Source organism: Chelon labrosus (genome assembly GCF_963514085.1).
Source record: "Chelon labrosus genome assembly, chromosome: 14".
NCBI classification, from domain to species: Eukaryota; Metazoa; Chordata; class Actinopteri; order Mugiliformes; family Mugilidae; genus Chelon; species Chelon labrosus.
In genome coordinates, this window is record NC_140347.1 from 27733610 (window position 1) to 27855505 (window position 121896).

The 121896-nt window shown below is 41.1% G+C and overlaps 6 protein-coding genes across 6 annotated transcripts; 2 read left to right on the top strand and 4 right to left on the bottom strand.

The window, feature by feature from the left end:
• Positions 1 to 16145: 16145 nt before the first annotated feature.
• Positions 16146 to 17798, top strand: tcf21 (transcription factor 21; the record flags this gene model as incomplete). Its single annotated transcript, XM_084559761.1, has 2 exons — positions 16146 to 16580; positions 17335 to 17798. 2 exons carry the CDS (start codon positions 16146 to 16148, stop codon positions 17422 to 17424), a joined length of 525 nt encoding a protein of 174 aa, XP_084415887.1. The 3' UTR covers positions 17425 to 17798.
• Positions 17799 to 38148: 20350 nt separating this feature from the next.
• On the bottom strand, positions 38149 to 42294 carry LOC311499796 (zinc-binding protein A33-like). The gene is made up of 6 exons (XM_084560918.1): positions 41595 to 42294; positions 40244 to 40339; positions 39944 to 40174; positions 39698 to 39720; positions 39432 to 39553; positions 38149 to 39349 (listed from the first exon to the last, which is right to left on the bottom strand). Exons 1-6 carry the CDS (start codon positions 41997 to 41999, stop codon positions 38826 to 38828), a joined length of 1401 nt encoding a protein of 466 aa, XP_084417044.1. The 5' UTR covers positions 42000 to 42294; the 3' UTR covers positions 38149 to 38825.
• A 14691-nt stretch (positions 42295 to 56985) lies between these two features.
• Positions 56986 to 100349, top strand: eya4 (EYA transcriptional coactivator and phosphatase 4). Its single transcript, XM_084560733.1, has 19 exons — positions 56986 to 56996; positions 60707 to 60767; positions 78071 to 78120; positions 80561 to 80682; positions 84553 to 84630; positions 85322 to 85388; positions 85509 to 85651; positions 86276 to 86413; positions 86602 to 86684; positions 87801 to 87975; positions 89129 to 89265; positions 89487 to 89570; positions 92597 to 92686; positions 92915 to 92973; positions 93259 to 93419; positions 94681 to 94795; positions 94985 to 95106; positions 97538 to 97638; positions 99276 to 100349. The coding sequence occupies exons 2-19, from the start codon at positions 60735 to 60737 to the stop codon at positions 99354 to 99356; spliced, it is 1839 nt and encodes a 612-aa protein (XP_084416859.1). The 5' UTR covers positions 56986 to 56996; positions 60707 to 60734; the 3' UTR covers positions 99357 to 100349.
• Positions 100350 to 100470: 121 nt separating this feature from the next.
• Positions 100471 to 103758, bottom strand: rps12 (ribosomal protein S12). The gene is made up of 6 exons (XM_084560734.1): positions 103732 to 103758; positions 103561 to 103607; positions 102530 to 102646; positions 102248 to 102350; positions 101729 to 101830; positions 100471 to 100558 (listed from the first exon to the last, which is right to left on the bottom strand). The coding sequence occupies exons 2-6, from the start codon at positions 103572 to 103574 to the stop codon at positions 100496 to 100498; spliced, it is 399 nt and encodes a 132-aa protein (XP_084416860.1). The 5' UTR covers positions 103575 to 103607; positions 103732 to 103758; the 3' UTR covers positions 100471 to 100495.
• Positions 103759 to 104359: 601 nt separating this feature from the next.
• On the bottom strand, positions 104360 to 106869 carry LOC311499385 (SH3 domain-binding glutamic acid-rich-like protein 3). Its single transcript, XM_084560340.1, has 3 exons — positions 106662 to 106869; positions 106293 to 106460; positions 104360 to 104703 (listed from the first exon to the last, which is right to left on the bottom strand). Exons 1-3 carry the CDS (start codon positions 106704 to 106706, stop codon positions 104641 to 104643), a joined length of 276 nt encoding a protein of 91 aa, XP_084416466.1. The 5' UTR covers positions 106707 to 106869; the 3' UTR covers positions 104360 to 104640.
• A 585-nt stretch (positions 106870 to 107454) lies between these two features.
• Positions 107455 to 120422, bottom strand: LOC311499027 (scavenger receptor cysteine-rich type 1 protein M130-like). Its single transcript, XM_084559849.1, has 18 exons — positions 120289 to 120422; positions 119489 to 119514; positions 119269 to 119344; positions 118947 to 118973; positions 118462 to 118773; positions 115774 to 116067; positions 115360 to 115674; positions 114984 to 115274; positions 113256 to 113570; positions 112838 to 113137; positions 111941 to 112249; positions 111456 to 111770; positions 110386 to 110694; positions 110013 to 110306; positions 109546 to 109881; positions 109331 to 109438; positions 108810 to 108894; positions 107455 to 108245 (listed from the first exon to the last, which is right to left on the bottom strand). The coding sequence occupies exons 3-18, from the start codon at positions 119318 to 119320 to the stop codon at positions 108098 to 108100; spliced, it is 3810 nt and encodes a 1269-aa protein (XP_084415975.1). The 5' UTR covers positions 119321 to 119344; positions 119489 to 119514; positions 120289 to 120422; the 3' UTR covers positions 107455 to 108097.
• Positions 120423 to 121896: the final 1474 nt, after the last annotated feature.

Sequence of the window (121896 nt, forward strand, 5' to 3'; positions counted from 1 at the left end):
CCTTATACAGAAATATTTGTAAGCAGGTTTGTGGACACATATGCACAATCTTTTGCAATCCTGAATTCAGAAAGTGACGTTAGTATGGATTATGTTGGACAGCTTTTGCCTGATGAAAAAGGAAATTTTTAAATTCATACAAACATAGGTGAAGCAGTTTATTTTTCCATTTTTTTTAGACAGTTATCCGCCAAATTCATTAAACTAAGCAATAGCTAAAGTAAGTTCACATAGGGATCACTCAATTCTTAGCACAGATCCAGCTAATCTTTCTCTGTCTGTTCTCTCACCTAAATATAGAAGAGAATACAGCAGATTAACACAACCAAGGCCAAAAGAAAAAGCTATGACAGTCTGTCAAACAAAAATGAGTTTCTACAAAGAGACTAAATCCTCTCTACCTCCCATCACAGCTCCAGAGGTGACACTGAGAGACAGTCACTCCAGCACTCATCACGCCAGATTTACTGCTCTAACATTAACACACCTGCAAAACTGTTATGGACTTCCCTGCTAAAGCTGTGTTTAGACTGGTTTAGGAAATGGTGACATGGCCACGAGCATTATCTGATGCAACTCCAGTCTGCATAAAAAGCACCTGCTATGTTCAGAACAGAGGTGGAATAATGCTGCAGCTGGTTCAGGGTGAAATCCTCTTGCAGCATGTTTAAAAAAAAGTGGGGCACAGAAGTTTGACACTTGTTCTTGTCAATGGAAACATGCAAACTGCAAAGTGAGGATGTTTTTAGATTACTAATTAGAAGAGATGTTTTTAATGTATTCCTGCAACATAGCAAATATATATTTCTGTTCAGTGATAAAATATGAGAGAAGAGATCACATGTTTTCACTTGTGATCATTTGCAGGCTGCAGAGTAATTTATGGATTGCAGAGCATCTGCGATTCAAAGCAACAAAACACAGTTTGTTTTCAGAATTCTCAACACAGTTCCTTTGGATCTTTTGCCAGTTTGCATTATCAAAATAATAATATAAAGACCATTTTATGGTACACACATAAAGGCAGGATTGACTGGCCTTTGACTTTTCATACGGAGTGCACATTAGAATAAAATTATGCTTCACTGACTCACAACACAATACAGATAATAAAGTGAGAAACAAAACAAGTAATAATGGCAGCAGACTTGCAGACACTCAGACATAAACTTAACTAATATGAGAAACCCTTTTTGAAACTGAGGCTATCGTAATTTACTGACTTTTTATTGAAAATTTGAATTAGCTCAGCTTTGATAAAATGTCCCATTAAAAACTGATTGCACAAACTCTTTTTGTGGTTCTTCACTGACAAAGATCAACAACAAAAAAAAAAAACAATATGCTGACAAAATGTGGCCATTTTGTCAGCATCTCAGCCCGACAGACAGCCAGTGTTTGGATAGGGAAGGAGTTGCTGTAAGCCGTGTGGAGTGGTTCCTTCCTCTCGCTCTAGAAAACAGAGCACTCTGAAAACAAACTGTTGTAAGAACGCAGAGGGGACCATCAGAACGGCACCTAACAATCACACAATCGCAAAAAAACACACAGGAGTTGGGAGGCGGAGTTATTTGAGTTTACCTCAATTACACACCTAGTTGCCCTTCGAGATAACACGTGCTTGCAATCAGGAGTGAAATGCATCATTGTCACTGGTCGTCTTAATGTGTGTGTTTATGTATGTAAGGCGAGAGTGGAGATGCAAAATCTATGTCAAGAGTTTTACACTTTTTTGAATGTGTGTTAGCATGTGCATGCGTCTGTGTGCACATGCTAACACACATGAGTATGTGACTGTGCTGGTGAAGCTCTGGATCTGGGTGGAATGGGGGTGGGAGGTGTTGACATAGAAGGATGTTTTGGGGTGGCATTTGGGGAGCGAGTTGGGGTGAAGGTGTAGAATGATGTCAGGAGAAGGGGGGGGCATGTGATAAGGGGGTGTTGTGTTTTTAGCAGCTAAGATTTAGGGAGAATTATTTGGACAGTGTGTGGTATTGTTGCCTGTTTGTGTATGTGCAAACGGTTTCTTATTGATCTGCCTTTTAAACATACTTTTATCTGTGTGAGATAAAACAAAGCAACAAAAAGTCTCCCACTCGAATACGCCATTCACATGTACACACACACCCACACACACACACACACACACACACACACACACTGATATCTAAATTAATGGTCTCCTTGGGGAGTCATCCAAAGGCCACGGGCGTTTGGGAGAAAAGTTTCTTGGAAAAAGGCTTCATCATCAGAACATTTGCTCATTAGTAACCCCATCTTAGCCATCCAGAGAGAGACAGAGGTACACTAAGGAATACATGGACAAGGTCATATACTTATCATGTTGAAGAGGCATTTACTTTACAGTCTCTCCAGATGATGATAAAAGTGGCTGATAAAGAGCAGTGAGGAATCAGCTTTTGGTGTGAGCAGCAGACACAGGTATAGAGTGTATATACTGTAGTTCAAAGAGAGTCCAAACACAGACAGAAATATATTTGAAAACAAAAAAAACTTTATTTCCAGTTAGCTAGACTCCCTCCGTCTTTTTGAGTCTAACTCGGCACAGGAAGTCATTAAACAGTAAGCCAATAAAGCTGTGTCAGATATATTGTATTCCCCTTCCTCCACAGAGATATAAAATATCGGCCTCCCATCCTCATCAAACACGAGGATCAGCATTTTACAGGCCCACAATGTCCTCGTTTGGAGTTCAGAGGGTTTACTGAAGTAATCAACTGTATTGTTGTTAGGTTTCAACCTAACTGTTTCCGGTTTTATTGAACGTAACTCCAAAGGAAGGAGCATTGCGCGCAAAAGTTTGTTTCAGATGTGAGACGTTTCATCTTCACTAGTCAGCTACTCAAGCATTGGGAAAATCCAATAGTTGGATTTGGGAATCATTCAGATCTGGTATGTCTAAAAGAAAAGAAAAATGAAATATGATCATCAACTTAAAGCAGCATTCATATATTTTTATCCACTAGAGGGCAGAAGAAGTTTCAGTCAAGAGGGCAGATGCATACAGTATGCCAACATGAGCAACTCTGATGAAGACATCATCAGCTTTGCTCTTTCATTTCCCAGCAAGTTGTACTCCAAGCAGTGCAGTTATACCAAGTATGTTCATATGGGATGATACTCACCCCCCAATCCAAATATAATAAAAAATATTTTACAAGATTTAAACAAACCTTTTGAGGGTTTGCATAATATGTTAAATGCTGAAGATAAAACAAATTTCGGCAAATATCATTTGATATGAGTGATTTACAGTCTTTAAAAGTTGTTCTGCTAACTATTTTGAAGTGCAGTCAGATCGCATGTCATATTAATCATGTTAGGTAGGACTGACAGACTACTCAGTGACTGACATGCACAGAAAGGGCAAACAGGAAGCAAACAATTCAAAACATCTATCCAACAAGGGAAGTTGACGTAAACTTGACATTGCGATTTGATGTCAACACAATGCAGGATCCTGGTGTCAGTGTGATTTTAATTTGTAACATCAACTGACTGTCCAACACTGGAAGTTGATCTAAACCCAGAGCTGAGTTTCAATGTCAACTCCATGTAAACTTCCTACCAAAACTCAATATTTATTGAATGTTGGAAAGTTGATGTAAACCCACTGGTGGATTCTGATTTACATACTCATAATTCTTTCTCATAATTTCTCAGAAAAAAAGTTTAATAAACCTCTGCAGCCCATGCTCAGTCTTCATACAGTATGTGTGGGCGCATGTCTGTGAGTTCAAATCCCCCCACGAGGGAAGCGCTTGCGATGATACATGTTTTTCCTTTGTTCTCTGTTTGTCTTGCTTTTCCCCCCTCATGCTCAGTTTTTAACATATTTGGACAAGTATTTTATATCTTACGCAAACAAAGAGGCTAGTTTGGAGGGAAAACAAGCAGACCCAGTTGCTGTTTCTGTTGATAAGGCAGTCCACGCTCTTCCAAAATAAACACGGAACATGTCACTAATAGAGCAAGAGAAGAATGTGTTATCTCTGTTTTCTGCTTAATAATGTTAAAATTGATAGATAGATAGATAGATAGATAGATAGATAGATAGATATGAAAAAAGAGCTTAATAAGCAATAAAACATGATGGAGGGATAGGAAAAGGAGGGAGAAGGCCCTAATCCAAACAGACCTGTGCCAGGATATTTTTACGACTGTCCCATCAGCCATTATCTGCCGGCTCTGTTATGGTTAGGAATAAATACAGACATGGGCAATACCAAGGAGCAGTAGATTTGTGCGTGGGTGTGCGCTAGTAATTGTGTGAATGATTTTGAGTTTGTGTAGTACTGTGTAGTTCCTCGGGCTTATGCATTCAGACTCTCTCATTTACTCTGGCTTTTCTCCACTGCAGCGGCCGGGGAAAAGCAAAGATAACCACAACAGTTTATTCCATTTCATCAGACGCTCTTCTGGCCATTTTAGCCTTAATGGACACTGAGCAGAACTCGCCTTTTTATCTTCTTGCTCAATAAAAATCTCAGGGCCAGTCTGCTCGTGAGACTCTCCGTCTCTGAGCTAAGTAAATATCTGTGTATTGACTTGAGCTGGTGAGAGGGGACAAAAAGAAGCGTTTCAGAGTGTGTTTGTGATAAGCGAAGGGGGATTTTCTGTGGGAAATGATCAGGACAGTATGAGACAGAGAGAAAGAAAGAGAAGATGAGTATATGTAGTTACATGATATCATGATATCTGGCATCAGACTCATCTGTGTGCTCTCCAAACACCTGTGTTTAAGGCGTGGGGTGAAGATAAACGAGGGATTTAAACTTAGACATACAAAGAAATGAATCTCTGGGTGTGTATGTGTGCGCGTGTCCGCCTTTATGCATGTGTTTGCAGGCATTTGTTTGAAAGATGTAGCGTTATGTGTACTTAAAAGCCACTGACACTATTTTTTTAGCATCCACTGCTTATTTAAACATGCGTTTCGCCGTTGTCTATGTGAATTCTCGCTGCGCAGAGACAGAGTTTACACACACCTGCCGCCTCAGGGAAGGCCAGCGACCATGCGTCTAAGCGTGTACGAGCTCTCACCCCATCTGGCCATGTGTGTGCGAGTGTGAGAGGAGCAGAGGTGACGGTGAGTTTGGAGCAGCAGAGAAATGATCTGCAGGGTTTATTATCTTAAATTAGCATCCAGGGGGAAAGAAATAGATAAGGACCCCCATTTAGCTGATGGATCTGCTCTGTGTTTATTCCAAAGCCGAGAAAAAACTTTGTTGTAAAAAGCAGGAAAAATAGCTTTAGATATCATCAGTCCTGGAAAAGCCCAGATGCGTCCGGTTATACCTTTATTCCGCGTAGCATGGCTCATATGGCCTCTGACTGGACAGTTACTGCACTGTACCTCTAGCTCCAGCAGCTTAGGAAGATAATGACTACGCTGACTGTGCTGACTGATGATGGTGTGAAACCCCCAAATTCTGACCCACATTTACACTTCTCACCTCTTAAGATGCAGACTGTTGCTGTCAAATAAATAAGCTGAAAAGTAAATATGCATCAAACAGCTGGACCACAGCTGATACACCACAGCAACGGAAAGCTTTTGCATAACTGTGTGTGTGTCGGTATGTGTGTGGGTGTATGTTTCAGAAGCTACATGGAATATGAGCAATAATATTTTTAACAGAAAGTTTTTCGTTTCCAATTCTGTTTTATTTATTTATTTATTGCTAGATGAGAAAGCTTTAAAAAATGCCATACTGTGGTGAATTAACTGCCCGTAAAGTGAAGTTACAATCCTCAACTTAACTCCTTATCAACAGAAAAAAAAAACAGGAGAAAAGGGAGTAGGCCTATAACAAGAATGGCAGCTCTAGCCAACAAAGATTCTTGGCAAAGAGTCAAAAGAAGAGGTTCTGATACAAAAAGGAAAACGCAGCTTAAGATATTTAAATCAGGAATGGCAAAATGATTACTATTCTTCTTCAGCCTTCAACAGACAAGGTACATGAGACCTAAGACTGTAGCTCACTATATGCTAATACTTTAGATATCAACAGCAGAACTGGCCCGGACTGCAATTTTTCATCCTAAGCTCCCAGATGATCCGTGACTCGCCGCAGATCTACAAATCCTTTGCTGTACTACAATATTACAGCAACCTAATCCTCGGGTGCTGCTGCAGGGAGTAGCAGCCACTCACAGACAGGGAATCAGAACGTTGGTGTTGCAGATGTTAACAAAACATAAAGCCACAGCTTCTAAATTCCATTGAACCTGGCATAGAATTCAAAGTGAAACTAATTTAAGCTGTTTTTAGTTTTCTTATCAGCATAATCTTTAGCTTTGTCTGGCTTTAAGCAGCTCACATGACATAATTTTGAGTTCAGTGAAGGGATTGCCACTTACTTATTCTAAAAGAATCAGAACATCTGTTGATCACTTGGGCTGATTGAAATCAGGGAGTTACATGCCAGTTCATTGTGAGCCACCTAATATTTTCTATGGGCATTTATAGCATGAGAAAGGAGGAGGAACGGGACACAGCCTATATTAAAACATTCAATCCGTTACACTTTTACATGTGGGAAAATTAATACAATGAATAAAGTGGATATAAACTCTGCTGATTTTCTGACCAATACACATAAACAGATATGGAGGTAATATTGATGAACATTATTACTTTTTTGACCTCTTTACATACTATAACATTCCTATGAAATATATCTCCCCAAGTATAAACTCTAACGCTCCCTCTTGGCCAAAACTAGAAGCTCTTTAGACCTTTTAGGTAAACTACCTCAGCCCTTTCGGGCCTCTTTGTGAACATTATTTGAAAGTCCACCAAACTGGAGGAGAGACTGTTAATTCTATAAATGTTGGGGCTGGGGTAACTATATTCCCCTCTGTTTTGGTTTAATTTAGCTGCAGGAAATTACTGGACATTCAGCTTTTAATGTCAGCAAGGCGGGACATAAGCGTCAGTGGTGTCAGGCATTACAATACAACTGGGTGTCATCTGCATAGCAGAGGAACTCAATGTCATATCCATGCATGATTTACCCCAGGGGTGTCCTATAAATAGTGACCAGGAGAAGGCCCAAAATCAACCCTTGTGGGACCCCATATATGAGAGGAGCACAGGAGGAGTAAATATCAGTAAGACTTACTGAGAAGGACTTGTTCGACATGTAGGACATAAGTCAGTCCAGGGCCATATCACGGATGCCAGCAAAAGACTTTACGGTTGTTAAGGTGACACAGTGGATGATACGGAGGAGGAGGATAAATATCAAGTAGGTTATTAGGGCATTGCTTGTTAACAGCTTAACGTGTCGATTTATTTGGCAACAATACACCACAAAGATTTCTATAAAACTAATATCACAAAAGTGGTATCATCAGACAAATATGCAAGAACATGAGTATTTAGCTTGATAATCCAATAAATCCACCGGTCCACAGACATCTGTTTGCGATTAAAGGTGCGGTGCTGTTGTGTCTGTCCACTGCTGCTAAGTGGGGCTGTCTGTGAGCTGCACCGGAGCTTGGGTCAAACACACACACACAAACAAACACATGCACACACTAATGAGCTAGCGCACACACACACACACATATGCACTTGTCTGCTTCCTGCTTGGGGACTTGGGGTTCAGAGGATCTTAGGGGTCTCTCGAGATTTGATGTTAGACGTATATGTGTGTGTGTGTGTGTGTGTGTGTGTGTGTGTGTGTGTCAGGGGCACGTTTATCACAACTTGCATCTCACCTCTTAGTCATCTCCTGTTGGCCTCCGGTAGCCTTGTGTGTGTGTCTCACGGGACAACTGATAGGCAGAAATTAGGTGTTGGAAGGTGCTGCGGAGGTCAGCTTCCTAAATGCACAAACAAACACCATCAGGACAATTTCAAACGTTCTTCTTTCCAGTCCTATTTCCCTCTCATGAACTGAAGGCTTTTCATGTTCATTTTACAAGATTGTGGTAGGTTTGTTGATGTATATTAAGTGCCTGACTCTTTGTGGGTGTGCAGTATGTTGGTGTGAGAGAGTGTGCGCGCTAGCACTTGTATATATAAGTAAAATGTCAATGTTTGTGCAAGTTTCCTCCCTGTGTATCAGATTCACTCCTAGCTAGGGGTGTATCAGCAGAGAAGTCCAGGAGGAGCCCTGATCCTGGACCCTGTGGGGGTGACATTTCCCTGTGGGCCCTGGAGGGAGATTGTAGGCTGGAGGGAAGCAGCCAGGGAGGACATGCGTAATGTCTTCATCCAGGAAGGCAGAGGTTTTCCTGCATTTGGGGCAGTCAACACATCCCCGCTATCAGCAGCTCTGCATGGTTTATCCGGAGATATCGGCAGGTTATGTGGGTGTATCTGACTCAAGCCTGGAGTTTGTTCATGCAGACAAGAGAAAGCTGACGCCCCCATCCACAGAGAACCATGCAGAGAAATACATAAATGCAGAAACGCACACAGTGTTCACAGTGGAGCCTGGGTGTGCTTTGCCAGGCTGAGTTTGTGGTGTCTTCAGGGACTGCTCCTATCTCTCTTCCTGGGGTCTGATAGTACAATGTCTCCCCCTGCACCATGTGTCACCGTCAGTGTTGTGTTAGTGAGTGTGCAATTATGAGCTAAGCGGTCTGCCGAGAGAGAGGAGATACGATGTGGTGAGATCATTTCATTTGCAACAGAAAAAAAAAAAAATATCTTTCATTTTTCAAAATAAAATAAAGACACTGCAATTCAAGCAAGGAGTAACAATGTTTATAATAAAACAGATGGCTCGATAAACAGAATATTTTTTCCCTTGGTAACAACTCAGGAATTTGTGCACCTTATTCTACATGTTGCAAATATTTCCACATATTTCCAAAGAGACACACACAACACACACACACACACACACACACACACCTGTCTCTTCCCCTGAGTAATGAGGAGGAAGAAGATCAAAGCCCAGAACCTGATCCGGCCAATAAGAGCGCAGCACTGTTTATCATATCTCTCCATCATCGCCCTCCATGTTAACAACCGCCTGACTAATCAGGTGTGAATAATACCAGTGACGGTCCAGCATTACATTCCTAATTAGGTGTGTGAAATGGTAATTCTGACATTACATCTCCCTTCATTTACAGAGATCAGTCAGAGATTAGACCAGTCCAGAAGAATAAAATAATGTTTTGGATGAATCTAGATTTCGGATTTACTTTACTCAAACACATGAGTCAACCCAGAATTCTTCTCCTACATCTCAAATGTTGTAATGACTGAAGGTGGTGTTGAATCACCTTAAAAACTGCGTCACTAATTTCGAGAGGGAGGCAGCTGCATAGATGTTAAAACCAAAGTAATAAACTCCAGTTCTACGTTTTGGAAGAGAAGTTCCACTATTTCAAACCAAACTGTAGCATTTTGTTATGAAATATGAATGTGATATTCACTCATAGCAAGCTATAATACGTTCTGCTTAATACCAAATCCCTTGGTTTAAATTAGGTATAAACATTAGACATTTAACATAAAACATAATTGCTTGATCTTAGAGGACTATGCTACAATTGTCATAGAGAACCCTCTGTATATTATTACAGAAAAAAAAACTGTAAGTACTGTAACAGTAAGAAACAAATCATTTTTTGATTCTGTTTAAATTGTGCCCTGGATTACACATGATCATTATTGTGAAATATTTAAAAAATCTATATCTAGTAAACGATTATTCTTTTACAGTTGTAGCTCCCAAACTTTGGAACAACTTGCCTTTCCATTCTAGTCTGGCCCTGACACTGACTGTTTTTATGTTTGAAAGTCCAAAAACGTATCTTCACTCTTTGCCATCTAATTCCGTATGAGAGCTGCCTTTTTTTTAATCAGATTTTGTTCCTGTTATGTCTTTTTTAAGTGATTTAATTTTTTTTTTTTTTTTTTGCAGCTCTGATTATACTACAGCTTTATGTGAAACTGTTCATTGAGCAACATCTTTCTTGGCAACGCACGCCACTAACACCAACAGGGCCGCCGAGAGCACACAAGAGAATTAAAAGAGCTGAAAACCTCCATATATCTATTAATCTTCAGCTGCTCTCAGTAGTTTGTGGAGTATGATGACGTCAGTGAGGACTATCTTCACAGTCTTATGCTCAAACAGCTCTACAGCAAACTATTACTTTGCAACATTATTAATTAAACTGACAAACGCCATATTTTCAAATCGTAATTTTAAATTCAAATGGAGTAATATAATATTATATTTGTCTATTGCCTTTGACTAATATACATATTTGTTCCAGAATAAGATCCCATGGTGGTGATGATAAATAAAATGATTCCTGATCATATGTGTGGATCATAAGGGAACTTTCTCTTTGACTCTTATCAGTAAAGGTTGAATTAATTAATTTAGATCCAAACACTGGTGACCAAACAAGTAATTGAACACGCACCATAGACTTAAAGCTTTATACCTCTTTGAAATACCGATATTAGTGTTTACAGGATTAAGTGTGTGGCCGCATCTTAGCTAAACAGCTTGTTTTTTTGTTGTGACTATTTATTTTGGCTGGACCGATCTGACCAGACGCGAAACAACAACAGAGAGTGGAGTCAGCGGCGGGGACAGTGGAGGGGGGCAAATCTCAGAGAAGGAGAGGAAGAAAGAGGGAGAACTAATGGCCGCTGTGAAGGATTTAGGAGAGCGCCGGGGAGCTCTGGCCTGTTGGGATATCCAAACACACACACAAACACACACACACACACACACTCATCCAATCGGTACCACTGTGTGAGACAGAAAACGGAGCAGGATCCCTCTGCATGTTTATAAACTGTAACCCCAATCACAGTGACACAGACCAGACCTCTGACTCTGAAACCCACCGCCCCATACTGCCCGGTGAAACCGCATACACACACCCTGCTTTTATCTGCTCCTCCAATCACCAGGCCACAAGTTAGACCAGAGGTTGCAGCCGGGGTTACGAAGTGTCACATATACTGTAGTAGAAAACACACAAACACACTCGAACTGCAGCTGCAACACGTCTCACTTACTTCCGACAGGCCGCTCTGGGCACACGGCCAACTCAGCTTCAAGCTTTCACTAGCTGGATGTGTGTGTGCATTCTGAGACGAGCCGTCAATATGTAATACCTGTTGGACCTTTAATTGACAGACTCTACATCAGTCAATAACTAAATCTGTGGGCTCCTCTAAAGTCTGCAGCTTCTTGCTTGTTTGTGTTTCTGCTCCTATCCAAGGGTGTATTTGACACTGACCTCTGTCTGTCAGGTTATGATGTGACTTCTTTTCCCTTTAACCACCAGCTGCAAGCAACTGACCTTTAAAGAGAGGAACGGCAGAGAAACTATGTCCACTCTTAAGAGGGTGAATCCGGAAATGCACCAAAATCCACTGGTAAACAACCAGCAACTGAGACTTTACAGAAAAAAGGTCAGCCTTGTGTTTTAGCGCGTGGAGAAAACTAGGCTTTAACACACGTCAAAGAAGAATGATCGTCCAGCAGCGTGCACCATTGTCTCCAAGCAGTCATGTCTGGTAAATCTATGAGACCACACAAATCAGTTTTGGTTTTGAGATTTCTTAATGATTACTCATGGCAAGATCTGAGTCACACAATAAATGCTGCCTCCATGTGCTGTATATAATGATGGACAAACATACCATGACGTCACCCAAAGGTTTCAGGAAGAGCTGTATTTAAGCTCACTGTGTGCTTTCCAGTGCTGGCTGGACTCCTGGCTAATCTAAAAATGGGCAAAAATGAGGTGAAGTATGAGTGGACTGCTAACATCGTGTGACTGAATTCACCTGTCACTGAAAGCAACCACTTCCTTGATTATGGATACCTTTAATCATTAATACACCTTAAATATGTCCGTTTTTTTTTTATTTCCCTTAAGTTGTACAAATGAGGAAATTCACCAGAGACCAAAATCATCTTTGCAATGGGCTGTACACATGTTTATTTCTGCTGTAAAGTTAGGCATTTCAACAAGGAGGTCTACGGGGATTCTTACTTTTGGAGCCGGCATCAAGAGGCCATTCAAGGAGCTGGATCTTCAGGCGTTCCCACACTGGTTTCATATTTAAGCCTCGTTGGTTGCTGCTTGGCACGGTTTCATGTTACGCTCACATTTTCAGATTTAGCCGGCCGAAATGATACATAGCATGGACAGCGTGAGCACGGCGTCCATATTCAACACAACAAATCATTCTCACGTGCAGTGTAAGCATCTCTAATCTCTTCCATCAAAAGAGCCTCCTGTTGCATGATTAGTCTGCGAGCGGACCAACATACAGAACGCCCAACACATCCATATCCATCCGTCACTCACATTGTGAAACCCAGTACTTTTACCACAGATGCACACACTTGTACAGATTAAGTGTGCTTGCGTGCTCACATTCCAGAGACTAATACAGTCCAGCTCCCTCACACTATAAGGACAAGACTTCCAGGTCATTAACCTACACTGTGACAGAAAATCAGTCTTATTCTGGAGAATAACTGTTTGCCTTCCCCCGGATGTTCCTGTCACTGAATATCAAAGGATTGTAGTCTTTTTGAAATATAATATGATATTTCCACTCCCATAAACATGTTCATAATTCTCTCTTATTGCTCAGTTTGTCCGCTACATCCTTTCGCCCGGTCTTTCTCCACTCCCTGTTGCATCTTTGCACTCTCTGCAACCTCTCTTTTTGCTGTTTTGCTTTGATTTTTCTTCTTCTTTTTTTTTAGAGGTACTTGAACTGAGGTGAAAAGCAATTTGTGTATATGCATGTGTGAGTGTGTGAGCGTTGGGGGAGTATAGCTGTGATAAGGGACAGGGAACTGGAGTGCTTGGACATAGATGGATGATGTTTTTCTCGCCCTGAACCTCGCTCCAGAGTTTCTCCTCTGGTTTGTACAGCTACCAAGCAGCTAGCTCTTTGTTAAATTTTATTTTTTTTGTTTTTCATACCATTCTGTGAGTCACAAAAAATGCATGAGGAGTGTTTTTACAGTAAATAAAACTTTATTTTGCTTCATACCATGATCCCTGTCTCTCGCATTAGTCAGTTGTCAACTGTAACATATTGTCCCCAATAGAAAAGTCCTTCCAACATTGCCGGCACGGAATTTAGTCCATTTACCAAACACTGCGAACATGGATTCCAAGAGTTGCCTGTGGATGTACAGCCGTAACAGTTAAAGTCCTGAGCACAGTAAACGCCGCATAATACACTAAATACTGTAACATAAAATATATTATATAGAGAACAAATACCTCTGTATGCAACTGGATAGTCCTACAAGCAATTAAAGGAACAAATTATGTAACTTGTGCTTCTCAGCAAATGAACTTGTCACGTCCTACCGAGTACACAAGTCCAAAGTTCATGTACTTGATACTGATAACCACCCAAAATCAGCTCAATAGCATTAAATATAAAATATTTGACTGGTCAGGCAGATCTAAAAGCATAACGAAAGCAACTCCAGACCGAAATTCGCCTCCTAAAAGTTTGTAGATGGGGGAGCTTACTGATACATATCTGTAATTGTTTTTAGGAAAGTATATGGTAAAACCACTGTACTTTCAACATGGATGTATTCATGAAGAACTCTATACAATCTATACAAGGTTGCTGACTGGTTGGGAGCCTCGTAACCTCAGCATGTTGTATGGAATAGTAGCGATTGTTGTGTTTAATGTCTTGGATTGACGTCATATTACTACAGCATGATTTTTGTCTACACATTGCAGTATGATTTTCAAATGGCAAACTCTTTATTCTTGCAAACCTGCTTATTAACACACACATGAACACGTAGCAGAGGTGATTCTTTGCTTACTGTATGTGTGTGAGAGAGAAATGATAATGACCCGAGGCGTCAGGTGTCCCCCTCGGTGGCCCTGTGAACAACATCTGGAACCCGTCCCTTCATGGTGACGTCACACAACCAGCCTAACCTTTGGCCCCAAACCGGCTAATTAGCAGCATGTCCCTCCATAACTGCCGGGGTCCCCTCTTTTGTCTCTCTCCATCTTTCTCACTCCCCCCTCTCCACCTGTTGCCTCATGTCACTGTGAGTGTGACCGAGGCTCTGAGAGGGAAAAACCGCTGCTGATTTTGCAGCACCATGCTTTGTCATTCACATGGAGGGCTGTTACATGGGAAGTTTTGCTAAATTTTCTCGAGCTTTATTTACTCTGGACCACATGAGAATTAAAGTCATTCCATGTTCAAATGATTATGATTGTATTACATCAGGGTCCGTGTTTTATCGACGCACAGGGGAGAGGAAAATAGATTATTTTTCATGATGCTATTTTAGTTCACCTCCCTCTCCCTCACTCTCTCTGGTGGATCCATGTATCTCAGAGGTGATCATCAATCTAACAGACTCTATTATTACTTTTCCACTAAGTGCTTTGATTTTCAGCCCACCCAGAAGATTAAGCCCCCTCCTTCCCCTCTTTCCTCTCCCTCCATCCCCTCACCTATCTATTCCCTCCCCTCTTTCTCTCAGTTCTGCTCTGTGTAGCAATATTTTACTCACTTATGTTATCAACCCTATGTAATTCTTCCTAAAATGCATTGTTCTTTCAAGTTCCTCCAAGCTTTTTTTCCACTTGAAGAAAGTCAGCTCGATCACAGTTGTGGTATTGGGTGTTTCTACCAGATAAATTAGATAATGCCTGTTTAGATGCACTGTGACACCGGAAGCAACGGGGCTAAAGGTCAGCTATCTGGAGACACACCTCTTATCCTTGCACGCTTCAGCTGTGCAGGCAAAGCTGCTATGTTCACACACACATTCTCTCGCACACACACACACCACAGGCTAAATCCTGCATCCCAAACTAAAAAAGATCTCCAACTTCCTGCAAAAATCATCGCATTTCATTCAATTAACGATTGCCATCATTGTTCTCTGTGTGTACCCCAAAGGTTTTCCACTTAAAGCAGCTCCAGAGACTTCTGTTGTTTGGACTTGGCCCTGAGTGGACCGGGTGCATCGAGCATCGGTGTGGAATGATGTGGAAGGCCAAACAGGGGATTGTGGGTGCCGGGTATCCATTACATCAGAGGGGACCAAGGCGCCAGTTTGCCATTTGAGACGTGACACCCCTTGCACTTTATTCTGTTAACTGGCAAGATGTGCTGAAAGTTATGTGTGAGCGGGAAAGGCTAAACACTGATGCTTTCAAGCTCTCATTAAAGACTACAATTAATTCATGAATCAATTTGATTTATTCCTGAATTACTGGCTCGTAAAAATAACACTTTTAGTATTATTTTGTACCTTAAGATGCAACACCAGCTCTTACAGGTGATATATTACAGAAAACATATTGCAATTTTGCTCATTTCTAGTTTGTAAGAATAAGCATCTTTGTGACTCTTACAGCTGAGATAATGTTTAAACATTTGCCTTATTTTGAACCCCATTACTTTACTTACAGCCGACCTCATTTGATGAGAATTCAGGGTGCCTTCTGGATCTAATGTCTCTGGGTGATAAAAGCCATTTTCTTAAAATCAGAACATTTCATTAGAGCCTGCTGTCACACCATAGACACTTACTACATTAACATGATTTGTTTTTCTATCAGGATGGAGAAATGTTAAAGTTGAAACATATAGTATATACAGTTTTAATTAAACCACATTTTTTTCATTTTCCTCCTTTTTTTATTAATCTGGTTGTCAAAATAAAGTCCAGTCTTGACCTGTTAGAAAAGTTCAAAGAAGCCCTTGCGTAGTTAGCAAAAAAAAAGTAATTTTTAGTAGCCTAATTAATCTGTCTGGTCTAGTTGCCTGAAGGGAATGAATGCTTGGTGAGCTGGGATTAAATTGTGTTTAAAATAAACCCATTGCTGAATTTTTTTTCTTGGAATCCGTCCAGGGTCCCTTAGGATCCTGGAAACCTTAGGGAACCAGTAAGTTAGATCAGCACCAGTGTCTCCTCCCAGCATGAGGTAACGCCCTCTTTGGTCATGGAGATAAAAAGTCTGATTCTTTCTGCCCTGTCCACGCACAGTTTGCTGTTCATGAAGATCAAGGCGTGTGTTTGCGCACCCTGCCCATTCCCGTCCAGCCTAAGCTTCTTGCTCTCATGTTTTGAGCGCGCTCCGGTCGAAGACGGTCCACCATGTCCACCGGGTCTCTCAGCGATGTCGACGACGAGCTCCTGGATGGCATCCTGAAGTTTGGCTCCTCCGGTAAAGACTCCAACGAGAGCACAGAGGAGAGCTCCAACTGCGAGGGCACTTGCGCAAACGAGGAACTGAGAGATGCGCCTGGCAAAAAACGTAAGACGGCGTCCCGGAAAACGGCACCCAAGGGTGGGGCGCAACAGGAGGGCAAGCATGTGCAGAGGAACGCGGCCAACGCCCGGGAAAGAGCCAGGATGCGAGTCCTGTCCAAAGCATTCTCCCGGCTGAAGACATCCTTGCCTTGGGTACCGCATGACACCAAGCTCTCCAAACTGGACACGCTGCGCCTGGCTTCCAGCTACATAGCGCACCTCCGGCAGATTCTAGCCAACGACAAATACGAAAACGGATTTATTCATCCCGTTAACCTGGTGAGATGGGGTGCACGGGAAACCTAGATTAAAGTTCGTTTTTGGTGTTAATGTTTAGGTGTCTTTGAATGCGGGGAAATTTTAAGTTTCTTAAGACTAAACAAAGTAGGCTTTATGCTTTAAACTTATCAGTATTTTATTTTGGCCTGCAAACGCCACACTAGGCCTCATGTGCTCCAGCAACCAGGTGACGAATGATGGCCGTGTCAAACAGGTGCATGAAGGAAGAAAAACGGCCTGTTTCTCAAGTCATATTGACGAGCCAATAAGTACGAATGGCAGGACAGTTTAAAATCAGTGGTTGTTTTATTTATGTAAGGTCACAATTTCGAAAATATGTCCTTTTGGAGCGTAAATCAGTTTATGGAAACAAGTCCATTAATGTTGCAATAACTTAAATAGCATGGCACATATGCCTGACACTTAATTTTTTCTTTTAGGAAACTAATAAATACGTAAAAACATAAACATGGCCTATAAACGATTAGTATTTAATGCACCAGTAAGAAGTCGGTAAGATATATTTAAATCGTTTAGGCTAATAAGATCATAGGCAGAATATTTTAAGTCATTGCTATTTGGTTAGGCTATACATTTTTTATTTTTTATTTTTTTGATCTGCTTAAAATAATTCATTCCTTGCCTAATCATTGAAGCTGATAAATGTGCACTAAGCCTATTTGGTCTTAATTTCTGCCTGACCGAAATAATTGCGTGATGAATGTGCCCTAATTGACTGCATTTTCCTCCGCAGACGTGGCCTTTCATGGTCGCAGGTAAACCGGAGAACGATTTGAAGGAGATCCTGAACACAACACGGTTGTGTGGGACAACGGCGTCTTGATGCAACTGAATGGACACTATTTTAAAAGCAACGATTTACCAAGAGAAAAACCCAACAAGCAAACAAACAAACAAACAAACAAACATCTTGACTGAAATGCAAGTCTCATCTCTGCAGACTTTGAGTGGGAATAAGGGAGGGAGTGTGACCTCCCTGCTTCGTTCCCGTAAAGAAAAAAATATATATTTAAATACATTCTGTCAGCTGTTGTCTTTGCTGGTTCAAAGATACTTTAAACTGCTTTGTTATGTTTTTTATAGTCTGCTGATGCATTTTTCTTATCTGTGCAGGCCCCTTTGGCAGCATGGCGGATGGATATGCACATGAAATTTTCCACTGTCTCAAATAGTTGTACAGATTACATGTATATAAAATATATTTGTATCACTTTTGCGCTTTGTGTTCTGATATCTGGTTTTCTTTTTTTCTTTTTTTTTTTTATTTATTACAGTGCATTGACCCAGTAACCTCTCTTATCAATTCACTCCTTCAGAATAGCAGAACCTGAGCACCAACAAAGCGTCAGAGTCCAGATAAGTCTCTCTCTGTTGTTTCTGAAAGATAACAGTGGACATGGTTGCCTTTACATAAACAAACGTTTGGCTAAAGAGACACATTAGGAACCCGAAAATGGAGCTATTGTAGTTTAAACAAATTGGATTTATCTTCTTGCTAATGCCACTGATAAATGTACCAAAAAAAGTAGGCTAAATAAACTGCCCTTTAAGGTGAGATTCTAATGGTCTAATTAAAAATATATATTTTAAAAAACAGCTAATTGTAAGTGGTTACATATTTGGAACCTTTTACCATTTTTAAACAATAGCCAGCAAACGTAGCCTACATTTATTTCATGAAGCAACATCTGTAGCTAAAATTTGATTTATTTTATTTTTTCCCTAGTTAGCATGAGGCTAACTAACTGTCACGCGCGTCGAGCTGCTCTCTGATTGGAGAGACTATTAAGGATTCAGCCAATCAGAGGCGAGGAGAGCAGCGTCCCGAGCTGCTGCAGGTCGGAGGACGTTTTAGATATTTTGAAAGTTGTGGAAAACGTGCGGCCTGCATGAGCTTTAATCCGGCCCAGACCAGTTGTTTTAATTTGCTCGGGTTATGACCGCTGTGTTTACATCATGCCGACAGTTATTTATGCGGTCTGACACACGGCCTCCCTCTCTCTCTCTCTCTCTCCTTCTCTCCCTCGCTCTCTCTCTCTCTGGTTTAAAAGAGAGGAACCGCTGAAGAAGTGTCGACATAGATCAACATTTTTTTTTATACGTAATCCCTTGGCTTTTTTTTTTTCTACCTCTCACACTCTTCCCTCTTAGAAATGCTCAATGGTCCTTACTAGTTTCATTAAAACAATAAACACTTATACACATCTAGTCATACTCTAATCAAACAGAAACTCTTAAATTTGCATTAAAAAGCTGAACTGAACATTTGCTTCCCGGCCAATTAAGGTCTTTTCAAACAGTTACTAAATAGATTTGATCCACTTGTATTTTCCTTGATATTTTCATGACACTCTAGTCCACAAAGTTTAGTTATCTGATAACTAGTGGTACCTTTGTACCTGAAACTGACTAAATAGAATACAAATCCTACATGCGTTCATGATACATTGTTGTAGATTCAATTCACCAGTAACAGAGACCTAATAAAACCTGTAGAAATGAGAATTCTCCAGAGTACAATAATGGTTCAGGTCAACTACAATAAACTCTTCCTCAATAAAACAACATTAAAGTGCTGCTTTCACTTGAGTGCCTTAGTGCGGACAGTTGATCGAATACTTCACGGAACTGTTCTGCTTTTTAATGACACATGATCCAGTATTTTGCCAATATATACTTTTAACATTTAGAAAGCAGGGCACGTGCTTTAATTAGCAGAAGTTGTGACTTGCATTAAGAAAATCTGGATCTGGAGTACCCCAGGACTGTGTTTTTGTCATTATGAGAAAAAGTAATTAAAAAAAAATAAATGTTTAACTGAATTAATTTTTCCCTATTCGGCCAGCAATTGTTTAATATATCACAAGCAGAGTGGGGACAATTTAATCCCTGACTTTGTAAAATAGTGTACTATCAACATAATTCAAGGTCCACTTCGTATTGTTTTCAGCTTTCAGCTGGCTCTCAAACAGATAAAGTTTTCTCAATGAGATTCTAACTTTATTATTTAGGGTTGTGTGATAATTCCAATCAAGTTGCATTTTTGCTCTGCTACTTTCCCGAGACTAGCAGGAGGGATAGGTGACTGACTTTAATCACTCGCAAAACAGGACAGTACCGAGTATCTTTTCACAGGAACAATAAGATTGAGTGCTGCAGTAATAAAAGTGAGTCCCACCGACATCTCTTCAAGGACCCTCACCTAATACATCAGCGGCAGCGTGGCAGGGGCCTCGCCGCCACCCCAAAGGGACCACCGGGGAGAAAATAAACTTGGCCGCCTCTCTCCTGGGGCCAGCTGCAGAGAGTGAGAGAGGAAGAGAGATAGAGAAGGGAGGGAGGGGTCTGGGATTCCCATACTTGCTAATTGTTTTGTTGGACGGCTGCCCAAACTGTGATGTGAAAAAGCGGCACGCACTGAGGGGAGGAAAGAAATCACATTGTGTTCCAGCTGATCCCATCATGTTTCACATCTGTATGACCCTCATTGTTCTTTCAAAACTTTATGTCGACTGTCAAAGGCTGCATTGCCAGAGTAGTATAATAGTGTTTAGGCTATAATCAACTGTTTATACTTTACATTCCAACACCTCTCTCGGTCTGTCCGCTGAGAAATATTTGACTGATGTACTGGCTAACTGAAAAGCATATACAACTGGTTAATGGTCTTTTTCATGTATTTAAACTGATTTAATGTGAAGACGTGAGTCTGAGGCTGGAGAAAACAACAACACACAACTTCATCTCTGTTATTACTTTCCCAAGCCCCTCCCTAACTGTCCATGAGGTATCCTCAGACTGCCATCTTCTGGACAAAGTAAAATGTTTCTGGGTACATCTTGGGACCCTGACCATCAAGTATACGCCAATCAGGCACAGCATTAAAACCACTGACAGGAGAAGTAAATAACATTGACCATCTTGTGACAATTCAGTGTTGTGCTGAGAAACTTTTGGACCTGGCATTCGTGTGGATCTTTTCTTAGACATGCAGCACCCATCCAGACCAGACCAGGCACCCTCACCCCATAGCAATGAAACTCCTTGATGGCAGCAGCCATCCAAAGCAGGATGCAGCCTGGCACAGACACACACACACAAAAACGCTTTAGGAACAACTAAAAAAAAACATGAAGAACAGCACAAGGTGTTGACCTGGCCTCCAAATTCACTAGATCCCAAACTGATCAAGTATCTGTGGGATGATCCACAGAGGCCCCTCCCCTCAACCCATAGGATCCAAAGGCCCCCACTAAGAACATCCTGATGCCAGACACCACGGGACACCCTCAGAAGGCCCATGTCCATTCTCTGATGAGTCACAACTGTTTTGGAGACACAAGAGAGACCTACATAATATTAGGAAGGTGGTCATAATGATCGGTGTCGATTAGTTATACTAGCATGTGAATATATACTACAAAATTTTTTCTGCTCCTGCTTTTCAGTGATTGAAGACGTATACAGATCTTTTACTTACTGGAACTTTCAGTACAATAATGTAAAAGCCCTGCATGAAAAATCGTACTTAATTGAAAGTAAAAAAATAAAGTATTACCAACAAAATGTAGTTAAAGTATTACAGCAAACGTTCTAGTTTGTTTTTTCCTACTGATATATTATTGTATATGCCATCATTAAATAATTAATATCATTAATTATGAACACAATGAAGTATCATTGTGTTCATAATGAAGTATCATTGTGTGTGAAGAGTGTTTCTGTTTTTGCTGCTGCAGTTGGAGCTAGTCTGAACTACTCCCAATTCTACACTCAGTTTGATATAGAGGGACAGCATGGTAATCTGAGAAGATTAATGGGAGACAAGTTCTGATACACAACTCCGTTTTCAGTTGTTTGGACGTCTTGGTTTTTGGCAAGATATTGGAACATTTGAACATTTATTGAAAGTAAACCATGGGAGAAGTTTAGTAGGAAAAATGCTTGGTGGAGCTTATTAAACAACTCATAGACTGAAATGTGACCCCGACTACACGCTGGTGTTGGTAAGATGGCACAAGTCAAAAGGTTTGAAAACCACTGGTTTAATCTTCAACAGGAGGTTGTGTTTTAAACCATTTGTTGCGTCAAAAAATGTAGAGGAGTAGAAAGTATAATACATATTTCACTCTGAAAGCAAATGGGATGGAAGAATAAACCACGGCTAAAACTTTGTTCTGGTAAAAACACTCATATGATGAATATTAAAATACAAATGACAATTTAGATTGATTATTATTTATTTCAGTATTATTTGTTTTATATTATTGTGGATTGTTCCAAACCATATTGGATTGACATTATATATTGAAACCAACATTTTCCATTATGACATTGTTAGTTTTGCTTGTATGATACCACATAATGTAAACTTGAACCTTTGCTTGATGGATGCAGAACCAAAGCCAGTGGTTGAACTATTGGATTTTGAACTCAGATGAAGTATTTTAAGGCTCTACATCTTGTGAGTCTGTCAAAACATTATAAAAAAAAACTTTACACTCTCTCTTTGGTCAGAGCTTTGGCTGAGAGCTGAACCTGCATCTCATCCATCTTGTGTTTTAAGACTTGCAGCTCATTTTCAGTGACAGCACCTCTGGCTAATGCGCACCAGTGTTTAGCTGCCTGCTTTTAAGATCAACAGTCAGGACTTCCACTTACTTTTCACAGGCATCACACCTCACTTGCGGTCTGTCAGCTCTGTTGTTTTCTGGATTCTTCCTCAGCTCCTTCACGTCCAACCTCTGCTCATCTGCATTCATCTCTGTCTCCTAGCTTAGAGTGTTGTGGGAACAGTTGAAGTTGTTGTTAGCTGTCTCCTTTCAATCTTTCAGTTCAGCATTAAGTCTTCTCTGTCCATTAATGTTACATTTCTACCAGAAAGCATGCCTTCTTGAATAGCCACAATAACAAGTCTTTACTCAGAGGTCATGAAGGTATTCTTCACTTTTTTATGCATATCCATAACCATGTTAAAATATATATATATATATATATATCTCTATTCAGAATGAAAATCCTAAATACTTAAGTATTATCAGTGACATACATAATAAAAGTACCCATCAGCCCTTGTAAATGTTTGGCTAATGATTCCCAACCTTCCCTTCCGAGTGATCAGAGGTTTATGAGATGACTCACTGGGGAAAAGCTTGGTAAAAATAAAATGGAGTAAGGACTGAATCTACAGATTTTAAAATGTTGGTGGCCTCAAATCCTTAATGAAATCAAGACAGCTTTTTGCAACAAGGCAAAACTGATGTGAACACTGGTTTAATTTTTAATCTAGGGTGAAAAGTAGAATATCTTCCTCTGAAATGTAAAGGAGAGAAAAAAAACTAAATTTAAAGCAGCATTTTGATAATATGAAAAGCACAAATGCCTCAAAATGGCAAGTAGTATTTGAGTAAACACATTCTAGTGCTGAGTAGTTCTACTGATTTAAGTCAATTATATCTGAATATAATTATCTGGCAGTGCAGCCAGGGGAACTTTGTAGTGGTTATGAAAAGGAATAAAATGCCAGATTTAAATCTTCTTCTGTTTGCACTAGTTGAAAAAGGAAAACTATTCTTGTCTCTGTTTGTGAATCTTGGCCGCCAATTGAAGTTTCATGTACGTTTAAGAAGAATAGCTTTAAGATTTCAAACACTAAAACTTTTAAACATATAAGTTCAATTTTCAATTCAATTTTATTAAGTAACATTACAAATTGTCTCAAAACTCTTTAAAAAAAAAAAGGTCCTGAAACCCCCAGAGCAAGCCTGAAGGCGACGGTGACAAAGAAACCTTGAGCAGAACCCAGCTCACATGGAAGGACCCATCTGCTTGAAGCCGGCCAGGTAGAGACAGAAAAAGAGGGAGAAGAGAGGTCACAACAACTTTGTGACCTCTATATTGAAGCCCTACAGCAGAAGACAGTAACAAGAAGAAGGGGACTGAGTGATGGATGAGATTCGGTCATCACTATCAACTTCTATTTTTGGCAATTATTTACAATCTAAGTCATCCTGTAGGTTTACTGATATGTACCAAAGGGAGAAAATGTGGTTAAGACACTGTTCAACCAGTAGGTGGCAGCAGAGGAGCCTAAATAATAAAAAGTTGGGAACATTGAGAAAAGAAGTCATGGCAAAAAGAAAAAAAAAGAGGGAGAAAACTAGAACTAAAAAGACACTGAAGGATTCAAAGATATTATTAAGGATGTAGGACAGCAACTAAAAATGGTGCACAGCCCAGATGACGCTAGAGGTCTTATAAATGAAAATATATGTATGCTGATGCACGCCAGTGATGACCAACTAATCATTTCTTGTAACTCACAGCGGTGAATGCAATATCTGACTGCATTACTGACTCTTCAATGGTAGTGGCAGCAGAATCAGAACACATGACAATCTACTGCCTGTGCCTATATTAGCAGGCTATAGTAAGTGGTGGACATCTGCGTACCTCTTAACATTATGTAAAGCCCAATGCTTATTCTGTATTTAAAAAAACTGCCAGATATACTAACACGTCCAAGGCTGGACAACAGCTGGTAGAGGTGTCAATTTGTATCAGATGTCGTCACTGCCTGGGCAGACTGGCACAGCAGCCGCAGAGTGGAGGAGATGCCAAAGATAGCTGAGGCCTGCCCACATCACCAACTTATGTTAACTGGCACGCTCACACTGTGTGTATGTGTGTGTGTGTCTCTGCTGGCTTCAGTTTGTGATTATTAAAAGGATCACAGCAGGTGCCTGCCATCACATTTCTGGCCTTTGCGTCAATGCTGGTGTCATCTGCAGAGTCAACAGTTTGTCCTTTTCTCCCACATTCTTCTCAGGGGCGAGTTCACCCAAATCACGTGAAACACATGTCCTCTGGGTAGCTCTTATTTACCTGTGATGATGATACAAAACATATACATCTTTTACATTTTTGCTGTCACTCCATGAGAGGAGTTTACATATTACTTTACTTATATTGCTAAGAAATGGCATTTGAAAAAATAAATAAATAAACACCAATATATTTTGCTAAGACAACAGAAGAGGCCTGTTTCAAACTTAAAGTGAGTGCAGGAATCCTTTATTTGCTTTTAAAGTTGAGTTACCTCAGTAAGGAAAACATTTCCACTTGAAGAAATTTGTTTAATGAAACCTATTAATTGAATTTCCAGCTGGTTTCACCCTTAATCAGAGAGGAAACCATTAAAATGCATGCATGGTTGCCCACTGCTCCGAATGTGCTTGCTACTGTAATTGATGGGTTAAATACAGATGACTATAATGGATGGGATGAATGCAAAGGAAAAGCTTCCCCATTAGGGATTAATAAAGGATAACAACAACAAAATTTTTATTATTATTATTTTATTTCCACAATTTTTGACTTTTGCTACATTTACTTGGTTATCACGGTGGCAAATGGTGTGTATAGAAACAAAACAGTGCGGTTTTAGAGTGTACCGGTCGACGATGAAAACATTCACCAGATTTATAGTAACTCACTGACGCATAGCTGTTAGTACAGCCAGAGGAACTCGGCTTCCATCCTGCTCGGGTGCTTTCAACCGTCCTCATCCTCCCGAGCCATTACACAGAGCACAATTGTAAAATGATAAATTCCCCCAGTGAAACCCAAGCAAGCGCAAATAGATGCATGTGTCTCCAGCCTTGAAGTACTTGCTTGCCCACGCAGATTTATGTAGCCTTAAGTACTTTACATTCAGCAGACTGTGAAGGAATTTGACCCAAACATGCCGGTTGTCAGCTTGTCCTTTGGTGATTAGGTTACATTGATTAAAACAACTAATATGTGTAGACTAGCCTGCAAGAAGACTGTAGTTTACAAATTATTATGTATTGATAATATCCAAAAGACTGAGGTGAATCAAAAGCAACTGGATTTATTGGGTGTTCCTGAAGATGACTCATTCATCCGAGTGGTTTCTTCAGTTCTAAATGACTGGTAGGTAGTTTAGGTTTTTATTAGGAACATGTCTGAGTGGTGTCCACCTGAAACACACAGGGTTAGGGTCTGTAATGACCAGATACTCACCTGTAATTGGAGGATCTTATTTTAAATCCAGTTGTTTCCCCAATTAATATTTCTTTGATGATTAATGGCCTTAGAGCCTAGACTCAAGGTGAGAACAGGGATGAAACCTTTGGGGACAGATGTCGAAACTGTTGTAAGTAACAAATTATACATCAATCAGGCATAACATTATGACCTAATATTGTGTAGGTCTCCCTTGTGCCTCCAAAACTGTTGTGACTCATAAGGAGAATGGACATGGGCCTTCTGGGGGTGTCCTGTGGTGTCTGGCAACAGAATGTTGTTCATGGAGGGCCTTTGGGTCCTATGGGTTGAGGGGAGGTGCCTCTGTGGATCATCAGTGTGGATCTTCATGTGTATTGAGTTGTTCCTAAACCATTTTTGTGCGTGTGTCTGTGTCAGGCTGCATCCTGCTGGGGATGGCTGCTGCCATCAAGGAGTGTCATTGCTATGGGGTGGGGGTGCCTGGTCTGGTCTAAATAACATCCACATGAATGCCAGGTCCAAAAGTTTCCCAGCAGAACATTGTAATGTCAGTGTTATTTACTTCACCTGTCAGTGGTCATAATGTTGTGCCTGATTGCTGTATAGCAATCAGTCCAATTCCCCTGTTCAGACAGGGGTTTCCCAATTCTACACTGATCTTTCATCTTCCATCTTTACTCCTTTTGCAAACCATCTGTCTTCTCTGGCTAAAATGTGGACGTTATTGTCCATAAAAGAGAGGCCCTTTGTCCTTCAGGTGTAGGTGGACTGCTTAGTCCCGACCTCTCCTGTTTTGAGCCATATGCTTGACGCTCAGTCATTTAGAACTAATGAAGCTACGTGGATTGCTGGCAAAACATCTTCAAGAAAACCCAACAAGTCCAGTTACCTTTGATTTTTGGATACATCTTCATAGACATGTATTGGTAATATTTCCATCCTTGCTTCTCGGACTCCTTGGTAAGTTTAATTTGATATCTGGACGATAAAGCATGGACGATCAACTTAACTACAACGTCGCTGGTTGCTTGTCTGGCACAGGGAAGCATTGAGATTTTAAACAAAGCCTTGAACTGCTAAGCTTGTAAAATACTGTACTGTAATTGGATGGTTTCGGGCTTAGGGAGTGTTGATAGTCAGATGCATTTTGGGATCAAAGAGCAAGAAAAGGGTAAAGGAGGTCACTCCCACACACCCACACACACTCACACACACACACACACACACATCCATGCTGTAAGAGCCGTGTTAGCAGAAGGAAGGGGCGCCTGGCTAAATTATGTTTTCCCAGGTGGGCACAATTACCTGTGTGTGGAGTGTGTGTGTGTGTGTGATTCTGTGCGTTCATGCACACAAACCACAACGTGTGTGTGTGCATAAGAATTATCCACATGTTGTTTTTAAAAGGATTCAGGTCTATTACAATTAGGAAGACATGAATCAAAGCCTGACTCCCAAAGTTCCCCGCAGCCCACTCAAAGGTAGTGATCCGCCAACGGAACGGCAAAGAATCAAGCAGCGTCCCGATGCTTTTTCTTGTTATTACCACTTACAATAATACCGTGCAGACAACTATGATACCTAAGCAGTGTCCTGGGTTTATTTAACAAGTGGCTATTCATTCCCTGTACGAGTGGAGCTCTCACAAAGCCAGAGGGAGTAGGATGATGATGGGTCACTGCATAGGGGAGCAGAACACAAGCTTTCACTGTTGAGTCATGGAGTTTATGAGAAGCTGCGGCTAATCCTCACGGAGTGTGTGCGCGTGCGTGTATCTGGACATGAAGCCAATGCCAGAGTGTGTTGGTGATGAGGAATAGGACATGTGCAGGATTTCATTGACACAAACACCTGCTTTAGTGCTTATCAAATCGGGGCAGGGATTGCATATAGGTACGCGCGGCCTTGTCTGCACACATTTGAACAAGCAAACCCGTGTCTCATTATAAGCCGAAATCACTCACAGGTGACTTTGTTTATTTGATCTCATTTAAGCCTTCGCCTCTTTCCACATGGAAATCGGACCAAGACTTATAAAAAAAAAAGAAAAAGAAAGAAGAGGAAGAAAAAGAAAAATCCCCTTCCTCTATTAATTCTAAACAACATTCCAACGATTGTGGTGAAAACCCAGAAGAAGAAGGAGAAGAAACAGATTTATCAAAACTGTGACCGCCCTGATGGCTTTAACAACATGCCATTTTTATCCACACCAAAACGGGAACACCTCTCAATACCGAGCACACATGGGCTCAATTATTATCCCATGGAATTCTGCAAAAAGTAAAGTCGGCAATAAGGAAAATATTCATCTAATCTGGGGTCTTCCTCAAGCTGGGTGTGAAGGAAATTTAGGGGGTCCCCGTTTTAATTGGGTCCAGATTCGACCACCCTATTGAAACAAAGCCAGGGCAGTTTTTAGTGGGGTTATTTGGTTGAAAAAAAAAGTGGGGAGGGGGGCTCTTTTGGTTGTACGTGAATAAATGTCTGATTTTGCAGAGGGCGTTTCTGCAAACCAGATCAGACTGCCCCGGTGTTATAGGAAGCAGATGGACAGGACCAAGGAAAGAAAACAGTGAGTCCCTTAAGAGAGAAAGTAGAAAGAGCTATAACAGCAAGCAATGTGAAGATGAGAAAAACATTGCACCATACTGATCACAATGTGTGAATGCAAGTACGAAACAGCTAATGAAAAGACCTTGTACTTTCTCACTGAGTTTTGCACACCAGGCCACAAGTTAGACACCATGAAGGAGCATTAATCTCCACAGACACAAGCACACACAGGCACTAACACATCTGTATTTTGACAGATTTATCTTGTGAGTAGCGTGAAGTTCACAAAATCCCATTATCTGAACTGACAGCTCAGAGAGGCCGCGAAAGCAGGGAAAGTGAAAGACCGCAGTACATTTAATGCAGAAAGGAACACATTTTAAAGACAGGCAGATATGGAGAGGAGGGAAGACATCTTTATTTGTCCTGTTAAAATGGGAGCTGATTCAGACTACTGGATAGTACACCTGCAAAATGACAGATGAAGAACTTCATTTCAGTTGACTTCTGATTATTTTAAGTCACACCTTACATCAAAAAGATAATGGAATTTAAAGGTGTGAACTTAGTTTTTGAGCTCAAAATTAGATTTGCCAAACACATTTGTTTTAATGACATTGCCATGGTGAGTATTGTATGTCACACACACACCGAAGTGATGGGATGATCAGCCAAACACAGAGAAAGTCACAGCAGCTGTTTTGAACCATCAGCTTCACAAAAGAGAGGTTGTGTGCCGACAGTAGAAAGTCATAGGGCCAAAAATGTCTTTTGAACAAATTGTGTGTACTCAGTTAGCAACCGAGCTAACAAAATTGCTAGCTTGCTATTTAGCTAGATGGTGTCTCCCCCTATCAGCTACCCTTTATTGAATAAAATAATGTCAAGAACAAAACACCAGAGGGAGAAAATGAAATAAGTAGCCAAACAGAGAAAAGCCTGGAGTGACTGGTTAGCGCTGGCATGTTCGTAGCTAACTCTAACTCACCCTGAAAGTAGCCCCAATGTCAGCAAGCATCCAGAAGAGCCTATGAAGACGGGGGGATCAGGGATTTGGTCTTAGACAACACAGACGCATGCAATAATAAGAAATTCAGTGAGTCTGTTGGAAAATTTTGTACTGTGTTTACATATGTGTATGTGAAATTTAGAAGACCTTCTGTACTCAGTGGTGAGTCTAGGTTATTGGGGGACCCAGAAAAAGACACAAGACGTGTGCTGCCCCCCCCCCCCCCCCAGTCCAAAGTGTAGTGTGATTTGTCATAGGGTAGTATTGTTGATGCACTGTAGGGCCTCCATAGGCTTAAGTGGGTGTGTGACTGTCACTGCAAAAATTGCCAAAAAGAAGCCATCTGGAGGCCCATTTTTTCCTTTTATTTCCACAAGGCCCTACATTTTTTGACCTCCTTTTATCCAAGCTACAATACACACTGAAATGACTCCTTGGTTTGAAGATATCTTTATAAATGCCTCAGAGGGTCAAGCTGAAGAAAGAAGGAAGCACTTTCTCTAGACATCAAAAACTAAATGTTACATCAGCGCTTTAGGAGTGAACTGTCTGGGGGACAAACAAAACACCCACCGACTCACCCATTCACTTCACCCTCGCCCTCCCTCTCCATCCCGTTCTTTCTCTCTAGATGCCATTTGTCCAGCGTGGTACTCCGATGCCCTTCCGGAGAGGCAAGTATCAGTTTTCTTCCCCAGTGGCCCCCAGCTCCCTCCACCATGCATTTTTAATGGACACACTCGTGCAACGGACAAATGATTTTTATTTTTGACAGGGGAGGGCGGGCTCCAGTTACATAGGGATGGGGAGAGAGCGAGCAACCGCGCACCCGAGCGAGCACGGTGAAGAATTCACACACACACACACACGCACGGACACACACACACACACTTTGGACAAAACTGAGAAACAAAGTCAAGAATGACCAAACTAAAATGTTAAAAAAATAATCAAATAATCAAACTTAATATACAATAATGCATGTTTTAAACAACACACACATTCTCCACTTACCATTAAGTGGTTGATTAATTCACCACTTGGATTGCGATGGGCAGGAGTCCAGGATGATGACAGAGGCAAGCAGCCCACTAAACCGGCCTTCATTAAACCAGGATTAGAGTCAGTCTAAATCCATTAACTCTGGCTTAAAACCACTTTAATTCCAATCAAATCAGAATTAAAATTCACACTGTGAGACTATGTGCATCCTACACATTGTCACAGTGGCCTGCTGTGTGGTTAAGTGTGTTTGTGTGTGTGTGTGCACTTGCTTTGCCCATGGATGCTGTACATTATTCTCTGAGGGAGAATAGAACCAATTACACTTAAAAGAAACGATTATTAATAGAGTAACTTTCCCTTTTAGTTTTAGTGTTTTGGAAGGAGGGGAAGAGAAAAAGAGCCATGTTATGCTATCAGTCTTATTTTACATTTTGGTGTTTGAGAACTTGAACAAATAAGTTTGTTGGTGAGCACTCAAGCTACTGTTTTTGCTTGTTTTAAGTCAATATGTTTCCGAATGTAACTTCAAAGTTTCTTCGCAGAAATGAAAGTGGTGTAAAGTAAATAAAATTCTGCATGTTTCTAACCTATACATGGATTTATGTAAGACCTTATCCAAAAAGAATGGTAAATAAATAAGCTTACAAAAACTGCAGTCGAAAATATGTGTTCTGTATGAATTCTAATATGACTTCAGTGATTTATTTTTATATTTATTGATATTTTAATCACATCGCAACGTTTCACAAATTTGGGTTTATTATTTTCTCTCCAAGAAAACAGCATAAGTGCAAATGACAGATTCCTCTCCATGTGCTCCTTCCTATAACTAAGCCCCGCTCAAAAGTAGAAACAAGCGTAAGTAAAGTAAATGTAATTTGTAACTTTCCTCCTCTGGAGAGAGGAACTGATGGGGAGAGAGAAAATGTTAGGCAGGTTAGCAGAAAGAGCATTCCCAGGTGTGACCACAGCATTCCCTCCATACACTTTAACAGACCACTTTATGTGTGCACGTCTGAGGTTTGGAGCTTGTAGCCAAACTGGAACTCAACTTCAAGCTCTGTAGCCAATGACAACAACTTTTAACTCAAGCGCACGTTCACATACACATTAAACATATTTCTACTCTGTGGGTTGACAAGTGAGGATGAAAATGATTTTGTATTGAACATGCATTTTTTATTATTATTTTTTTTTTAAAGTCACTTAGTCCAGAGTGACAAAATGAGTGCGTCCCTGTGTAGCAGTGCATATGTGTGAGGCCTTAAAGCATGGTAAGGACATTAGCTCATTTTTTCCTTCTTTTAATTCTCCCCCTTTGTCCTTATAAGCTTCAAACTCGAGCCGACAATGGAAGAGATTGGGCTTGATGTCTGCTGAAATTGTGTGTGCACATACTGTGTCTGCATCGTGGCAATAATAATGATAATCCGCCGGCTAAAATATTGCATTGCCTTGCTGTCTACCTGCATGAGTCTGTGTGTTTAATTATGCGAACGAGTGTATTTGTGTGCGTGTGTAATGCGAGCCTCATTGTGACACAGCAGTTGGCAGATAGAGGGGACTGAGTTACCCAAGGTCCCCTGGGGCATCCACATTGTGTAGGGGCCGACTGGGGCACCGCAGTGGTATGTATAGGTGTGTTTGTGTGTAGGCCTACGTCCCGTGGCCGGGAAATGTGATGGGTTGGGGAACAGGAAAGGAGGATGGCAGCCTTGAGGCAAAAAAAAAGAAAAAGAAATGAAAAGAAAGACTGAGCACATGATTTGAAGTGAGCCAAAGATCTATACAGTCTAGAAATTCTGTGTCAATTAATGCAAGGATTGATTAGGAATAGTGCTGAAATGAAAACTGAAAATAGAGACAATGGGAGAGACAGAGAGACACAGTCAGCAAAAATATAAACATGAATTCTGGGTTGAAGAAAAATTCCCCTGCTCTTTGTCGACCACATTTTAAAAGACGGCCAACTCATAGCAGGAAAAGTCAATTAATAATCCATGAAATTAGATTAATTCTGTTTTATTTATTATCACTAAATGAATGATTGTTCATCTAGATTTTTAAATTTCTATTTTAAGCCACACTAAAATGTTTATTATCCTGTTTTGAGGGCTTGAGTCATTATAAAGGGAGACAATTAAAACTGTTTACAGAAACGGAGAATGAGATTTTTCTGACCTACACGTGTTCTGAGATCACTGATTATTTTTGTAAGCATAACCAGAAAATTGTTCCAAGAAAAAAAAAAAAATGAAACTAGTTTGTAAGAGCATTTGATCTCGGGAAAGTGCCTGTAAAACTGATGCGGAAATACAACTTTAAAGCAGCACTAATTATTATGTTTATATTAACATTAGATCAAATGGCTATGTGTAATTTGGAAGTTGTTTCTCATAGTGATGAACACGCTGAGAATTATTACCCGACTGCAGTTTCCCCTGTAGCTATGTGGAACATTTTAGCATCTTTAATTTGGTTTAATAGCCCGAAACATTACTGATTGGATATACTCTCATCCAGCTGCAATTTTAGCCAAAAGAGAAAAACAAAAGAGTAAAAATATCAGTTAAACCCACTATACATTACCTGCCTAGCACGCAACCCCACATCGACAAGGAAGTTAGCAAGTAGCTGCTGAAAAACAGTGGAGCATTTAGCGACTGTAGCTTTAGCAAAACAACAGTTATTTCCCCCAGGAGTTGATAGAGAACAAAACAGAGCTAAAAGTGAAACTTGGACATAAATTCATCAGGTAGCCACACATTTCTCTAAATTAGTCCTGGTGTTCCTATGTATCTTAGAGGTATAAAAGGCCTTCACAGTTACTGAGGAACATTTTAGCATCTTTAAGCTGATTTAGCCTAATAATCCTAAACATTAGTGATGGAAATGATCCTCATCTAGCTGTAATTTTAGTTAAAAAAAACAAAAAAAAAAAAAAAAACACTATTCATGACCTACCTAGCACCAAATACCAGACAAACAGAGTACTTAGCAACTAAAAGAACAGATGTTTCCCCCAGGTGTTGGTAGAGAACAAAACAGAGTAAAAAGTGAAACTTGAACCCAAATTCATCATGTAGCCATAAGTTTCTCTAAATCAAGGCTCGTGTTCATACAGATCTTAAAGGTATAAAAAAGGCACAGAACAGAACACCAAACCAGACAAAGAACTTAAAAGTCAGCCACATGACACTGAATGAATATTCGTATTAATCTTCTGGACATATTATGTCCTTGCAGTCAGGTTCATAATATAAATCCAGTCCATGTATAAAAAGGGAATGTTGTTTAAATAATTTTGTTCAAATCACTTCTTTGAATACACAGAATACTTGAGCCTGTTTGTGTTATATGTTTCTGAGTAAAGGTAAAGTGGATTTTTATGGAAATGTGGGTTAAAAAGGTACTGGGTTAACCGTGATAGGCTGAAAACAGTAGCAGCTGCTGGATGGGACCGAACAGATGGCACAGGTACCACAACAATACACACACAAGATCCACTCGCCTGATGTGCATTATGAGTGTAAGTTATGAATGAAAGAGGATGAGATTTAATGGCTGTTTTACATATCCATCATCTTATACTTTCTCTCCATTCTCTCGCTCTCTCAGTCTTGTTCTCCCTCCGTCTCCCCTCTCATCGCCAGCACCATTCAGTCTGAGCTTGTTATTTGAATGAGAGGAGTGGACCACCCCGGGGAGGAATAGGGGAGATCACATTACCCCCAAAAATGTAGAGGGCCTACAAAGGAGCCATGAGACATCAGGGTGAGGGAGAGAGGGCAGCAGAGAGAGAGGGGGAGAAATAGGAGAGCACATGAAAGAGTGCATTAGTGAGGGGGAGGGAGAGATTGATTGGGATGGAGAGATGAGGGGATGGATAAAGGGAGGTGGAGGGAGGTGAGAGAAAGGAAAGGTGGAAGAAATGCTTTTTTGTTTTTATTATAACAGCCTCACATTTTGTTTTTGTTTAAGTAATTTGTTTTCAAAGGGAAATTGTAGTTTTAAATGTGGTCTTGGTTTTATAGTTTTGATCATTTCATCAATTCTTTTTTGTTGAGATCTGGAAATGTGAAAACCATCCTAGAAGTTTTAATCTATCCTACGGTAGCCAAGCCTATTACTTATAGGAACCATAAAACGTCCATAGTAAACAAAAAAATATTTTCTTTAAATTAACGTAATGAGAAAAGGTGACATCACACTTAATTTGCTTCTCCAACAATGATCTCTTTATAGGAACCAAAGCCTTTTGATTGGGGAAAAAGCAAGGTCTTGATTTAATTTTGAAAAAGTCATGAAGTAGATGATGTTTCACAACATTTATTCAAATCAGAATATTTCCTAATCAAGGGCATCCAGCAGCCCCAACCACTGACAATACCCTTTGTGCTCCATGTGACCACCGTTAACCCAGACCTCCTCCTTACAGCTTCTGTGAAGACTGTATCACTCTGACTTGAAAAAACTGTAAAGATAATTTGTGATCCAAAATTTTCAGTTTCCCTGCATTTACTTTGCTGTTATCATTACCAACAGAAATTAATGGCCTACCTTTAGTCACATTTTGATATCCTGCTAACCACACTAATTGCTATCTTGAGCATCTATTCACGTTGACGTATACCTGCTGACTCAGGACATATATTATTGAGGCGTTAACTATCCCGTATGACTCAGCAACACAACTATAGATGTGAAACTGTAGCTGAATGCAGGCTAATAATGGAAGGGCTCTATGAGGTAAAGGCCTTCCTCTCATTAAAATTACACATCGCGCAGGTAAGGTAACACGGATCACAGATGAATTCATCTTCTTTGCTATCAGAATTCAGGGCATCCTTGGCGGAAGCTGCAGTTTCCAGCAAATGCCCTTAGGAGGCGCTTTGAGTCAGGGGTTTGGGAATTGCAGGGACTCCAGTTCTTCCTATCGCCTTCATTGACATTTAATGATAATTATAACTTGGGTCACATCAGGGGCAGATGCACACAGATATACACCCCGGCTCACTGACAGCACGCACACACTCACTGCCTGGTTAAAATCATGAAGACATTAGCGGTAACTCGATGCTGAGTGAGTATTGATCTACTCTCAGGGGGCTCAGAGAGTGAGAGAACACCAGACAGCACTTTATCACAGCACTTGACCATCTCCTCCAACCAGTGTGTGTGTGTATGCGTGCGTGTGTGTGAGTTTTAGAGAGAGGGATGTTTTGGACAAATAAAAAGAGCAGGGTTTTAATCTGTTTTGAAAAATAACTGCATTTTAAGTAACTTTTAAGTAACTTTTCTTTACTCATGGCATTTATAGCGCTTTTCTACCTATCGCTACTCAACGCACTTTACACAATGACACCGTTAGTCCACACAAGCCCACTCACATTGACACACCAGTGGGTGTGCACTGCACTGGGAGCAACCCAGGCTCTAGTGTCTTGCTCAAGGACACTTCTGCATGTGGGCCATGTATGAGGGATTGAAGCGCTAACCCTCTGGTTCGTGTGGACAACCCACGCTATCTGTTATTTTCCTGCTTCCTTCCTTCAGTATCTCACCAAATGTCCTCCTGTGAGGTCCTGACTACACGTTCAATTGGGATCTTTATACAAACCAGACTGAGAAACAGTCAGGCCTCAGTTTGTGTGTGTGTGTGTGCGTGAACCAGGCATTTCATGACTATGATTGCTGAGGACGTGTGCTGCTCAAATTCTTCAATGATTGCCTCCAAACGAAACGTAAATGCCAAACAAAACAATAAACCTTTTGCAAGATAGAGAGGGAGAGAGCGAGAGAGAGAGAGAGAGAGAGAGAGAGAGAGAGAGAGAGAGAGAGAGAGAAATGACAGCGTCATGTAGTTGGAGTTCTGTTTCTTGAAGGTATCCAGACCACAATAACAAGAGTAGAAAAGTGACCGAATGGGACCTGAAAACAAGGAGCAGATGGAAAAACAACCACATTAAAGTTGCACATGTGTGTTTCCGCGCACATGCTCATTTATCTGCATGTTACACTACGTGCACTGACTGAGCTGAACTTTGGTAACTGAGGTGTGTGCATATAGTATGTTGCCCTCATGGTTGCATTTTGTACTTGTTTTCACCTTTCCATTCCAGGTTCTACCGTGCAAAGGTTGCAGGTACTGAAAGTAAAGTGAGAATGCTTTCAGAAATAATGCCACGAATGGCTTTAATTGCTCAGTTAACTAAGAGTCGACATAAAATTGATGCTTGCAGGACCGCTTTTTACCATTAAACTGTACCACTTCTCCTACCTGCATACAATCTTTTCAAGGCGTCTGACAGGTATAGGTTCTTCCAAGCGTCTAGGAGGATTTGCCATAGTTCTTAGGATTTACTCTCCTGTCTTTCTGTGTAATCTAGGCTCCCTGATGTTAAGGTCAAGGTTCTGTAGGGGTCATACCATCAGCAATAGTACTCCTTGTTCTTCTCGTCACTGAAGGTATTCAGACTCAGGCTGGATGTTTGGGTTTGTCGTCATGCTACAGAATGAATCTCAGATGGATCAGATGTCATTCTGATGTTACTGCGAGACGGAGAAGAATCTAAAACGTTTGCGCATTGCTGTACATTTGCAAATTTTTCCCAAACACATACACATTCACACAAATGTCTCTGCTAAAGCTGAGCCAAGTCACACTACGTAGGTGTAGTCTAGACTGTCTTCTGTCTCAACCTTAAGGCAACTGGCCCTTCTTTCTGCTAGACTCTTTTGTTTTCTATATGTCTCTTAAACTGATATCTGCTTACTGTTTTGGCTCCAGTCCGGAGCCACGTTGTCACTGATCAGCGAGCGTCGATCCATGTTTGATCTCTCCATCCTGATTCATCTATTCTTCTCATCTTTGTCTCCCACCTGTGCAGTATGATTTATGAGTGGCTCAGTCACACCTACTGTTCACGCTTCACTCCCATGTACAGCATTTTCTCTTGGGCCTATAATGAATATATAAACATTAAATTCCCCTGTGCTAATTTGATTGATACTCTGTGTAATGTTCGGGGACAAAAGTTAACGTCACAAAAACAATGCCTAGCGCTTTGAAATTCCTCAGATTAATGTGTTTAGTTCATGTGATTGGTAGAGAAACTGCACTTTCGGTAAAATAACATCTGACGTTATGCTCTGGTCAGTGTCGAATGATTGATTGTTCAAAGGGGATATCAAGACAAAAAAATGAATACGCTGTTAAAGTAATTGATATTATTGAGGCGAATCAGGATATGGGATTTGTATAGAGAAAATGAAAAAATTAAAAATCAAAAATGTTCTTTTGCAGTGAAGTTTGCACATTTAAGAATCAATTTCAGTTTTAAAACTATGAGCTATATAAACAGTTGTTTGGATAAAGGTATAAAAATACACATATAACTCTAAACTGAATGTCAATCCAGTAATAACGCACTTTTAACCCCTTTAAACAGACACAACAGCAACTCCCTCAAGACCACATTTGAGTCGTCTTCCTGAAACCTTCATTTACCCAGAGACAAGCAGACTCAGAAACGCTCGTCACGTAAAACGCGATGCGAAACATGAACTAAACAAAAGGCACATGTATGGCCTTTTTCTCTCCCCATTTCCTTTTTCTCCCTCAGCCTGTTTTCCTCTTTCCGTCCTTGTTCTCTTTTAATTTGGCCTCTCTGTTTGTTTTCCTTCATTCTTTCATTAGTTGAACAAACATAGCAGGCATTCCAGCTGTAATACCAGTGAGATTCAGCATCGGTGTAGGGGTTTGGAGTAATGTATGTATGAGAGTGTGTTAGAGGTGGAAAAAAAAAGAGGGAGAAAGAGATGGAAGTACACTAGAGACGTTCAGCATTGCCTCATAATGATTCATCCCTGTGCTATGTGTGCACGGACATGTCCGCCACGTTGGGGCATTATGGGCATGCTATACACAACAAAGACACTCAAGATGGGTGATGGAAGGGTTGATTTTTATTTATGCATCAAGATTGTCATTACATAATAAAGATGAACTTTATTTTTAGGTAAAAAAATTTAATTAAATTTAAAAAACAAAATTCTTACATGCATTTCATGGTTAATGTTACATGTATCTTTCATATATCGGTCTTTCACCAGACATTCTCTGCATCCTAAGTCCACTTCTTTTAAACCGCATCATACCCCACAACTGACATGAGACGGACGTGAAGCAAAGTTACAAACTGATATTGCAACATTTACCCATACTCCACTGCATGTTCACATGTTACAGATCGACTGCCTCACTGTAGGTGGGATTCTCAAAAACAAATCAAGACAAATCAACTTCCTACACGCTTATAGATTCTCATGCTGATCATCATGGTGTCACTTTGTGAAAAATCAGTATTTTGTCAACCTCAGCGTGGTTCTCCTGGCTCTCATTAAAAACAAAACAAAAAAAACAATAATAAATCAATAATCAATAATAATAGTAATAAAAATCCTGGTCAAAAAAATGCTGATTCCTCTGATCAATCAGTGGCCATCAACCAGTTGCCTTCTATTCAAAATGGAAGACCAAAAAAGACAAAAAAACTTTACATCTTACCCTAACCCTAACCCTAACCCAAGTCCAGGACAGGATATGGAAAATTTGGTTGGTAGTTTCAGAGCCTCCTTATGTTATTTGATCTCACCTGCACCGATAATTCAGCTGGGAGAATTTTTATGTTCCCCTTAAAATATGGAAAGACTGCTTCTGCGAACTTGCATTTCATTGTGTATACGCACATTTTCCGACCAAGGTCAAAAAATGATAGTGTTCCGTGGTCGTAATCCAGCTGCACTCTGACCTTTTGTGGTAACAAGTCTTTACATATCATTTTCGTGTAGCTAACAGGAGTAAGCTCATACAGAAAATCAGCATATGTAGCACACATACACTTGTAGATGCCCCAGACCATATTGTCGCTTTTATAAGCTACTCCAACGGTCCAATAACCGCCCACCTCCACATCCCAGAAGTGTTTCCCAGAGCTAAAGCCTTCGTAACCCAAAATACTTGTGTAAATTCCCTTCCTTTCGGGGTTCTCAGGAACTGGCTGCATCTTGTCACTTTCTGTTGAACAAGTCAACTGTTCTGATACAGCTGACCAACAGCTGGCAGTGTTGGGATCCAGAGTTACAGGAGCTATTAAGAAAAAAAAGGTATTTATAAAACACCTCGGTTTTTATATCTTCTGTTCATTCTACTGCAGACAAAAAGTACTTACTGTACTGTATTATACCCTTCATCTTCTTCCAGACTGAATACAGTAGGTTCCCACGGTGTTTGGCCTCGTCTATCAGGTGATGGACTGATGGACTCACTGGTTCTGGAAACTGGCACTGGGATCTGAAATCATTAGGCAGTTACAGATTACCAGTTTGAAAAAAAATAAAAAATAAAATATCACTTGGGTATTGTTTACGTGGTGGTTATCAGATAATCCCCCACATCCTAAAAGCAACACCAATGACACCTGTCCTGATAACTTACCGCTGTACAGTGGCTTTGACATTCTGTCAGATAAAAAAGAAAACAAGACAAGCAAATCAGCAAAACAGATCAATAGAATACATACTTTTACAAGATGCAGCTTTTCACTTTTCTCTGTACTGCAGATTGCTTTGGTCTGAAAGCTGTCAAGTTGACGATGACAGTGATTTTATGTAGAGCATTACTTATGTATATATATATATATATATATGTATATATATATATATATATATATGTATATATAACCTGCATAAATGAGATGTCCTCAGCTTTCATCTCCTCCTCTATGGTTTTGATTTTGTCTTCAAGTGAGGAGATCTCTGCGCTCCAATTCACAATCCTCATATTCATAGTTTCACTCTTGAGTACTTCCTCTTTCCTTAATGCATCGATCCTTCGGGCTTCCTCCGCTCGCAGGAACTGGTAAAGCTTCTGAAACTCCTCTCTGATTGCCTTTTCTGTCTGCTGAGCCTGGAACTGAGGAAAACACCTTTAAGCAAAACAAGGTTGCTTCCTACCTTCATAACCATTATGTTTGTGATTTACCTTGATGTGGCTGGCCATTTTGTCACATTTGAGTTTTTCCCTTTGAAATGACCCCAGTTTGCTCTTTAAGGTCGTCAGGTTCACTGTGAGCTGAGTCTACAAATAAAGATGCATATGCTAATTACACTGCAAACAGGGGATTGCTTCCCTTTGAACATTTACTAAATGACCTGTTAAGCCTTACGGAGAGACGATGATGAAATATATCCATCAACAACTATTTTTTCTGTTACTAGGACGAGACATGGTACAGGTACAACTCATATATAATAACAAAAGGTTATGTGGTGATTTTAAATTGGCCGTAGGTGTGAGTGTGTCTGTCTGTCTATGTAAGCCCTGTGATAGACTGGAGACCTGTCCAGGGTGTACCCCACCTCTCCCCCAATGACAGTTGGGATAGGCTTTAATTTTAAGATTTGAAGGCGCATCACCCTGCTATTTATGCAGCCTTCATCCTGGTAAGTAAACTAACTATGAAGACTCATCTAAGTACTTTTCCTAATGATAGATTAGTATAACAGGCCAGTGGGATGTGTCAACACAGGTCAGTTCCTTAGCAAGTCATTGGTTTTTCTTGCAAAATATTTTCTAGCAAATGTCAGTTAGCTAATATAACATCAGTCAGATGGCTTTTCTATTTAACTGTGTAAATTAACTAACACAACTTAACATAAACTGCTTCACTATAGATTTTACATCAGTAAGGCTTAAACCTGTGGAGATTTAAATTAAAACTAAATCAGAAATGGCTGTCAAAATTAACAATGTACCAAAGTGCACTCATGTTACAGTTAGTTGCTTGTACCTTATGATGAACCCTCTGTATTTGTTCACATGAAATATTTTCTCGACTTGGATGGGGGGATGTTGTGAGGGGCTTTCAGTGAGCTCTTTTTGTTTTAACTTAAAATGTACCCTCCTGATATGGCCACTCTCAGTGTCCCTGCTATATCTCAGATATTTTTGTTCATTTTTGCAGGGTGGCCTGATTCACTTGGAGTTCACTTGCTCCTCTGAATATATGTTGACAGCTTCCAAATACAGATGCCACACATGAAATTGACTCCAGACCTTTTCCCCACTCTACTGATAGAAAAACATCCTGTCCATAAAGCAGATTTTGAGTCTCATTGTGTAATTACATTTGGTCCTTGGGAAAAAAAGTAGAGGTTACATCTTTAAGAGCTGTAATTATTGAGCCCTTTCACCTAATTTTATGTGAACACTACCACTCTAAGCCTATATTCCCGTATATAACTCTAACGTAAAGATGTAAAGCTAAACAGCTAAAATAACAAAACTTGCCTCAGTGTACAAAAACATAGATCTAAATATATATGTTGCTTACTCTATAGTCTTCTGCTGCTTCATTGATCGGGGCACAGTCATGGTTCTTGTGTTTTTTTGCATCCCTACAAATCACACAGATGAGTTCCTGGTCAACCCGACAGAAGAGTTTGAGCTTCTCACTGTGCAGACTGCAAAGCTCCTTGGATCCTGACGCAGCTGTCTGACTCTTCTCCTGTCTCAAGTTGTCAGACAGGTTTCTCAGCGCCAGGTTTCGTGGTGGCTGAGGCATTGGAAATAGTTCCTTACAGACCGGGCAGGTCTGGAGTCTGCTCTGTCTCCACCACTCTTGAAGACAGATCTTACAGAAACTGTGACCGCACAACAACACAACAGGATCCTTAAATATATCACAGCACACAGGGCAGGTGCAGTCCTCTTCAGACTGCGGTGCATTAGTCGCCATTGTGTTGATCAGTCCAGTGGTTCTCCCTTTCTGCTTTTCTCCCACAACCAACTTACTTTCACTTTCATAAACTTGTAATTGCTTACATTCAGTACTTCAACTAGATTCAGGTAGATTCAAAAATCCTCATAAATTCCCATCTGCATTAATAAATTCCTTATTTAGTGGATTATCTTTTTTTTTTGTTCAAAATGTGTACATGACTACAGCTGCCGTGGGTGCTGACAACTCACTGCTTCCTGTTTTCTATGAAGAGAGGGAGGAGCTCTGGTATTTTTCTGCCCTGTAAGATGAATATAATAACACAGTCATGGGGACCAGTCTGGGCCAGGGGAAAAACAATCCTGCTGTTTGGTTTCTGTGTTTGTTCGCTGATTTCAGAAAAGGACTCTTTGATTCAATTGATGAATTGTCATATTAATTTTCTGAGTTAGGTAAAGCATTGTAACTTTTGCTGACTAGTGGCAACACTGACCTCTGTTTCCACATGTATTAATAAAAGGATTCTAATGCACTGAATTATTCTGGGCTCAAAACCTTGAGTGATGAAAGGTACCAGAGAACAGACAGGCAACAAACACAAGATCTCCTCTCAAAACCAGCCGTCTCTTTTATCGTCCACATCACGCTGGCCCCAGCCAGCGTGAAGAGGACCCTCTCCAGGATCAACCCACGTAAGGCAGCCGGACCAGACAACATTCCAGGCCGTGTTCTAAGGGACTGTGCCGAGGAGCTCAAAGATGTCCTCACCGATATCTTTAACATCTCCCTGAGCCAAGCTGTTGTCCCCAAGTGTTTCAAAGCCGCCACCATAATCCCAGTCCCGAAGACCCCTAACCCATCCAGCTGTAACGACTATCGGCCCATAGCCCTGACTTCCACCATCATGAAGTGCTTCGAGCGGCTGGTCATGCAGAACATCAAATCCATCCTCCCTCCCTCCCATGACCCGTACCAGTTCGCGTACAGGCCAAACAGGTCCACGGAGGATGCTATCTCCACTGCTCTCCACCCAGCACTCACCCACCTGGACTCAAAGAACTCACATGTAAGAATGCTGTTCTTAGACTTTAGTTCAGCATTTAACACAATCATTCCCCAGCAACTCATACCAAAACTGAGCCACCTTGGATTAAAAACCTCCGTCTGCAACTGGGTGCTGGACTTTCTCTCAGGGAGGCCACAAACCGTGCGGGTTGGCAGCAACACCTCAAAGACCATCACGCTGAGCACAGGAGCTCCACAAGGGTGTGTGCTCAGCCCGCTGCTCTTCACCCTGCTAACCCACGACTGTGTTCCAACCTACAGCACCAACCACATCATCAAGTTTGCGGATGACACAACTGTTGTGGGCCTCATCACCAACAACGATGAAGCCAACTACAGAAGAGAGGTGAGCCTACTGGTGCAGTGGTGTAAGGACAACAATCTCATCCTCAATGTGGAGAAAACAAAAGAGATTGTTGTCGACTTCAGGAGAGGTCACCCCCAGCATCCCCCGCTGACCATCGAAGGTGCTGCTGTGGAGAGGGTGAGCAGCACCAAGTTCCTGGGGGTGCACATCTCAGAAGACCTTTCCTGGACTAATAACACAACATCACTGGCCAAGAGGGCTCAGAAGCACCTCTACTTTCTCCGGAAACTACAAAGAGCACAAGTTCCGCCCTCCATCATGTGTTCTTTCTACCGGGGCACCATTGAGAGTGTCCTCACTGGCTGCATCACTGTGTGGTACGGAGGCTGCACTGCCTCCTGCCGAAAGACTCTGCAACGCATAGTGAACACAGCCAGCAAGATCATTGGTGCCCCCCTGCCCTCCCTCACAGACATTTTCCACACCCGCCTCACTCGCAGAGCCACCAGCATCGCCAGTGACCCCTCCTACCCCCTACATCCCCTCTTCAGTCTCCTGCCTTCGGGGAAAAGGTACCGGAGCCTCCGGGCCCGCTCCACCAGACTGCTGAACAGCTTCGTCCATCAGGCTGAACCTTGCCCATCTCCCCCCCCCGCCTCATGCCCCCTGCCGGACCATAACCCACCCATCACACAGGGACTCTACCTCACCTGCCTTCTGACGGCAAACTGCACCTTACTTACCGCACCTTTGCACATTTAAAAAAATAAATAAATAAAAAAAATCCAAGCTGTAACTATACATTGCACTGTTGTACATAGAAATTTCTATTTTCCATTTATTCACTATATTTATATTATATACAGAATGTTTACATAGCAACTGTTTCACTGCCAACCTCACCCACTTTAGGTCTATTTAGGTTTTTATTTTATTTTATTTATTATTATGTGAGAAAGAGAGAGAAACGTTTTTTCGATTTTTCTGTATGTTGCAAACGTATTGAGAAATTGACAATAAAGAAATCTTGAATCTTGAATCTTGAATCAGCTGAATTCAACTTTTATAATGTCAGCCAAAAGTACTGTGGCACAGAGAGCTCAACGCAATGCAACTTCAGAAAACATGTGCAAATAGACTCAAAAGCAAACACAAAATCGCTCTGCAAGTACAGAAACGCACTGCAAATTCAAAAACAGGCTGCAAACAGAAACGGGCTGCAAACACAGAAACACTTTGCAAACTCAAAAAAGCACTGCAAATTCACACAACGGAAATGTTTCCAGAAGACCCTAATAAGCGATGGACCTCGTTGCTCAAACCCTGATACTCGCGAGGAGTTAATTCTCGGCAGTGTTTGAAGTTTTAGTCCATTTTGATTATTTTAAATACAAATACTACCTGGCTGCTTTGCTGCAACTCTCACCAGAACATCTCAGAACTGTGTCCTTCACTTTATTCGGTAAGTGAATTTCTAGGATTGTTTATATGTTAAGTGTCTGTGCCCAACATAGCTAGCCTGTTAGCAGAAGATTATTAGATAATTAGCCAGCTAATGAATTAGTCTTAGGGTATAGCTCCGGTGTTTTAGCGAGGCTAGTGGGAGCTTTTCATGGTTATCAAACCGGTACCGGAGTTAAAGCGTAATATTGAAGTTTTAGAATTTAAAGGGATGATACTTTTAAATAAAGTGCATCTGTGTGAAGTTGGAAAATATTATTCCACCACGTAAAGTAGGAAATGTTTATGTCTTGTTGACGTTTTTTCCATACGATCAATGTCACGACAATGTTAATGCCAAATGGTTCCATGGACCATGGTTCGGTTTGATATAAAGTGTTGAGCTGTGTTCTGTTACAGTAAAATATTAATATAGTAATATAATATGATGACTTTTTCCTTAAATAAACGATGCCCTGTTGCACAGTGGTAAGAGTTATATTAAGTATGTTATAACAAATTATTTACATGTCTGTTTGTGTAAAGTGATCCAGACAGGCTGCTATGTTCAACATGAGATGAAGAGCTGGACTAACAGGACTTCTCTTCAGTGCAGAGAACAATTTGAAAGTCTTCACTTCATCACTGATTCCTTATTACAGCCCGGATGTGTTAACTTTAGTATTGATGTTGTTCTAAATGTAAGATTACTTGAATAGACTAAACTATTGCTTGAATATAGCAGTAATCATTTTTGTTATTAATAAATACATTATTACGATTAATTATCAATTTTTATGATTTGCTTGTACTTTCAGTTGACAGTGATATTTTAGTGTAAAATGTAACATTTACCGTCAGCACAAAAGGAGGATATCAAATGGCTATCAAAGGAGTTTAAATACAAAGAGAATTTATTGAAATGTGACCTATAACTTCTGACTGTAACAGAACTTAAATACGAGACATTAAACACAAAATGGTGACTGTATTTCAGACTATAAAATGTAAAAGTAAACAGGTAGTCGAACAAGGTTTGTCTCAGTGGGCTTAAGACTATAAAGCGTTTTGAGTACCAATAGGTAGAAAAGCACTATATAACAGCAAGGCCATTTACCCCAGGGTGGGGTTATAGGAATGAGGACGAGCAGAGGTCTAAGTGGGTGCATGTCCTCCTTCATCATGATGACCAGCTTGATATGACTGACCTCTTGCATGTCACTGCCACCTCAGAGGATGATAAGGATGTTCAGCGCAGCCCTTCCTCACAGGGAGAAAAGAAGGAAAAGAAGAGGAGAAAGCTTTTCCATTGAAGTTCACACCAGCCAAACATCAGACACATACGTCCAGCCTGCAGGGTTTCTTCTGAAGGTCTCTATAGCTCTCTAGGCCCCACGCTGGACAAACATGTCACCAATGCTCCACATGGTAACTATGGAGGAAAATAAAAGTATAAATACTTACAGTAATGAAAAATATAAAGGCAATACTATTCTGTCACATCTGTGGGATAAAATAAAACAACAAACAACCTTAAAATATGGTGACATTTTTCAAATATAATTAGCTGAATTAAGATAATGTAATAGTAGTGTCTATTGTTGAAGCAGGTACTGGTACATACAGTGTGGCAGACATGGAGGAGGCATCACAGGTGGGTATCAGGCTTGTGCACAATTCAGAATTGAATTGAGAATGACTCCTAAATTCCAATTCAATTCTTGAATTTGAACTGAATTTGAACTGATGTCAAAAACAGGATCTGGAATTACAATTCGAATTTGAATTAAAGGAAGCAGAATTGCAATTCAATACAAATTCAAAGAAATTCATATACATAAGTGAAGTGTTTAACAATGAAGCTTTACAATATATGTCAGACATGATTTCATTACATATTCTATAAATGATATTAGTTTGAACTACTTGTACAGATTACATTAACAGGAAATGTTTCCCCCCAGCAATGAATGTTAAAAGCTCTAGTCACAGAACACATGATTAAGTTTGATTTATTGGAATTGTAATTTTGTGGAACACAATGGAATGTGACTCCATATCCCAGAATGCTTTGCTTTAACCAAGTATTTAAAATGGTTGCCAAACAATTTGAGGTGGACATTTGTTTGAAAGCTTCTTTTCTACACAATTTGATGGTCAACACCGGACTTTTTAAGTTTCAGAAGTCCCTTACAACTTCAGATTACAAATGTTTATAGATTTAACACCTGTAATAACAGCAACATGGAAAATAATAGAAGGCCTAAAAGGTCATTTGTAAATATCTTGCCATACCAGCTTCCTCTGCACCTGTTGAGAGAATCTTTAGTGTTGCAGGAAAGATATTCAGACCAGAACGGTGCAGACTCAATGATAAAACATTTGAGGAGCTATTGAGAATTAGATGCAACAGTGTTGCTCAATGAGTTTTGCATTGGAATAAATGACAACTGCATTTACAACGACTTTGTGTTATTTGATTACTCTGAAATGAAAATAACATTTTGAACAAAACTAATCAAACACTGAGGGAGTAATTTATTTCAAGAATTTGATCATTATCTATATGTTGGAACAAAATGTATGCAGGGTTGAGGAGTGACTAGTTATGTGTAATGACATTATGCTATTAAATTACAAAATTAATGTAATTGTATGTGAGATTCAACACATTCTTTCTGTTGTATGACTGTGTGGAATTTCTTTGAATTGCCATGAATTTAATTCCACTTCCTGTCATTCCAACTCCAATTCAAATTCAACTTCCTGTGGTGCGGAGTCAATTCAATTCAAATTCCAACTCATGAATTGAATGTCGGCCAATTCTGAAATTCTGAATTGTGCACAAGCCTGTCTTGTAATAAACATAAATGCACCGTTCACTCATATCCAAAATAAAGTGTCAACATAGCTGACAGCAGTTTAATTCCCCTGCAGATTAAGGGCCGTCCACACGGAAACGCAAAAATGCAGAAACGCAGAAGTTTTGCATCGTTTTGGCCGATCGTCCACACGTATCCTGTAAACGCATAGCCCTAAAACGCACTTTTCTGAAAACGGGTCCCAGGGTGGAGAAATTCGTGGACGGACACAAACGGGGAAAACGATGACGTCATCGCCACACCCCCGAGCAGCCTTCCACCTCCCGCAAGACGTCTCATAACAACATCAACAACAATGGCGGACTACATGCTAGTTTTCATGCTGGAGACGATGTTGAGCCTATTAGGGTTACTAGGGCAAAATATCATGCTCCTGTGCCACCACGCTGAGCAAAAAAGGCGATTTGTAAACAGCGCTGAAGATTTGTGCGCATGCTCCGTCTCTTCCTCTCCGTTTTTGGTGAATTTATGAAACTGAAACAGCGCCACCTATAGGCCTGGAATATGAAGTAGCGTTTTCGGTCGTGCTGAAACGGACCTGTGTGGACGCGTTTTTGCGTTTCCGTGTGGACGGCCCTAGAGTCAAAATCATAAATATATACCTATTTGCTTTAGTATCTTTAATAGGAGCAGTTGTATAAGTAAACCAGTATCAATAACTAGCTTATAGTAGGAACTATAAATAGCAAACCGTCGAATGTAACAAAGCTTAAGAACCACTTAATAAAAGTATAATCAAGTGATCCAAATAAACAACTCTGCTCAACTAAAGATCTGAATTTAGTTTCACTATTCTGATTAACTAGCGTATTTTTAGACATGTAATAAATATTTTGCTGCTGTAGAGAACTAGCCAACGCTATGCACTATTGAACACAAGTTATGACAATACCATTTTTAAAAAAAACATTAAACGAATTTGTGTAGTATGATTTCAGTCAAACAAATTATCATATAGAGTGTGGTATAGCTTAGGTTAACTTACCTCAAGAAACGTGACATGGTACTAGCAGCATCATACGAGGATGAACTAGCGAGGCCGCCGCATTAGCCGGCTGCTGGCACGATGGGTTTGTTTTGAGCAATCCATGGTTTAGAGCAAACAAGGTCCATCACTTTTTAGGGTCCTCTGGAAACAATTCTGTTGTGTGAGTCTCTTGTAATACCTGTGTCTTTTCCTACCATATAAGGTTTTCTTTATAGCACAATCTACACCCTCTGTGTGTCAGGCTTGTGCACAATTCAGAATTGAATTGAGAATGACTCCTAAATTCCAATTCAATTCTTGAATTTGAACTGAATTTGAACTGATGTCAAAAACAGGATCTGGAATTACAATTCGAATTTGAATTAAAGGAAGCAGAATTGCAATTCAATACAAATTCAAAGAAATTCATATACATAAGTGAAGTGTTTAACAATGAAGCTTTACAATATATGTCAGACATGATTTCATTACATATTCTATAAATGATATTAGTTTGAACTACTTGTACAGATTACATTAACAGGAAATGTTTCCCCCCAGCAATGAATGTTAAAAGCTCTAGTCACAGAACACATGATTAAGTTTGATTTATTGGAATTGTAATTTTGTGGAACACAATGGAATGTGACTCCATATCCCAGAATGCTTTGCTTTAACCAAGTATTTAAAATGGTTGCCAAACAATTTGAGGTGGACATTTGTTTGAAAAACACAAATTCTGAATTGTGCACAAGCCTGCTGTGTGTCACAATTGTTTTCACCTTGTCTTCCAGGTGTCTTTTTAAAAAACACATACTCTATCGTTAGCAGTACTGCACATCCATGCATGATCTGACTAGAGGCCTTTCTGTCCCCAATCTGCTGAGTTAGCATCACTCATATTTCCATATATGGTCTGATAAGAGTCAGTCCTGTCCTCCATAATGCTGACTCTTTGCTACATGTCTTCTTGGGTGTACAGCTTCATGCAGTTCATCTATCAGAAAAAAAGGACATGGCTGTGTCATTTTTTTCCCCCTCTATCCAACTTCAGTTTGGTTACATGATTACAGACATAGTGTTCATCATTATAGATATGGTGTTAATTCAATCAACACAGACCAGTGTGAAATTTACTCATGTGCTTGGCCAATTTTATTTTTTTCTCTTCATAGCCTCCTCTCTCAACACCTCAACAAGAAACCTCCCTTTGTTCTTCTTTTTTCTGCTTATGGCTGCTGGTGTTAAGTTGATGTCTATAAAAGCAGAGCCAGGTTCTTCCTATGCCTTTGCAGAGGAACCACAGTTGGTGGCACCCTTTTGTTGTGACACTTACAAACCTGATTTGAATAAATTGCTGCTACAACACTGCAATCTCTGATACCTCTATTATTGTATTATGACTAAAGACAGGAGGTATTATGTTTGGTTCATCTAGTTCTCCTTTGCTGAGATCAGCAGTGAACTTGGTCTAGTCTGAGCTTATGTCCCTAGACTATGACAAGGTGGTCCATGTCTTTGTACAATCCAGTACAAATGGTGGACTTAACGTACAATGCATGACTCCCCTCAGTAGTGTCACTGGTGCGTGATATCCATAAAGCGTTACAGACTTCTTGCGGTCGATTGTGCTGGTACATTGTTCTAGGACGGGCGTTTGGGGAGTGGAGTGGGAATGAAAGAGATGTAATTCTCTGTGTTACAAGTAGTTTCAGAGCAGTAGTGGTTATTTCACGAAGGCGCACATGCATGCTCATGCTAAAGATCCAAGGATCCAGCAGGTATGTTTCCAAGAAAATTGAATTTGAGTTTGGAAAGAATTCCTGTGAAATACGGTACATCAGTTTCCTGATATCTGGTAACTCTTGTGCATTTTTTATTAATATTCAGAGGCAACAGCGGCACAGAACAACTGGAACATGTATGCAAAATATCAATATCAATATCAAATATCGGTAATAAGTTTTAGATGGACACCACACACGTCTTCCTTTTTTTTTCCCACAGTATCCTGCATCACTATCTCTACTGCGCACACTTTCAAGTAAAAGGCACACACATCAGCTACATGCATCAGACTCACAGCAGTGAAAATCACAAGTGATTTGCCCCTTGACCGCTGCAGCAATGGCTATCAAAGGCTAACTGCTTTAACATGACAGCGCACACCACCATGTGGCTGGCTAATGTTACTTTCTCTCTCCTCTTTCTCGTTCTTCCTACTGGCATTAAAAGAGAAAAATTAAAAGATGAAAAATGACTCCTGTCTTTTCCAGTCTTCTCTGTCATGACTGTATGGTCAAAGTAGACATTTTTGGTTCGATTTGATCTGATACGTTCGGTGTCAGCTGTGTGGAAAAAAAACCCTGCACCATCTGTGCCAGGGTTCAGACCGACGGGGTATCCGTATATCTCACAGAGGAAACTCTTCAAACTGTGAGCTCAGTTACATAACTTTTCCCACTTACCTTTCCTAGACTGGTGTACTTATTATGGCTGGGAACAGTGGTGCAGGGGTGAATTTCTGTGTGACTGTTTCTATACTTAAATATTATGCCCATAACCATAAAACATTCAATCCACATAAAGCCAAGCGTTCTGGATCTGGCCACAGTAGTCTCCCCAGGGTGGTGCAGTAAAACCGTCCCGAGCCACCATTAGGTGGAGAGAGCTGGAAGAAATACAGGCCAGGGGCTGGGACTGAACGAGAGCGAAAGCACAGCTGATGGTAAACTAATTTCACTGGCCTGATACCCCACCCCAGCACACACACAAACCGCATGCTTCCCTGCGAAACGCACATACTGTACTATGTTCCACGCTCTCTCGCGCATTCCATCTTTTCCTTCGGCTCTCGCGCACACACACTTGATCACCATCTCAGTCGTGCTCCATCATCTGCCTTGTGGGACAAAAGACTGTGAAGGAATTCAGCAAGACACTGTTTCACTTCTCTGCAGACTGTGTTGTATATCATTTCAATCGAAGGGAGGAAAACATTAGTCATGCTCTTTAGATGAGAAATAGGTACGATTACATCTGAAAGAAGTTGTATTTTGACGCCAACAGAGAGTATTTGACAAATTGTAAAAGTCAAATGTCTGAATTTGAAATTCAAACAGCCAGTACTTGAGACTAAAACCACTGTCAGATGATATTTCGTCCCTATAAAAAATTAAATTCATTGCAGGATAGGCCACATAACTTTGTCCATCCAGAAAAGGTCCAATGATATTAAATGCTTTAGCTGTCTTTTACAGTGTGAAGTCTCTCTTTTTGTAAACGCACACTACTAAAGACTGCGCAAAAAAAAAAAAAAAAAAGGTTGCATGTGTAACCAGAGCAGCAGCTTTGCAGCAGGACATTACAGGAATTTACGACGTGTTAAATGTTTCCTTTGTTCTTCCCTGTGGCAGCTCGCTGCGGCAATTAGGGAAGGCAGCGACCTGCGGTGAGCTCATTACTTCGCTCCCTATCGCAGTGTCTTCATCCAACATCATTTTTGTGCAGAATGATTTGACTGATACTTCCAGCCGTAGGTTATTTCACATGCCAGGGGATTCACAACTTGAGGAAACACTGGGTCTTTTTTATACTGCGAGCAGACAAATGGACGTAATGTGAATTTGTCAGATGCACTATCAGGTATAATTTAATACTGTTGTTTTTTCAGTGTCGTGGTAAAATCTGAGATCAGGCCATGGCACTTTGCCAAAGTCTAAAATGCCCCAGATTTTTCCGGTGCACTTGGACCCTGAAATAAACCCCATGCGCCATTCCACTTGGCAAACCAACTTGAGATGGAGGGTGGGGGCAGAAAAACGAGAGGTATTGGTTAGCAGTAGTAATAATCATAAATCACTTCTGAAATGCTGCCATGTCACATGCCACACTGCGCCACTAATGACCAGGCCCATCTTTCACCGGGTATTTTTATCTGTGTGCCCTGACACTCGACTTCTGGAATCGTCCTCTCGTTTTACGTCGTCAGCACCTCGGCCCGGCCTGAGCACAAGTTCCTCACATATCTATAAATACCAGCCAGCTAAATGGCATTTTCTCTCACCCACCCCCTGCTTGGCAAGAACCAGGAGCTCTGTGACTTGGCAAACGGACTCGCAGTCCTACGCCGCTAAACATCTTGGGGCTTAGCCCCCCACCCGAGTGTCACCCTCCGGAGAACAGCTGGCCAAAAAAATAGATCCATCTGCCACTACCTTTAAATTCCAGAGTGGTTTCAGAGTAATGAAAATTAGTTTTCAGGGACTTTTGCAAACTATAACAAGCGTTAGAACATTGGGGTCTGTTTTAGACCACCTGTTGGATTAACTTGTACTGCACGTGCAGTCAAAGCATCAGCATACATCAGGGCTTTTTTGCATGCACACAGACACTCTCACACGCACCCGGAGAAGCACAAACACCTGTACATGCTTCCTTTGTGCAGAATGTTCTGCCAAGTTTTTTAAGCTTGCTGACATGTGGCACTAGAGACTGCAGGTCAGCGACAGCTTCCTGCTATTTTGGGCTGTGTCACAGCTTGAGGTTTTAATTTATTCTGCCAGAATGTGTCAATCACTTAGCAGCAGGGTTCACAGGCCTGAGTGTGCTGCTGGAGGGGGGAGTCAGAGGGGCACCGCAGCCAAGGCCTTATTCTTCTTAAAGGAGTTGAACATTAAAACAAACTCACTTTACTGCGACAAACTCTGCTATTCTTAGAAGTTCCTCAGTCCTCTTTATGCATATCCACCAAACGTGTTTAATATTTCAGTCCACACATTCAGTTAGTCAACTAGAACAAGGACAAATGATTTAAATGGGGAGACAGAAAGGGATCATTCAGATTGCAGTCAGTCAGGTTCTGCTGAGAATGTGATCAGCTGCAATCTACCATCTCTCCAAGTCCCGTATGCCTCCAGGACCCTAAATTAAGCAGGACCTGGCTGACCCCTTCCACTCTGGAAACAAACTTTTTGAGACACTCCCTTCTGGCGGGAGGCTGAGGTCCATCAGCACAAAAAACACAGGCCGAACAGTTTCTTTCCGTCTGCTGCTGACCAGTTCAACATGTCCAAGGACCCCCCTGACGCGTTCTTTTTCCAACCTCAGTTGTACATTGCAATCACATTGTACATTCATGTGAAATCTTTGCATCTCTCTAAAACCTTTTTTTCCGGACCTTTATCCTTGCACACTGCAGAGTTTTTAATTCTTCATTCTGTAAACTCAAGTTTGCAAGTACCTGCACAAACTGTGCAGCTGCTTCACATTAAAAATATAGCTTTTCTTTATTCTAAATGTTTCTATAATACTACATATTTTTCTTGTCTTGCAGAACTTGATATCACTTTCTTATCTTCCCTTGTTGAGTTTATTATCATTGCACATTCTGTACATCCTCATGGCATAAATGAGATTCAGTTCCACTCATACTAGATTAAGGAGAAGTGCTGCAACACATTTTATTTTCCACCTGTGACATGTGCATCAGGTTTGCAAGTTGTTACATGACATATAAAGCGTGTAGTAGGAAGACAGGCAGAGAAAGAATCTTCGGGGCTTTAAGGCAGACGCTGACCGCAACTCACAGAGAAGTGAATGTCCCAAAGTGAGGGATAAATGAGAAAATGAGATGTTTTCAGATGTGTTTTGCGATATGATCCTAAATAAATCATTGCTCATGCGGAAATGGCATTAGTCAAAGAACACTGCGCTCTAGGATCTCTTTTAGCTCAGCATCTAGGGCCATCCTACTGGTTTCTTTTCTATCCGTCAAGCAGGGGTCAGTAAATACGGCGATTGTTATCCTCTCCCTCTCGTCTAGCAGAGCTGTCTGCCATGCCAAGGGTTTGAATTTGACCCTCCCAACGCGGCGCCAAAACACACACACGTCTGTCAACATGCAATGTCATGCCTATTACGCAGGGCATCGTATGACTTTGCACTACTGCTCCTGTCTAATTTTATATTAAAATAATAAGAAGAATAAAAAAAGACAAATGGCTGGTCCCAGGTCTCAATATGCTCCTGTGTGGAATTTTCACCTCCTTTAAATTTCATGTGTGGGTCTAAATGTGCAATGCAAAGCGATCGCTGCAGCTAATAAAACATTTAACTCAGAGGTGTGTTCTGTGATGTCTGACTTGTTGTACTTAAATTGACACTCACAAAAATACAAAGAAAACCTTTCCATTGGAAGATTAAGTTTTATAATATGATAAATAATCTCTGGCACAGAGGTTTGGCAGAGTAACTGACATCTTCCCTTCAATCTCTGCTCTCTCTTTTTCACTTTTGCTATGTCAGTGTTAGACATTTTTCTCATTGTCTTTGGATCTGTCAGCTAAAGTGCCAGCAGATTCCGCAAAGACCATATTTTTTAGGGGCTTGTGCCAGAGAAACTTAGATAGATAGATACTTTATTTGTCCAGCGAGACAAAACACTCAGAGAATCCATACTCCATAACAAACATTCAATTGTTTCAAATAAACAAGGCTCCGCGGTCAAATCTGGGGTGTCTCTGAAGCTCTGAAGCTCTGCTGTCTGACTTGACTCTCCCAGGATGTATCTGAGCCATGCTGCGCTGTGCTTATTATTTTATTATATATCTCCAGCACGTCTCAAGGCTCTGTCTATAACTCTGTGCGGATTAACCAGCACCGCGCTTTATCTGAGCCTGTTTTTGCTTTGGTGTCTCCCTAGATATGTAGAGATTTAGTTCAAAGGCTCATTTCCCAGTGCACTTTGACCACTTTATCAAGCCATCCAGGCGGCCTTGGTCTGTGAGATTTCTGCTGCCACTGTAGAGTTTCATTTGTGGCATTCACAAGAACAAAAGATAGTTTTAAATAATTTAACAGCCGAGTAAGCATTCTATGATTACGCAGAAATGGCGCTGTTTAATTGTATAATTTGAAATATTATTGAATTTGACACTATTATTAAACCAGATTCCATGTATAGATTGGGTTGAATTATGTCATTTACATATTTAACTCAGTTCTATCTTTATGTCTGGGTCTTATAGATTCTGTCTTATCTTTAGTGGATGGTGTTATTAGCCTATAGACATTTCCCTTCCCTCTATTTGCCATGTATTAGTCTCTTTAACACATTTTTCCATTTATATTTATGTGTAACTGGCTAAGCTGAAATTCTGGCACGACTTCACTTGCCACCAAAGTGCATGGAGGAGGAAAAGAAATTGTGGGAAGGTCAAGACTCCAGCAGCACTTGTAGTAAATGGAACAACTTTGATTTGTTGTAATAGGTTTTTTACCTATCTGATACAAATCTCAGACAAAATGCAGCTGCCAGGCTTTTAATCAGAACACGAAAAGGGATCCCGATATATTTTAGAATTGATTTTAAGATCTCACTGATTGCGTTTTAAAGCTCCTGGTGGCTGTGCTCCTGGTTACATCACTGACCTTTTAGCGCCATACTAGCCGGCACGTACCTTGAGATCCTCGAGCAGAGGTCTACTGTCTGCTCCAAGAGCCCTGGCTGAAAACAAAAGGAGACAGGGTGTTTGCAGTTAGGGCCAGCTGGCTCTGTGTTCTCCATTGAGTTTCTCCTTCAAACATTTTAATTGAAAAGTAGTTTGATTTTCAGTTGTATTTTTGTGTGTTTAATTGTTCTTAATTAACTTTGTGCCTGTTGTTATTGTATATGAGATTTTAATATCTTTGGAAAAGTGTTATAGAAATAAAGATTGTTATTTAAAAAATGGAAAAAAAGTGTTATACAATGTGATTTCTTCCCTTGACCTCTGATAGATAGATAGATAGATAGATAGATAGATAGATAGATGCTGGTCAGTGGGTGCGTGTTGTTTTTGCTCTGATGAGATATATAAAACTGTGAGCACGTCATTTGGCCCAAACTATTAATAAGAAGTCATTTCGGTCCCTCCCTCTCTCTCGGAAGCCCATTACTCCTTTGGACACTTGCCCAATAGTGTCCGCATGGCAGCTGGACGCATGCGCAGCGGCACGGTCCTCAATAATGTCTAATGCCTCTGAACAGTCCGGTGCTCAAAGTTGGACGCGGACTGAAAATAATGTTGTTCCCCGCGGAAGCGAGGGTTCCGCTCAACGAAACCGAGCCCCGGGAGCCGCGTTCGAGCCTGTAAAGGTGTTTGATCTGGTCTAAATAACCCCCCGGGCTTGTTTTTGGACTCTTGCTGGTAATGGGCAGCAGCGGCTGAATTGTTTTGATCCAGTCAGTGACAGCCTGCAAACAGCAGGGAGAGCTGTGCGGAGACCCCACTGCAGTAGATTATGAGCGCTCCCAACAAGTGAAGGAAATCTGGGAGCTGATTCTGACAGGGACGACAATCATTTCAACACAGGTATGTTTAGTTTAGTGTTCTTCTCCTTCTCTTTTTAGACATCTACATGTCTGGTTTTATTAACACAGCAGTGACAGCTCAGGTGGATGAAGCCTGAGGAGAGCTAGGTAACTGGGAAAAGTTGTTGACTTTGATTCATTCTATTCTGAAGAATCACCAAATGACATCCAAATTTAAATATAGCTCAAATAGATCACAGTACATTAACTAATTAAAGGAGGAGTGCAATTTTCACGTTTGACAAATTTTAATAATGCCATAAATATGTTGCGTAAATTCTAGTTGTAAAGCAGGTCTATGCGCATCACTGAGCCGGGAGATATAAACTGTGGCAACACAGTCTGTGTTGATTTTTTTTTAACTGTGATGTTTTCTTTTCTTTTCCGCCTTCATCCCAAAGTAAACACGTTGAACTCGCTTAAAATTATTAATTTTATCTAACTCTACCTGCTATAGATTTTCAGGTAAATCCTATGATGCTAAATTAACATAGATTTTGTAACAACTGAAGGTTTATCAGCTGTTTCTTATATTTTTTTCTTAAACAAAAATTATTCTATTAAAAAAAATAGATGTGCTTTTATTTGTCATGAGTCTGCAGGTGAGTTTGGTTTCTACACCTTTTAATCCAGAGTCAGTGGACACACGCAGGAGTTTAGTCCCCTCGGTGTCCCCTCGGTGTCCCCTCAGACTCCATCCGTACTCGTTTTTTCTCCCCATCTCTCCTCTCATCCCCACGTGGAGTTTGTGTTTATATTTGATATGTAGGAAATGGGAATCTTATACCACGGCCGGGCTCTCAGGGCTTGAATGGCCCCTGGCTATTGGCCTGCCCCTAACAACATGACAAGTTACACACCGACTCAAAATCTGATAGGGCCTACTGCGCCGTAATCCATAGCCTACAGATTAGATTTCACATTAAGGACTCAACGCTTAACCAGCGCGCATTAATGCGCAAGACGTGGATTTGTTGCGTGGAGATTTCGGGAAATGATAAAAATAAAAGAAGCGCTGCACATCGAGAGGCTTAAAAGGGTGTTATTGCTCACGGCCTTGTTTGTTTGAGTTAAACAGACTCTCGGTTATTTAATAAAACTCACGTGCACTTAATCTGAAACAGTCGATTGGGCATTATGTTAACGTCTAAGAAAATACGGCTGGGGAATAAAAACATCTCAGAAGTATCCTAATATTATTTGTTAAACATTTATTGGCTATTTTTATTTTTGCCGTTTTTTATTTTATTTCATTTTTTGTTGGATAATTATCTGAAACGTCGTATTTTCTTCATTTATTTCTTAAAAAAACAAACAAAAAAACAAAACAAAAAAAAACAAACGTACACGGGGAGACGAGCCAAACAATTATTTATCAAATTATTTTCTAACTTATGTGCCAATAATGAAGAAACGTACATGTTAAATTTTCTAATTTTCTTAATACATAGCCATTTATAGTTCAGCTGTAATTACTGCTATAACTAGCTCACATGACACCTTTTATTGTTATTTTTTATTGTGCGCACAGTTACCCTCCGAATAAATGTTGTGTGTATCTAATGCTGCTGAAAGCTGCAAATAGTTCAACTCAAGAGTTTTGCGTAAAAGAAAAAAAAAAAGCCCGTCTGCACCTTTTGTACAAACAATATAAGACAATTCCCCAAGTGTCTTTCCTTTTAATGTGTCACCAAACGATCGATTGTTGCGTAAAAAAAAAAAGTCGATATGGTTTAATTTAATGTGTGACTTTTCACCAGAGCCTCTGCAGCCATCAGCAGCAGCAGTCTGCGGTTTGTTCAACATTCTCCTCTCTTTGGCTTTTATAGCGTGGAATTACCGCACTCCATAGCTGCGTAGTCCGCTTTCTAACCCTCCGCCGTCCCATATGTGATTCTCATGTCGCTGTCAATAGCTATGGTGAGAAATATAATTCTCTCTTCTGGGACCCTGAAGGAAATGGCAGGCATTATTGATTCCCTGTTCAGTGTCAGGTGACTACTGGGTGGGTTTTGTGGGGGGGTGAGAGGTCTACTGGAGTCGTGCAGAAGGGGATAGGCCTCCAACTAAATTTAATTTAAGACAGGTTTGACAAGAAAATTAATAAATAAATCACATTTATTCTGCAATCCCTTGGTGCTCCCTCAAATATGCAACAGAATTTTGAATTTAATACTAAAAAAACCTCATTAGTCATAAAATGATGGATAAACATTATTTTTTGTGGATACATTTGTGCAAAAATAATAACCAGTCCTGCAGAAAGGAGTGAAACCCAACAGGATAGAGGGCTGATTATGTCCTCCACAAAGGTGAGAGAGAGAGAGAGAGAGAGAGAGAGATGAGGGTGAGAGGGGAGGGAGCAGTGACTGAGCGAGCGAGGGAGGAGGCCTGGGCAGAAATCAATTCACCTGAGAGACGCATTATTGTCTTCGGTTTCAGGCGAGGAGGAGCTGAGCGCTATGAAAAATTAAAAGGATGCCAGTTAGTTTAAAGGATCGAGCCAGAAACCTCCACACATACACGTATAGACACACACTAACAAACTCAGAAAAGGCGCTACATTGGCCTAACTTAACATCCACACATGTAAGCGACCCATATTTTTGGACAAATATTAAGATAGCATTTGCAGTTCATTCGTCCTTATTCTTTGTGACACAAATAGTTTAATGCGGCCCTGTCAGATGAACACACAAGGCCGGGATTACGCTGTGCAGAAAGGACAGCATTCACAGCTCAACCTGCAGGTACTAAAACATAGTTTCAGCTGAATATGCATATGCTTATACATATACAAATGTGTAAAAATAACCCAATTCTGAAAATTAGGCTCTTTTGTGGAGAGTTTTTAGCTGGAAACGTCTCAGTGGCACTCCTTACCACATTGCTGGGAACCACAGATCCAATGACAGGGAAGGACTTTTGTGTTTGCATGTCAGCGTGAGCCTTCGCAGCCCAATCTTTTGTTAGACTGTCAAACTTTTCTGACGCCCTCCGCACAATACAGCAGAGAGGAGCCATTTTGTGCCGTTCTGTTGGGATGATGCCATTGTTTGCCATTGTTTCCCGCCGGGGCTTTTGTCGCAGCGTCGCTCTCTGCGTGACAGCAGTCGACAGAAAGACGACAACAAAATGAGATATTTGTCTCGGTTCGGCCCGACACCAACATCTCATCTCGCTTCAAGTCGTGGCAGACAATCAGGCCGGCCTCTCCGTCGCTCCCCAACCCCTGCGCCAACCTGTCTCCTGTCTAGTATTAATAGGGTCACTCACTGTCTTGGTGCTGCGCTACGGCCAGCCTCTGTGTCTGTGGTCCAGAGCCAGCCAAGCAGCCATATCACTTACACTTCTCCCTTTTCATTGTTGATATTTACTTCTGCAATTATCTCTCCACTTCACCCTCAGCTGAAGATGATATGCTGAAGTTAACGCTGCCGCTTCCCTCCTTCAGTCTCCTGTTGCTCTCGCATAAACACACTGACAGAAGGTCTAACCCACACATGCACGCAGACACAAAAAAAAAAAAATCCGAAATGCGTACTGTACTGTGGGTGGTTTCATCCATAATGTGAGTGATAAAATTAGGCAAACCTCTGTAGCAGTGTTTGATTTTTTTTCCATACAGGTGATAATTTACCACTAATAAAATAATGATAACCATTTAAATCCAATGACACACATTTCACTTTCTCATCTTTGGCTGTCCAGTGTGTGGCGGACCTCAGCCGAAGAAGCCATGGAGGCCTCACAGGACCTCAACGAACAGATGGTGAGTTAAAGGCTACTGTATGCATTCGTGTGTGTGTGCTGATGGGTGGGTGAGTAAGTGTACCTTGTGTCGGCCACACAAGTGTGAGGCAAGGGCGCGCTGGAGACGTACGTCCCTGTGTGTGTGTGTGTGTTTTCACTAACACACGGCAGATGTGGTTCAGTGAGTGTACAGCAACCATATGGCAGCAATCAGAGTGAATGAGGCTTCAGCAGAAACAATGCGGGACATCAGCCGAAGAAGCACGCCACCTCTGTGTGTTGCACAGGTGTGTGTGTGTGTTAGAGAGAGAGAAAGGCAAGAAAATTCATGATAACAAGTACAAAAAACTTCTAGACTTGCGCGCGCACACACACATACAGAATTTAGTCACACACTGAGCCTGAGGGCTTGTCAGTGACTCGGCGCAGCGGGCCATCTCTGCGTCACGTCAGCGCAGCGTCCCAGTTTTGCTTGTTTAAAGATCAGGCAGTATTGTTGGGAAAATGATTTTGGTGGCGAGCGAGGGCCACTCGCATTTCAAAGTCGTTAGTCAGCCACCAGAACAGGTGTAATTTCATCTTCTTCTCCTCCTCCTCCTCCTCCTCCTCCTCCTCCCCCGTCAAGCCTCGTTCTCTCTCTCTTTCTCTCCCTCCCTCTCCCTCTGACCTGCCAGCCTCGACAGTAATAATAGCGTGAAGTGGGACAGATTCCATGAAGTATGTTGTTTTTCCTCCTACTTTTTGTGTTGCCCCGTCACACTCGCTCTGGGTTAGATTACGGGCTGACCCCAGTGGAGTACATGTCACTCTCACATGCGGTACATGCACACAACAAACCTGAGAGAAGAGGATGAATGCAGAAGACAAAAACAAAGATGAAAGGAAAAAACAAAAAGACAAAAGAAGAGACAAAGGAAATAAAGAAAGAAACGCATCTGTCTTGTCTCCACATATCAAATATTGATGTCCATATTCCACAATTACTTCACCTGCTTTAAATAGGGCAGTGATATCATTTATAATGTGAATTTGAGCTGCAGCTCAAAGGCATTGATTAATTGTTCTAGTTGGAAATGAGATCTCGGAGCAAGGACAGAGATTTTAATCATACCGCACAGAGCTAGATAGTGTTATAGGCCTCTGGAATGTTTTGCTCCGCTGTTTTTCTGCTGGAAATGCTCACGTTTGCTTTCTAAAGCCGGTAACTGGTGAATTCAGTTTGACTCAATATCATTGGGGTGATTTGGGGTTATTCAGTGTATGACGTACACAGGTATACCTAGCTAAAGTGAACATAGTCTCATTTACAGCCCTGCAGCAATGATTTATGTGGTTGTAATCTTCATTTCTTGCAAAAAATTTAAAGAGACATTTATTTTTAAATTTGTAGTCCAGTGGAAACAACAACGATCTGCCATGTAGTTGAAACTAATCATTATTTTGCTTCCGGCTTTGAGTAATGATGTTTTGGGGTGGTTCCTCCAAAAAGTCATTCTATATACATCCCACATCTCAGTAACACCTTGAGGGAATTTCTTGGACTTGAGGATGACTGTAACTTCACAAAACCCATTTCGTTTTCTGAATCCATATGCTTATTATGACAGAATGTCACATGAATGTCTAACAGGAGTCCACTCACTTCACTGCCTCCTTCTGGATGACAGCTAAGACGGGGGTCATCCTGTTCTTCTGTTCTGGTAGTCCACCACAAGCTCAGTGGTTCTGTTGATATTCAGTTTCAGGTGATTGTGGTTGCACCATGTGACGAAGCCCCCTGTCATTCCCCCGTCAAAAGAAAAGTCTCTTAGTGAAGACAGCATGTTTCACACCGGAAATTATTCACTAATCATTCATGTCAACATAGCGGTAACTTCCAAAAATGCACATAGTACTTTAAATGACATCCCTTCAACGTCTTCATTACATATGAGTCTGGACAGACATGGATGTAAACTGCAACTTGTGTGTTGTGATGATTACTAATGTGATGATTATTTTCTTGTTTAAGTGATCCATTGTTTAGTCTATAAACTGAAGTAGTGTGAAAAAGCCTAATCATACTTTCCGAAAGCCCAAACTGTCAGGTGCAGATGTCTTGTTATGTCCAACAACAATCAAAACCCAAAGATAATCCTCACAGAAAGTGAAGAAACTTCTAATTACAACAAAACTGATGAAACCAATGAACATTTCTGATTCTAAAGAAGACCATTTTGATATCGTGTCAAAGCACGTCTTTATGCTTTTTTCCAAGGTTCGTCAAATTAGCTGACGTTTTACTCTGTTTTGTGCTCACTGTCTCAGTTTGATTACAACCAACATCAAATTGTAAGTACATGTGACAGCTTTAACCTAAACTCATTATGTAATTGTTATTTATTTCCCTGAATGCTTTCATCTTGTTTAATATTTAAACTGAAAGTGGCTAATTCTTTCCCTGCTTCATTGAAATAGGCGTGTCTCGGGTGACTAAGAAAACAGCGCAGGCCTCACACACAGGGTTTCGGGGAGTTGTCTGTCGACACCTGATATCCCCACTCCTCCTCCCTACCCTTTAAAGCACCCCGTCCCTTACTTCCTCCGCCCCGCCCTTTTCCCACCACATCCATCGCATGTCATCTATGGTGCGGCGTCCTCTCTGGCCGCCTGCCTGCCGAGGGCCAGCCTGCCGTCTGGGGTCCTCGGGGACCGCTGTAAGGAGCCTGTGGCAGGGCCAGCAGTGGTTAGCACAGTAATTCTACTTTTAGCTTGTTTAAGTGTCTCAGTTCCACCTGTTGTCACATACTTGTTTAGCTTTGGAAAAAAGGCGATAACAGGCTTTCTTTTTTGCTCTTGTTTTTGAGAGATGCTTAATCAAATGTTGCTGTGTGGATCCAAATTAATTATTATTTTATTATGAATTTTAAGTAAAAGCTGAGCATTACGCTTAAATATATAGTTATGACAGGGCAGCAAGAGTCCTTCAGTATACAATGGCTCAATGGCTAAAGATCCAACAGAGCCCTGACTGCAGTCTCCAGTCTGTTGGCTGGTGGAGGGAGCAGTGAGAGCCAGACAGGGTTGGGGGGGGGGGGGGGCAGTGGTGTTTGTTGACCCCAGGGAGCCATGCAGGATTTAAATGTATGGCCACCTGAAGAAAAAAGTGGAAGAGATGGAAGAGTAGGAGGAGGAAAAAGGGATGAAGAAAGAGGGGAAAAAAGGGTCTTTTAGCTGTAGCCCTTTCCTCTGGTGCGCTGGGAGAGGCCCCTGCTATGGCAGCTGTCCCAGTCTGTGTGTGTGTGAGACAGAAAGACGGAGAGACAGCGAGAGACCAAGTCAGAGTAGGAAAGGGGTCAGGTTGCACCCCTCTTTCACCCCTACAACCCCATACAGACACATTCACACAAACTTACATGCTGCAGCAGTAGCTTAATACGAGCACGGCCCAACCCTGATCGCTAAGATCGCACTGCCGTCATAGATGGTCGGCCCAAAATCTGCCCGGCAACAAGGCATGTGGACGGATTGCGGGCGTGCGGAGTGTAACAGCTACCCCCCTGGCATCCGTCTAGTAGGCTGGCATCCTAGCCGTGGCACCGAGGTGCACTTCAATTTCAGCTTAGTGTACAGTGATTCTTGTAGGATTTATGTTTAGTTGACAGCTGAGAGAGTCTTCTGATCAGACTGCGCAAGACGGGCTGTAACTCATTTTTTTTTATCTTTCAGGGGAAAATACTTAAAAGTCAAAGTAGTTAAGCAATGTGCAAAGCAGGCAGTTAATACAAAACAATGTTAAGCTGTTGATCAGTGCAGACAACGGAAACACAACCTAAACATGTTATATTAGTGACACAATACAGTGTGCTAAAAGCACATAAGGACAAATAAAAACAAGTAGCAAACATGTAGCAACTTGATATAACTGCAGCTCTAATGCCTTTTTAAATAAATGTTTCAGATCACTTGCAAAGGTATGGTAAGAATCCCAGTATCATATATATTTTATTAACGAATGGCCTAAAACTGGGAAGTTCTTATTGTGTAAGGTATCTTCCTGTTTGTGGATCTGATTAATACAGTATGTCCCCAACAGTTTGAGTTAAACAGGAAATTAGGGAAGTGCTAATTTGTTAAAGACTTTGTATTTTAAGTAAGCATTATGACATTTTTATACAATTTTACCAGTGAAAAATGTTTCTTCAATGTTTTTTTTTAATGTATTCGTTATTAGATTTGGCTGAACTTGGACGTTTTTTTTTGTACAAGTGATACCACTTACATAAAAAAAAACAAAAAGAACGGAAAAAAAGAGCTTCAACAGCCTCTTTGTTTTTCTTTTGCTCACGATGCTTGAAACCACCAAAACATCTGTACTTCGCCGAAACCCATCCAGCTCTTCTTGCCTTGCTTGGGAGAATTTATAACTTCTATACGACGGCTGAGTCTGGCCCCGACCAGGGAACGACAGCTAGGTGTGAGGTGAGCGGGTCACAGACAGCCTGAGCGCCGGTCCCAGCCTGACAGAGTCAAACCTCCAAAACAGACTGGAGAATCCATCTAGAAACCCAGAGCAAGCAGCGTGGGCTTTCTAGAGGAACACACCAGACAGGAAACCACATGATATGTGTGCTTTAGTGTCTGCTGTGCGTCTCCGTGTGAGAGTGAGTGTGTGTAGGTGTTTCTTTCTCTGTTATACACATATACGCTCTGTGGTGTGGGATGGCTGAGGTCATCTGAGTGGAGACCGTCTCATATTGTGGCCATGCTTGTTCAATGGAAGTCAGTGAGGGCCCTATATTTCTAGCCAAGAGTCCTCACTTTATTGATTAGTCAAAGAGTTCTCAAGAAAATGACATTATTGCCAGATGTTACATTTGAACAGTTTAACTTTAAAAAATCTCTCCAGTATAATTACTTTACATGAACAGTAGTTAGGGAAGTAGAGAGAACCATTTTATTCTATGTTTAATCCATACATAGAGCCCTTGACAGTATAGTCCACCTTTTGATGGGCCCAAAATTCAGGCCAACGCTCATCTGCCACTGGTTACAAAGAAAAAGGAGCATATTTCCTCATTTTGCTGGGAAGGAAATGAAATTGCAACAATTGTGCTTTGGTTACGGAGGAACCTGCCTGCCCTGCCTGCCGCGAGAACTTCCTCTTTTACTCTGCTGGGAGATTGGATTTCTGTCTCCACAAAGCAGAATCAGAGGGGTAGCGCAGGGGTCGCCGAGGCCAGATGGGCCGTGACCTGGATCTCTGCACTGACTGAACTATAGCTGCAGCTAATGAGAGTTCTCATTATCTGGGAATATATTTCCTTTTCTTAGTAGATGTTTATTCTATATTTTCTTCTGTCTTTGACTGGTAACCGTTGCGGGCCGTCACGGTGATGAATTCCTGTTGAGTGTGAGCATGGGTTTAAAACAAAAATAGGTTTTCAGTTGATTTTGAGAAACTGAAACCAGATTCGTGCTTGATGAATTAAGAGTGCATTGTCTCTGAATTATCAGTATTGATCTCCCACCACTTTTTAAAGGTTAGGCTTCTTTATGAGATGTATACCCAGCAATGCATTGTAGCTGCACTGTTTTTATGAAGGAACATTCTTTCTGTAAATTAGATTTATTCTTACATTTTATATATTTTACTTGTGCGTAGGATAAAAGCTATATGAGGCATAGGGTACTGTAACAGCATTAGCTTTACTGTATCTGAAACTATTTCTTCGTTGGTCTATTGAATATTTCCTATTGAAGCACATTTGTCCATGTGGCTGTTTTTGAGCTAAACACCAGCAGGGTCCAAAAAGATACATTCTTACTCTCCGTGCCCTTGATTCTTTTTGTCTATCTGTCTGTCTGTCCCACCTTCTCTTTCCCCGCCGGCCTGCCCGCCTCTTCGTCTCTGCCTGTGTCTCTCTGGCTAGAGTGATGATTCAGGGCCTATTGTGAAGTCAGCAATCCGATACAGAGCCAGCCCAAGAGCGAGGGTGGGGAGGTGGCGGGGTTGATGGAAGGAGGGTTAGGTTAGAGTAGAGGGGGATGAGAAACAGGAGGGATTATGGCTGTTCTCATAGCCGTGTCCACGCTGTCTGGAGCCCCGAGGCGCTTTGGCACCCTTACCTGTCCTCTGCTTTACCTGTTGCTCTCATTCTCTGATTCAGCCCCTGTGTCTCTATTTCTTTGTCCTTCTTTACCTTTATCTTTCTCACACCCCCGAGCTCTTCACTGTCCCTTTTTAGACACCCTGCCCTTCCCTCTCCTTTTTTTTTTCATCACACTTTCACATACATCTTCTTTTCCCTCAGTCTGCCTTCCTTCTTCGCACATATGGTATTGTGAGTGATTTTATTAGGAAGATGATATGAAGTGTTTCACGGCCTGGTATGATGGAACAGCTTGCGACTTCTGAGACATTTAACTCCTGTTCGCTCGCCTTGGTGCATAGGGCAGCAGTAACTTCTAATAATGGGCCACATATTGAATCTGAGAGCAGATGGCGTATGTCTGTGTGTGTGTGTGTGAGAGAGAGACCATACCTTTCTCTCTGCTGAATGTCTCTCCTTGTGTCTTTTTTTAAGGACATCTACCTTATGTTGTACCTCTCACATGCACACACACTGTGATGTCATGAGCAGCATTATTTAACAGGCAGCTGGGAGGCCATTCATCATTTAATTAAAAGCGTCTGAAAGGGATCTGAGGCCTAATGAGATTAGCTTTAATTATTGATGCTGCTGCTGCTGCCACAGAAACGCACTTACACACACAGACGCTCACAAATACACACACACACACTCCAGACATGGCTCTCTTAGACTTAGACCCTCGCTCAACACACAAATACTTGCGTGCGCATTTTTATTTAATGTTCTTCAGTTCTTTGCTGTCTTACCTGATCTCTTTTTGGACACACACACACACGTCTCATTGATTTCGCATTGCGGTGAAATGCAAAGGTGCTTGGGGAGGGGTGGGTAGATTCAGAGGGGGAAGGCTGTGGTATGGGGACCAAGCAGGGGGTGCGGTAGCTGTGGTCGGGATTGGGATGGGGAGTTACAGGACGGTGGTGTTTTGTTTCTTCAGGTCCCTCACAGCAGCACAGAGGAGCTCTTACTGCTCTAGTCCATCCACGTTATTCTCTGTGGAATTATTGAATAAAACTTGTTTTTCTCCTCTTTATCTTAAAAAATTCCCCTTAAAAACACTGAAGAACATTTTTTCTTTTGTTGTAATCAGAACAAACGCATACTTTCATTAAATAATCGCTTGGTCTCTGATGCTGTGTTCACACTAATGTTGAAAAATCAACAGCCCATAAGTCATTTCCAGTGGAAGATTTTACAAACTAACGCTTAATGCATTCAACTAAATTCAAATTGCCTCAAGATGCTTTACAGAAAACTTGAAACTTGAGCCTGAAACCCCCAGAGTAAGCATTAGGTGACAGTTGCAACTGAAAAACTCCCTTTTAACAGGAAGAAACCTTGAGCACAACCCAGCTCATATGGAGGGACCCATCTGCTTGAGGCTGAGAGGCCTTGAGACTCGAGTCATAGACAAAATAATGACACTGTGATGTGTTGACCAATCATATGCGTTTGTTTCACCATTTTGTATAACCTTTGTCACATAGTGGCAAGCAAAGGCTTAAGGCTTTTACTGTTTACTGTTGGAGCAACTAACAAAAAGCTAGAAAAGATGCTAGCCTGCACATCAAAACTTTGCAAAAATGCTTTTCTTCTCTTATTTCACCTTCACATTTCTTCTTACACGTTCTTATAGATAGATTGATTCTTCTCCTGTGGTTTCCTTTTTTCTTAACAGTCATTAACTTAAATTACCATTGTTAACAAACTGTTTCAGGGTGAGCACATACTTGTAATGTTATATCCTATATGCTGCCAGTAAGGACTCATGCATCATGCAGCATGGAGCTGAGAGTCATGTATTGATCCATGCATGAGTCGTTTAGATGACTGATGATTTAGGGCCTGCTGATTTTCAATTAATAGATTCACCATTTTGTCTATAATGTGTTATAACAGTGTTAAATCAATGAAATATCTTATGTTACATAAAATATTGTACCTTTGGATATGTCATACAGAGACATGTGTCAGTGTGTCACCCACTTGAGTAAGTAGAGTGATGGCCAGTGTGTGTGTGTGTGTGTGTGTGTGTGTGTGTGTCTGGTCAGCCATGGACTGGTTTAGGTTTCTCCCAGTTGTTTTTTTAATCACTCTCATCAGATTAGCAGAGCAGGGGCAGTCGAGGCCAAACGCACAATTAACAGCGCAGAACCGGTCCACACGCACACACACACACACCATTACACACACCAACACATACACACACATCCATCATTGACTTTTCATTTGCCTCCACTGAGTAAAGCTGCATTAAATCGTGTCTATGATCCCCTCACTCCCTGAGACAATGAGGAGCCAAGTCAAATGGCAGATAGGAAGACCACCGGTGTGGCGAGTAGGATGGAGAGTAGTCACTGCTCTCCTCTACTGGGTTTCCTCCCCAAACATGTGGATTCACTACAAGTAAGGAGCACTGCACACTCACTGATAAGCATATCAGCATACTGCAGTCTGACAAGAAATATGTGGCTCATCATTGACCCTCTGTAAATTGGCCACTCATGGCTAATTTATGCTTTCGACATTCACTTGTCTGCAAGCGACGCAGGGATCCACATAAATTTTGTTATCTGCCCAGGTCTGCAGAATGGTGGATCCGCGTTGCATCCTAAAATTTGTGACCATGCCAACTGTACACACAGCAAGCCTGCCAATTTCAAATGCCCTAGCAGAACAGCATGTTTCCAGAACAAACCATGAGAACTCCTGGTGTAAAAATTAAGCCACATTTTCCCGAAATCTCTTTTCACCCACTGTGATTGGGACGGGAGGCTATTATGGTGGTAAGCTATCCAATGCCCCTCAGCCCTCCTCAGTAATAGTCATTGAGAGAGTGCTAAAGCCCAGTATGTAATTAGCTACCATACTTGTACCCTGTTGCTAAAAAGTGTTAACTCCCAGCTAGCCCTGCAGAAACCTCCAGAGGATTCCTAGTTCTAGTATTTCTGCAGAGGTGAGGGGCAGTTACAGTTAACAAATAACCTGTCTATGTTGCAGACAGATGGAAAATTGTGCTGCAGACAAAGGTGTTTTTACCTGTTTGTCACAGTCTCAGTTTTGCTGTTGCAGTAGCTGATAATATCACAGCCCGGAAAAGACATTTACTGTTAGTGTCTTTGTTTTATTTGCATTTGAGCATATTTCTTGACTGGTTCTGGTTCTAATTCTCTGCCAATCGACTAAGTAGGCCCAGCTACTACTGTATATGCTAATAATTAATATTTGTATGGCGAAATGTGGAAAAATACCCAAAATACATTCAACATGGTGGGGGATGCTGTGCATATTCTGGTGCTGACAATTGTTGTCATCACATTAGTAAATAGATTCTACTTCACCTAGGCAGATAGGTTAAAGACATTTTAAAGATACTTCAGATTGCAGCTTCCAAATGTGCAAAGTGTTTGCAAAGTTGTATTTTAGCTCTTTGCAACTTCACTTTCAAATTGCGAGCAACACTAGGCAGTTCTTGTTCACATAGACTGGTATAGAGACACACATAGTGATGTTTTGGGAGAGTACCTTTTTCACCTGAACTCCTCCTCCTCCTCCTCCACCTCCTCCTCCTTTTCCCTGCTCCACAGACTCACCCTGTTCTTTCCTTTCACTCTCTCACTTCTTTTCTTCTTCTTCTTCTTTTTTTTCTTTTATAGCTTCCTACTACACCTGAAAAAGGGGCATTTTTGGAGGTATAAAGAGAGGGATAGATTTACACCTCCCCAGGCTGGGGGAACTGAGGGGGGGTGGAGGAGGAGTGGAGGATTGAAGGTTGGAGGGAGGAGGCTCGGCACAATGTATTTTACATGAAAGGAAGGGGATAGAGTTACCACACCGATAACCACTCATACAAATGGGGAGAGCAGGGAGCTTTGAGCAGGGGACAGGTAAACGGGTGAGACTCTGTGTGTGTTTGGGTGTGTGTGTGTGTGTGTGTGTGTGTGTGTGAGAGAGAGATTTGTGGAGTATAGCTCAAGGTGGCATTTGTGTTTGTGTGGCGGGTAACATCCTTCATGAGCGTGTCTTGTGGTCAACGGGGACGGCTGGTTGATCACGTTGCACAGGTGTATGCAAGTGTGCAAAGACGTTTTCTCTTTAAATCCTGTCAGCTATATGCTAGGAGGTCAACACGGCAAAAATCTGCCTGCGCCTGACTTTTAGTATAGTTGGTATAGTTTAGTATAGTATAGCTTTAGATTACCATAATAATGTCATTAAAGTGCATTAAAGGAATGATTTAGGGGAAAACAAGAGAAAGCGCTTTGTGTTCTTACTGAGAGTTGAGAAGACCGACGCCACTCACACATCTTTACAAAAGTTACAAATTAAGCTACAGCAGCTGCAAATTAGCTTAGCTTAACACAAAGACAGGGAACGGGGGAAAGTACTATGCTGGTTAAACCACAGCTGCTTGTTTTCACTCGGTTTTTGTACAGATGGTTTTATAATGAGTTAATTTATAAGGTTTAGAGAGGTGCTTGAATGCTAGCATGGAACAAAACTGGGCCAACTTTTTTTCTGTTTCCAATCTATATGCTAAGATTAGCTCGCTAAGCTTAGCTAAATTAGGCTGTAGCTTCCTATTTAAAGCACAGACATGAGAGTTGTATCGATCTCTTCATCTAATTCTGAGTAAGAAAGCAAACAATCAAATTTTCCCAGATGTCAGATAATCATTTTAAGTCCGATTTAACCAACTGGCCCTATTTATAAATTATAAAACGGTGATAGTGATTAACTTTTAATTTAAAGAGTCAAACAACAACAAATGCTTTTGCAACGCTGGTCAGCTTTGAATGTCTTTAAAAGTGCTTTATAAATAATATTGACATGATTGATGTTCAGAGAGACACAATTAAAAGAGAGAGAGAGAAAAATATATCTCACCTCAAACAGCCAGATAAAAGACAAAGTGGAGCAGAGTCTGTCCTCATGTGTCTAGCTGTCTAAGGGAAGATAAACTGCTGTTGTTCCACTTGAAGAACCAAGTTTTTCTCGAGGGCCTCTTAAAGGGACGCAAGACACCTCCGTCAGGCACTTTTACATTCCTAAAGGTCAACAAAAACCAAAGCAGAGCCCAGTTATCTTGCTGCGTCAATATACTACCCTCTTCCTTTGCTCAGTTCACTGCTCTGATGTGCCTGTGCCACACTACTGTTTTGTTTTTTCTGTCCTTTTTTTATGTGTGTGTGTGTATTTCATCAGGCGTGTTGTGGGACACCTCCCCTGCTCCCTTCTCCGTTTGCTGTGAAAATATTTCATCGGGGATGTTTTTGGACGACCCCCTCCCGATGGGGTCTTGCCTGGCTAATAATAAAGTGCTTGAGTTGTCAAGCACTTCGGCAACACCCTAATCTGTTCTGACAGCTAGTACTCCACGTACACTCTCAGACGTCAAGCACACACACGCACACACTAACGCATGTCGGCGTATAACACACTTTCAACAGACGTTTGCCCTGATGCATGCGCACAGGTCCACACACAGTCTATCAATCAAGGTGTTTATTGGCGTCGGGGATGAATGCCGTGGGACGGGGCCATGAGCTGTCACCGCAGTGGCCGAGCTAAAGGTGGCTTGGTGCACAGTTGGAGACAGTGGCCCTGTTCCAAATTGGTCTCTGGGCCTGTATACATTCAATATCCCTTCTCGGCTATTTTCTGTTGCCTTGTAAGCGTACAGTAACATTCAAGCTGCTCTGGGTGTTGTTAAAGGATCAGTTCACCCAACGTAAAAGTCTTACTCCACTACAGCAGGGTATAGACATGCAGATATTTCTGGGTTTATGATTGAGTTTTTAGATTTGTAGTAACACATTAGTGTATTTTAATGTGCCGTACTAACAGATAAAGAAAAAAAAATGGTGAAAAAACATGGTGTTTGACATCTTAACTCCAACCAAATGTTAAACTGCTCTAGTTACAGCCGTTGTTGCCAGACACAGCTGATGGTTTCCAGCACAAAAGCTGTTGAAAAACCACTGAAACACACACAAAGCCACCCAAATAGTAGATCGATACTTTGTTTAGTACTTTAACCGCCAAGATTGCTTACACCAGTGTAGGCTGTCATCAAAAAGCTATGCAGTCGAAACACAGTAATCGGTGAGCAACAAACTGCAGCAGACGACGACCACAACTACTCCCATTTAGCTGCTACGGAGCCATATGATGACACTGTGTAGTCCACTCATAGGCCAATGGAGTGTTTTCTCTACTGTTTAGAAAGATGCAGCTCGAACAACTGTGTTTTCCTCTTTGCATGAGCAGAGCACATTAAGTGCACTCACACACAAACACACACTGTCTTAGAAGGAGTAAATGCTCTTTGGTTTTGTTTTAAATAAGCATTAAAAAGAAATTAATTTGGAAAAAAAAAAAAACACTAAACCATCCCAAATTAAATACCCCTGCACAACTCTATTTTTCCCCGCAAAGTAAAATTCAGAGCCGAGTGATTGAATTCAAATTGGGCGTGAAACCTCCTGATCTGGAAATACTGGCTGCAGCCATTCAACAACACAAACAAAATCAAGTTGAAACACAATCACGAGGATGGTGACTATTGACTACGGGGAATATTCACCTTAATTCACAGACAGACTTCTTAAATGTGATGTTTTCAGCATCCAGCTCCATCTGTATGAGATGCATTCAGTTGCATGGGGGGAGTCAGATGTCAAGCCTTCTGGTATTTTTCTGCTCCCCTCCAGTATAGTTTCCACAGCACCTAAGAAAGAGTCTGTTGATCCGCAAAAGACATACAATAAGGACAGTTTCACTTCTTCAAAGTAAGGCGCCACAAAGGAAATTCCATTCATCTCCAAAATGTTAAGGTGGAGACCTTAATGTCAGAGACACATATCTTGAAATGTTGCTGAATAAAACAAACATATGTGCGTAGCTAGGTGCCATGTTGTGCCACAAAAGGGTGAGTTCCAGCGTGGTTTAGGCATGTCTATGACTCTGCCATCGTTTGTGTGTATGAATCCTGTGTACAAGTGTGTGTTTAGGTGTGTTTCTCCCCTGATAACACCTTGATGACCACAGTGAAAGAGTGCCATCTTCAGACCGAGGCAGCTGGGAGACTCTGTGCGTGTTTGCGCCTCGATCCAGTTTCACTCATCCCCTCCCGCTCAGCCACACTCCGCATATGACACACATGTGCAGCCCGTGTGGTTCCAATTAACACAGATTGAAAGTGTGTGCTCAGGTGTACATGTGAGTCTCTGTGTGGTGTGGGGTGAGATGGGGGAGGGTGTGTGTGTGTGTGTGTGTGTGGGGAAGGGTTGGGGGGGTCAGTTGCACGGTGTGAAGTTTATGATCTGGCCTGTACTTTCTACTGCGCAGCGAGACACTGACAGTGTTTCCACATTCACGTCTCCGTTTACGGTTTCAGCTACATGGAAGCGTAAAGCAGGACTTAAATCATACAGATGGATGTTTTTGATTTGAAGGCCTCGGACTTAGTTGCTTTTGCACTATATTTTTAGAGACAGTCTATTTCTGAACGTGTATTTGTGTCTATATTAAGAATGGTCCTACACAAAAAATATAAAAGACATTTGAAAAGTCCTGGCTTTAAAGCTTAAGCGAGTCTGTAATGAGTGACAGCTGAGAGAGAGAGAGAGAGGGTGAGAGAGAGAGAGAGAGAGGAGGAGGAGAAGAGAAAAAGAGGGGGAGGAGGCAGAGGAGGAGGGAAACAGGACGAGTGAAATGTTCCCCATTACCGGAGTCGGGGAAGACAGGAGCTGTGCATGGATTGACCTCAGAGACAGGGAGGAAGAGAGAGGCGTAGTTTAAGTAGTTTCTGCAGAGTCTCCTTTTTCATGTTTGCTCGGAGTGAACGAGAGAGACGCAAAGAGAAAGAGAAAAAGAATGCATTTTCTCCCCTAGAGCTACCTGGAGTACAAAGTGAGAGGCAGGTAGAGAGAGGCGAGGAGCGTGTGTGTATTCCTGGGTGTGTGTGTGTGTGTGTGGTGTGTGTGTGTGTGTGAGAGAGAGAGGGAGACCAGCGAGCCTGCGTCTGAGGGGAAGCTGGCGGATCGTACAGCTCTGTAATGCTTTGTGGAAGTATAGGAACTGACTGACCTGTTTACACCCTGAGGTAAGAGCCAAGCGTGTTTGTGGAAATGTGCTGAAAACAATGACGAGGTTACTCTTTTCTGTAAAACCTGAATAATACTTCTACTTTCCGTATTTTGGAATTAATAAATGTGTGGGATGAAATTTGATATTTGGTACGTGTATTTGGTGATAACATTATTATTATTAGGTGAACGGGTGTACGATTGAGAGCCTCGAAAACGTTAGGAGGCTGTGGTGATGGCAGCGTTATTGTTGTGATGAAATTCATATTTTTAGTTTAATTAATTTCCACGTCAACTACATTTAAAAACAGCTTCACGTGAAATGAAACAAATTTATTTTTCCTTGTGCTTTTATGTTAACAAAGATAAATGTTTTGCCTTGAATTATCTGATATTCTGCATTTTTCTTTTATTTAAGACATTTGAAGTTTAATCTAGGATTATTATTAGGAAGGTGTCATCAACCAATTAAATTTTTTTCACAATACTTACATTTTTTTTTTTTATTTTAGTCCGCACCTACTCAAAATTACGAGATTTTTTTAAAGTAATTGTTATAAGCGATTATTTGAATATTCTATTTATTTATTTTTAATTTATGGCTGTAAATTAAAATGTTCTTCCTCGCGTAACAGATTTTCTTAAAGGCATTGTATACCAATTGTGTCTGTGTGTGTGCAGCTCTGTGCTCGGTATCGGATGTCCCATTGCAGATGGGTTGGGTTATTACCAGAAACACAGCACTATTCTTCTTTCTCTCTCCCCCTTTCTCCTTCATTTCTCTTCCTGTGCAGCGTTTTTCGAGGTTTGAAAGAAATGATAACACGACTCGATGTAAAATAAAATGTCAGTTCTTCAGGGAGCTTGTTAAAGGAACAACGAAACACAGCTCGGACCAGAACTAAGACTGCTTCTGCTTTTTCTCCGACTCACATTCACTTATTATTATCTTTTGAGGTCAAATTAGGCCTTGCGCTGTTATTACATCTATTAGATGATCAATATCATTAGTTAGTCACAACACAAACATAGCAGTGTATAATTCCCTTAAATAAACTATTGTTATTAGTGCTAATTACCCGTGGTACCTGTATATATCCCTGAGGGAGTTCCCGGGCCGGGTGGCTAGTGTTCCAGGCCGGTCACCCAGCCAACCAGGTCAGAGGTCACCTATTTAAGTGGCTCAGGTGACACAAATTGTTTCTTCGGCCATTGTGGCAACCTAACAAGGCACTTAGAGGTGCTTTGTTTTGTTGTTAGAGATGAAATATGGTGTGTTTTACTGCGACATACACAAGAGGAAGAAGAATATTGAGATTGAGGCCAGTTTTTATTTGTAGATTTATCCCTGTACGTCAGGTTTTCATCAATAGCTTTTTTTTCTGGTTGTGACCGGATCATAAACATGACTGTCAAAATGATTTAAGTGTCTGTTAATTAACTTCTAAAGAAGTGAAAAATAATCAATTGAAAATGTGTAAAAAAAAGAAATAATAATTTGTTTAAAAAAAATGGAGAAAGAGTAGAGTAAAATAAAATCATGAAAGTGTTTTGAATATGAAACATGTATTTTTGATAGAAAAAGATAAAAACAATCAGATACTGAGAGGTGAGGTGGGACAGCGGTCCACAACTGAGGGAAAGCGTACGCGGCGATAAAAGCTTTTCGGGATCAAAGCCTGCGTGTGTTTGTGTTTGCACAGATCGTGTCGAGACAGAAACGGCCGGGGCTTTGCTTTTCCGCACGTGTGTGTGTGTGTGTACGTGCACATGCGGGCTGTGTGTGCATGTATGTAGCCGCGCCGTGTGCCTTACATGTGGATTGCAGTTTCTCACGGCCACGCTGCTGATGTCGTGACTGACAGCCTTGTTAAATTTCAGCAAAGCATGAAACGTGACATGAAAGTGGCTTGTGTGTGACTTAGTGTGCATATGCGTGTAAAGTGATCCATACGAGGGCACCGGCTAACCTTTGAACCCTGTCTTAAACAGCTAAGTGCTGCTTCTTATTCGCTCTCAGCAGGATCCTCTAATCAGAACCATAACTACACAACGCAGTCCTCTATACACAAAAATCACACAGAGACGTCCTAGTTTCCAAATAGCTGGACTTCAGCGTCTGCTTAGCAAAGCACTTTCTCTCTGCATACTTACCTGTGATTGCGATAATGTGCAAATGACTTGAATATATGCTGCTTGGGGGAATTTGGCTGTGTGTGTGCGTTTGTAAGGCATTTCCATGTATGTGTGCGTGTGTGTGTTTGGCACCCCACGCGTGCCCTACACCTCGACAGTGTGTTGACACAGTGATTATAGGGCAGCTGGTACACATTGGCCCTCGCTCCGCCCTGCATTTACTGTTCTAATTAGTTCCTGTTCCAAATAAGAGGGAGGAATTTTAATAGAGAACCACTGGTCTGCCGTGTTGCCCCGCATACCCTCACACACAGCGACGCACATAAAACCAGCCTGTGTGTGAGTGTGGTGCAAGGGCACTGAGGCTCAAGTGTGTTTCCTCGATCTTTTTTTAAGAAAAATTCCCCCCACCGACTTCGGAAAAAAAAAGTTCCAGCACACAATGATTGACATGACCAAATGTCCCGGGTACCCCCCAAAGTCAAGGCTCAGTTTAGTGGCCACGCTGACCTGTTTAGCGATGAAGAATGAACCCTGTGCTGTGACCTAACATGACCCCACCATGACCTTTCAACTCTTAACGGGTTGAGCCCAGGATTGAGTAGGGTCAACAAGGGAAAGTTAATATCTGTCACTTAGATGCCAGTTAGCACTTATGTCACGACGGCGGCTACAGCTACCGACACCAGGTCTCTATTTATTATGAGTTTGGCATTTTAGTAGCGTTAAAAAAAATAAAGTCAAATTCAGCATGAATTGAGCAATTTTCCACTTTGCTTTCAAGCAATTAAAGTAATTGCGGGTTGAAATGTACTTTGTTGTGATTCACCACAGTGCTAATATAATCTGTGTGATTCATAAACACTGTTTTATGAGGCTGGTTTATGACATGCTGGTTCTTATGAGCTGAATGTGTGTAATACGTGTGTGTGTTTAATTCCTCTCTCCTGGTTTCTCTGCAGGTGAAGAAATCACACAGTGAATCTCATGTTCCAGACCCTTCAGACGTCAGGTATGTTCATATGTGTCTGGGTTTTTTATTTTTTTATTTTTTTTTAGAAGTCCTTGTGTGTGTGTGTGTCCTGGTTGTCTGGTCATGGTGCAGAGAGGTGAGGTTTCACTACAGTTGCAAGCTGTGGTGAGGTCATCAGCACTTCCCCAAGACCCCAGTGTCCGAAAACCACACACACACACACACACACACACACACACACACACAGAGGAAAAGATACAATTCAAACGATTCAATCGAACGGACAAGCGAAGGGCGCATGCTGTACACGCGGTTATTTATTTAGCACGGAGTCCTGAAAGGAACAAGGAGAGAAAAACAATAGTGGTAAAAAAAAAATATGTGAGATCTCGAGAAATCATTTTACTTTCTCACATAAGTGAGAGAGATTTGAAGGGAACACTATAGTGTATATTGTATATTACTCTGGCAGACTGACTTGAATTTGTTAGCAACCAACTGTACTTAGGACAGCTTTACGGGTCCTAATGCAGATGCAGAGAACATTGGCTGCATGTGAGGCAAGACGATGCACTTTTGTGAAAAACATTTTACAAAAAATGTGCATAATTTTCTTTTCTTTTTTTATACTGTTATTCATTCTTCCTGCCATATTCCTTCTGGGGCTCTGTAATTTAGAGCTGAAACACAATCATTTTTGTCATTTTCAAGCAAAACGTTAAAGATGTATTTTCTGACTCCTGCCACTCAGATATAGTGCTTTTCTTTTCCATAAATTATTATAAACTGAATAGTTTTTAAAGGTGCAAAGTGTTTTTTTCTTTTCTTTTTTAAAACAAATAAATAATAATAAAATAAATTTAATAGAAAACTGAAAACTTTTGAAAATCAAAATAATCGCACTCAAAAAAATGTGTTACGGGCCTGAAACTATTCTACCACTATACAACACACATAACGCACACATTGTGTTTCAGCAATATGCAGCATAGCCGTTCGATGAGCAGACATAATGTGAAAAACAGAAAGGAGTTTATGAAACACCAACTCCTGCCATCGCCTCCCGAGAGGAGTGAAACAGAGGGAAAGGAGGAAAAAAATGGACAAGGAGGGGAGACAATCATTTCCTGCTGTTGAAAGAGAAAAAAAAAGGAGCGATGACGAATTTTTAGCACATAAGAGAGAAAAAATAGAGTAATAAGTTGGAAGAAAAACATACAGTACAGTAGATATGTGTTGGATTTTTGTCTGAGTGTTTTGTCTGCAATAATGCTTTGTTGGTGTTAGGAGAGTGATCAAAATGTACCCGGGGATCAGAATGACTTGAGAGTTGACTTAGAGTGTTTGTCTTCGGTACATTCTCTGTTTTGCACCCCGTAGCTACGTCTTTGTCATCTGCTGAAAGTTATATGTTTATACCTGTCAGTCTGCCTGTGGGTTGCAGTCATGTGTGGCGATGCTATCTGCCCATAGCAATGAGATGGCGAGCCTCCAGACCGCCTCGCGCATGTACGCGACCTCTCTGTCGGCGCGCACGCACAGAAGAGCAGCCCGCATTTGTTTAATTCCTGTTTCCATCTCTGTCATTTGGCGCTTTGATGTCACACACAAGAGCACAAGTGTGACCGACCTGCGGGAAGCGTGACTCAGGGCTCTCACACATACTTTTCTATGAGGTACCCTCCATTCGCAGACTGATTCAACGTTAAACTATGTCTTCCCCCAAATGACATGTCAAATTGTGGGTTTGCGGCAACGGTGATGAGGAGTCATGAGCAAGTGTTTTATGTTGGTTTTCTTACTGTGCACAGGCATGGAAATTTATTAAAAACACTTACACCTCTCACCGGGGGTTATGTTCCCCAGAGAGAATTGCTGTTGCCATGATGACAACCAACAGGGATCCAAATAACAATGATATACTAAAGCAGACTTTTACTGTTCCATAAATGTGTATCTTTATCCAGTTCATGTGTTTATTTACTTCTATTTCCATCTCTCCATGTACACACACATACACACCCACCCACACACACACACACACACACACACTCCTACTTTACCACCTTGTGCGCTGGTTTGTCCCAGTCATGCATGTGGAACACATTGTAAAACTAAAGCATGCTGGCAGGCTGAGGGTTGGTATTGGAGCCCAGAAATGTATACACACACACATATGTGCACACAACCACTCTATAAAAGAGCCAGCAGGCCCACAGACAATGTCTAGCGCCTCTGAACACATGCTCATGTAAGCTAACTGGTGCTGAGAGGCATGAAGTTTATGACTCTGTGTGTGTGTGTGTGTGTGATTCCTGCGTGGATATACTGTATGTCACTGAAAGTGTTCAGTGGGATCTTATCGTAATATATGGAAGGGGTAGATTCCCAGCTGTGAGAGCAAATTACTGTTGATCCGCGACTCATTCAGAAAATCGCCGTTCATTTTCCTTTCTCCTCCTCTTCCTCCCTCTGTTAGGTCTATGGAAATGCAGGACCTAGCCAGTCCTCATAACCGTGTGGGAGGTGGCGATTCGACGGGCTCCAAGCTGGACAAGAACAACCTTGGCAGCCCCTCCATCACCACCAATGGAACAGGAGGTGAGAAGGCAGATCACTGGTGGCCCAGTAATGAACGGACGGTTGTGTCTGTGGTAGTTTTAAGGGACGTACACACAGGAAGAGACTAGCAGCGATGTGGCGTTAAGAGACCGAATTCAGCAAGTTTTAGCATTGATAGAAAGAAAAACCTTTGGTGACTTAAAGGGAGCGGGTACCACGTTGAAGTAATCTCAGCTTTTTAATTGAAATGACGAGCAATGGGAGCGTCTTATCCGAGTGACTGACCTATGATGCAAGCATGAAATTCCCCAACATTTGTCGCAAGGAAACACCATCCACGGTGAACCCAGATGCAGAAGCAAGAAGAGCTAGCTCCATCAACAGACTAATGATATTTTTATGGTCTGCTTGAGCAGTACCTTGGCAAGCAAACCCTGGAATGTCCACTAGCAACCAAATGTCAGCTGCAAAGTGGTGGTCATCGCTCAGATCGCTTTATATGCAGACGAGGCTTTCATCTCAAAGTACAATTTTTTCTGTTGGTTTTTCAGTTTTTTCATCAATGAAAATCCAAGAGAACATGCACTGTTCAAGTTGTGCCCATTCTTCATGAAAGGACTGTCAACATTTTGAAAAGATTTTCGGCTTTTTGGCCGAGACAGCTCACGAGGACAGTGCTGCTAGAGAACTATCAGCTTCAACAATTTAACAAGCTAATAAGCTGGTAACATAGTGTGGGAAATGCATAAACTGATATCAGCATTTTCCACAGACATATAAAAATACAAAGACAATATCTGAATTAGAATACGTTCACTTTCCATCTCGCCAAAACTAAACTTCCACGGCCTCTGCCAATTTTGAAAATGTCAGCAAACACACCAACTCGTGAACTGAGAGCAGCAGCAGAAAACAGCTAGCTTGGCTCTGTCCAAAGCCAACACAACGCCTCCAAGAAAAGTATTGTATGCATTTAAACAGATATGATTTTAGTGAGTTTTAAAATGTGCTGATTGGTTGATTTGGTTAACTTTGGATGGAGACAGGCTAGTCTCCAGAGTGGTATTAATCTCCTCATCTAACTCTCAGCAAGACAGCACATGTGCATGTTTGCCAAAGTGTTTCCAACTATTCCATTAAGTGCTATGTAGATCAATCATCATCAGTCAGAACAGCAGAGTCACTGTCCACGTTCTGTTGCAGCTCCAGGTTCAGCCCACTACTAGAATTTAATGATGTGTCATTTCTTAAAATCAATTAGAAAATACGCAAAGTGTAAACACCTCCATTGAATTTACTTCCTGTTGATAGGTTGGGAAAGATGCACTTATAATATTTTATGATGTTGAATGCACACACTGTAATTTTTTCTTTATGCAAAAGCGTTTGAAGAGTGTAATCTAACGAAATCTACTGCAAAATCATCAGTCAGAAAGACTTTTTTGAGGAATTTATAGACAGAAGGGGACGCGCAAACGCACGCACACACACGCACACACACGTCCACACTGGCATGAGTACTTGAGTAAACCGCTGGAGAATGTGTGTAAACACACGGCGAAGCACTTCTGCTCTCCTCCACTAACCACTTGGCAAAGTGTACGTTCATGTGTGTGTGTTGGTGTGTGTGTGTGTTGGAGTGCAAGCCTAAAATCCCACTGGAAACTATTTCCTCTACAAGAGCATTAAAGCATCACCGCTCTCTTAGATGTCAACACCAGCGAGCCCTCTCCTCTTTTTCTCCGCCTTGTCTCTCTTTTCCTTTGCCCTCTGTCTGTTTTCTCTTTCTTTCTTTGCATCTCTTTTCTTCTGTCACCCTTGATCTCCCCCTCTTTCATTCCCTGTCCCCTGGAATCGTTCTTGACGGGGCAGTTTGATGTAATAGCGCTATATGTAGTGCTTTTTCTAAGGGCAATCCTTTGATCCACTGCTGAGAAAAGTGGAAACCACTTTTAATAGTCATGTAATGGAAAAAGTGAGATGCTGCATTTTAGTCAACTTGATGTGTCGACGAACACACGGTCACAAAAATAGCCTTGCTGAGAGAGGAGCAACGGCCAGACCATATTAGAGCACATTAAATCATTTTTGATGAGCTCACAGTTAATGGTTTATGCAGACAGACTACACACACACAGCCAAAACAAACTACATACCCAGCATTCCCCTCACCTGACATCAGCCAACGCTTGGGCCTGCAGGCCATCTCCATAGCAACTCATTTGTCTTCATTACAGCTTGTCCTGTGGGTTGTATTGCTCCCTTAAGGGATTAATGAAGTTGTCCCGAATTAGATGGAGTTCTCAGACGGTTGCCGATGATGAGTTTTAATCGTGTTCGCAGAGAAGTAACCGAAAAACAGCATGTAGGAGGTAGGATGTTAGGGTGGTTAACAGATGTGTTCGCTTTTGAGAAACTGTGATCGTGCGGCAATAGATTAGCTGTTAGCTTAGAGGAACGGCTCAGTGCTTTGGCAAGTACACTTTTTGCGCAGACAGAAGTGCATGAGAAAATAAAGTCAGAGCTACAATCCCACAAAGAATCGTCACCTTTCTATGCAGATTCCCTCAGGTCTACGAGGCATTGTCGTTCACTCTCATGCTCTCATCAACATAGCTGTTTTTAACAGAATGCCTTTAGACCCAGTTTAACTTAGTGGTATCATGTTGAACACTGCCGAAGCATTTAGCCACTAACTCCTCCTGGAGCACAAAGCTAAGAGAGAAAGAAAAGGCAACTGTTTGCTAACTAATTTCACAATTTCAGCTTATTTCAGATATTTAAAAAAACTGTTACTGCCAGTTTAAGTGTTTGTGAAGATTCTCAGTTATCCATGTGATGCTATATCTAAAAAAAAATAAACAAATAAATAAATAAAGGCAACTGGAACCATTTTGGAGGAAAAAAGAGTTTCACCCTCATGCACTCCTTGAGGCTGGACAACTACTAATTATGGAAAACAGATGGACATCTTAAGGTTAATATAAAAAACATCCGCTAATGATTAGTCACAATGACAGATGACTATCGAGTTGTGTGTGTTATTACAGAAAGCAAGGAATGGCATAATTATAAAACGACAAATTTAGAAATATCTTTTATAATGAACACCATGTGATCCCATATACCTGAGACCTGCATCTGGATCTGGATCTGGATCTCAGCGTGCCATACCCTCACCAACCTCCCACCTTGCTTGCACCCCTATAGGTGAAAGCATGACCGTTCTAAACACGGCTGATTGGCTGCTGGGCTGCAGCAGCCCGCCCCCTGCCCCTGGCTCCAAGGACTATGGTACAGAGGTGCATGTGTGTGAATCAAAGACCAGAATTCTTAAGATGTTGCATTAAATGCAAAAGGGATGGCTTTCTATACTTTAATCTGGTCACTGATTTTTTATTTATTTATTTTTTTTTTTTTGGTCTGCCGGAATTGCTGTGATTGGTTTTCATTTGCTGTGCAGTGTTCTCTGCTTTTTGGATCCTTTTGTGAATTTATCACAGCGTGTGTGTGGAGTTCTTATAAATTTACGGGGTTCCCAAAAAAAAAAAAAAAGTTTGATGAATTTGCAGGGGAAGTCAGCAAATATCAGGGGATTTTTTCCAAAGGGTCACTTTGCATGATAATATTTTTAAAGTTAAGCATTACTTTTTATGGTTTTAATAATTTTCCTGAGCTGAGAAATGACTTAAAAAAATATAAGGAGGAATAAAAGCCTTAAAGCCATAATCGTGTTACAGTGCAGTTATAGATTTTCAATGGGAACCCTGCACACAACATTTTGTTTGCATACTGGAGCTGCATGGTAGTTTTCTGCTCTTAATCTAGTAATATTTTCTTGTGTGTGTGTGTGATATGCAACGTCTTCACTGTCTTAACTTAACAATGCTCCTTTCCCTCTCCTTTAAGTGAAAACAGAGCCCATGAACAACAGCGATACAGCCACTACGACAGGCGACACAGCACTGGACACATACGCAGGCTCAGGTAAAGCTCCCAGCTGTGGACCAAAATGCACACAATGAAACTTCTTAGCTGCACAGACTGAAATTTAAAAAAATTTAATATCAGCTCTCCCTCGCTCTGTTTTCTCTGACTCACAAAAGTCACACAAACACCGTCATCCATTTCAGCTCAGCGGTAAGCCCGCTGAAAGCTTTAATCCACTGAAGTATTGCCTGCCCTTGGATTGCATCATCAAAGGCTGGCACAGGGATGACACAGAGGGAGAGACATTTTTACACTTGTTTTTTTTTTTTTTACACACAGTCCCACTGCAAAACAGACACACACCACACACAGAGACACACAAAGCCATTACGGAAAAAAGAGTGAGGGCTTAGAAGCAGCGGGGTGTTTGTCAGTACTGAGCTCTGACATCTCAATGACCACAAACAGACATTGTGTTTTACTAGGAGGCCCGCTGTAAGGGCTGTGTGGACTGCAGTGCTCTCTAAAGGGAGAACTTGGCTCCTCTCCATTCAAAATGCTTCAAATTATGTTTACTGGAACGGCATTTCAGCTGAACTAAGTTTGAGGCCTTGAATTGTGCTGTCCAGGAGTGGTTTTGTTAAATGTAAAAGAAAACAGGAGATTTGAGTTGACACCATCTGTAACCCGTTTTTTTTTTTCTTCTTTTTTTTTGCATGCTTGTTTTTGATTACTGTGATGTTTTTAGTAATCACCAGCAGCGGGTACAGCCCTCGTTCAGCACATCAGTACTCTCCTCCCCTCTACCCGTCAAAGTAAGTCGGACTTTATACACAAAAGATGAATAAACTTTATCTGCATGTGCTTTTACGCATTTCCACATCAGCATACCTCCTACGTACCTACCTCATACTGGTGTCTCTTTCCCCCTTCAGGCCTTACCCTCACATCCTCTCCACGCCGGCAGCCCCTCCTATGCCGACGTATGCTGGTCAGCCTCAGTTCAGCAGCATGCAGCAATCAACCGTCTATACTGCTTACTCCCAGACAGGGCAGGCTTATGGGCTGTCCACCTATGGTACCAACAAACACACATTGGAGCTACATCCACACTTATATGTTGCTAAGTTTACATCTAGAGTTCATACAACTCAGGCATTTATGGAGCATTAAAACAAAGACTTTTGGAAATCGTTGCTGACTCTATTTAAATTTGAAAGCTCTGGAGTTGTGCTTTAGTCTGGACAGACATTTGGAAATCATGCACTCAGACTCTTTTTAAGAGGGTCTTTTACATGCATGTACATACAGCACTAGGTTAAAGGAAAAAGGGGTGTTACTTTACTATATTTCTTGTGTCAAAGAAAGGAAAAAACATACATTACATAATTAGCAAACAAAGAAAACGTGCACCCAGAATCTCTAAAAAATGTCATAGTACAATGAAAGCCTCAGTAAGTCTAAGTAGAAACTGAATACGTTTCTTATAAATGTACTCCACCCGTATTATATCGAGGGGGAAATTAAATATTTCCACTCACACAAGCATTACATAGTGGGACAAGCAGTAAAATGGACAATGGAAACATTCTATAATCAATCGTAAAAGCCTGAATATCTGCAATTTTAATGAATTTTATGATTGCTAGTGCTTTAACATGCAAACTTTATACATTCTTTTTCTTTTTTTCTCTTGTCACAGACCTCGGTCTGATGCTTCCAGGCATTAAAGCAGAGCCAGCCCAGAGTCAGTCTCCTCTGCAGACAGGCCTCAGCTATAGCCCTGGCTTCACCACGCCTCAGCCCGGACAGACTGCCTACTCACCCTATCAGATGCCAGGTCAGTTCACAAAGCAGCTAATGAGACAACTGCTTCGTCCATCATCTCAAGAAATAAAAGCATGCATTCATCTGATTTTAAAAGAATTTAGCAAAATATTCTTCCATAACCTTTCAAGTATGCTCTTCTATCTTAGTTTGTCTTCTCTCGTGTCCTTTTCTAACTGTTCTTATTCATTTTCTCCCCAGGTTCCAGTTTCACTCCTTCCTCAGGCCTCTACGCCACCAACAACTCAGTGTCCAACCCCGCCAACTACACTGCCACACAGCAGGTACACTGGGACGTGTGCACGCAACACTTATCCATCCATTTTAAACCCTGACCATTCACAATCAGAAAGCCCATTTCCTAAGACAGATACTGCCAGATCAGATCAAACCATGCTAATGTGTTTGTTCTTCGCGGTCAAGTAAATGTCATTTTCCTCATTATGCTGGCACAAACCAAAGATTGTAGAAGTGGTTTTGCAATCACGCTCCCACGCAACTTTCCTCATTCAGGCTAGCTTTAAGAAATAAAATCTGATTACACTGCAACCTTGCGACAGGGAAAAACTTGGGAGAGAAACAGATAATTAGTCTTTGTGAAAGACTGTTTTATTCAGAATATTTCTCTATGTCCATATGATGAATGGCATTGTGGTAGTAAAATGCTTAAAGGGGGATTTTAATGTCTCACTATGATAGATGTGGCTGTTTACAGGAAGAAAGTCAAGGTTTGGCCCGTGTGGGTGGATTACGGGGGGATATGGTGTGTGCTTGTGTGTGTGTACTTGTATTACTGACATTGCGGGGACATAAATCTGTTTAACCAGTCACACTGTGGGGACCCTGCTTCAATTCAGTTCAAAAAGCAACAAGTAAAACATTCAGATTTAGACTAAGTTTAGAGTTTCGGTTGAGGGTAAAGTTCGGTGTTTAGATACACAAGTAGTAGTCATGGTTAAGGTAATTCTCCAGGAAATTAATGTTACGTTCTCAGAAGTGATGGAACATGACTGCATGAGTGTGTATGAGTTTAGCAGGAAAGGAGGCAGCAAGCGAGAAACAAAAAAGGAGGGGATAGAGTCAGATAGAAAGCAAATCTGTGTGTCTGCAATATTTTAGTGCAGGCTTATGTGTGTTTGTGTGCATTCATGTGGTGTGCTCTGGTTTTTAAGGACTTCTAGAGATGGATGTAGTGACAGGTTTAGAGAGCCAACTCATAAAAGCGCCCATCTCCACTGGGTCAGTAAAAAGCAGCAACACAAGGCTTTAATTGTTTCGGAGGTATAAAAAACTGAACGGAGGGGATAAAAGATTAGAGAAATGAGAGGGTACGCTTGTAAAATCTGTCCTCAGAAGTCAGCCTGAACCTTTCCATGGCATGTCTTTGTTATTTCCTGCAGGAATACCCCTCATATACGACGTTTGGCCAAAACCAGTACGCCCAGTATTATTCCACGTCCCCGTACGGGCCATATATGACCTCCAACAACGTGGATGGCACAGGCTCCACGGCGGCCTACCAGCTGCAAGATCCCGCCCCTGCCATGACCGGACAAGCTGCTGAACTTCACCCAGGTTTGTGTTAATGAGAAGGATGCCACACTGAATGGAACCATCAAAATAGCAACACTCCAGTTTCAGCTTCACAAATATGCAACCAAACGCCAGACTTTTTTTGCCGCTTCTGATTGTGGTTACGTAATCATGTTTCCTTTAGAAAAACACCACAGTTTGGGTTTGGGAGTTCAAAACGCTCTTTTTAGCCATGATGAAGCACAGGAAGTAATTTCAGGCTGTAGCTATAGTTACCTGGCATCAGGCTCACTAATTGGAGAATCCTCATGTGTTTACATTAACCTCAGAGACTTTGATTAGAGAGGAGTTATGTTATATATATATATATATATATATATATATATTGCACTTTTGCTGACAGGCTCGAGAAAGAGGAGAAAACAGTACCCGTGTGTACAGAAATACAGCCTTGTAGTCAACTGTTCCGTTTTCTTATTTTTCTTCCGTTTATCTTGGCTGTAATTCAGGAAGCCTGATTAAAGGAGCTTATCATTCTTCCTGTCACTGGCACTTTTCCTCTCGCTGCTTTTCTCACTCACTCTTTTCTCCCAGAGTTGGTATCTGTTTTTTTGTCACTCGCATACTGTTTGTGTCTTTATCCTCCCCCCTCTCCCTCGCTTTCTCTCCCTCTCTCCCTGATTGAGACATAACAATATGAGAGCCGAAGCTTAAAGTCTGGTTCTAGTTACGCCACAGCGGTGGGAGCATATGGCAAGAGGAGAGTGTGCGCGTGTGCAAGAATGTGTGTGTGTGCGGCTTAGTGTGCCTTCTCATGAATGCTCCTGCAGAATATTGTATGTATTTTATCTTTCCCGGGTGTAATTTATTGCATTTTCCACTTCTCTGTTAAATTTGTACATGTTATCATGAATCAGCCAGAATACCAATGGTACTTTTGTGTAGGTTCCCTGGTAGCCTTTAATTTGATCTGTCAATTACCTGGAATTATTAAACAAGACAGCTTATTACTGCACAAAGTATGAATTATTGCTTTCCTGAAGTGGATACAACTCCAGAGCACCTGCGGGTTCACCTCAAACCGCATCATTACTGCTGCTGTAATGCAGTGAATATAGTTTGTGATTGCTTGTACAGTCATTTGATCACTTGTAAATTTCAAATGTCTCAATTCTGTGTTTGCATACACTCTCAGGGGACTTTGATACAGTGCAGAGCCCGTCCACGCCCATCAAAGAGCTGGACGACAGAGCCTGCCGGAGTGGGGGGTCCAAGTCTCGGGGCAGGGGCCGCAAAAACAACCCCTCCCCTGCACCTGATAGTGACCTGGAGGTAAGGGACCGAAAAACAAGAGCTGACAGAGCACTTCAAGTACTGGCTGAGTATTCAGTTAAAACCTCAATGCATAGATTGTATTCCCTTGGATCTCACCTGCTCACTGTAGTCTGAAAAAGCAAGTGACAAGTCACTGTCTGTACGGGCATTCATGCACATATTAAGATTTCCAAAAATCGAATTTCTCATTTTCTCTTTCTTTTTTTGTCGTTCGGCAGAGGGTGTTTGTGTGGGACCTGGATGAGACAATCATCGTCTTCCATTCTCTGCTCACGGGCTCCTATGCACAGAAATATGGCAAGGTAAGAGATTGTTTTCAGAGGGCCTGTTTGAAAGCCAGGCACACTGGAGAGAAAAACGGTCATGTTAACGCCTTATATGTCCATTAGCTACTAAAGTTAGTTAAGGAACTTGAAAATATAATAATATTATAGCTTTCTGATTTACATTCCACTATAAAGCAAGGCGTCCACTGTAGCCTAACCAGATTAAAATTGACATTTGGATGTTTCACTTACCGTTGACAAAATGTTTGCAGCACACGAAGGCAGCAGGATCCCACTGTTTTCACATTCTTCTTGTGGAGACCTCTGGTCTTATTGCTTATATCCAAGTTTGTCTCTTTAAAGGCTCAGTCTTTTGGTTTGGAAGCTCACAAAAACTTCCTTACCCAGCCGACTACAGACATTTTTCATGTCATGATTTTTGCCAGCAGGTTTAAGCAACACAGAGGCACCTTATAAAAAGTCAATGGAGAGAGATGAAATATTTTCATCTCTCGTGTAGGCTGGCCTAAGTTGTGCCATTTCTCTGTGTGTAATTGTTCAGACTTGTTCAGTATCTGTTCTGGTGCAGTTTCTATATCCATGCCTACGTTGCGCTACTTCTGTTTGACCGAGTAGAATCTAATTTGATTTAGCGGTTTACGCACCTTTATATGATATAATATATATCATAACCTTCTTTAAAGGGCTAGACTCCACTCCAGCGATGAAGTTTGGGGTGACCCAAGAGAAGACCATGGCCTTTTTGGTACTGGAAATAGGGGAGGAGCATGTCCTCCACAAAATGTTGCTGACCTATTGCTGTCCAGCCAATAAATGGGACATAAATAAGTATACAGAAACAAACTTTGTGACCCCAAATTTGCCTGTCAGGCTACCATAACCAAAGAACTGTGGATAGCATTCCTTATTGAAAGTACTTCTACTTCCTCTTTATGAAATACATTTATCAAGTTTAATAACTACTGTCCTAAAAGTTGCTCTTCTCCTAAACAGACACAGTTAAACATCAGACAGTAATAAGACACTAAAGCAAACGATGATTTCAAATATGCTTACTTTAATTTCACTTTTATGCAGTTTTTTTATAAACACAATGACCACATAGTGTGAATCATTTTCTCTTTAATTTCTAGATTGCTAATACTACATCAACTACTCCAGGAATTACACGGTCAATTTGTGCTGATGATCACATGCATTGTAAAACGAGTCTTTAAATGTAGCTATTAATATTTGTCAACGCTTTCATTAGTCGAATCATGACTTAATGTGCTAATTTCTTACTCGCACTGATGTTTATCCCAGTTTTCTCTGTGAACTTATTTGGTGGTCTCGCCTTCTCGCGTAGCGGCCACACTGTTTATAGTTCCCTTTATTTTAATAGTTCTTGGCCTCAATCTGGGATCATCCTATGCGGCCAAGGCTACAGATTTTTATTGGGTGATGTCGTTTCCTGTGGGCACCGGAGTAGCCACCAGCCTGCCTGTGCGGGTTTTGCATCCCAAAATCCCTTCTGATATTCCTATCTGGCAGCCGAACAAAAGCTGGCACAGCACACGCTCAGTTTGGAAGCAGACTTGCACAGAGCCATAGGAGCCCAGGCGTTTTACAGATAGGGTTTGTGGGCACCGACGTGCTTCCTAGTTGCTCTGCAGTTGTGGAATTTAATGTTTGGCAATTGGGATTTAATGGGTATAAGAAAGGCCCTGGTGTGTTGTAAATCACTGTGTGTGTGAGAGAGAGAGAGAGAGAACACATGTGGCCTTGTGGTTAATTCAGCATGGTTTATGTTGTATTTACTGCAGAGGAACACTGAATACAAATTTTTGTCCTGCCTTTCAAACAAACAATGAACGCCTTCAATGACTGGCAAAACATCTGCAATAAAGACGACAAGATACACTTGTAAATACTCGCCTGAAGATTATTCACCCGAGCATTTTTCACCTCATTTTCTGCTGCTGCCTTTGAGAAATATAGTGGCAGCTGTGTCTGTTCACACCTCGCCCAAAATAGTGTTTACACTTTTGACATAGAAACCACAGGACCTGAGTGCCCCTCTCGTCAGGCTTTGAGAATATATCTGCTCTAAATGACGTTTCACCGAATACACATACAGACATCTTTATCGCAGGGGATACATACCCATCACACTCATCATTTCTCACTTATCACGACCAGGGATAATGCACACGTCATCATGAGGTGTTGAGTTTCAGGATAACAGCAGAGCCGGGGAAACTGGGCCAAAGTAATATTTATTATTCTCTGTTTGATTGAACTTGACATAAAGAAAAAGAAAAGCATAACTCTCTGAAGTTAAAACCTGGCAGCCAGCATAATCATTACCTGAGAGACAAACTCAAGTGGCTCTCGTCTCAGTGATTGACGGGGAAGCAGGAAAAAGAATACAGTCCAATTACTGCTATCACTATTAGCAAATATTGTGGAGCATCTGAGGCATTTCACATCTTTCAGCTTTCATTTTTTACACTTTCTCACAGTCAGGAATGCTGTCCGTTTCTCTCTTTTTCCATGTCTGTGCGCAGACTCGCTCACTTTCACTCTCCTTCCTGTTAGTTCCTTTCTATTCTGGTCGTCTGACAGCGTCAGCAAATTGTGCGGCATGCTGTCGACCCTCGCTGACCTATCACAGATGATGGTTTTTGCAGCTGAGCCCCGGGCTGGCAGGGCAGGCCGCGTTCTCCCAAACACACACACACACAAACCATTCACATACCACCCTTTGAGGGTGCCTACACTTTGGAATACACACAACGATGAGACACACACTTCCTCACAACCCCCCCCCACCACCAACATAAGGAATGTTGATGGGACAGAACAAGTGCAACCTGTCTGTCAGCATCTGCTGTGATGAGTGGAACGTACCAATTCTACAAATAGGGGTGGGGGGGCCGGGGGTGTGAATTAAAAAAAATTGTGTGAAAACTTGTTTTTAAGGGGGCCTGGGCAACTGATTATTTAGTTTTCGTTGTCATGTGTTTTGATGTCATGATATCATCTTCCTCTTCTCTCAGGACCCTCCGATGGCAGTAACGCTGGGACTGAGGATGGAAGAGATGATCTTCAACTTGGCTGACACACACTTATTCTTTAATGACCTGGAGGTGAGACACAAGTATCAGACTGGAACACATAAATAAATCACACATTTAAACATTTCCATGGACATAAAAGACCTGGAGTTTTTGTGCTGTATTTAATTTTTCACAAGCAGCAACAAAAACAGGTTTTTTGAAGTGAGGCTGCCATTCAGTTAAATGTTACTACTGCCCTCTAGTGGTTACCGGTGACATGACATCATAAATGATCTTACGTTGTGTGTTCCTTTTCAGGAATGTGATCAGGTACATATTGATGATGTGTCCTCAGACGACAACGGCCAGGACTTAAGGTGATTATTCTACATTTCACAAATTTGTATAAATGTTTGTTGGTATTTCAGAATTTTATTGGTACTTGCTTAACGCTAATAAAATATTAATTTCATCACAAAAAAAATACATGAAATAATTATACATTGTATTTTATGTCTGTATTTCAAAGATAATACTGTGTTGCATCCTTACAAATAAAAGCTGCCACTTATGTTTGTGGTACAGAATAAATAACAATAACCATCTTTTTTTGTTCTAACAGAGCAGATTTTTCAAATAAAACATATCATTATTATTGACAGTACTTACAGTTTTGCAACTGATGGCTTCCATGCAGCTGCAACCAGCGCCAACCTGTGCCTGGCTACTGGCGTCCGCGGCGGGGTTGACTGGATGAGGAAACTGGCCTTCCGCTACCGACGGGTCAAAGAGTTGTATAGCACGTACAAAAACAATGTGGGGGGTAAGCCAATCAGAACTGAGTTTATTGGTGACCAGGGCCAGGTAGAGGGAGATACTGTGTAGTAAAGTTTTGCTTAGTTAAGGTGCACATTTTCGAAAATCACTTAATTACACAAACACTCTCAATGCGTTCTCATGACATAATGCCTTCAGTCTACAGCCTCTCAGTCATTCCCTACTTTCAGTGTCTGCAGTGAGGACAAGCGACATTAGTACTTATCTGCATTTGTCCTTTCCATCGACCACTTTCTTTTTTAGACTGTAATGCTTCCTCTGAAGGTAGTTTTATCTGGGACATCAGAAACTATAATCGGATGCTCCCTATGTTCCGTTTCATTTTTCCTGACCACAAGAATTGGTGGAGTCACAGTTGTAAGTCCCATTTTTCTGCCAGCAGTGCCAGACTCTTAGGTGCTGTGCGCTACTCTGTCTCAATCTGTACAGGCTGGTTGAGGCTGGTTGATGTAAAAACGCATTGCTGCTACTGGTGCACCAGCACCACAGCAGGAAACAGATAAAACTCCTGCAAAGGCGAAATACAGAGATTTACGAGGCTCTGATCAGCGTGTTCAGTCTTGCCTGACCTCGTTTGGCAAGGGCTTGAATGTAACAGACACTCATTTATATTTAAAAGTCCTGCACTATAGCTTTAATGATCTGTCTGGAAAGATTCATGTACCTAAAGAATGAGCTTCTCCTGCCTTGTCCATATATCCTTGGTTCAGGGGTTACAGATTGTGTTCAAGTGTTCCGTCTTGTATCTACAGTGATATAATACTGTATTAAATGTATCTGTTGTAAATTTTAGTAAACTTTATCTCAAGGTACTAATGAAAGGCACATAAAAAAACATAAAATTGATTTTTAGAATGCATATATTGTTTTTGTGCTTTTTGATTCATGTGGGTTCATGAAAGCAAAGCAAGTCATTTTTGCCTATTTCCAATATTTTTAATAATTTAGACTTATTTGATACCCAAATAAAACTGCAGTCTGATTTCCTTCTAACATGTGAAGTATTTATGTTAGAGGCCACTATATTAATGAGTTTTAGCAGCTTTTTATAAATTTAAAAGGGCAATTTAATATAATCCCAAGTAATCTGTACAACTAAACCTTCACTACAGGTTTACAGTGTGTAAAATATACAAACACTAGAACTAATAAGGTATTTCAGAAAGTTTGTATAAGAACATAAGAACCCACTGAGTATCAGGTTTGTTGACTCCTCATGGATTAAGTGAGTTGCTGGTCTGTTTCAGGTCTGCTGGGTCCTGCTAAGAGAGACGCCTGGCTGCAGCTCAGAGCAGAGGTGGAGGCTCTGACCGACTCCTGGCTCACCCACGCACTCAAGTCCCTGTCCATCATCAGCTCCAGGTGCCACTCCATGTTAATTCACAGAGACCGTGCTTTCTCTTCTAGTCTGTAAATCACAAAGGTCAAGATTTAGAGTGTAGGAACTGATATTTATATTCAGCACCGACGGATATTAATTAAGAATTCGCTCACTTGCTCACATCAACTTTGTATAATATATTGTGTTGTCTTTATCTCTATGTTGCACAGGAGTAACTGTGTAAATGTGTTGGTGACCACAACGCAGCTCATACCAGCGCTGGCTAAAGTTCTCTTATATAGTCTGGGATCGGTTTTCCCTGTTGAGAACATTTACAGTGCAACGAAAATAGGTAAGACAGACACACATGCACTTCCATTGAAACAATAACCTAGTTCTGATGGAGATAATACCGTATAATATGGAATAATATGAATTAAATAGTAGCTGTCTGTATATTTTGTCGATTATCTGTGATTTAAATGTTTCGAGTACGTGTGTGACTGCACCTGATGCACTTTAAATTCAGGTTAAACAGATACACACAGCTATCCTTAAACATATACTGCAGCTTTTAAATTCAGTTCATACATGAAGAGACTTTAATCACTACACATTAGTGCTCACGTTTAACTGAAGTGTTAATTTGCATAACCTTTTATTGGACTATTTGTGTCAATTTTATTTATTCTGGACTGCAAAACCAATAATCTGAGACCTGAGGATTTGTGGTTGGTTGGTTTATTTATTTGTCATCTGAGTAGTACTGACCAGTCACACTTAAGCAGGCTTTGGTTGCACGCAGGCAAACAGTCCACGCAAGCAAGCTGTCAATGTCATGTCTGTCAAGCAAATACCTCAAATGGAAACTGTTTCCAGAGTATAAACTAGCTACTTGGTATTTAGTCCAGCTGTAGACGTCATTTTTCAGCTCCTACTCCGTCCTTGTGTCTCAGGTTGCTAATCAGAATATAAGCGATGTCTTGTCCTGGGTATCTGCTGACTACACCGGAAACACCAAAACATTAGCTGTAAGCCATCAGACAGCGAGTTCCCAGATTGACTCAAATGTACCGGTACACAAAGTAAAATTGAAAGCAAGAACGTGGAGCCTACACGAAGAGAGGGCCTCGAAAATATGGTTGTTTGACATCCGTGCGACTCCTCCAAGCAGTCATGGTGTGGTCCGACCACTGGCATTAGACTAGCAAACAAGTCATTTTCAATTAAATATAGAGAGGTGAAGCTAAAGACTAATGCCCTAATTGCCAATGGAATGACGCAGTGAGTCGCCAACCAGTCATACACCAATCAGCCATAACATTATGACTGACTGGTCACTGATTATCTTGTTATCATGGCACCTGTCAGTGGCTGGGATATATTAAGCAGCAAGTGAACATTTTGACGTGTTGTGGAAGGACCTGAACAGTTTTGAAAAGGGCAACATTTTGAAGGCTAGAGCATCTCCAACTACAGCTCTCGTGGGGTGTTCCTGTAGTGATCAGTATCAAAACTAGTCCAAGGTCGGAAAAGTGGTGACCTGGAAACATATGGATGGCTGGGTGTCTGTTGGCCCCTTATCTGGGCAACACTTGGTTAGGAAGCATGGGACACCTCCTTGCCTTTGCTGTGTGAGCCTTCTTGGTCCGGAGACTACCATGACCTGAACACTACTGTAAAGTAACATCCAGATAAATTACAGGACGACATTTCCCAAAAGGTCATTGCATCGTAATGAGAGCATCAATGTTATTCACTTCACCGTTTGGAGGTTTTAATGTTGTGACCCATCGGTATATGAGTTTGTGAGCGTCAACGACCATTTTAGAAACACTTCAACAACAACTCTGTTCCTATGTAGCTGGACACACTTCGCTTTGCTGTTTATACTATGAACATACTATCAAGTGGTAAAAATCGAATCTTTCTCACATTTGACACATGGATACATTCCAAGATAAAGTCGCTCCAATCAGTTTCTATTTAAAGAAAGTTCTCAGTAGCCACATTTAGTGAAATCCCCTGTGTAGGTGTGTAAAAGGTCTTTAATAGACCGTGTTTATTCCCAGATTGATTCCTCCAGTTCACTCTTACCTGAACTGCTTTATATCAGTCCTCACCTCACATGATCCTGATCGGGCCTCAAATGACTCCAGGGATCTCCCAGGCCGGACGCCCTCATTCTGAACGGATTCAGATGGTTACCTCAACTGCTAACGTTCATTCAGCTGTACATCACTGTGAACAAAACAACTCAGATTAGATGGCGGGCGTTTTCAGGAAAGAAAACTCATGCCCAAATGTGTGTGTGTTTGTGTGTGTGCCTTTGACAGCTTATGTTGCACCCAGTTCAGCCCTGCGGTGCTTAGACTCCCGGGTTATGGTTACAATGACAACCGCATGAAGTTTAGAACAGCAGTCAGACGTCATATCTCATAGACTCTTGAATACATTACTTTTAGATTGGATTGCTCTCTATGCAGTTAACATCATGTGTATTTCTACAAGGAAGGGCGACTTCTGAAAGTATTCACAAGCACATCTGCTGCTCAGGCTGTTGTGGTAACCAGTCATTACATTTATCTGAACTGAAGTATATCTCAGGGTGCACCATGTGAGTGTCAGGATTAATCAGAGTGAGCGGTCTGTTGTGAGAAAATGGCCTTTCATTGTGTGTGTGCAAGTCTTCACCTGATGCACACAGCTCTCCCTCTTCCTGTGTTTTGTTTCCATCTAAACAATAAAGGAAAAACCTGTGAAAGCAATTTGTTTGTCTCCAGGCAAAGAGAGCTGTTTTGAGCGTATAGTCTCCCGCTTTGGCACTAACATTACATATGTTGTGATTGGCGATGGAAAGGATGAAGAGCATGCCGCCAGCCAGGTAAACAAACAACTCCTGAACTTTGACCCCTCTGACCTTGTGACCCTCCTTCCTCCCCTTGTTTATTTGTTTTTTGCAGGAAAAGAGAGTTGCTTTGAGCGCATAATGCAAAGGTTTGGCAGGAAAGTAGTGTATGTTGTAATTGGGGACGGTGTGGAAGAGGAGCAGGCGGCCAAAAAGGTAATGGACCCGCAACCTCACCGTGACCCCCGCCTCCTCCGCACAGTGTGAGCTCTGATTGGACGAAGCCTGCCTTTCTTTGCTGCAGCGGTTTTGTGTTGGTCATTTACCTTTTCTGGTCTACTAGCTTTTTTTTTTGTTGTTGTTTTTTCTTGTTTCGTTTTTTCTTCTATACAGAGTGACGGGAGACTTTTGAATGCAACTGTCAGAGTGAAAATTTCAGAATGAGGCTTGGCTGATGATGTACATTTTGCACTTACTTTTAAAAGTCAAATACGGCAAATTTGTGAGCAACGTTGCTAAATTATTGAAATTAAATTGGTCAATTTGGATCGCATAGTTTAAATCAGAGTATACATAACATCTAATTTGATATTATTAATGAATGACTGTCCAAATGTACACAGTGATTAAGTTTTGAACAGTCTCATTCATTCAGAATAATATCCCGAATATTACAATAAAACAAGCCGTGATGTAGTTCACTGCACTAGGGCATATTTTGTTAAGAATATGAATCCTCTCTTCTAAAGCTTTGGGTTTCATTCATTGTGTAAGGTGCTGGGATTGTTGTTAAAAAAAAAAGGCTAGACATTTTGGGATTTATTCGATTTCTTGCTGATGGTTGGATAAGAAGACTGGTACTACTCTCACATCTCACTGTCAAACATGAGGTAACAACCTGCTGCCAGTTGGCTTAGCTTAGCAAAAATACTGCAAACATTGGAGAAACTGCTGGATCAATTTGAAGGCCCAGTGTGTGGGATCGTTTGGTAAAATATGAATAAAACTGTATTTTAGTTTCAGTTTTCAGGTGGTTGCAATTTGCAACCTTACCATTAGGTGTCACTAAATCATATGCACAGGTCCTTTAAAGACAATGTTAAACTTATATGTTTGATTTAATTACATCAAAGTTTACATCACACCAAAGTATAAAAACAACAACTGGATGTTGTAACGGTTATATATACCCGTTTACTCTGGTTGTTTCAATGGTGAAGATAAGAAACTTCAGCATAGCTCTGTACAAATGTTGTCATTAACAAATTCTGTTGTACATTTAAATGAGAGTACGTTTTAGAAATTTTAGAGACTTTTATGGATTTTTACCCTTCAACAATGCCAGTCTGCCCTTACCTTACCTCCGTTTCTTATCTTTATGCTAAGCTAAGCATGGTGACTTCATGCTGTAGCCTTTAACCGACTAGACATATATACGAGAGTGATACCAATCTTCTCATCTGACATACCTCTCTAAACACAAGCTGACGAGTAGATTTCCCAAAATGCCAAACTCTTCCTTTAAGCCTTAGTATTGCATGGATTTTGTTTGCAGTGCTATTGCAAAGCAAGCAGCCACAAGCTACTGTAGTGTAGCTTGCATGACTCTAGGTGGTGGTGTGCAACTATGACAACAGTGCATCCTGTTTTAATCATGTGTATCCACTCCACAGCACAACATGCCTTTCTGGAGGATATCCAGTCACTCTGATCTGCTGGCATTACACCAAGCACTGGAGTTTGAGTACCTGTAACTATTATAGCAATATGGACTCATGCAATGTTACCATGGACACGGTCAGCCAGGCAGCACCCTTCTTTTATATAACTATTTAAGAACAAACTCAACACTGCAACTATCTGTGATTTTTTTTTTTTTTTTTTGAATGTCTGGATTTACAAACTCTTAACGGTCTTAAGAAACAAAGAGGTGAAAAGGAGGTGAAGAAAAGGACTGTGGGGCTGGGAACAACTACACAACACAGCCCTCATCTTGATGCTGGGGACAAATCTGTGAAAAGCGAGTCTGCTGTCTGTGCAGCTGTAGCAGACTGAAATGGTCCCCAAGAGCTCCCTTGGCTTGGAAGCATATTTCTCTCCTTGAGGTCAGATCACCCAGGTTACAATAAGGACTTGTGGGTTACCTGGGAGTAATCATCCTCACCTTGTCACTAATTTGAAGGCTTCTCTGTACAGACCGCATATATTGGGATAATGGCTGTTTTTTTGTTTTTTTAAAATGCGTTTTCTTCCTGGTGGTATAATCACAATGCAGTCTGTGGTAGAAATTTGTGTAAATTATTTACAATAAACTTTAAGGACAGTGGTGGCTGTTTTTTTTTTTTTTGTCAAGGAATGGAAATTAAATTTTGGGGGATCTTGTCTTTATTTCTCTGGATTTTTCTATTTTCTTTCTGGGGGAGTTGAAGATGTGCGTCATGATGTGTTGTGCCTTAATGTGTTTGAATGTCTTTTCTTTATTCTGAAATGTCTGTATGTAGATATAAAAAGGAGACAACCTATCCAAAACGACCCATTCATCTTTCTTTCCTCATACTGCTGAGTGATGAAATGAGCATAATGCCCCACAAAGCACAATTTATATTGACAAAATCAGATAACCACAGTGTAAAGACCATTCAAAACAAACAAGTATGAAATAAAACCATTTTGACCTGAGTTTAAGCTCGTCACCTCAGAGGTGCAGTCGATTTGTTTGTAGCATCGTTTCAATGAACTGGTGCAGCATACAAGTTTAGCACACATGCTACTGTTTCATGGCACACCAGAAAACTTGGTTGATTTGTCAAACATACTAGTTAAGTGTTAATATGAAAGCACAGGTAAAGAAACACTTGAGACAACTGCTTCATTTCCACGTTTTATTGACACCTCATTTCTTGGCTTTGAAGTATTCCTCAATGACATCCTTGGCTTGAGACTCCTTGCCGTAGTCCTGTAGGCAAAGAAATAAATAGATGAACTGTTAGTGACAACATGACTGCTACATCAGCACGACAAATTAAGATCAACTGGAAAATTAAAAAATGCTTGAGGTTTACAAATAGTGTCCTGTCAGTTTATTCAGAGTGCACATACAAGTTAATATCAAAACTGTTTAGTCCACCACAATCTGTCTGTCAGACTCGCATTAAATGACAAAGCAACCCAAAGCTACCTACAAAACCAATTAGCTCCTTGAACTTCACTGCAGCTACTCTATACATATGCTTCCACATCTGGGTGAAATATTCCAGGACACCTTGATTTTACTTAACATAGAAACAAGACCAACTTCAAGGCCCACAAAATTGAGAGAAAGTTTGACTGGGTCACTTCAAACCGATTATGCGGCAATGGACACAAGATGGAACAGCAATGTAGCCATACGGTCATCTGAGGGCCATCAAGCTGAATATGTTTACAACTAAATGGTTGATTGGTTGAAGGATCTGATTACAGGCAGGGAAGGCTAGGTTTTATTGATAAGACTTTAAAATCAAATGAAACCACCTAGAGCATTTTCTCTAAAATGACCATCGATCTGAACATGGACTGACACCCCAGCAGAGTTTTAGGGATCAATTACAATGATCAGAATACTCCATTATTAGTTTCTGTATGTAGCCATTCTTAGGGACCCCAGACATCACAGGTTGATGACGGGGCTCGTACCCTGGCAGTTATCTAGCCAGGTGTCATTGACAACAGACGCATAGCACAAAGCACAGCACCTGCTTGCATTCACTGGCAAGTCCTAAGCATAGACTGTTTAAAAGATGAGTGTGGATTACAGTTTGAAGCCTCCTGTTTGGCATTGAACCCATGTTTTTTTTTTGGGGGGGGGGGGGAGGGGGGAGGCAATTAATGCCCATATTTGGATGAGGGTAGGAAACAGGTAAGCCTCCCAAATATAACTGTTGAAGCATCATGTCTCTTCAACAGAATCGTTTAAAGAAACACCTCTCAGAAGAGAAACGTAGTCAACGATATAGTTTGTGAAAAAAAAGTATTTAATGCATATTCTCTTAGTGCGAGTACTGGACTTGGCACGTAATGACCATCAGTGGGGGCTACTTATTGTGATTATATATAAATATAGATATATAGACACACAATAATTTACCTTGACCACGACACAACTGCAGCCCACCACCTTGCGGGGTTTTCCCTCACGGTCGATCTTGCACAGGCCGACCCACTCACCGAGCTTCTTATTGTCGTCAACCTGTAAAGTTGTTAAACATGTATATTTGGTTATACTCAAGTTTAACAAGACAGTTAATGTTTATCATCCTGGAAAACCTTCAGGTTCTTCATAGAACCCATTCTGAACCATGTAAACAACCATCTGTCCTCGTAAACATGATTCTAGTATGCATTGTGGTTTTCAGGCAGTTTAATTAATCATGCAGTGGAATGAAACAGTAGCCATTGTGGGTACTAAACTCTTATCTCAGACAGAAATTGGGTAACAGTGGCGATCTCCTCACAGTATTCAGTAGAGGGAGCCAAATTATCATCAGCGATAAAGCAGTACATCACAACATGCTACACTCAACTCCACTGCTTATACACAACAAAATCTTAATCATAAACCTTTTCAGCAACAATGCATTCCCGGCCACTACAGCAGCCTCATTACCTTGATCAGGTTGATCTGATGCTCAGCGCAGAGGGCCTCCACGAGCTTGACGTACATGGGCTCGTCGCAGTTGGCAGCCAGGACGCAGAGATGGGCCTGACGCCTGCAAAATTACAGCCCATTAACTCACTGAAAGAGGGTACACCATTAACGCAAGAAACTGGCAGTTCATCTCAGATGAACCATGTCTGGCTTCTACAGAGTTCGGAGCCAAGATTTAACATGTCTCTTCAGAGGAGTATATAAGATTTGTGACCAAGTGTAATGTTTTGTCAAACTTACTTGTCCAGGGCCTTTGCAGCCTCACGGATACCACGGGCAAGGCCGTCGTGGATAAGTGCGGTCTTGAGCACTTCAGGGAGAGCGGTGTTGACATCCATCACACCTCCGGCAGCGATGCTATCCACAACAGGTGAAGATAAACCAAAGCTTAGTATTTAAAGAGGACACGCATGATACACAAGCGTACTCCAATTGAGCTTGCGGCACATCAGAACGAGGATCTCACTCATTGTTGAGTGAAGGGGTATCCGACAAAAGAAAGTAAGTCATCATTCAAGCACCAGAAAGCTCAACGCGCACAAGTCATGAATGAAAAGTTCTGTGTCTCACATACGTTTGACCAATAGGATAAATCTAGCATCGCTTTATTCTTCAAATGAGGCATTTAATACATCCAGTTCCTGTTTGACCATAGATTGATTTTACATGATATCTGGAATCCTTATAAGAAATTTTGCTTTCATGTTTGTATTGACAGTAATGTTCGGAAAAGTTCAATCGTTCAAGGAGAGATTTATTATGCACAAGAACTGAAGTTTTGATCAAGTAACAAATGCCAGTTAACGACTGAAATATGAAACATTACACCTGATTCACATTTAGAAAACGCTGTCAGTTTCATCTGCTAGTAGCTTCTTCTGTTTCAGTGCCCCTCAGACCGGTCAGTGTACTTCATATTAATAGAAATCAGTCGCGATTGCTACATTTTACTATTAATGCATTCAAATACATTACAAAGCTTCATTAACCCCCAACTTTACTTTAGAGTCTGGTCAACCTACACCTGCTAGTTGCATGTGTGTGTAGATACGTCCATAGTGTGATTGCGAACATGCCTGTCGGCCAAGCTAGCACTTTAGCTCACATACAATTACGTGTTTAAGGCTGCACGGAATGATTAGACATTTACCACAGCTACAAGAAACATTAACGTTAATGTGTCTCCGTGTTTTCCTTGCAAAATATCAGATATAATTCTAAATTCACTAGTCTGGTTCACACTGTGGGAGCAGAAGAAGCGTCATGCTCACCCTTCCTCGGCCATTGTAGATTTGCGATGGATGGGGGACTTAAAGTTCTGCAATAAAGAATAGGTAAGAAGGATGAGTTATTATCCATCACAAACAACGCACTAAAATGAATTTGTGAGTTAAGATGTTTGATTAATCAAGTGGATTATGCCGGTAGTTAGGGAAACGTACCAAATCCTCCTCTCGGGCAGCGGGTAAAGAGGACGTCACAAGTGTGCGACATAGCTTTAATACCAGCGGGCCCGCACTGGCGTCCAGTGATTTGCCTGTTGAAATTTCGGTTGGTTCGGTAAACCAGTTACAGTTACCGATAATAAAAGTTGTCCTTCAAAATTAAAAAAATACGTTGTAATAATAACTCGTAGAGACTATTAGTTAAAGGACGATTCAAGCGCTTCGCTGAGAAGACAAGATTAATAAAGGAGGACGCATTATAAAAATAAACCAATAAACCAAATGTATTGTCTGACATCTTTAGGTGTGTTTTTTTTTTTTTTTTTAAGCTTTTCAAATCTAAAGGTAGGCTAGTGGAAAATGATGCATTGCCGTCCTGCTAAATCGAAATTTATCCTTTTCCTATTTCTAACTTTAAAATATCTAAATAATGTAAATATTATTGATAACAATTCTTTAGAATTATAATTGTCGTTTCAATTAGTGGTAATGTCCTCCACCTCATTATGCTGATTTGAGTAGGTAGGGTTTTTTTCTGTTGTTGTGTTCTGTTTGTTTGTTTGTTTTTTGACCACCAGGCAAACTTTGCAATGACTTTCACACAAGAAGAAAGAAGTAATTCTAGTACTAGTAATTTAATGAGTGTCACAAAAATAGTTCAAATTATTTCAAGCATTTTATTTCAATAATACAAACATTTCAGATGTGCAACTGCAAGAGTTCTCACATGCCAGTAACGATCAATCAAAAGCATTTACACTTCTTGAAACCAAAGCAGTATTTTCTTTGAGCGTCTCTCATCACAGAAACATGAGTATGAATATTCACTTTTACAGATGTTTTTGTCGCTCATAATGCAGTCAGCCTGGGATTGTAGTTGAGTGTCTTTGAGGGTCTCTGCTCCTTTTAGAGTTTGAGGAACTCCTCTAATTGTTCCATCTCGATTGCATTCTCAAATGCGGTGAAGTCCTGAAAGACAGAAAAAGCTGGATCAGAGATTTGGAGGCAGCTGAAGGGACACACACAGGACACAAAGAAAGAACACGGTTATTTTACAGGTGTTTTAAATATTTCATAATAAATTGCAGAGAGTGTGTGCTGCACATGTTATGTAATCTCCTAACAGCTTGTACACAATGTTTCGTAATTAATTATATATATTTTTTTCCAAATTGACATAAAATAGGATGCAGTCCAAACCGCAGCAGACAAGCAGATGAAAAAGTGCCTTAAGCTGGTGGGAAATGTCATAATTAAGGCTCACTGTGGCAAGACAGTTAATGCCCATCCTTTGGCAAAAATAACAATGACTGGGAAGTTGTTTTCTTTTTAACCCTCATATTGTTCTTCCTGTAAAACCTGGACTCCCAGTCATATCACATAAGGCAGTTCATCTGCTTCACACAACTCAACCTGGAACCACAAAAGTCTTGATTTTCGCATTTAGGTTACTACTCCCCAAGACCTGTCGACACACTCTGATGTGTAAAATCTGTGGGCTTCTCCTCTACGGTGTCAATCTGCTTATAGTGAAATGTTTGGATGGTCAAATGAAATGAAACGAACCCCCCTTGAGAGGTTCCTGTAAAACCTGCAACTTCCTCAAGAACGTCTCAATCAACCAGCAAACGACTGAATGAGGTGGAGTCAGTGGAACTGCATCCAACCGACAATGCACAATATTAAACAGCGCAGTATGTAAGGCCCCTAGAGGTACGGCCCTTGAAATCTGTTGTGAATGAGCTTCCATGTGCCTGTTTCACTAATGGAGAACGTTGATCGGATATGGTGACCTGATATAGAAACAAATTAGTTTAAAGCATAAACCCACTTTTAAGCTAACGTGCTATTGTTTAGCTGGTTTCTGATCATCTTTATGTAGCATGTTTGCATGCTTATATTGCTAATTTGCTCAAAGAGGGCTAGAAACAAGGTATAGCTGTGTTGTTTATATCTACCAGACACAGCTATGTGCTTCATAGTTACCAAATCAGTTCAAATGTGTAATCTCTAAATGTTTGTGGAGCTAACAAAAGAAAAAGGCATTCAATCACCAAAATTATTAGGATTTATCCTCCTATATATTAGTCTGGGCTACAGAGACTGAGCAACCGACCAATCATGTCTGCCTGTCATAAGGACATGTCACTAGCATGTAAAAATAATAATGTTCTTACTAATTTACAGATCAACCCAGAGCAACTTTTCTATCCCACAAAGTCTGACTGAAATGTCCAAACAACATTTCTAATCACCTGTTAGGTGTGGGATTGATTATGAAGTGTGTCAACATACCTCAGACTAGAGGTGTGCACATTTAGGCGCGCATTCCTGGCATCCGTGGTTGACTGTGCTAATCAGTGTGTGGTATAAAATACTGTAAATATTGATTTTACCAATGCGTCTACGCCCTAGACTACCACAAGTTTTGTTCCAGTGTGACAGAAGCAGGAAGCATATAAAGGACTCACATTCAATTATGGCTCTAAATTTTAACAAGGTGGTACACTGTCAGCACTGCTTATCATCACGTTTGCAGGTAATTGTGTGAGACTTACACCACAGTAGACGTCTCCGTTGCAAATCTGTGGGGGCAGTGCAGTTGGGTCCCCTGCCTTCTTCCTCATTAAATCCTTGACTTCTGAATCCTGAGAAATGTCCACAGCTTCGAAGGGGATCTTTTTGGAGGTCAGGACAGAGATGATACGTTCTTGATTCTTCTTCAACTAGACAGGACAGATTTAAAAAAAAAAAAAAATAGATGTCAGATTTGACTATACTTCACAAAGATAACACAGGGTACTTAAATTCAACATTTTTTAAAAGATTTTGATAATGAGATGATAATGTAATGATAAGATTTTATAATGTGAACTAGTAGTTGGCTACAAGCAAAGCAATGAAACAAATAAGACTGCATACTGTACCTCCAGAGAACCGCTCACGCTGGTATAAAACAGTGTCACCGGCATATCTGCTGACTTAACTATCTCGTCCCAATCTAGACACAAACAAACAGATTTATAGAGCGACGGTCTGACAAGAGGTGCTGGGAGAAGTGGAGAGACGGAGACTCTTCCTGTATCCTGTAAATGCAGGTATGCAGTGCTGGTTTGCTGCAACAACAGACAAGGTGAGCAGGTTTGGACAGAGCTCACCTGCCTGCATGGACACACCCACTTGTCTGACAGCCATTCCAGTAGTGGCTTGTCTGCATCAATTGTGAAACCACTCACACACACACCACTGAAATGTAGCTTCTTCTTTTTTTTTTTTTTTTACTGAGGGGATTTTGACTTGTCACATAAAAGCACAGCTGTAAAAGCTAAAACAATGGGTGCCTGTCTTTGGCTTTATTAGTGCATGCTAAGTTCCACACTGTCACTGTAGAAAATGTAATTAGAAGGTGCTGTTTTTATTTTTTACAGATCAATAGGTCTGCTGTTAAATAAAGAACATTCTTCTCAAAGCTAAGATTGTAGAACATTTAAATGTAAACAGTAACATGCGTCTGGCTCACTTAATTGTACTGGATTATTATCATTATTTTATTGTGATATTACTACTGTCACTAGTTAAAAGATGAATGTGTTTTTCTGCCACTATGTTAGTTGCATGTAATCAAATACTGTCTACAAAGTAAACATAAGCACATTATCTTCCAAATCTGGAGAGTATAATTGTGATGTGCAAAGTGGGTCAAAAACAGCTGAATCTGAATTAAGTTGTAAGAAACATACATTTATTGATCAGCAGTTACACACGCCAACAAAAGCAAATTATCATGCAATAGAAAAAAAGTCAAAGAAAATGTGCCATCCGTGGTCAGTATCTTCCTCCTGGTCCTTGAAACTGATTGGCAATTGACTTTCCCAGAAAAATTAAAATTACTTATGACAAATGATATATATGTATGATAAAAAGTGTTATAGGCAACAGGAACTATATGGCAACATGTCCATGTATTATTTTAAAATTATTTAAATTTTTGCTAACATTTTCATTTCTCTTAAAATAAACAACACAGCATCTATTTGAGGAAATGCAAAGTCTGATCATTTCTGAATTATTTGTTAAAAAAGGGTTAGGGTTAGACAAAAAAAAACCACTTAACTCCATAATACTCCCCATAATATCCCCATGTCTTTTTAAAGAGCAACTTAACACCAGCTGAAGGATTTGCTGATCTGTAACATGGAGGTGTGCCCAGGGGTGTGTCTGTATATTGTGACATCACAGTAGGCGTGGCTACAGGAGGAAAACAAATTCACCAGTGACACACTGTGACACCCTGCCTGGTGTTGCTTTACTGCATAAGCTCAGTAAAAAACACATGACTGAGCTTTGGGCCGCGCTGTTATCATCAAAGAACAAGAGGTTCAAGCTCGTAGCACACTCTCCCGGCCAGGTCTTCAGGGACTGTCTCCACAGTGTTGTCAAGATCAGCCTCAGCATTCTTGTCTTCTGGGCTGAGAGTGTGTCCACTGTCATACACTTGATTAGTGCGGTCTCTGAAGGAGATGAAGAAGGTGACAATCATGATACAAAGGTGACACTAAAGGTCATTTCACAGTTACCACGTCCACGTTTGAAAACCACATTTGTGCATTAGATAGGGTATGTTGCCTCTCACATCCAACACACAAAAACACACAGGACTCCTGTCGATGTTTTCAGAAAGGCTAGCAGTGACTTTGTGCTTTTAAGCTATGGGATCTTCACAGTACAGAAAAAGGTCAAGATGACATGTGCCAAGCTGTACGGAATAGTCTACAGCTGGAGTTTGTTGCCTTTTCATCTTGGCTGTAGGTGGATATAGAATTTGAACTGATTTCAAGCAGGGAGTTCTACATCTTCTCTTTGCCCTTGTACCCTCTTTAGGATGAAATATAGATATATAACAGTAAGTCTCCTTGCACAGCTTTTCCTCTAAACAAGCAGTTTTTTTCTCCATTAAGGCTTGTGGACACAAGGATACAAAAAGCATGAATTGACCTTATTAGGGGATGCCCTTCAACTTGCTTAATCTATACTATATGTTTGGATGAGTAATGGCATTAGATTTTTTTCCTTACCTTTCATCAAGTACCCCATTGCTTCTTTCATCAATACCTTGTTTTACGATTCCACCAAACCTGTTGGTAAACTGAACCATGACACCTGAGAAGGGAGCATAAGATGAGCATGATATTAGTAGCAATTCTTCAAACCCTGACTCTGTTGACTTGGGCATTCATTTGATTTTGAGGTGCTTCAGTGCGCGCTCATTCCCCCTCTAGATATGTTCAGGCTGACCTGATCATCTCACCTTTTCTGCACCTCTTACATTATACCTAGTAAGTATGAATAAGTGGAGCTTAAAACATTAATTGATTCATTATTTTATCCTCCAGAGTGTCGTATAGGGGCTGGAGTCTATCCCCACTTTCACTTGCCCGACGAGTTCAAACCCAGAACCTTCTTGCTGTGGTGTCAGTGCTAACCACTACACCACCGTGTCGCCCAAGCTTGAAGCAATCCAGACTTATTATGTGGCATTAAAAAATGAATGTGGCTTGCAATAATTTTGTCACATAAGGAATGTACGTCTTCTTACCAGCACCCTGGAATCTCTTTCGCCAGACAACAAAACATATCACCAGCAGGATTACCAACACCACCAAGAATCCCACAACTCCTCCGACAACCGAAGAGGATGAGGCTGCTGTGGGGATTAAAAGTTCATGTATTATTAGTGAAGAAAAGAATAAGTTATAATAACCAAGAAATGATAAAATATTGATTTCTTGTCTTTTCTTCTTTGGGTCTTACACACTACGGTGACTTGGACTGACTTCGAGGGGACGGAACAGAAGTACATTGAGGAGACGTTCACACCGTAGACGCAGGTATATTCTCCTTGGTGCTTGTAATCAATTGCAGGAAATTCAAAGTATGCCAGGTAGAAGACGGAATGGCCAAATGCAGGCTTTGATTCATTGGTGTTCGTTTTAGAGTTTGTCAGATAGAAGACCCCTCCATTGTATTTGGAATAAATAGAGCAAGAGATGGTGAAGGTGCTGCCATGGGTGACGGAAATTTTGTCAGGACTGTAGAGCACCATAGCATGAGGCGACGTCAGGGTGAGGGAGGGCTTATCCAGTTTCACTGCGGAACAGAGAATGATTGAAATGAAACACATTTGCGTGTCTACACTTCTGTGTTTACTTGGGTATATATAATATTCAGATTTCTAACAATAATACACAATTGACCAAACAAGACACAAAGTTACTGACCTGTGACAGAGAGATCAGCAGTATTTCCTTGGGGATAATTGATGACTTGGTTGGGCATTTTCTTTTGATATTCACAGAAGTACGACCCCCTTTGGCTGAATTCCACAGAAGGTAAAATAAATGTTGCACTTTCATGATCGGAAAATTTCTCCTTTTTAAATGACCCTTGGGTATTTTTCAGGACGAATGTCCCACCCATGTGTTCTGTTATTACAGTACAAGTGATTTCAACTTTGTCACCCCAGAATACCTCAGGACCAGGACTTATTGTGATTTGGGGCTTCTGTAGAGCACCTGAAAAAGATAATATGGTCAGCTTTGTCACTGCAGCCACTGGAGTTACTCTGATCTGATCATGAGCCATGCTTCTTACCTAAACAGATAACGCCCGTGTCTTCACCGTGCCCACAGTTATTTTCTCCAAAGCCAGGATGTGTACACTGTGTGAGAGCGGACTCTGTGCCTGCACATTCGACATTATCCAGCCATATTGGACCAGAGCCTCTACCAAAATGGGCACTAGTGGGGGCTGCAACAGCATGGCCGCAACCTTGTTGCCTGCACACTACATCAGCATTGCTCATTCCCCATTCATCGTCGCACACAGTTCCCCACTGGCCTTTATAGAAGATCTCCACTCTCCCAGAACACTGACTTGAGCCACCCACCAACCGAAGTGGTGCTGCATATGAAAACAGAAATGTCGAAAACAAATGTAAATGTGTTTATACATTTTACACACTCTTTTAATATAAACTAAGGGTAAGAGAAGGCTTAGATGTCATGCTGTAGGCCAGATGTCACCTGTGTCATGCAAATGGCACATTAAAACACTTTTTTTGTATTTTGTGAACGACTGTTATGTGAAAAATTGATAATACTCACACTTCAGAAAAGTAACAACTGCATGCAGCTGGTTTGCCTAGCTTAGCTTAGTTATGACTGGTACAATTTAGCACTTCACATCTGATTTACGTTGTCTTTTAAAGTATTATTCTAAACCAGACCAATCAGTTACTGGCTCCAACAACTCACGCTACCTTATAGGCATGAGTAACAATCTTCTCATCCTCTCAAATAATGTTATGTTACAGGAATTCTTTCATCAAGAATGACAGAGTCACTGGAGTCTTATTCAAAAGTTCACCTTGCAGCAAGGAGTCAAAACATGCACTATGGCACGTACAGAATCGACTGATAATAGTAAGGTTACATTCACTCATAAACACTAGGTCCTGTCCTCAACACAATTACAGAAAGACAGCCTTGTGGGAAATAAACTAGTCTTGCAAAGGAGCTGTAGACTGGGTGCATCTGTGCCTTACCTGTGGGACATTTCCCCTAATATTTAATTACAAATAGAGAGAACATCTTGTACAACAATTTTTTGCCCAGTTGTGTGTGAACATTTTTCAACATATCCAGTAATTGAAATAGTTTTACCTGAACACAAAGCACCAGCATCATGTTCATGTCCACACGTCGCTGTTCTGAATCCCCTGAGCGAGCATTGCTTAAGAGAAGTCACGTTTTCAAAGCATGAGCCGCTAGCCTCCACTACTGACCCACTGCCTTGCCCGAAATGGGCCCTGCCAGGAGCGCTCACAGCGTGCCCACACTCCAGCAGCTGACACACCGCCTCAGCTTTGCTCTCGGTCCAGTCTGCGTCACACACTGTTTGCCACACTTCTCCATGTCGGACCTCTACTCTTCCGGAGCACTCATCCCTACCATTTGCCAGACGGACCTCCAAGCTTCCTGTGAAATCAAGCAAACTAAAAATGTAGCCACAGATATGCCAGTCAAAGAAAAACAACAATACCTTTAACAAAACTGCAGAAGAACTGTATTAAGAAGATTTTGTCTGATCTCCAGAACAACAAATGGGACAATATCTTTCAGCATTTTTTGTATAGGCTTTCTCTTACCTGTGCAGATAACACCAGCAACTGAGGAAATGTTGCAAGTACTGTCTCTAAATGGTCTTTGTGGGCACTGATTCAGTGTAGACTCCATCCCATTGCATTCAATTTGATCAATCCATGTCTGCCCTGAACCCTGTCCATACACATCTGTTGTGGTAATCGTATGAGCTCTACCACAGTTCAGCTGCCTGCACACCACCATGGCATCATTGATGTCCCAGGATTCACCGCACACATTCCCCCACCGGCCTTTGTCATAGAACTCCACTCTTCCAGCACAACGATTGGGCCCATCAGTTAACCTTGCAGTTCCTGGAGAGGACAGTTGTTACCTTGATGTACACGGAATTCAACTTAGCACACCACACTGGGGATGTCTTATTGAAATTCACTTTTTTTGTACTGTATATCCTGTTGGTGTTTGTTTAGATGTGTGCACTTATTTAGTCAAAGCTGATATTCCCTAAAAGTGTAAAGTTGTTATATTTCTGCTGTGGTTCTACCTCAGCATCGTTGTGTGCTAATGTGTCCATTTCTGGTACACTGCACAATTGGTTGTACACTGGTACACTGTACTTTCAGTTGTGACCATTCCGTTTTCTTTGGAGTCAGAAGTGACCATATTTGGACACGTGGGTGGAGCTGGAGTGGCGCAAGGGGTGGATGTAGAACAACACTAGTAACAATTTGTGGTTCACAAGTTAGTAACGGCCTACATCATAACCTGCCTTATTATTTTGCCTACTATGTACAACTGGGCTTGAAATTCACTCCATTACATACTTTAGATTTTTAAAAGAAGATTCTAAAGGTTTTGTCTTCTTTTAAAAGGAAAATACATGCATAATAGCTACAGCGTGCTTGTACTAACTCAAATTTCTATTGAGTGTTAAGTCTTACCTGAACATTCGACAGATGCCTCCTCAGTACGGTCTTGGCTGGACCTGGCATGGTCTGTTAGTGTGCACTGTGGGAGTGAGCTTTCTCTACCGCTACAACTGATCCTATACCCTCTCAGATCTCCGCTTTGACCAAATGATCCTGAGGTCTTGACAGGATCTCCACAGTTCATTTGTCTGCATACCACGGTAGCTTCATTCGTTCCCCAATTAATATTATACACTGGTGACCAGTGGCCACCATTGTGGATCTCCACCCTGCCTGAGCACTGGGTAGTCCCATTGATCAGTCTAAGGGTGGCTAGAAAGAAAAATAGGGAGAATGAGCAATCATTTGTTGGATACATGAGGAAGGAATAACTGATTAATAATCAGCCACTGTGTGACTTGATGCAACTGAGCGATAACTGAGATGATACCTGAACAAATCACACCGGCATCTTCTGCATGGCCACAGTTATTTTCTCCAAGAGAAGAATGTCGACAGCGCAAAAGGGACGTCTCATTACCGAAACAGTTGACATCATCCAGCCAAATGCTTCCTTGGCCTTGACCAAAGAAGGCTCCAGACTTGGCTGTCTGAGCTGTTCCACAGTCCACAGCTCTGCACACCACCTGTGCATCTCTGATGTCCCAATCATCATCACACACTGTTCCCCACTGGCCATCATGCAGAACCTCCACTCTGCCAGAGCAACGGTCAGTGCCATTAACAAGCCTTAATGGTGGGACACCTGAGGACAGATTAACTCATGTTAAGAGTACTTACAACCTAAATTAAACACTATGGTCAATAATTGTCATACTAAACTCATTCAGAATTATAATGTGTCTTGTCCTGTTTCCTGTTTCCAAAATGTCCAAGCTTTGAACACAGCACTGACATGTAATAACCTTTTCGACTGATAAGCATTTCAAATTCAGCAGATGTGAAATTTTAACATTTGTTTAGACCAGCCATGTGATGAACTCCTTTAATTTCTCCTTTAATTGGTCTCCACTCATGCGTGAGAGAAACATTTGGCTCTTTGGTGGCTACATATCCACTATGTTGCCACTTTGTCTACCGTTTAGTGCTTGGTGTGTTTATCACTTCAAGTTTTTAAATTATGCCCCTTTGCTTGATCCATGGTTATTATGGGAATATATACTGTAGCAGTAATAGTGACCTACAGTTTATACCTACAGGTTGCTGCTGCCCACGTCTCTTTTTGCCACAATAGGTGTCGTGGGTAACTGATTTCTACTGCAAACATAGCAGTAGATCCAATGTAGCTGTTCATGGAAACACAGGTCTACATGTCTGTACCAAGTGACAACTTTCGGGTCTGAAAAATGAAGCCAGGGCAGAAGAGCCTAAAACTGCAGTTCTCCAAGTGGCCACTTGAGGATGATTATTAAACTGAGTCAGGTGTCCATCAGAGGGTGACAATTTTTCGGGACTCCCGCAGGTCACGGTATTCCCGCAGGAATTGTACATTTCTGAGGCAACCTCAGTGATTTGATTAACCAAACGAGCTACAGGGGGGCAAGTTGGGCAACAGAGTCTGATAACTTTAGACAACAACACAGGGAGCGGGACGGGATTTGGGAGTCTTTCTCTAGGGATTTTGCGGGACAGGATTTTTTTTTGGGGGGGGGGGGGGGCAGTCACGTGATCGGGATATGATGGGGGGATTTTGTCGGCTTGGGATGGGATGGGAGCTACAATTGGTTCCTGTGTCACCCTCTAGTGTTCACCCTCATAGTGTCGGTTTCAATCGAACATGAATTGTAGCTTGAGGCTTTATCGCTAGCACCACTGAGATCGCAATGGCCAGAGCCATCACACTGAGCTTCAAAGTCAAGATGTTTCAAATTGGTTTGCTGACTTTTCTAATGGTTAGATGAGCTTTACTACATGTATAACAACATTCCTTGCTTGTGTTTACTAGAAAAAGATGGGGCGTGCTCATGCCCTTATGATGACATAAGGGGCTGCAAACTCAAATGGCTCATTTCGAGAAACGCTTTTTAATCAATAGCCTTTTTCTCATCTCATCTGTTTTGTAGGACTGTATGTCCCTCGAAAAGAATTAATGCATAAGAGTCCATAATATGTTTTAGTGTAACAATAACTCAGGACATTCCCATCTTTTGTGTCTTACCTGCACATGAAAGCGAAACACCTTCACATCTCCCTGTGTATTCTTCAATTGCACACTGGCTGATGGAAGTCACATTACTAGAGCATCTACTTGTAAACCCTCTGAGTCCACTGTCACCAAAATTGAAGACTTCTTGGTTTTTTTTTGGAGCGCCACACTCAAGTTCATTACACACTATTTTAGCCTCTCTATCAGTCCAGGTATTTGTACAGAGTTTTGCCCATCGGTCACCATGTCTGACCTCCACTCTACCAGAGCAGCTGTCAGTCCCATTGATCAGTCTGACACTTTCTGGAAAACAAGCAGTTAATAATTGTTTTAAGTGGTTTGTCATCAGAATTTTGATCAATGGAATTTGTACAAGCGAATGTGTTACCTGAGCATACAACCCCAGCATCTTCATTGTGGTCACAGTCATGTTCTCCAAAACCTCTATGCGGACAGTCGGCAAGAGACTTCTCATGACCAGTGCACTCGATATCGTCCAGCCAAACTTGATCTTGACCTCGGCCGAAGAAGGCCTTGTACTTGACTGAGAGAGCATTCCCACAGTTCATCTCTCGGCATGTGACTGTCGCTTCCGGCATCCCCCATCTGTCATCGCAAACTGTTCCCCACTGTCCATCATGGTAGACTTCTACTCGACCAGAACACCGATCTGTCCCATTTACCAGTCGAATTGGTTTACTGTCTGTAAATTAATGAAAAATTATTATTAATATTACTTCAGAAGCCAACCAAGATGGAGACAGTCTAAAAATGTCATAGTGTGAGCACATGCATGACTTACTGGTACAGAAAAGGGTGGCATCAGTGCAGCTTTCCTTGAAATCTTGAAGTGTGCACTCTGAGATAGAGCTCTCATTTCCAAAGCAGGTTGTTTTGACTCCAGCCAGGTTCTGTGTCTCTCCAAAATCCGCTGATACAGTCTGAACAAGAGGTGTGCCGCAGCCGACCTCTCGGCACACCACCTGGGCTTCTTCGTTTCCCCAGCTGCTGCTGCACACTCTTTTCCACTGGTTTTCGTGGTAGACTTCCACTCTGCCGTTACAACGACTGGTTCCGTTGATCATTCGCACGTGATCTACAAAAGAAACAAATTAAATTGCTTGAAACAAAAATGTATCTGAAAATGCTCCACGATGAATAATAAGGTGAAACGTTCAAACTTTCATTGTTCAAAGTCTTGGGGAAATGTCTATAAAGACATGTCAGTTATTTCAGTTCAGATAAAACAAAAACACAAGTTTTGAATTGAAATATGTCAGTCAGTATAAACATGACTGGGAGCATGCTTAGATCAAAAATATTACTGCCAGACATTGTAGAATAAGCTGATTCTTACAACCTTAAAGCTACCTTTAGTTACAGTCAGGGACTTATGCATGAACAATAAAGAGTTTTTGTACCGTTTAGGTTTGTCTCCATTTCTGGATAAAAATGGCTCTAAAGGTTCTTTTAGAGTACTGCGGAACATAGACGCCGTAACCTAAGCACGCATCCTCCGCTGGCGCCAGTCATACTTCATAAGTCATAAGTCTGGCTTGCTCTGTAAATACGCCACCCAAACACTAGTCGGCGCTGTGTAATTTTTGCCAGTCGAGTTAATTTTTGTTTATACTTCCTGCTTCACTTTCAACAATGACAACTGAAACTTCTGCCGAAATTTCGCCAAAGACGAGTCATACAAATGTTAACCTTTCCTCGATGTGTTCCATCTTTATTGATCCAAAGTAATCAATTAAAAAATTGCAGAGATGGAGAAGCAGCCGGAAATACTAAAGCGGAAACACGCTACTACCAAGTGGACCAATCACAGCTCTTGCGGTCTGCGTTGCCACGGTGCATAGTTACATTTCTGAGGAGGTGCATGTCAGCTGCAGCGCTAGGGTCTGTGTTGTGTCTGCCTACAAAGATAAGTGGATTTTGTACATATCTGTGAGTTGCAGAAATATTGTTTCCTGCGTCTGTGCAATTTCCTTGCCACTCTGCCATGCACACATGGTCATTTAGTGTTCTCACCTCACTGTGGGTTCATGAATATTAACATTAGCAATGTGGAAGAGGCCTTTAGTTGCTCAGACTCTACTCAGGGTTCCTTTGTGACCTCTCGGACTATTCTGCGTTTTGCTTTTGGAGTGATCTTTGTTGTTCAACCACTCCTGTGGAGGGTAACAGTCGTTTTAAATATCTTCTATTCTTTCACGATTTGTGTGACTGGTGATTTGTGGATTCAAAAGGTTTTGTAACCTTTTCCCCCTTGACAAGCAGCATCAACATCTCTTTTTCTGAGGCTCATCATAGACTTCCACAAACATGTGTTGTGAGGATCAGACTGTGAAAAATCTCTTTTTTTATTTAGTGATACCCAGAAATAAACGGCAGATGGCACATTCTGGTGTCATAAATGGCAATTTTCTTATTGTGATTAAGATTTATTTGCCCATGCTCTTTTGCTGTCAAAATGACCCTCCGTGGCACCGTTATTACCAAAATGTCTTTGTCAAAAGGGAGAAAAGTGGACACAGAGTGTCGAGTTTTCCAAGAAAAATGGACCAGTTGCTCTTTATTTATAGAAGTTAATGGGAAACCTGTGTGCTTGGTGTGTATGCAGCAAGTTTCAGCACTGTGGAATGAATATAAGAATACAATATTCATTATGAGACACATCATGGTGAAAAATACAACATACTGCAAGGGCAACTGAGAAGAGGGAGAGGGTAAATGAATTGTTAGTGGGTCTGAGGAAAGTTTTTACCTGTGTCTGTTCTCAGTCATAAATTTAATGAAGAAAAATCAGTCTTGTTTTGATGTGATGCAGAGAGGAAATGCCCTACTCGTGTACTTTAAACCGTCAATCTCCAGATTCTTCATACAGTAATAAGATAAATGCTGCGTTAGCTGCTTTTCTCCTTTGTGCCGTTTCCTAATTTCTCTTGGCAGTTTCCCATTTCAAGGCAGTTCCCTGGGGTAAATTGGGGAACTGAATTATGATGCAAGGTTTTAAAACATTGCTGAATGTATGAAATAATTCTGTGTTTGCACGTTCACTGCTAGACAATATCCAAGGAAAGAGCTCTGAAACATAATGGGTCTTGAGTCAGTGGTCTGTAATGTCGAGTTCTGTTGAAGAGATTGCTCTGATTAGCTTAGCTCAGCAGAAAGGGGACTGTTGGAAATGTGTTAGGCTGACCGTATGTGTGACAAAACCCACCTACCAGTAAATCTATCACTCACTGTGTATTTTGTGTCTTGTTTACTTAATGGAGAGGAAAAATAGGTTTTATTATAGATTATAGTTATATTTAATATTATAATATGATGACATTTATACAGATTCAAGAGGGATAATGTACTTAAACTTAGATACTTGAGAATTCCTTGAACTAAGGTACTATAAATTATGCTATTTGATAAAGTGTGTGAAGTAAAGCAAATGCACGTTGCTCCCAAGTTAAGTGAGTAAACAGTGGCTTACCTGAACAGATGACCCCGGCATCTTCACCGTGGCCACAGTTGTTTTGCCCAAACGGCCTGTGTGGACACTCGAGGATGGAGGACTCATGACCAGTACACTGCACATCATCCAGCCAGATCTCGTCCTTTCCCTCTCCAAAGAAGGCACTTTTTTTGGCCTCAATAACCGTCCCGCAGTTTAGCTCTCGACAGGCCACTTCGGCGTTGGTTACGCTCCAGTGATCGTCACACACTGTCCCCCAGCTCTCTCTGTAGTACACCTCCAGTCTGCCAGAGCAGCGCGAAGGCCCCGTCAGCTTGATTTTTTCACATTCTGGAAATGAAAGCATAATTGCTGCACATCTACTGGATCTCAGTGACAGAAGCCCCCCATTTGTTTCTTTTCTTTTCTTTTTTTCTTTTTTTAAATCAGAGCAGTTTGTGAGAACCTTATTAACTGAAGATATACACATTTTCACTTGTGAGCCATGAATGACACATACTGACCTGTGGGCAGCAGTAGACTCAGCAGACCTGCAGCAGAATTATATAGCAAATTATTCAAATTAATCATAGCAGTACAGGTATTTGAATATTTAAAACATCCTCCAATAAATACAAATACACAACAGTCAGTACTATAGTTTGTCAAATTTTCAATTCAACTCAGAGGGGTCTTCTTTCAAATTAAATAACAAAATAATATTTGGCACTTTCAGTAATGAAAAAAGTTAAGACTTCCTCTTCTGTGGTTTTGAGAGTATGCCGAAAAGTAAACCAAAAACAGAGAAAAAATTATGCCCACAAGAACTAGGAAAAACAAACTCACCTATTACCAGGCGAAAAACCAAGTGTAGTTTTTCAGCAGAAGTGAAGATCATATTTTCTTCAAAGTGGGTCAGATTCTGTTAGTAAAACCATATGAAACATGTATTTTTATTTTTCAAACCAATGGTGTTATATTGAGTCATCTGCAAGAAAAGCCGGTGGATTTTTCAGGAACCTTCTCACTATTATCGTCTTTTTAACCAAAAGTCCATTCTACTTACCTTTTAAATCCACAAAGTGTGAGCGGCTGTTAAAACAGAGAACGCAGGATTTAAAATAAAAACTTAACCATATCTGAAATACCTAACGGATAGAAGCACCATGTACGGACCCAATTGTTATGAAAAAAAAAATGGACACCTTGGACTTGGACTGCAAACTGGACACATGTTGACATTTTGATCAATCATTAAAAGATGAGAGAGGATTCATTTTGCACAATACCCACGTTACTATTCAAAAAAAAAATAATAATCTGATATTCAACATGAAAGAAAACAACATTTTTTTTAACAAAATGCTTCAAATCAGCCGTGCAGTGTGTTATACAGTAACTGTGATATATGGGCACAAAGATATCCGCTGCAGATCAAAAGGAGAGTTGTTGTGAGCAAGTTGGGAGAGGTGAACGTGACCACTGACACTCATTGCTAAACATCACCACCTGTCCCCTCGTACCTCCAGACTCAAAGCAGTGTTTTAAAGTTGAATTTGCACATTGCACAGCCATCCATCCGTTTTTTTATTTATTTTTTTTCTATTTCAGCAATACCCTCCACAAAACCTTTCAGAAAATCCTCACAGAATGTGCACTCTGTCATTTATGTCAAATAAAAACGAACAGTTTGAGCAAATCTTTGCACTGCATTTTTTTTTCACTCAGCAAATATGGTATTTTGTATAAAATTCCCCAATTTGAAAATATTCTCGATTGATCTTCATTATACAGTAAATGCAAGCTTGATTTTCATAGTGCATTGAAGATGCATGCATCCTGGCATTTTATAAAGAATTTTCCTACCTTAAAACAGAATAATCCTGGTCGAAGTCACCAGATCTCAACCCACTGATGTGCGTGCTTTCACAGACACTTAAGAGCAACCTTCTTCAACCAGCCCTCCCCTAATTTTCCATAAATGTAGGGCTACTTCCCCTTGAGAAACTCTCTTTCATTTAAGTTTTTAATCATTTTCTGTTCAACCTGCGGGCGGCACAGTGGCGAGATGGTTAGCACTGATGCCTCACAGCGAGAAGGTCCCGGGTTCGAATCCATGGGCCAACTGGGCCTTTCTGTGTGGAGTTTTTATGTTCTCCCTGTGTCTGCGTGGGTTCTCTCCGGGTACTCCAGCTTCCTCCCACCATCCAAAGACATGCTCATTAGGTTACTTGGTGATTCTAAATTGGCCGTAGGTGTGTGTGTGAGTGTGAATGGTTGTCTGTCTCTCTGTGTTAGCCCTGCGATAGACTGCCGACCTGTCCAGGGTGTACCCCGCCTCTCGTCCAATGACAGCTGGGCTATGCTCCAGCAGACCCCCGCGACCCTTAACAGGAATAAGCAGTTACAGAAGATGAATGAATGAATGTTCAACCTGCTTTAAACGTAGTCTAGCAAAAATATGGGACAGGTGGATTCATTCATTTATTCATTTATTTTGTCAGCATAATTACCCATAATTGTACCTGTTGACTGTTGTTACCTTTCTTTCTTGTAAAGTCTCGTAAATTACAGATTTACTACAGTTATTTTATTTGAAATAAATTTGAAAATCTTTAATTCTGTTGCACCCTGCCTCTCGCCCGATGACAGCTGGGATAGGCTCCAGCAGACCCCCGCGACCCTTAACAGGAATAAGCGGGTACAGAAGATGAATGAATAATTCTGTTGGTGGGTGGCACAGTGGAGTGGTGGTTAGCACTGATGCCGCACAGCAAGAAAGCTCCGTGTTTGAATCCATCAGCCACTGACTGAGGCCTTTCTGTGTGGAGTTCTCCCTGTGTCTGCGTGGGTTCTCTCTGGGTACTCTGGCTTCCTCCAACCAGGGTGTACACCGCCTCTCACCCAATTGCCATCTATTAGATCTGATAATGTCTAATATGTTTCATTTTCTTTGTTAAACATCTGACAATCTGAAAAAAACAAACTGTACAAATACTTGGAAAATGAATCACACATGATATTGCCTAACTGACTTGTCTAATCAGCATTTTGGATTGTGTGATTGGGCCATCGGTTTGAACACATGTCCTTTAATAGCGTCCTAACGGATGCACGCACCAACTTCTCCTTTAACTATTTCAAAATAGTTCTTCTTTATTTATGCTGTATTTATTTATTCATTTATTCGTCCTGCTCTGATTTAAACATTTATTCTTGATAGATTATCATTAGTTTTCATATACTGTGTGAACTGTAAAATTTAGCTGTCTAAATTTGAAGTCTTAAGTTCAGAGGACCAGGCAACAAGTCCAAGATGCCCAAGTCTATCAAGGGTCCCACAATCACCCCGGTTATCATTGTGTCCACATAATGTAATTAATCCTCATGCTGGCTTATAGAGGAAAACTCTGCGTCTGGTTTGAGATCATAATTCTTTTTATTTAGAATGATTTTTCTTCTTGTAAAGTTGTG

Excerpts from the sequence above, each read along its gene's own strand:
- LOC311499796 (XM_084560918.1), bottom strand. The coding sequence starts at position 41,999 with ATGGCGACTAATGCACCGCAGTCTGAAGAGGACTGCACCTGCCCTGTG. Across the intron at positions 40,175-40,243 it reads AAATGGCCAGCCACATCAAG|TTCCAGGCTCAGCAGACAGA; the intron begins GTAAATCACAAA and ends TGTTTTCCTCAG. Across the intron at positions 39,350-39,431 it reads GAAGGGTATAATACAGTACA|CTCCTGTAACTCTGGATCCC; the intron begins GTAAGTACTTTT and ends TTTTCTTAATAG.
- eya4 (XM_084560733.1), top strand. The coding sequence starts at position 60,735 with ATGGAGGCCTCACAGGACCTCAACGAACAGATG. Across the intron at positions 80,683-84,552 it reads CACCACCAATGGAACAGGAG|TGAAAACAGAGCCCATGAAC; the intron begins GTGAGAAGGCAG and ends CTCTCCTTTAAG. Across the intron at positions 93,420-94,680 it reads GTACAAAAACAATGTGGGGG|GTCTGCTGGGTCCTGCTAAG; the intron begins GTAAGCCAATCA and ends GGTCTGTTTCAG.
- rps12 (XM_084560734.1), bottom strand. Across the intron at positions 101,831-102,247 it reads ATCAGATCAACCTGATCAAG|GTTGACGACAATAAGAAGCT; the intron begins GTAATGAGGCTG and ends ACAACTTTACAG. Across the intron at positions 100,559-101,728 it reads GCAGTTGTGTCGTGGTCAAG|GACTACGGCAAGGAGTCTCA; the intron begins GTAAATTATTGT and ends CTTTGCCTACAG.
- LOC311499385 (XM_084560340.1), bottom strand. The coding sequence starts at position 106,706 with ATGCCGGTGACACTGTTTTATACCAGCGTGAGCGGTTCTCTGGAG. Across the intron at positions 106,461-106,661 it reads GCGTGAGCGGTTCTCTGGAG|TTGAAGAAGAATCAAGAACG; the intron begins GTACAGTATGCA and ends TGTCCTGTCTAG. Across the intron at positions 104,704-106,292 it reads ACGGAGACGTCTACTGTGGT|GACTTCACCGCATTTGAGAA; the intron begins GTAAGTCTCACA and ends TCTGTCTTTCAG.
- LOC311499027 (XM_084559849.1), bottom strand. The coding sequence starts at position 119,320 with ATGATCTTCACTTCTGCTGAAAAACTACACTTGGTTTTTCGCCTGGTA. Across the intron at positions 110,307-110,385 it reads CACGGGCGTTATCTGTTTAG|GTGCTCTACAGAAGCCCCAA; the intron begins GTAAGAAGCATG and ends TATCTTTTTCAG. Across the intron at positions 109,882-110,012 it reads TGCTGATCTCTCTGTCACAG|TGAAACTGGATAAGCCCTCC; the intron begins GTCAGTAACTTT and ends TCTGTTCCGCAG.